Source organism: Harpia harpyja, chromosome W (assembly GCF_026419915.1).
Source record: "Harpia harpyja isolate bHarHar1 chromosome W, bHarHar1 primary haplotype, whole genome shotgun sequence".
Taxonomy (NCBI): domain Eukaryota; kingdom Metazoa; phylum Chordata; class Aves; order Accipitriformes; family Accipitridae; genus Harpia; species Harpia harpyja.
In genome coordinates this window covers 34,572,143-34,716,321 of record NC_068968.1, presented here as the reverse complement: position 1 = coordinate 34,716,321, position 144,179 = coordinate 34,572,143, and the positions used below count along the sequence as shown (strand labels likewise).

The 144,179-nt window shown below is 43.7% G+C and overlaps 2 protein-coding genes across 6 annotated transcripts; one reads left to right on the top strand and one right to left on the bottom strand.

Annotated features, from left to right (window-relative positions):
• Window positions 1-31,178: 31,178 nt before the first annotated feature.
• On the bottom strand, window positions 31,179-143,598 carry LOC128136243 (spindlin-Z). 5 transcript variants are annotated; one of them, XM_052775498.1, is made up of 7 exons: window positions 143,043-143,598; window positions 108,198-108,342; window positions 74,793-75,018; window positions 51,826-51,874; window positions 37,292-37,545; window positions 36,075-36,308; window positions 31,179-34,166 (listed from the first exon to the last, which is right to left on the bottom strand). In XM_052775498.1, the coding sequence occupies exons 3-7, from the start codon at window positions 74,842-74,844 to the stop codon at window positions 33,967-33,969; spliced, it is 789 nt and encodes a 262-aa protein (XP_052631458.1). In that variant the 5' UTR covers window positions 74,845-75,018; window positions 108,198-108,342; window positions 143,043-143,598; the 3' UTR covers window positions 31,179-33,966. The 5 variants fall into 5 exon arrangements, with proteins under 5 accessions (XP_052631458.1, XP_052631459.1, XP_052631457.1 ...); XM_052775499.1 differs by lacking the exon at window positions 108,198-108,342 and having other exon boundaries at window positions 143,289-143,598; XM_052775497.1 differs by lacking the exon at window positions 108,198-108,342 and having other exon boundaries at window positions 143,043-143,597.
• Window positions 112,691-114,858, top strand: LOC128136247 (spindlin-Z-like). Its single transcript, XM_052775508.1, has 2 exons — window positions 112,691-113,612; window positions 114,596-114,858. Exons 1-2 carry the CDS (start codon window positions 113,321-113,323, stop codon window positions 114,835-114,837), a joined length of 534 nt encoding a protein of 177 aa, XP_052631468.1. The 5' UTR covers window positions 112,691-113,320; the 3' UTR covers window positions 114,838-114,858.
• Window positions 143,599-144,179: the final 581 nt, after the last annotated feature.

Sequence of the window (144,179 nt, the reverse complement as noted above, 5' to 3'; positions counted from 1 at the left end):
ACTCAACAGTATCCAATCCTCCCCCGTTAGAGAAATTCTCCACAAATACTCAGTTTCGGTTTCGCCCGGCTTGCGCGAAAACTTAGCTTGTAACTTGCTGAGTTTGGGTCCTGACCAAGGGGTTGTGCGAATAGTGGTTCGGGGGCTCCCACCATGCGGACCCTTGTGCCTTTCTGTTTTAATAAGGGGTCGCACTTCCCTTTCCTCCAATTCCTCTACCTCTTCAGAGTTGTTTTCATCAGAGTCTCCCCAGATGTCCCCATCCCAATCCTCAGGGTCCGTACCGGTGATTAAATTTCGGATTTGAGTAATACTGGGTGGCCTTTTTGCTTGTGCCAGCATAATTTCAATCTTTCGTTCCAATGAACGCATCTGCTCCTTTTGTCATCTCAATTCCACCTTCAGACAATCTATTTCCCCTTGCCTTTTAGCAGAATCACTCTTTCGGTTCTGTGCTTGAATCAGGCAGGCACCTAGGAGGACACACACACTGCTTTTGCCTTTACCATCTCGACAAGGTCCGCGGCATAGTTCTATTCTCTCCACGACTGCTGCTGGGTTGGACCACTTCTCCTTCACCCATTCCATACCTGAGGGAGAAGGGCTACAGCCATGCTTCCGTAATAATTCCTCTATTAACACCATCCTGCCGACTACACCAATTGAAAATGTTACGGATGCACGACTAACCAAATCCAACAGGTGTTAAAACTCAGATTTATTCTTCAGCAAAAGTTAGTTAGAAGTCCGGTAACATTTTATAAAACCACAGGCTCAATGATGTAAAGAGAATTAATACTACACAGCCGACTTAAGAACCCCAAGATTCCCCGCTGCTCTGAGGAGGACTGATTCCCACATGTCCTCCGGCGGGACCCCGTTTATACCCTTGTCGAATCTGACCTGTGGTCATTTAATCCCTATTGGCCAAGAAGGTCACCTCAGTGTACCTGGCACATCTCGATTGGTCAGTTCAAATTTCAACCTGCGGCCTCTAGGGTTTAGGTTTTTTTCTCTTCTCCCTGCCTGGAGAAGTTTCATTTCCTGCTGGGGGGGGGGAGTGTACTGCCACACCTTGGCTGGCTGCTAGACCCCCACCTAGCAGCTGTCATATATAAGAGAAACAATGCTGCAGACACCAAGGTCAGTGAAGAAGGAGGGGGAAGGAGGTGCTCCAGGTGCCGAAGCAGAGATTTCCCTGCAGCCCGTGGTGACCACCATGGTGATGCAGGTTGTCCCCCTGCAGCCCATGGAGGACCCCACGTTGGAGCAGGTGGATATGTCCTGAAGGAGGCTGTGACCCTGTGGGGAACCCACGCTGGAGCAGTCTGTTCCTGAAGGACTGCATCCCATGGGAAGGACCCACGTTGGAGCAGTTCATGGAGGACTGTCTGCTGTGGGTGGGAGCCCACACTGCAGCAGGGGAAGAGTGTGAGGAGGAAGGAGTACCAGAGACAACCCGTGATGAACTGACCGCAACCCTCATTCCCTGTGACACTCAGGGGGAGGAGGTAGAGAAAATTGGGAGTAAAGTTAAGCCCAGGAAGAAGGAAGGGGTGGGGGGGGAAGGTGTTTTAAGATTTGGTTTTATTTCTTATTACTCTACTATGATTTAATTGGCAATAAAATAACTTCCCCAAGTCGAGTCTGGTTTTTGCCCATGACAGTAATTGCTGAGTCCTCTCCCTGTTCTTATCTTGACCCATGAGCCTTTTGTCGTATTTTTCTCCTCCTGTCCAGTTAAGGAGGAGGCATGATAGAGTGGCTTGGTGGGCACCTGGTGTCCAGCCAACATCAACCCATCACAAGGCCATAAGCAATCAGGAAGGTTCCTGAAGTGCATCAACAACAACTTCTTTACCCAAGTGATAGAGCAGCCAACAAGGAGAGGTGCTCTGCTGGACCTCATATTCACCAACAAGGAGGGGCTCATTTGGGACTCAGTATTAGGGCCAGTTCTGTTTAATATCATTATCAATGATCTGGATGAGGTGATCGAGTGCACCCTCAGTAAGTCTACAGATGACACCAAGTTGGGTGGGAGTGTTGATCTGCTTGAGGGGAGGAAGGCTCTACAGAGGGATTCTGGACAGGCTGGATTGATGGGCCGAGGCCAATTGTACGAGGTTCAACAAGGCTAAGTGCCGGGTCCTGCACATGGGTCATAACAACCCCATGCAACACTACAGGCTTGGGAAAGAGTGGCTGGAAAGCTGCCTGGTGGAAAAGGACGTGGGGGTGTTGGTCAACAGCCGGCTGAATATGAGCTAGCAGTGCACCGAGGTGGCCAAGAAGGCCAATAGCATCCTGGCTTGTATCAGAAATAGTGTGGCCAGCAGGACTAGGGAAGTGATCGTTCCCCTGTATTCAGCACTGGTGAGGCCGCACCTCGAATACTGTGTTCAGTTTTGGGCCCCTCACTACAAGAAAGACATTGAGATGCTGGAGCGTATCCAAAGAAGAGCAATAAAGCTGGTGAAGGGTCTAGAGAACAAGTCTTATGAGAAGCGGCTGAGGGAACTGGGGTTATTTAGCCTGGGGAAAAGGAGGCTGAGGGGAGACCTTATCGCTCTCTATAACTACCTGAAAGGAGGTTGTAGCAAAGTGGGTGTCAGTCTCTTCTCCTAAGTAACAAGTGATAGGACGAGAGGAAATGGCCTCAAGCTGTGTCAGGGGAGGTTTAGATTGGATATTAGGAAAAAATTCTTCACCAAAAGCATTATCAAGCATTGGAACAGGCTTCCCAGGGAAGCGGTTGAGTCACCATCCCTGGAGGTATTTAAAAGACGTGTAGAGGTGGTGCTTAGGGACATGGTCTATTGGTGGACTTGGCAGTGTTAGGTTAATGGTTGGACTCGATGATCTTAAGGGTCTTTTACAACATAAACAATTCTATGATTCTATGATTCCATAAAAATATAAATTAATGGCACCTATTGGCTGCATGGAGTGGTGGTGTCCTATACCCTCTTATGTCCCTATGATATAAAAATTACTTCATTTTTATGCAAAATGGGGTGCCTCTGAGAAATTCCCGTGCTGCATGTACTTTTCCTTTCCTAAACAGGTTGAACTGTCCGCAAAAACTTTCTATGAGATCTTAGACTTTCACCAGGGATGCCTGGCTGACTCCAGACTCTGTGATGTGGACCATCTTTGAAGTGAGACTGTTATTCTTTTGGTCCCACTTTTGGGGTCGGTTTGGTTTGTTCTCCCACCTCTGGGATGGCTAGATTCCCTCTGGGATTGCTTTGTCTTCCCTTCTGGGATGATTTGGCCCATTCTGAAATCCAATTCACTTGATACTAGTATTATATATCCATATAAGTAATATATCTGTCCTGGAGTCAGCTGGGATAGAGTTAATTGTCTTCCTAGGAGCTGGTATAGTGCTATTTTTGGCATTCAGTATGACAAGAATGTTGATAACACTGATGTTTTCAGTTGTTGCTAAGTAATGTTTAGACTAAGTCAAGGATTTTTTCAGCTTCTCATGCCCAGCCAGCAAGAAGGCTGGAGGGGCACAAGAGGTTGGGAGGGGACACAGCCAGGGCACCTGACCCAAACTGGCCAAAGGAATATTCCATACCATGTGACATCATGCCTAGTATATAAACTGGGGGGCAGTTGGCTGGGGTGGGTGTGGATCGCTGCTCAGGGACTAACTGGGCATTGGTCGGTGAGTAGTGAACAATTGCATTGTGCATCACTTGTTTTGTATATTCCAATCCTTTTATTATTATTGTTATTATTTGCATTATTAGTTTCTTCCTTTCTGTTCTGTTAAACTGTTCGTCTCTCAACCCACGAGTTTTATTTTTTTTTTTCTGATTCTCTCCCCCATCCCACTGGGTGGGGGGGGTGTGAGTGAGCGGCTGTGTGGTGCTTAGATGCTGTCTGGGGTTAAACCACGACAGTCCTTTTTGGCGCCCAACGTGGGGCACAAAGAGTTGAGAGAATGACAGACCTGACCCGAGCGTGTTAAAATGAATTTGCTACAAGCATTCATTACATAGGTCTAATAGTTGCTGGTCACTATGTTGATTTATGAGCTCTTAGAGTTGTGGTGCTCGTTTTAGAAATCTGTTATGTATCACCTCACTTGCTGTATGTAGTCCCTGGGCTGCTGCTTATCATCCATGGGAGGTGGATTAAGGTTTTTGCTTTGATGTATTGTGTAGTACTGGCTTATGGTATGATAAAATTATTGGTTGTGGGACTAATCCGATATTTGCACTCAGCATTGTCGTCACCTCTATACTTCGGGAGCCATCTGTGGGAAACTATTAATAATTACAACATTTACCTTTCCTCCTTGGACAGCCAATCTCTGGGTGAGAAAACTTTCTTCCTCTTTCCCTTTTCCTCCAGTCTAGTTACAATGGTGTTTGAGAACTTTGAAAAATGTGAATATCCTTGGGATGCTGAGACCAGCATTGTCTATTGCTAGGAACTACCATGTTCCTGAATGTGGTTCAAGTCTTGTTTAGGGTTAAACAACTATTTAAGAAGATCACCCAGAGATCTGCCCCGAGGCTGGATAATTATGAGTGGCAGGGTGTGTGGGGTAGTATGGGCAAGTACCTAGGACAGTGGGCACCTCCAGTGTTTTGGAACTTCACCCTTGAACAAGTGCTGAATCCTGAAAAACTAGTAGAACATTTGGAAAAAGTATGCTGTCACCACGACAATTCCAGGGAGACACAAATTACTGCAATGTGCTGGGGCCTGTCCCATGCCTATTGAGCCCTGTTCAACATCACTCAGTACCCTCAAGGGGAAGAGAAGGTCTCTGGATCTAACAACAAGGTGACAGGCACTGCGGCCACTCCAACCCCAGTGACAGGCACTGCGGCCAATCCAACCCCCACAACAGGCACTGCAGCCACTCCAAACCTCAGTGACAGGCGCTGCGGCCCCTACAACCCTCATGATAGGCACTGTAACTGAACCAGCGAACCAACCCACACCAGTATCAGTTGCCCCCATACAGAAGAAGAAATATACAAAAAAATCAGTTTGCTTAGCAAAGGATGAAGATGAACCAGGGTCATCATGGGAACAGGAGGAAGAGGCAGAACCAGAGGTAGTCACCCAATCCCTATCCTTGAGTGAGCTGTGGGATATGCGAAAAGATTTCAGCCATCGTCCAAGTGAGCACAATATCACCTGGCTACTCCGACGCTAGTAGCCTGGAATTAGAAGGCAGGGAAGCCAAGCAGCTGGGATCGCTTTCTAGGAAAGGTGGCATTGACAAGGCAATTGGAAAAGGGACACAAGCCCTCAGCCTCTGAAGGCGACTCCTGTCAAGCATGAAGGAAAGGTACCCCTTCAAGGAAGATGTTATATGTCAGTCAAGCAAGTGGACCACCATGGAAAGAGGTATCTAGTACCTGAGGGAATTAGCAGTGCGGTAGATGGTTTATTATGATCCAGACAAGGGGCAGTTGCCCACAGATGCAGACGAAGTCCAATGCACACAACACGTGGTGGAAGTTTGTACGGAGCACACCATCGTCCTATGCCAACTCACTGGCAATAATGACCTGGAAAGATGAAGAGTCACCAACAGTGGATGAAGTGGCTCGCCAAATCTGGCAATATGAAGAAAATCTCTCCTCCTCCCTATGAGCCTGCATTTCAGCTGTGGAGAAGCTGTCCCGGCATTTCCAGAAATTCAAAGAGGATATGTCCTATTCCCCACCTGTAAGGACCAATGTCTCAGCTATTAGGAGTGAGCGTTCTTCTGCCTGAGAGACAGAATATAGAAGGTACACGCCACAACGTGCCCTGTGGTTTTACCAATGTAATCAAGGAGAGGACATGAGGAAATGGGATGGAAAACCTACCTTGGTCCTAGATGCACAGGTACGTGAGTTGCGAGGAAAAACCACCATAAAAGGGGATTCTCCCAGGAAAAATGATGCTCCAGTTCCCAAACAGAGTAGAAGGGCTGATCTTATTTCTGATCCTCTTGAAGGGGATGTCAATTTTACAAGAACTAATGGACACTCTGACCAGAATTAGAGGGGCCCTGCCTCCAGCCAGGTGGAGGAAAGGGATAACCGGGTCTATTGGACTGTGTGGATTCGATGGCCTGGCACGTTAGACCCACAGGAGTACAAGGCTCTAGTAGACACCAGTGCACAGTGTACTCTAATGCCATCAAGCTATAAAGGGGCAGAACCCATCTGTATCTTTGGTGTGACAGGGGGATCTCAAGAGTTAACTGTATTGGAGGCTGAAGTAAGCCTAACTGGGAATGAATGGCAGAAACACCCCATTGTGACTGGTCCAGAGGCTCCGTGTATCCTTGGCATAGACTATCTCAGGAGAGGGTATTTTAAGGACCCAAAGGGGTATCGATGGGCTTTTGGTATAGCTGCCTTGGAGATGGAGGGCACTGAACAGCTGTCTACCCTGCCTGGTCTCTCTCAAGACCCTTCGATTGTGGGGTTGCTGAGGGTTGAAGAACAACAAGTGCCAATTGCTACCACAACGGTGCACCGGCGCCAATATCGCACCAACCGAGACTCTCTGATTCCCATCCACAAGTTGATTTGCCAGCTGGAGATCCAAGGAGTGATCAGCAAAACTCGCTCACCCTTTAATAGTCCCATATGGCCCGTGCGAAAGTCTAATGGGGAGTGGAGACTAACAGTTGACTATCGTGGCCTGAATGAAGTCACGCCGCCACTGAGTGCTGCTGTTCCAGATATGCTAGAACTTCAATACAAACTAGAGTCAAAAGCAGCCAAGTGGTACATCACAACTGACATCGCTAATGAGTTTTTCTCAATTCCTCTGGTAGCAGAGTGCTGGCCACAATTTGCTTTTACTTGGAGGGGCGTCCACTACACTTGGAATCGATTGCCCCAGGGGTGGAAACACAGCCCCACCATTTGCCATGGACTAATCCAAACTGCACTGGAAAAGGGTGAAGCTCCGGAACACCTGCAAGACATTGATGACATCATCCTATGGGGCGATACAGCAGATGAAGTTTTTGAGAAAGGGAAGAAAATAATCCAAATCCTTCTAAAAGCCGGTTTTGCCATAATCATCAGTGTTATCAACAGTTCAAAATATAAACATCAGTGTTATCAACATTCTTCTCATACCAAACTCAAAACATAGCACTATACCAGCTACTAGGAAGACAATTAACTCTATCCCAGCTGAAACCAGGACAGGCCCCCTTTAACTAATGAAAGGCTGCAATAATGTCTTCCCGGAGCCTTCTCTTCTCCAGGCTGAATAACCTCAACTCTCTCATCCTTTCTTCATAGCAGAGGTACTCCAGCCCTCTGATCATTTTTGTGGCCCTCCTCTGTACCCGCTCCAACAGGTCTGTGGCAGAAAAAGACTTAACTGCAAGGTTCAAGCAAATGATTTATTTGAACTTCACTTACAGACTTAACACGCCACTATTGCAGGTTTTACAGATACAATGGGGGAATGCACTAATGCAATTTTTAAAGCAAGAGTAGTACACTATTACAACCACAAGTGATTCACAGACAACCACAAACGTGTTTACAAACTTAAAGCATAAACAATATTCACTTACCCCTCCAGGTAAGGGCTCTCAATCCCAGGGAAGCTACCTCAACCAGCGTCCCGATCAAGGTGGGGAAGAGTCTCCTTCACAAGCCAACTGTATAGTTGGACAAGTGACTCCCCCATTTCCAACCTGAATCTTAGGGTTTTTATCCCCTGACTTGTGGAATGGGGTGTATGACTATGAGTGGATTATGATATATGCCTAAATGGGTTATGTATATCTGAGTGGAGTTTCCCCTTATCTTTCCTTTGCTGGTCTGTGATTGTTTGAATACACAAGGTTGCCGTTTGAAACTGAAGCTGAAACCCTCCAGCTTTTTTTTTTTTTTACCTTGCTTCCTCAGGCAACTGAATAGTGGTTGGATTGAGACTCGGGGCATACTATTTGTTAAGGGATTTCAAGGCTCAGTTCAGGTTTTGGTTCTTTGAATGGTGCAGCCACTGCCCTGTTTAGTTTAGGGTTTATCAGACAACCCAGGGCTAAGCTGTCTACACAGCTCCCCATGAGTCGTCTCTGTACAGAGACAGGGCCTCAAGGCAATCCAAGGCTGGGTCACTTTTGTAACCCCCCATGAGTCGCCTGTGTGCACTAGACATGGTGAAACTCATTTGTGAACTATGAGCCAGACAATCCATACAAGGTCCATGTCTTTTTTGCACTGGGGACTCCAGAGCTGCATGCAATACTCCAGGTGGGGTCTCATGAGAGTGGAGTAGAGGAGGAGAATCACCTCCCTCGACCTGCTGGCCATGCTTCTTTTGATGCAGCCCAGGATACGGGGATAGCTTTCTGGGCTGCAAGTGCACATTGCCGGCTCATGTCCAGCTTTTCATCCACCAGTACCCCCAAGTCCTTCTCTGCAGGGCTGCTCCCAATCCATTCATCCCCGAGCGTGTATAGATAGTGGGGATTGCCCCGGCCTAGGTGCAGGACCTTGTACTTGGCCTTGCTGAAAATGATGAGGTTCACATAGGCCCACTTCTCAAGCTTGTCCAGCTCCCTCTGGATGGCATCTCGTCCCTCAGGCATGTCAACCACACCACTTAGCTTGGTGTTGTCTGCAAACTTGCTGAGGGTGCGCTCAATCCTACTGTCTGTGTCATTAATGAAGATATTAAACAGTACTGGCTTTAGTTAAGGAATTAGAACAAGACCCACAGGAACCAGAGATGACAGTATATCAGTATCTAGATGACATTCTAGTTGGAGGGTGTATTGGGTTTGCATGGCATGGTTTTGGTAGCAGGGGGTTACAGGGGTGGCTTCTGTGAGAAGCTGCTGGAAGCTTCCCCTATGTCCAACGGAATCAATGCCAGCCGGCCCAGGCCAAGCCAATGAGTGACAGTGGTAGTGCCTCTGTGATAACATATTTAAGAAGGGGAAAAAAAAGCTGCAGCAGCACAGAAACTGCAGCCAGAGAGAGGAATGAGAACATATAAGAGAAAGAACTCTGCAGACACCAAGGTCAGTGAAGAAGGAAGGGGAGGAGGTGCTCCAGGTGCCAGAGCAGAGATTCCCTCGCAGCCTGTGGTGAGGACCATGGTGAGGCAGGCTGTCCCCCTGCAGCCCATGGAGGTCCACGGTGGAGCAGATATCCACCTGCAGCCCATGGAGGACCCCACGCTGGAGCAGGTGGGTGCCCTAAGGAGGCTGTGACCCCATGGGAAGCCCGTGCTGGAGCAGGCTCCTGGCAGGACCTGTTGCCCGTGGAGAGAGGAGCCCATGCTGGAGCAGGTTTGCTGGCAGGACTTGTGACCCCATGGAGGACCCATGCTGGAGCAGTGTGCTCCTGAAGGACTGCAACCCATGGAAGGTACCCACGCTGGAGCAGTTCATGAAGAACTGCAGCCCGTGGGAAGGACCCATGTTGGAGAAGTTCGTGTAGGACTGTCTCCCGTGGGAGGGACCCCATGCTGGAGCAGGGGAAGAGCGTGAGGAGTCCTGCCCTTGAAGAGAAAGGAGTGGCAGAGACAATGTGTGATAAACTGATCATAACCCCTATTCCCCATCCCCCTGCACTGCTGGGGGGGGGGGTAGGTAGAGAATCCAGGAGTGAAGCTGTGCCTGGGAAGAAGGGAGGGGGTGGGGAGAAGGTGTTTTAAGATTTGGTTTTATTTGTCATTATCCTACTCTGGTTTGATTGGCAATAAATTAATTTTCCCCAAGTCGAGTCTGTTTTGCCCTTTATAGTAATTGGTTGAGCATCTGTCCCTGTCCTTATCTCGACCCACGAGCCTTTTGTTATATTTTCTTTCCCCTGTCCAGTTGAGGAGGGGGAGTGAGTGAGCGGCTGCGTGGTGCTTAGTTGCTGGCTGGGGTTAAACCATGACAGAGGTGATTCCCCCCTATAAGGTCCAAATAATGCATGATTGCATTCTAGACCATCTGGAAAACAAGGGAATTATTATTCCTGAAGCAAAATGACAAGCACCTAGCCAAATAGTTTGATTTTTAGACATAACCTTGTAAGGTGGTAGACAGTATATTCGCTCTGATAGCTTATAGCAAATATCTGAAGAAGGAGCTCTGATAAGTCTTAGGAGCTTTAGGATTCTGGGGAGCACATATTCCAGGATTTAGTATAATTGGTTAAAGAAATGTGCTACCTGGGAATGGACAGTTTTTCATGAAGAAGCATTTTGTTTATGAATATGCAATTTTTCAGAACATCATGCTGTGGGCCCAGTAATACTGGGAGTCCCTTTTAGTCTACATATAGGACTCAGAGAAAGGATATCAATGGAAATTGTGTCAGCGAGTTCCTGATAAAGCCCAATTAACTCCTATACAATTTGGATCAAAGGGATGGCAAGGTTCCCAGGCATAATATTCACCTTGGGAAAAATCATTGCTGGCTACTTACACAGCTTTGTTAGTTACTGAATCTATCACATTAGACACACGCTTAGAAATTTGAACCCCATTCCCTAATCTTAAAGGAATTAGAGAATCTACTCCTGTTCCACAGGGAATTGCACACTCCAGTACAATTCAGAAAATGGTAATGTACATAGCACATCGTGACTAGGTTGAGGGGAAACCTGGTCTTACAGGGAAATTAACAGTATAATATCCAATGGCAAGGGGTTGCTGAATAACCCCTTCATATATCGCCCTCATCCATTGAAGATGCACCACCCCCACCTGATTTACACAAAGATCCCAAGGGTTGGTCTGATGTTTGGGTCACAGATGAATCAGCACAAAGGCTTAAAGGGAAATGGAAGGGCAGGGCTGCCCTCTTGCGACCTTCGAAGGGAACAGCTGAAACAGATGGGTCAGCTCAGTTAGCTGAGCTCCAGGCGGCAGTGCTACCTGCCGAGCTGGGTGCTAGTACAATATATACAGGTTTCTACGCGGTATGGGCTGGGGCTACTCAATGGCTCCTGTACTGGGAAGCTGAAGGATGGAAAACTAAAGAGAAGTCTGAGGAAAGGAACTATGGGGAACAAACTATATTTAATAGCTCAAGCAAAACCAGATAATAGGAATCAACTTAAACTAGGACATGTATCAGCATATACTAAGGGTACAGATTTAGGCTCCAGATGGAATTATGAAGCATATATTTTATCTAAAGATCCTAAGAAAGGCAATGATCTTGATCTTAAAAAAATATTTTTTTTCTCGCCACTTCTGTATTGGGTTTACATGGTGAGGTTTTGGTAGTGAGGGCTACAGAGGTGGCTTCTGTGAGAAGATGCCAGAAGCTGCCCCCATGTCAGATGGAGCCAATGCCAGCCAGCTCCAAGATGGACCTGCCACTGGCCAAAGCTGAGCCAATATCAGCAATGTTGGTAGTGCCTCTGTGATAACATATTTAAGAAGAGGAAAACAGCTGCACAACAGCAGCTGGGAGAGACAAGTGAGAATATGAAAGAAACAACTCTACAGCCACCAAGGTCAGTGAAGAAGGAGGGGGAGGAGGTGCTCCAGGCACCAGAGCAGAAATTCCCCTGCAGCCTGTAGTGAAGACCATAGTGACGCAAGTTATGCCCCTGCAGTCCATGGAGGTTAACGGTGGAACAGATATCCACCTGCAGCCCATGGCAGACCCCATGCCGGAGCAGGTGGATGCCCAAAGGAGGCTGCGACCCCATGGAAAGCCTGAGCTGGAGCAGGCTCCTGGCAGGACCTGTGGCTCATGGAGAGAGGAGCCCATGCAGGGGCAGGTTTGCTGGCAGGACCTGTGGCCCTGTGGGGGACCCATGCTAGAGCAGTCCATTCCTGAAGGACTGCAGCTCGTGGAAAGGACCCATGCTGGAGCAGTTAGTGAAGAACTGCAGCTTGTGGGAAGGACTGTATACCATAGGAGGGACTCCATGCTGGAGCAGGGGAGGAGCAGCAGAGAGGAAGTTTTATGTACTGTCACTGGACACCACTGAAAAGAGCTTGGCTCCATCTTCTTTGCACCCTCCCTTCAGGTATTTACAGGCATTGATATGATCCCCTCGAGCCTTCTCTTCTCTAGACTAAACACTCCTCCTAATGTAGCCCAGGATACCATTCACTTTCTTTGCCACAAGGGTACATTGCTGTCTCATGTTCAACTTGTTGTCCAGTAGGACCCCCAGGTACTTTTCTTCAAAGTTGCTTTCCAGCTGGTTTGTCCCCATCATGCACTGGTTCTGAAGTTATTCCTCCCTAGGTGCAGGATTTTTCACTTCCCCTTGTTGAACTGCATGAGGTTCTTGTCAGCCCATTTCTCCAGCCTGTCCAGGTTCCTCTGGCTGACAGCACAACCCTCTGGTGTATCAGCCACTCCTCCCAGTTTGGTGTCATCTGTGAACTTGCTGAGGGTACATTCTGCTCCAACATCCAGATCATTAGTGAAGATGTTGAAGACGACTGGACCCACTATTGACCCCTGGGGTACACCGCTAGTTACTGGCCTCCAACTAGACTTCGTGCCACTGATCACCACCCTCTGGGACCTCTGGGAGACAAGTGACAAAGGACTTACTGAAGTCTAAGTAGACAATATCTACTGCTCTCCCCTCATCTACCAAGCCAGTCATTTCATCATAGAAGGTTATCAGATTGGTCAAGCACGACTTCCCCTTGGTGAATCCATGCTGACTGTTCCTGATGACCTTCTTGTCCTTCATGTGCCTCTAAGTGGTTCCCAGGATTAGCTGCTCCATCACTTTCCCAGGGATCAAGATGAGGCTGACCAACCTGTAGTTTCCCAGGTCCCCCCCCCTTCTTGCCCTTCTTTGAAGATAGGAGTGACATTTGCTTTCCTCCATTCCTCAGGCACCTCTCCCATTCACCATGATAGATCAAAGATTATTTAAAGTGGCCTCGCCATGACATCTGCCAGCTCCCTCAGCACTCATGGGTGCATCCCTTCAGGGCCTATGGACTTATGTATGTCCAGTTTGCTTAAGTATTTCCTGACCTGATCCTTTTCCACCAAGGGTATGTCTTCCTTGCTCTCTGGGGCCTGGGATTCCTGAAGGCCAGTCTTGCTAGTAAAGACTGAGGCAAAGAAAGCATTCAGTACCTCAGACTTTTCCACGTCCTGTGTAACCATGTCCCCCATCTCTTTGAGCAATGGGCCTGCATTTTCCCTAGTGTTCCTTTTGTTGCCTGTGTACTTAGAGAAGCCCTTCTTGCTGCCTTTGACATCCCTTGCCAGATTCAACTCCAGGTGGGTTTTCGCTTTCCTAACCTCATCCCTGCATGCTCAGGCAATATCTCTCTTTCCTCCCAGGTTACCCATCCTTGCTTCCACCCTCTGTATGCTTAATTTTTGTGTTTGAGTTTGGCCAGGGGCTCCTTGTTCATCCACACAGGTCTCCTGGCATTTTTACCTAACTTCCTGCTCATTGGGACAGGCCACTCTTGAGCCTGTAGAAGGTGATCCTTGAATATTAACCAGCTTTCTTGGGCCCCTCTTCCCTCCAGGGCCTTATCCCATGGGACTCTGCCAAGCAGATCCCTGAAGAGGCCAGAGACTTCTCTCCTCAAGTTCAGGTTTGTGCACTTGCTTTTTACCCTCCTCTTTAAGATCCTTAACTCCACTGTCTCATGGTCACTGCAGCCAAGGCTATCTTTTGCCCTCATATCCCCAACAAGCCCCTGCTTGTTGGTGAATATGAGTTCTAGCAGAGCACCTCTCCTTAGTGGCTTCTCTATCACTAGGGTCATGAAGTTAATTAGCAAAGTGTGCTGGTTTTGGCTGGGATAGAGTTAATTTCCTTCATAGTAGCTAGTATGGGGCTATGTTTTGGATTTGTGCTGAAAACAGTGTTGATAATGCTGAAATGTTGTCATTACTGCTGAGCAGTGCTTACACAGAGTCAAGGCCTTTTCTGCTTTGCACCCCACCCCACCAGCGAGTAGGCTGGGGGTGCACAAGAAGTTGAGAGGGAACACAGCTGGGACAACTAACCCACACTGACCAAAGGGATATTCCATACGACATGACATCATGCTCAGCATATAAAGCTGGGGGAAGAAGAAGGAAGGGGGGACATTCGGAGTTATGGCATTTGTCTTCCTAAGTAACCGTTATGCATGATGGAGCCCTGCTTTCCTGGAGATGGCTGAACACCTGCTTGCAGATGGGAAGTAGTGAATGAATTCCTTGTTTTGCTTTGCTTGTGTGTGCAGCTTTTGCTTTACCTATTAAACTGCCTTTATCTCAACCCACGAGTTTTCTCACTTTTACCCTTCTGATTCTCTCCCCCATCCCACTGTGAGGGAGGTGAGTGAGTGGCTGCGTGGTGCTTAGTTGCCAGCTGGGGTTAAACCACGACAATGAGTTAGCGGATTCTGAAGAAAACTGCCAGACAATCAATATGCAAGGATTATGGCTGCAGGAGACAGCAATCTGCAGGTGATAGTGGCTGCATAATGACCTTTAGCTCTTTCTGACCATCTGTCCTGCCTATGTGTTGCCCTTGCTTTGACCTAATGGCACTCCTCCCAGCATACATCAGGCCTTAGCATGAGCTGTGTGTGAGCCAAAATCTGAGCAGGAATTGAGTGAACAGTCACACAGCTATACTTCAAAGAGGCCATCTGCACTTTTCAATGCTGTTTCTGGTTCCAAGGCCAGGTTCCAAGGCTCACAGCTCCATGGCTGGCAGGCATTTTCCTTTCTTCAGCAATTTTCCCCTTCTAAGTAGGCCACCTTTATGGCTGCTCACATCAACTGCTGAGGTAAGTGGACCACCACTGATGAAGGTGTCCAGTATCTGAGGGAATTAGCAGTGGTGGAGGTGGTCTACAGTGACCTGGACAACAACCAGGCCTCCAATGATCTGGAAGACATCCAGTGCATGTAGTATATGTGGTGGAAGTTTGTATGGAGCGCACTGTTATACCACAACACCCTGGCAATAATGGACTGGGCAGATATTGAGGCACCAACCATGGATAGACTGGCCTGACAGCTCCAGCAATTCAAGGAAAATCTCTCCTCCTGCTATGGGCCTGCATCTCAGCTGTGGAGAGACTGTCCCACCAGTTCCAGCAACTTAAAGAGAATGTGGAGAATCTCTCTTCATCCATGCCCCTACAGGCCAGCATCTCAGCTATCAAGAGTACCATACAGAGTTGGCCTTTCCCTGATCAAAGGGAACTGTGGGCACATGCCACGTGCCACCATGTGGTTCTATCTGTGCAACCCTGAGGAGGACATGAGGAAGTGGGATGGTGTACCTACCTCGGACCTGGAAGACAACGTATGTGAATTGTGAAGAAAAACAGAGTCCAAAAATGGTCCATCCAGGAAGATTACTGCTCCAGTTGCTATTGAGCTGGAACTCCAATATGAACTGGAGTCAAAGGCAGCCAAGTGGTATGCTACAACTGACATTGCCAATGCGTTTCTCTCAATTCCTTTGGCAGCAGAGTGCAGGCCACAGTTTGCTTTCATGTGGAGGGGTGTCCAATACACCTGGAACTGACTGCCCCAGGGGTGGAAGCACAGCCCTATCATTTTCCATGGACTGATACAGACTGCACTGGAACAAGGCGAAGCCCCTGAATACCTGCAATATATTGATGACATCATCATGTGGGACAACACAGCATAGGAAGTCTTTGAGAAGGGAAAAAGAATAACCCAGATCTTTCTGAAAGTTGGTTTTGCCATTAAAAAAAAAGCGAGGTGAAAGGACCTGCACAAAGGATCCAGTTCTTGGGAATAAAATAGCAAGGTGGGCATCATCACATCCCTATGGATGTGATCAATAAGTGTGGCAGGTACACCCCCACCCCCACCCCCCCCGACAGGAAATAAAAATTCTCCAGGCAGGGAGGAGAGGAAAAAAAAACAAAACAATCCCTAGAGGCCGCAGGTTGAAAATTGAACTGACCAATCGAGGTACACAGTAGTGTTGACCTTTTGGCCAATGGGGATTAAAATGACCACAGATCAGATTTGACAAGGGTATAAACGGGGTCCCGCCGGAGGACATTTTGAATCAGTCCTCCTCAGAGCAGCGGGTCTGCAGTCGGGGACTCTCCCCTTGGGTCGGGACGCCGCCCTAGGTAACTCCCGCAGGTTGAGAGCCCTCATCTTTTAGGTCAGTGATATGCGCATTTTGAGTCATCCTTTGAAATCTTAAGAATTCTTAAGTTGGCTGCGTAGTACTAATTCCTCTTACATCATTGAGCCTGTGGTTCACAAATGTTATCGTAGTTTTAACTAACTTTTTACTGAAGAATAAATCTGAGTTTTAACATCTGTTGGATTTGATTGTGTGAGCCTCCATAACAATAAGATAACAGCCATGTCCCCATGAGCTAACAAAAACAAAATACAAGCTTTCCTAGGCCTTGTGGGATTCTGGAGAATGCATATTCTAGGTTACAGTCAGCTTGTGAGTCCACTCTATTGAGTGACCCAAAAGAAGAACTATTTTGAGTTGGGTCTTGACCAGTGACAAGCCTTTGAACAGATCAAACAGGAGATAGTTTGTGTGGTAGCCCTTGGGCCCATCTGTACATGACCAGCTGTGCAAAATGTGCTCTACACTGCAGCCAGGGAGCATGGTCTCACCTGGAGCCTCTGGCAGAAAACACCAGGAGAGACTCAAGGTTGACCTCTAGGGTTTTGGAGCTGGGGGTATAGAGGATCCAAGGCCCGCTACACTGACTGAAAAAGAGATACTAGCAGTATATGAGGGGGGTCGAGCTGCTTCAGAAGTTGTTTGTAGAGAAGCACAGCTCTTCTTGGCACCTTGATTGCCTGTGCTGCACTGGCTGTTCAAAGGAAGGATCCCCTCTACCGATCATGGAACCAACACTACATGGCGTAAGCGGGTAGTGTTGATCACACAGCAGGCTCAAACAGGAAACCCCAATCACCCAGGAGTCCTGGAAGACATCATGGAGTGGCCAGAAGGCAGAGATTTCGGAGCATTGCCTGAGGAGGTCACTCATGCCCAAGAGGCCCCACTGTATAAGAAGTTATCAGTAAATGAGAAAAAATATGCTCTGTTTACTTATGGGCCCTGTCATATTGTGGGAAACCACTGGAGGTGGAAAACTGCTGTGTGGAGTCCCACAAGACAAGTCACAGAAACTGTTGAAGGAAAAGGCAAATTGAATCAGTTTGCAGAACTGAAAGCCATCCATCTCACCCAAGGTATCGCAGAATGAGAAAAGTGGCCAGTTCTCTATCTCTATACTGACTCATGGATAATGGTGAATGCCTTGTGGGGATGGCTACAGCAATGGAAAAAGGACCAATTGGCAGCGCAGAGGTAAACCCATCTGGGCTGCTGCACTGTGGCAAGACATTGCTGCCCAAGTAGAGAACCTTGTTGTAAAGCTCTGTCATGTAGATGCTCACATGCCTAAGAGTCATGCCACTGAAGAACATCAAAACAATTAGCAAGTAGACCAGGGTGCCAGAAATAAAGTAGCTCAGGTGGACCTGAACTGGGAATGTAAGGATGAGCTATTCATAGCTCGGTGGGCCCAAGAAACATTGGGACATCTAGAGGGAGATACAACATACAGATGGGCTCATGATCGAGGGGTGGGCTTGACCATCCACACCATCACACAGGCTATTCATGAATGCGAAACATGCCATAAGCAAACCAAGTGGGTAAAGCATGGAAGATGCTCGCAAAGAGCAAGCTATGCATGGGACAGGACCAACCATAATCTGGCCCAGGGATGAAAGGGTTATTGCTCCAGAATCAAGCATTTATCTCTCCTTATAGTTGTGGTAGAGACCTAGTAAAAAGCCATCAGTTGATTCACTTGCCATTATACCTTGCTGGAGGCTGCTTTCTCACTGCTATCCCAATAGATCCAATAGTCCCTTGACAGTTATTTCTGCTTGTTTATTCTGTCAAGTAGCCATTCAAGATTAATGGCTAATCTCAGTCACAAAAAACCCCAAATAAGATAGTTAGAAAAATAAACTTGAAATCACATTGATTATTTCTAAAATGTTTAACGGAGTTATAATCAGATAGTTTATGGAAAAGTGGAAATATATTTGAAAGCAGAATTCATGGGATTCAAATTTCTCTCTTCAGCAGCACTGTGCAGACTTTCCCTTACTCTTTATTGATCTCAGTAGAAAAAAGTCATCAGCACCACTTTTCTTTGCAATTTGGATCCTTTATTGAATGCAGAGGTTTTTACTCCATAGAGGAACATCTCAACATAAAGTGGGAAGTGAAAGATATTTGAGGGAGATGACTGCATACATCACAAATTTCCTACAGTGCATTTTTTTAGCACTCAGCATGAATTTTCCTTCCTTCCACACACTGCTATATTCTATAAATCTCAGGCAATTCAGCTCTCCCTTTTCACACTCTTTCAGATTATCTGTAAGAGTGTAACTAACATTATTTTTGAAGTGTAAAAATTCTGAAATTGGAGCACATGTGAGGTTAATTTAGGCCATTTGCCTACATAATTTGATTATTTTTTAACTATGAGACGTTCCATGTGTTAAACTAATTCTATGGAAGCCAAAATACTATGCATCTTCCTCCATGTGCACTCTTGTTTTTTTAATATGAAGTTAAGGACCAGCAGAATGTTGTTTGGATTTATAGCAGTAGAGATCATTGTCTATCCCAGGCAATAATTTGTTAAGTGATGTTAAGAGCACAGCCACCACCTCCAGCATCTCCAGCCCAGAACTTCCTTCTTCCTGGCCACTGGAGCCCAGCCTGGTTTGCCTGGGGTCTCTGCCCAAGCTGAGGGACACTTTCCCATTTGCAGGTTCAACCAGTAGCAAAGATGAACACATATCCCAGAGACACACACACGGACACACAGAGGACACTGTCACAGCTGCTTACACAGACTGCCAGAGACAAGGCACTGTCTTCAGTAGCACCTACATACAGAACCCACATAAACCATAGACAGCCAAGTCCCCTTCCTCCTATTTGGCTGGTAGAGATAGAAGGTCAGTAGTGAAGGCACACACACAACACTGTAGATTCATAAACACATGCACATTCATGGATCCCTTGAGTATGGCACAGCCCTCTGTCCATCCAGTATCCCTGCCCAGATCCCAGGCTCTGTTACCTGCTTCACAGGTTCCTACTTGACGGCTAGTCCACCTTGAAGTTTGCTAGGGAATTACACACGCACACCAGGTTTGGGGAAGATACAGACACTTGGCTCACACAAGCTCTGACCTGCAGTCCTGCTCCAGCTGCTGGTGCTGAGCCTTTCATTCACCTCACTCATGCTGATCCTTCATAGTAGCTGGTTTTTGGGACACCCCCCCCCCCATTCCCGCCCCAGTGGCTGGAGATTAAAGACCCCCACTCACTCCAGTAGCTGGCCCTGAGACATTCACTTGCTCCAGTAGCTGGCACCACAGGCCAGGGGTGTCTACACCATGGTCTGACTCCAGTAGCTGGCACCCAGTCCACTCACACCAGTTGACAAAGTAGTTGGCACCCCGGGCACAAAGTCTGCAGGACCCTCCTTAGATCCAGAAAGCTATGGCCCCTCAACTACTGATGCTAGGACCCTCACTTGCTCCAGTAGCTGACAACACAGGTTGCAGGGTGCCTACATCCTCAGTCTGACTCCAGTAGCTGGCACCAAATTACACACACACACATGTCTCACCAGTAGCTGGCACTTAGTCCTTGCAGCACACATACACACAGGACAGAGGGTGAGATTACACAGAGTGATAGTTAAGAAAAGATTTAATAAGAAGATATAAAAAGATAGGACAGACTCTGGTGATCAGGCTCAGGGCTCAGCCAGACAAGCATACTGACAGGCCCCACTTTACATGGGACCAGCCTCTTTTATACTCCTTTCTGTCTACTCCCCCTTTGTTCCTGCTTGCTCCCCCTTTCCCCTGCGTGTTGCTTCATGGGTTTGTATATTCCTGCACCCCCTCCCACCCTGGTGTCCGGGATGCCCTCTGATTTACAGTCTTATAAGTTGCAAAGTCCAGGTTGATCTTCTTGGAAGTGGTGCCTATGGTTTCTTGATAGGCCATCAATTAGTGTGACAAGCATGATTTGTTTCTTGTCATTGTCTCCATATTTGTTTTGTCAGGCCTGTGTCTCTGCATATTTTGTTTCTGGTTTCCCCCTTTTTCCTTTAGTTTCCCAACTGAGAAGGTCCCCAATCAGATAACCTTGCTGGAATAAACATTCTCACACTCTCACATGCCCTCATCAACTCCTGTGCCTGACCAGGTTTGGTTCTTATCACCGCCTCCCTTATCATTTGTCCTCAGGTTTCTGTCCCTGTTATGTTCTTGTTTATGGCTTTCTCCTTTGCTTATTATCCCTTTTTGCACTGAAAAAGGTCCTTGACCAGATATCCTTAAAGGAGCAGACACTCCCTTCCACATAACCTTATATAACTAATCTTAGATTTTTTTCTCTTTGGTAAAGTCTAAAGGCCTGTGTTTATTATGTAGTTAGCATTTCTTTCATTCTCTTGGAATGAACTCTCATTCTCAGTTCCCAATTCAGTAGTTATTGGATCTATATATGTTTGTTTTCCTACCATCAGAAATTCTGATTCAAGCAAGTAAGCTTTTCTACCTCAGTTTCTCAGAAAACTGCATGATAGTTCTCACTTTTTGTTTTATTCTTTCAACATGCCGGTAGACAATAAACTGAGCCTCACTAATAACAAGAGAACTTTGCATGAGGCAGAGTGAATATTTTTTGAAGGTGGCAAATTTAGAATGGGTATACAAAACCTGAGATTAGTGAGGATCCCCAGGAAGACAGTTTCATCCTTCCCCAATGAAATGTGTTGTAATGTAGCAAAAATAGTCACTTGCATAACTTGCTGTTGCCATCCTTCTTAACACTTTTGAGAATGATCTCTGAATCATATCATAGATTTGTTTTGTACTGCTTCTGCTATTAATGTTGTTTGCTGTTATAGCTTAAAAGGTTACTTTGTTTTCTAATTCATTAAATTCATAAGCATTTAAGTTAGATGATACCTGCTTTTCTAAGTTAAAAATGGCTAGAAGTCAGTACTGTAAAACCCAATTAGAACTTTTATGGAGAATACAACAAACCATTCCCAGCACATGACTCCATTTGTAGATCAAAATGTTCATAAGGATAATTTAAGAAGACATCCCACAATCCAGTTCAAAGGTGAGTATATACCACATGTAGCTAGTTAGTTCTGCAGAATTAAAAATCAGCAGTCCAAATTCTTTTTGTGCAAAACGTGTAAGGATCTTATATTTCCTTATACATATTTGAAGGATTGGATGCCCTTTCAGAGCTGTCTTCCACACAAATATTATTAGACATTGTAAAAAATAAAACAGCCCTCTCCCTTCCCAAAAGAGTGGCTATGTAAATTTCCATTGATTTAACTTGAATGTGTATTTAAAGTAGCATAAAGTGTGCTTTAAGTTGTTGTCCTGGTTTCAGCTGGGATAGAGTTAACTGTCTTCCTAGTAGCTGGTACGGTGCTATGTTTTGAGTTCAGTATGTGAAGAATGTTGATAACAGTGATATTTTCAGTTGTTGCTTAGTAGCGTTTAGTCTAAAGTCAAGGATTTTTCAGCTTCTCAAGCCCAGCCAGCGAGAAAGCTGGAGGGGCACAAGAAGTTGGCACAGGACACAGCCAGGGCACCTGACCCAAAGTGGCCAACGGTGTATTCCATACCATGTGACGTCCCATCTAGTATAGGAACGGGGAAGTGGGGGCAGGGATTCGCCGCTCGGGGGACTGGCTGGGTGTCGGTCGGTGGGTGGTGAGCAATTGCACTGCGCATCATTTGTACATTCCAATCCTTTCATTATTGCTGTTGTCATTTTATTAGTGTTATCATTATCATTATTAGTTTCTTCTTTTCTGTTCTATTAAACCGTTCTTATCTCAACCCACGGGTTTTGCTTCTTTTCCCGATTTTCTCCCCCATCCCACTGGGTGGGGGGGAGTGAGTGAGCGGCTGCGTGGTGTTTAGTTGCTGGCTGGGGTTAAACCACGACAGTCCTTTTTGGCGCCCAACGTGGGGCACGAAGGGTTGAGATAACGACAAACCTGACCAGAGCTTGTTAAAACAAATTTGTTATAAGCATTCATTATATCGGTCTAATAGTCGCTGGTCATTATGTTGATTTATGTGTTCTTAGACTTGTTGCTCTGGTTTTTAAAGTTCTGTTATGTATCACCTCGCTTGCTGTATGTAGTCCCTCTTCTGCTGCTTATCATCCGTGGGAGGTGGATTAAGGTTTTCGCTTTGATGTATTGTACAACACTGGTTTATGGTATGATAAAGTCGTCGGCTGTGGGATTAATCTGGTACTTGCACTCAGCATTGTCACCTTTATACTGTGGGAGCCATCTGTGGGAAACTATTATTAATTATACCATTTACCTTTCCTCCTTGGAAAACCAGTCTATGGGTGGGATACCTTTCTTCCCCTCTCCTTTCTCCTTCAGTCCAGTTACAATGGTGTTTGAGAATTTTGAAAAATTTGAATACTCTTGGGATGCTGAGACCAGCAGGGTCCTAGCCCTACTGCTAGGAATTAGCATGCTTCTGAATGTGGTTCAGCTCTCGTTTAAGGTTAAACAACTATTTAAGAAGATCACCCAGAGATCTGCCCCAAGGCTGGATAATTATGAGTGGCAGGGTGTGTGGGGTAGTATGGGCAAGTACCTAGAAAAGTGGGCACCTCCAATGTTTTGGAAATTCACCCCTGAACAAGTGCAGAATCCAGAAGAACTAGTAAAATATTTGGAAAAGGTATGCTGTCACCCCGGCAGCTCCAGAGAGATACAAATTACTGCAACGTGCTGGGGCCTGGCCCATGCCTATCGAGCCCTGTTCGACACCACTCAGTACCCTCAAGGGGAAGAGAAGGTCTCTGGACCTAACAACAAAACAATGAGCACTGCGGTCACTCAAACCTCGGCAACGGGCGCTGCGGCCCCTCCAGCCCCGGTGACGAGCACTGTGGCTACCCAAACCTCAGCGACAGGCACTGCAGCCCCTCCAGCCTCAGCAATGAGCACGGCAGCTACCCAAACCTCGGCAACGGCCACTGAGGTCCCTCCAGCCCCAGCAACGAGCACAGCAGCTACCCAAACCTTGGCAACAGACACTGCGGTTATCCAAGACCCGGCGAGTGGTACTGCAACTGAACCAGCGGACCAACCTGCACCAGTATCAGTTGCCCCCGTACATAAAAAGAAATATACAAAAAAATCAGTTCGCTTAGCAAAGGATGAAGGCGAACCAGGGTCATCACGGGAACAGGAGGAAGAGGCAGAACCAGAGGTAATAACCCGGTCCCTATCCTTGAGTGAGCTGCGGGATATGCGAAAAGATTTTGGCCGCCGTATAGGTGAGCATATTATCACCTGGCTCCTCCGATGCTGGGACAATGGGGCTAATAGCTTGGAATTAGAAGGTAGGGAAGCCAAGCAGCTGGGATCGCTTGCCAGGGAAGGTGGCATTGACAAGGCAATTGGAAGAGGGACACAAGCCATCAGCCTCTGGAGGCGACTCCTGTCAAGTGTGAAGGAAAGGTACCCCTTTAAGGAAGATGTTATATGTCAATCAAGCAAGTGGACCACCATGGAAAAAGGTATCCAATATCTGAGGGAATTAGCTGTGCTAGAGACAATTCATCATGATCCGGACAACCCACAATTACCCAAAGATCCAGATGAAGTCCAATGCACACGACCCATGTGGCGGAAGTTTGTACGGAGCGCACCATCGTCCTATGCCAACTCACTGGCAATAATGACCTGGAAAGACGAAGAGGCACCGACAGTGGATGAAGTGGCTCGCCAACTCCGTCAATACGAAGAAAATCTCTCCTCCTCCCTACAAGCCTGCATTTCAGCTGTGGAGAAGCTGTCCCAGGACGTCCAGCAAATCAGTGAGGAGATGTCCTGTTGCCCATCTGTAAGGACCAATGTCTCAGCTATTAGGAGTGAGCGCTCCTCTGCCCAAGAGAGAGAATATAGAAGGTACACACCGCGAGGTGCCCTGTGGTTTTACCTATGTGACCATGGAGAGGACATGAGGAAATGGGATGGAAAACCTACCTCGGTCTTAAATTCATGGGTACGTGAGCTGCGAGGAAAAAACACCACAAAAGGGGATTCTACCAGGAAAAATGCCGCTCCGGTTTCCAAACAGAGTAGAAGGGCTGATCTTATTTCTGATCCTCTTGAAGGGACTTCTGAGCCAATTTTACAAGAAGTGAATACTGGATACTCTGACCAGAATTAGAGGGGCCCTGCTTCCAGCCAGGTGGAGGAAAGGGATAACCGGGTCTATTGGACTGTGTGGATTCGATGGCCTGGCACGTTAGACCCACAGGAGTATAAGGCTCTAGTAGACACCAGTGCACAGTGTACTCTAATGCCATCAAGCTATAAAGGGGCAGAAGCCATCTGTATTTCTGGTGTGACAGGGGGATCTCAAGAGTTAACTGTATTGGAGGCTGAAGTAAGCCTAACTGGGAATGAATGGCAGAAACACCCCATTGTGACTGGTCCAGAGGCTCCGTGCATCCTTGGCACAGACTATCTCAGGAGAGGGTATTTTAAGGACCCAAAGGGGTATCGATGGGCTTTTGGTATAGCTGCCTTGGAGACGGAGGGCACGGAACAGCTGTCTACCCTGCCTGGTCTCTCCCAAGACCCTTCGATTGTGGGGTTGCTGAGGGTTGAAGAACAACAAGTACCATTTGCTACCACGACGGTGCACCGGCACCAATATCGCACCAACCGAGACTCTCTGATTCCCATCCACAAGTTGATTCGCCAACTGGAGATCCAAGGAGTGATCAGCAAAACTCGCTCACCTTTTAATAGTCCCATATGGCCCGTGCGAAAGTCTAATGGGGAGTGGAGACTAACAGTTGACTATCGTGGCCTGAATGAAGTTACGCCACCGCTGAGTGCTGCTGTTCCAGATATGCTAGAACTTCAATATGAACTAGAGTCAAAGGCAGCCAAGTGGTATGCTACAATTGACATTGCTAATGCGTTTTTCTCAATCCCTCTGGCAGCAGAGTGTCGTCCACAATTTGCCTTTACTTGGAGGGGTGTCCAGTAACTTGGAATCGATTGCCCCTGGGGTGGAAACACAGCCCCACCATTTGCCATGGACTAATCCAGACTGCACTGGAAAAAGGTGAAGCTCCGGAACACCTGCAATACATTGATGACATCATCGTATGGGGCAACACGGCAGAAGAAGTCTTTGAGAAAGGGAAGAAAATAATCCAAATCCTTCTGAAAGCCGGTTTTGCCATAAAAGAAAGTAAGGTCAAGGGACCTGCACGGGAGATCCAGTTTTTAGGAATAAAATGGCAAGATGGGCGTTGTCAGATCCCAATGGACGTGATTAACAAAATAGCAGCTATGTCTCCACCAACTAATAAAAAGGAAACACAGGCCTTCTTAGGTGTCGTGGGGTTTTGGAGAATGCATATTCCAAATTACAGTCTGATTGTAAGCCCTCTCTATCAAGTGACCCGAAAGAAGAATGATTTTAAATGGGGCCCTGAGCAACAACAAGCCTTTGAACAAATTAAACGGGAGATTGTTCATGCAGTAGCCCTTGGAGCAGTCCGGACAGGACAAGATGTTAAAAATGTGCTCTATACTGCAGCTGGGGAGAATGGCCCTACCTGGAGCCTCTGGCAGAAAGCACCTGGGGAGACCCGAGGCCGACCCCTGGGGTTTTGGAGTCGAGGATATCGGGGATCCGAAGCTCGCTATACTCCAACTGAAAAAGAGATATTGGCAGCATATGAAGGAGTTTGAGCTGCCTCAGAAGTGGTTGGTACTGAAACACAGCTCCTCTTAGCACCCCGACTGCCAGTGCTGGGCTGGATGTTCAAAGGGAGGGTCTCCTCTACACATCACGTGACTGATGCCACGTGGAGTAAGTGGATTGCACTGATGTAAAAATTCTGACTGGGCAGGGCCACCCCGATTGGCAGATCCTCTGGTGTTGACTAACCAGGTGGCTTTTTCCTAAATGTGTATCCCAATGTTTGAAAGTTCCAACCCCCATTGCTCTCAATGTAGTCTTTAACAGTCCATTGTATCGCTCAATTTTCCCAGAGGCTGGTGCATGATAGGGGATATGATACACCCACTCAATGCCATGCTCTTTGGCCCAGGTGTCTATGAGGTTGTTTCGGAAATGAGTCCCGTTGTCTGACTCAATTCTTTCTGGGGTGCCGTGTCGCCACAAGACTTGCTTTTCTAGGCCCAGGATAGTGTTCTGGGCGGTGGCATGGGGCACAGAATATGTTTCCAGCCATCCAGTGGTTGCTTCCACCATTGTGAGCACATAGCGCTTGCCTTGGCGAGTTTGTGGGAGTGTGATATAGTTAATCTGCCAGGCTTCTCCATGTTTATATTTCAGCCATTGCCCTCCATACCACAGGGGCTTTAACCGCTTGGCTTGCTTAATTGCAGCACGTTTCACATTCATGGATAACCTGTGCAATAGTGTCCATGGTTAAGTCCACCCCTCGATCACGAGCCCATCTATATGTTGCATCTCTTCCCTGATGGCCTGAAGCATCATGGGCCCACCAAGCCATAAATAGCTCACCCTTATGTTGCCAGTCCAGGTCCACCTGAGCCACTTCAATCTTGGCAGCCTGATCCACCTGTTGGTTGTTTTGATGTTCTTCAGTGGCCCAACTCTTGGGTATGTGAGCATCTACATGACGTACTTTTACAACCAGATTCTCTAGCCGGGATGCAATATCTTGCCACAGTGCAGCAGCCCAAATGGGTTTACCTCTGCGCTGCCAGTTGCTCTGCTTCCATTGCTGTAGCCACCCCCACAGGGCATTTGCCACCATCCATGAGTCAGGATAGAGATAGAGCACTGGCCACTTTTCTCTTTCAGCAATATCTAATGCTAGCTGGATGGCTTTCACCTCTGCAAACTGACTCGATTCACCTTCTCCTTCAGCAGTTTCTGCAACTTGTTGTGTAGGACTCCACACAATGCGACAGGATCCGTCAGTGAACAGGGCATATTGCCTCTCATTTTCTGGCAGTTTATTATACAGCGGGGCCTCTTCAGCACGTGCCACCTCCTCCTCTGGCAACATTCCAAAATCTTTGCCTTCTGGCCAGTCCGTGATCGCTTCCAAAATTTCTGGGCGACTGGGGTTTCCTATGCGAGCCCGTTGTGTGATCAGTGCAATCCACTTACTCCACGTGGCATCAGTCGCGTGATGTGTAGAGGAGACCCTCCCTTTGAACATCCAGCCCAGCACTGGCAGTCGGAGTGAGCGAGCGGCTGCGTGGTGTTTAGTTGCTGGCTGGGGTTAAACCACGACAGTTGTGGTGATTATCTTAATTTATTAACAAAAATATGGCTCTCAAATGTCAGGTCTAGGTGGAAAACAATAAAGAAAAAAAAAAAAAGAAGGTTGCTCAAATTGAAGTGCATAGATGTCAGTATTCATTACCAGAGTCAGCTTTGAACAGGGTAGTCTGGTGTAGAGACCTGAGTAACAGTGTGACACCAAAAAGCATGGAGATGTTCAAAAAAGGACTTGTATTCAACAGAGTCTGACTTTCACAAGTAAATTTAAGGATTAACTGGAGAAAAAAAAAATGCCAAAATATATAGGTATTTTAACTGTCAGACTACAAAAGCCATTTACATTTTTTTGTACAACTGAAGTTATGTAAATCATGACAATGATTTAAGAAAAGGGATGTGCAGCAGAAAGCAGTAATTAACATCCAAGTAGAATAGTTAAGTGTTACATATATACCAGCTTATTGACACTAGTGGGACCTCAGCTACATTATGTTGTACATATACTGCTGCCGTACTCCAAATTTGGAAGAGGAATTGAGGAATTCCGAGCAGTAAACTAGTAAAATGGGAAGAGCAAAGCCTGAAAAGAATGCTTAGAAGCCCGATAACTTTTCCCAGGCTGCCAATCCTAAAAATCACAGAATGGTTGAGGTTGGAAGGAACCATTTGGAAGTCATCTAGTCCACACACCCACCCCCCCCAAGCAGGCTCATCTGGAGCTGGTTGCCCAGGACCACGTCCAGACAGCTTTTGAATATCTTCAAGGAGGGAGACTCCACAACCTCTCTGGGCAACCTGTCACACTCACAGTAACAAAAAGGGGTTTTTGATGTTGAGACAGAAACTCCTGTGTTTCACTTTGTGCTCATTGGCTCTTGTCCTGTCACTGGGCACTATTGAGAAGAGCCTGGCTCCCTCTTCTTCATTCCCTCCCATCAGGTATTTGTACGCATTGGTGAGAACCCTCCAGAGCCTTCTCTTCTCCAGGCTAAACAGTCCCAGCTCTCTCAGTGTGACCAGTACCCCCTGCTCCTGACCCCTGGTAATACGGTTAGCATAACTAATGCCATTTTATAAGGCAAATAGCCATTCTCTGTGACTGAGCCGGTCGCGTATCAGTCCCCTTTCCCCTCCTCATCAGGCCTTGAAGGTCCTGTACACCAGGCAGACTTCTCCCCTTCCCTATCGGCCTCCAGGTTTCTGGGTGCCAGGCAGACTTCTTTCCTCCTTACTAGCCTTCAAGGTCCCAGGCACCTGGCCAACCAGGTTGTGATGACCCTGACACAGAACAGGGAAGCATAGCAGCACACAGAGTACTCTCTATAAAATCAAGCAGTTACAAATCCTAAGTGGGACTTGGACTGGAACTGCTGCTGGACGGCAAAACTCATGATCCCCCAGTGGTCAGGGACGCCTCCACCGTCGTCTGCTTCTTCCAAGGACTGAGTGACTCGTATTCTTTTACTTATTTCAAGCCTAGATTATGATTATTATATTGATAAGGTAAGTAATGTATTAAGATTTGACCTGATCTGCAGAGGGTCCGGGTGATTAGAAACCATAAGCTAAGCTGTGCTATAAAATTCTGTGCTACGCTACTTATAAAATTGTGCTACACTGATTTTGCTTATTAAAAAACCTGTGCTACTCTTATAAGATTCTATGCTAATCATAAAATTCTGTTAAAAAATAAAGCTTTAATTGTAACAACAACTTAGTGTCATCATCATTCTGCCAAGGATCCCCAAAAGAACCTGTCTGTCCCCATAGAGCCGGGTGACACAGCTTCTCCTCATAGGAGAGATGCTCCAGTCCTTTAATCATCTTTGTGGCCCTTCACTGGACTCTCTCTAGTATGTTCATATCTCTCTTGTACTGGGGAGCCTAGAACTGGACATGGTACTTCAGATGCAGCCTCACCAGTGCTGAATAAAGGGGAAGGATCACCTCCCTCGACTTTCTGGCAAAAATATTCTAATGCAGCCCAGGATACCATTAGCCTTCTTTGCCACAAGGGCACATTGCTGGCTCATGTTCAGCTTGGTATCCACCAGGACACCACACACCCACACCCCCGGTACTTTTCTTCAAAGCTGCTTTCCAGCCTGTCAGCCCCCAGCATGTACTGGTGCATGGGGTTGTTCCTCCCCAGGTGCGGGATTTGGCACTTCCCCTTGTTGAACTACATGAGGTTCCTGTCAGCCCATTTCTCCAGCCTGTCAAGGTCCCTCTGGATGGCAGCACGACCCTCTGGTGTATCAGCCACTCCTCCCAGTTTTGTATCATCTGTGAACTTACTGAGGATGCACTCCTTCCCACTGTCCAGGGATACTGGCAACTTGGTGCCAAAAATTTATTTTGGGATATCCATATAAGATTTTCCCCTCTATAATCAGGGAAGAGGGAGGAATAAGGAAAATCTCATCATTTCAATATTCAAAGTCAGACTTGGTAATTTACCTTTAACAACATAAAATAATTAAGTGTTCATGCATTAGTATGAAGAACTTATGTGTCTTAAGGAAATTCACAGCATCGTGGTATTATTCTCTTCACTGCTCATCACCTCTAGGTTTGGATAAATTCTATTTATCTTTTTTTTTTAATTTAGTGAGTAAAACAAAATTCAAATTTTAGTTAAGCACATTAATTCAAATCAGACAAATGTATCAGCTAAACACTGACAAACACTTCTACTGTTCCCTGCTGCTGAACTACTACTAACAGTATGAGCTATAGTGTGTTCTGGAAATAAGAGGCTCCCTCAGAGACTTGCATAAACCCCCGAGGAGGAGTTTTTCTGCTTTTGGTGAAATACAATTTAAGCATTATGCTTTACCTCAGTCAAATTCCATCTTATCAACATTCATACTTACTTGGTAAAAAAAAAAAAGATTTGACTTAGCAAGCACACTTATTTCATAGGGGAAAGTATTATACCAGTATACATGGCTCAACTTTAAAACATTAAGTCCTTTTTAATTAAAATACTGAAGAAACTGCTTCTTCACAATCTGAAGTCACATCACTACATTTTGCTCATGAGAATAAAATTTACAGTCATGAGTTGCACATAAAGGATTTATTTTAAATGTTTTAAAGATAGAGTTACATCATAATTATAAAAATTACTTACAGAATTAAGTAACAGATTTAAAGTGTTCATACTTCTAAATGCAGAGAAATAAAATAAAAATAATGAAACCGAGCTCTAAAGATGAAGTCATTACCTAATTTTAAAATGTGAACACGAAGACCTTTGAACTATACACATACCAAGAACCATCCAAATTGCACTAATGATGTAAAATACAAAAAGCACAGCATTTTCAAGGAACCAGAAACTGCTTTTACCATAATTCTTTTTCCCTGAAGCAACTGTAATTTATTCTATCTATCTGAAGATAAAGCCTCCATTTTTAAATAATTCATTTAAAGAAGGCTTATACCTATTGCAATAAATAGGATTTTCCCCAAAGTATTTCAGTCTTTATGTAGTCCAACTTAGTTTAGGGTTTGGCACTCAAAAGAAAAAAATGTAGTGTTTTACTTATCAATTGTGATTTTATTTATTCTTGAACAGAATACATGGTCCCTTCAAATGCTGTATGACACATACAACTGGAAAATTACCTTCCATTGGCACTATGTTCGCCTCACCAGTGCATTTAATCCTACTAACAACCATTCAAACAGCACAATAAGGAAATTCACAAGAAACTGAACACAAAATAAAAACAGAACAAAACCCAAACCTAAACATTATAACATGCAACTTTAGTTTGTTACATTGAACATTCTAACCTTCTAAGCATGCAAAAAAGGATGGTCTGCATTTAAGGGTTTTTTTTTTTTTCCTTTTTAAAAGTTTTACATAGCAGCCTGACATCATGCACACACACACAATATACAACAATACTACAGCAGGTAAATGAGAGAGGCCAATAACTTTTATACAAAGATCCATGGCTTGTGCCATCACAAGACCTATGATAAATTTGGAAAGTAATGTTGAACCCCTAGAACAAGGGACCAACATGTAGTTACTAGGGTAATGCAAGCACTGCATGCAGATCTGAAACATGAGCCTAAAATAAAGCCCAAAGCAGATGGCAGGGAGTGGAATTAGTCTCAAGTCTCAAAAAGGTGGTTTAAGCTATTAAAAAAAAAACCACCACAAAACCAAAACCACCCCCCCCCAAACCTTAATAAAAAAGATGAAAAGAAAAAAACCCATGCAACAGACAACGGGGACATCTAAAAACAACCATAAAATTTGACAGTGTATAGATTATATTCTAATTAGCAAAATATATGGTGTATTAGAGTGGCTTGCACAAAACCCACAAATGCAAGCCTAATGCTAAAAACGTTCCAGTAGACCTAAACCTCAAATATTTCAAAACAAACCTTGTATTCCTTAGATGTAAAGCCCAAAATTCATTGTACTAAGTTATTCATGTATTTTGTGTGTAAGCAATGCACTTATTCTTGTGCCACAAATATCAACTTGGGCTCATGGAGCCAGGCTCAGCTTTGAGATTTACATGCAGGACTCTTAAGAGTCAATAGAAAGCACATAACAGATCTGCAGGATGAAAGCACTGTGTTGCAAATCTGCTCACTTCATTCAAAACACAATAAAAATTTACTGACTCAGGTATTTAGTGCTTAAAGACTGGATTGAGAAGCTGTGAACTGAAAGACAATAGCCTGCCTTTGGTTGTCCATGACGAAATACAGGACATAATGCAATATAGTAGCAAGGGACAAAGAATTAAGATACCATATTTATACAGTATTACCATCTAACAGCATAATGAGGCACAAGCCTTAAGGCTAAAATATGAAATCAGGCCAAAAATATGGACAGAAAGGGACTTAAACCACTGAATCTTTGATATCAAGAATACCCACAATAGAGGTCAGACCTCTGATCTCTGATTAACAGTACCTCTCCTGCATCTTTCCACTAACAGCATAAGGTTGGATATCTATATGTTCCTTCTTTCCATCAATAGCGTTGACTGTATTCACATTCTTCACATACTGTATTTCTGTGAAGCAGTGCTTTGAAGCTTGTAGAGCTCTGCTTTAACATGACAATTTTGTTGCTATGCTGATCCTTGTTACAATTCTGATGCTTTTAAAAGTTGCTACACTTAAAAACCAACAAATACCCTAACCTTGATTTACAACTATCTTGCAAGATTAAAACTGTGAAAGGATTCTGCTGTTGTGGGCTGCTATTTACATCCACAATCTAATGCAGATGACTGAACCACTGAGACTGTCTATAGCTCCCATTAGATAGTACACCACTGGCATGCAGAACTCTAGTGTTCATAGAATGAAATTCATGTTGACAGCATACCTCAAAGCAAGTACACCACAAAAGGCAACAACAGGTTTAAACTGTAGATTTGTCTGGACACTCCTTACATGGAAAAGCCAGAAAAAGAATACATTGAGAAGATGCCTTCTTGAACCAAAATGGTTAAAAACAATAGCAAAACCCCAAACAAAACAAAACAAAGCAAAGGAATACAGCAGACTGAGAAGGCAACAAATGCTTCTCCTTCTCTAAAGGAGGTCTTCAGTGTAAAAGGACCCCCCACCCCCATAAGATTGTATTTACCATGTAAAAGATTAACTACTATTAGGTTTCTAAGTCCACACACAAACATCCAGGTTGCTAGGTTCTGATATTAAATGAGAGACTACTGATTGCCAATGTGTAGTCTAAAGTCTTCTTAAGTAGCATATATACTGTTAAACTTGTGGCACCAAGCACTTCGGTTCTGCTAAGAAATGTATATAACAAAACAGAGTACAACATTTAGGATTAAAGGCAGCTTTGTTGTGTGTATTTTACTGGTTCCTACAACTTGTAAACACAGGCCCTTAACCTGCATTTTTTAATTAACTGGTTATACAGATTAAATATATTTTTATAGTTTAAAGCATTTTCACTGAAAGGTGCATGTCAAACACTTGATATCCTACTGCCCTGTGACTAGTAAAAATGCACAAGTATTTCCATGTACTGCAAGTTCTTAAAAAGCTTAATTTGAAATAAAGTGTAGAAACACAGTAGATGATTGTTGTTACTTGGGTTAGGCACTCCTTACTGCTGCACAAACTGTTTAAACCTTTCAGAAGAGTCACCTCTGTCCCAACCCAGAAAACAAGGACTGCCAGTAGCCAAGAAATTAAATTTAATGTTACAAAAGAAGGCATATCAAAAATAGCAAACTACACTTGCATGTGGCAGTTGAACAGGTGAGTGCAAGGTTGAAGAAAAAGTTAAAATCTATGAAAAAATCTAGATTACAATACTAGATTGACTTCACACAGCTTGAATTTGCAGCTGTTCTTTGCTTTTAACTCCCTCCCACCCAAATATATCAAATTCCTTCAAGAAAAGGAGTTCTCTTACGCGAAATGTGTCATGTTCACATAAATTTGTATTATTCAGAACAAAACAGTTTTGCTGGCAGAGATTGTGGGTTCGCAGGGACATTTAAGCTTTCATTTAACTGAAAAACAGTCAAGTCTTTGTGTCTACAAATTTTACATTTAATAGTTCCACAAATTTGGCAGAAGTTCATGATGACGTCTAGGATGTCTTCACCAAATCGTAGACATAAATATGGAAATCATCATCAAACTTGATGAAATAGACAGATGGTTTGGCTTCAACTTGATGAATGACCATGCCAGTCCGTTTTGAGCCATCTTCTTTGGCATATTCCACTTGTTTGCCTACCAGGCTGTCCACAACTTCACCTGGTTCCCGTTCTGCAGGAGGTGAATCATCTGTAATATGAAAATACAATGTACTTTGGTAGACATTTATGGATTTTTTCCAATATACAAAACTGCAGAGCCTTCTTTAAAAGTTAAGAAACAATCACAAGTTTAAAATGCAGAGTATGTCTAAAACAAGTTGAGTTGTTCAGACAAGCACCTAACTATTGCCATGCTTCTAGAAAGTAAAGTCACAGAATTATTTTTTTTTTTTAGGTAATAGCATCTTCAGTTTTATGAAGTAAAAAATAGCACTTCAATTGGTTAGAAAAGTAAATCTTTTGACATGAAGGTTTACATACCAATTACGGAACATGTTTGTAGATAATTGAATTTAAGCCCCCAGCAGAACAAGGCACTGAGTCTCTCTAAGAGAAAGGCAGGTGTGCTAGAACTTGCTCTCCCCACATGCTTTATCCAAAATGTCAATGCAAACATGCCATTGCAACAAAACCACATCTTCCAAGCTAAGTGTAACCTCCTTAATCAATAATGCTGTTAAAAGGGGCTTTTGATTTCACACTAGAATGGATACTGTTGAGAAGTCTAACTATATTATTTGCTTTTCTAGCAAAATCTACCCAGAAGTATCCTTAAGGACACAATTCTCATTGTCTATAAAAGATCCAGATTCAGGGAAGGTAACTCATAGTTCAGAGTGCCTTAGAAACAGAGGTAAGTAGTAGATAGTCTCAGGAAAAAAAGAGTGCATTAAAAACTTAATTCTTAAATATGGAAAGCATAAGCCTTTTAGCTTATTTTTCTAAGATGGAAGAAAGCAAAGCAGAATTTAAAAAGGAATTACAAGGTATTTGGAGGTGCCAACTCTGAAAAAGCTTGCTTTATTTGTTTCTTTAGGAATAGGAAGGTCACTTTTTCCATTAACATTTGTGGCTTACTCTCTTCAAGCCACAGATATGTTGCTTTTTGTTAGGCTGGAAAAAATCTAAAAACATAGGATTACTACAGAGGTTATGCAAATAAGTGCCACTTGTTTACTCAGTCATCAGACTATGTTATCAGTGCTAGATCTGAAGGAAGACAGTATCAGAAACTCAATGAATGAATTTTAAATATTTATGTAGTGCACTGCATAGCCAAACACTAGTTATCTAATTAATAATTTACTTTAAAGCCAAAATTGCCTCTCTGTCAGAGAAGTGCTTTTGAGGTGCAGGAGAGAAATGAGAGTACAATATTCTTGACAAACTTTTTTTCTTCTTTTTTTGTACTAGCTATCCAAATCTCTTGAACAATACTGATTCTGTGAAAATCCTTCTATATTTATAGGAAAAAACCCAATAACTTTCACTTCAAGAAAGGAAGAAAAAATATCCCTCCTAACCTATTGAAAAATCTTTCCTGTTTATGTGTTTAAACATGTGAGAGAAAATGAGTTTTCAAAAGATTAGTGCTTCTTTCCTCCAAGAAACTATTGAAAAGCTTTCCAAACTGAAGATGCCTACCCAAACTAAATTAATCTGACTATTTTAGTTAGCCCCAAAACATTATTCTTATAAGAACTGCTTCAGAAATACAACTCCTTGAGATGGCTCTTGATTTGTGACACTTCTATAAGAAAATAACAATGGAAGGCTTCTAGTTTGTCAGTTTCTTTTAAAAAAGAAAATCTAAGTGTAATCTCTTCCACAATAGTATGTATATCTTTATCAGAATTAGGAATTATTACGGAAAAGGATTTTCCAGTATTTATTGCATATTTCACCAATGATTCAAGTAAAATATTTCAGAAGTTAATACAGATGTATTTTCTGTTGTGCTGTAACCTTTGTTAGTTTTGATACTTAAAAAGATCCTTGTTTGTTAACTCTCTTTTCCATACATAATCCATAAGCCAAACAATAATGCAAAGAGAGATGCTGCTTTCCAGAAGAAAAAAGTAACTGGCCTACTTACTGGAATCAGGCATAATGCGAAGGTCACCTTCTTTATAGTCATCTAAGAGTTGGTACATGTACAAGACAGGATCTTTCTCATAGGTAATATAAAACCATGTGTTCATAATAGGAGCTCGAGCCAAGACCATTCCCCTCCATTCATCTTTTGAGCCATCCTCTGTCTCAAACATATGTTCCACAGCTTTGCCAATCATTGTGTCTGCCAGGTGGGCATCGCTAATTCGAGATGAAGCTGAAATGGTAGCAGTTCATAAGTATGTCCATTCAAAAGTACAGAAATAAGTCTTTGTAAAAAATAATCTTTATCCAGATTAATGAATAAATTTGAAAGTTAGTCAATTCACATACAAAACAAATACTGTCCATTCCAGAGAGTTGAAGACCAAAGAACTGCAGAACTTGAAGAATTATTTTAACATGTTAACACTCTTATCAACATTTTCCATCATTGTATACCCCCCCTCCCATTAATCAAACTATCATAATGCAAGGTAAAGGGAGACCAATATAGGCCACAGCAAAGAATAATGTCTGTATTTTAAATATTTGTATTGTGGGGGGAGGAGGGGAGGAAGAGAGGTTAAATCGCAGAGCAGCTGTATGAAGTTATTAATGAAGGTGTTCAGTTTGGTTCCCCCTAACCCCATTCTAGAGACAGCTACTGATCTCTTCGCAGTCAGGAAAAACAAGAACTTATTCCATTCAGAAATAAATAATTACTAAGGTAAACTTTGAACTTTACAGTTTGGAAAAACCTACAGTTTAACAATTCAGTGCTAATTATGAAAACCAATAAAGCCTTGTTACTAGTCAAGTTATTTCACTTAGAAAATGCTGTTTTCCCTCCATTTGGATTAAAACCCAGGGAAAGCAGATGAAAAAAACCCCAACCAAACACATAATTACTGTCAAACACACACAAGACAACATAGCCAGGACATTTCTCAGCTGGCTCAGAGTTTAAATTTTAATAGAAATATCTATGTTACATGTGTAAGCTTCTTAGGGATAAGACTCTAAACAAGAAAAAATACAGAATTTACTGCATACCATTTAAAGACAAAAGACAACGCTATGCTCTCTGGTATCATCAAATCTTTGTGAAATCAAGAAAAATTAAACAGCATTTAGATTATTTGCCATGTGATTAAAAGTAATTTAATAAAATTTAAATGTTCTGACAATATATGCGCATATAGGAAAAAAACCTCTTACCAACTCTGTCTGGAAGGACTTCAAGTGCTGAAACTCTTTCATCTTTGTGCAGTTCTAGTCCATACACACAATCAAATCCATCATACTTTATAAGATAGAGAGAGGGATTTACAGGAACTTGATCAAGAACTGTGCCCTTCCATTGTGTTACAGGTCCGCTCCCTTCTTTCCAGCCATGCTGTATTCTGCAGCCTACAATGTTTCTTCGTGGCTGAGAAACAGGTTTGCTTGGTCCAACATTGTTTCTATGCTTTCTGTACACAGATACAAACATAATATTAAACAAGTACATACTCAAAATTCTACTCCGGACAAGAGCCGTATGCTTTAAGAAGGCAATATATTATTGCATATTACATTGTACTGGAAAAAGAAAAAAAAAAAAACTGAAAAGTAGTGGAACACTTTCAACATTTTGTATAGGGTTGCTTTCATAATAGCAGTTTCTAAAACTAGTTTGCTTAAGCCAAAAGAACTATTTTAGCCATTACTACACTGAACATCAAAAGTAAAACTTGCTTGTTAAAACCCTAAATCAGGTCTCAAAGAGCAATGTTACCTAACAGTATTATACTTTTGCTACTTTGTTGCTCTCTGCAGAACAGTAAACATAATTCCCTTACCCCAGGAGGAAGAAGTCAGTGGAAACATTAGTGGTGATTGACTAAAATTCTTCAAAACATTTGTTTTCCCTAACCTGTGTTGTCACCTGAAGGAAATTTCACTTTCCTTTGCACTTACAGGTATCTTTGACTTCAAGTGTTTTTAAAGACACATGGTAGCGACAACATTCTTCTAACATTCCTTTTTACTACAACACAAGAAAAATGATATGCAAAGGTCACAGCAATAGAAGGGATACTCTTTAAAGCAGATAATAAATTAAATATACTTTTTACCCTTCCTCAGTTTTTTAATCCAACTTGCATGGAAAGATTCACAGCTGGTGGGTGAGCCAACCAGGGGAGGAGCCTTGCTAGATCTGTTGTTTACGAACAGGGAAGGACTGGTGGGAGGTGTGATGGTTGGAGGCCGTCTTGGGCTTAGTGACCATGAAATGGTAGAATTTTCAATTCTTGGTGAGGCAAAGAAGGTGGTCAGCAAAACCACCACTATGGACTTCCGGAGGGCTAACTTTGGCCTCTTCAAGGCACTGGTTGAGAGAGTCCCTTGGGAGACGGTCCTGAAGGGCAAAGGGGTCCAGGAGGGATGGACATTCTTTAAGAAGGAAATCTTAATGGCTCAGGACCAGGCTATTCCCATGTGCCGCAAGTCAAACCGCCGAGGAAAACGACCGGCCTGGCTGAATGGGGAGCTTTTGCTAGGACTTAAGAAAAAAAGGAGAGTTTATCATCTCTGGAGGAAAGGGCGGGCAACTTGGGAGGAGTACAGGGATCTTGTTAGATCATACAGAGAGAAAATTAGAAAGGCGAAAGCTCAGCTAGAACTAAATCTGGCCACTATCGTAAGGGACAACAAAAAATGTTTTTACAAATATGTTAACAGTAAAAAGAATCCCAAGGAGAATATCTTTCCTTTAATGGATACAGAAGGGAACGTAGCAACCAGTGATGAGGAAAAGGCCGAGGTACTTAATGCCTTCTTTGCCTCAGTCTTTAATAGTGAGTCCAGTCATCCTCAGGGTACTCCACCCCTTGAGCTGGAAGGTAAGGATGAAGAGCATAACATACCCCCCTTAATCCAGGAGGAATTAGTTAGGGACCTGCTACGCCATCTGGACACTCACAAATCTATGGGACCTGATGGGATCCATCCAAGAGTACTGAGGGAACTGGCAGAGGTCCTTGCCAAGCCACTCTCTATCATCTATCAGCGTTCCTGGTCAACAGGGGAGGTCCCAGAGGACTGGAGGCTTGCCAATGTGACTCCCATTTATAAGAAGGGTCAGAGGGAGGATCCGGGGAACTACAGGCCTGTCAGCCTGACCTCGGTACCGGGAAAGATTATGGAACGGTTTGTCTTGAGAGCACTCACATGGCAGCTCCAGGATAAGAGGGGGATCAGGCCCAGTCAGCATGGGTTTACGAAAGGCAGGTCCTGCTTGACCAACCTGATCTCCTTCTATGACCAGGTGACCCGCCTAGTGGATGAGGGAAAGGCTGTCGATGTTATTTTCCTAGACTTCAGCAAGGCCTTTGACACTGTCTCTCATGGCATACTCCTTGAGAAGCTGGCGTCTCGTGGCCTGGATAAGTGCACTATTCACTGGGTGAAAAACTGGCTGGATGGCCGAGCCCAGAGGGTAGTGGTGAATGGGGTGAAATCCAGTTGGCGGCGGGTCACGAGTGGTGTTCCCCAGGGCTCGGTGTTGGGCCCTGTTCTGTTTAATATCTTTATTGATGATTTGGATGAGGGGATTGAGTGCACCATCAGCAAGTTTGCAGATGACACCAAGTTGGGAGGCAGGGTCGATCTGCTTGAGGGTAGGGAGGCTCTACAAAGAGATCTGGACAGGCTGGATCGATGGGCTGAGGCCAATTGTATGAAGTTTAACAAGGCCAAGTGCCGGGTCCTGCACTTCGGTCACGGCAACCCCATGCAGCGCTACAGGCTTGGGGAAGAGTGGCTGGAAAGCTGCCTGGCAGAGAAAGACCTGGGCATGCTGGTTGACAGCCAGCTGAATATGAGCCAGCAGTGTGCCCAGGTGGCCAAGAAGGCCAATCGCATCCTAGCCTGTATCAGGAACAGTGTGGCCAGCAGGAACAGGGAGGTGGTTGTTCCCCTGTACTTGGCGCTGGTGAGGCCGCACCTCGAGTACTGTGTTCACTTTTGGGCCCCTCACTACAGGAAAGACATTGAGCTGCTTGAGCGTGTCCAGAGAAGGGCAACCAAGTTGGTGAGGGGCCTTGAGCACAAGTCTTATGAGGAGCGGCTGAGGGATCTGGGGTTGTTCAGTCTAGAAAAGAGGAGGCTGAGGGGAGACCTTATCGCTCTCTACAACTACCTGAAAGGGGGTTGTAGTGAGGTGGGTGTTGGTCTCTTCTGTCAGGTGTCTGGAGATAGGACAAGAGGAAATGGCCTCAAGTTGAGGCAAGGGAGATTTAGGTTAGATATTAGGAAAAATTTTTTTACTGAGAGGGTTGTCAAACATTGGAATGGGCTGCCCAGGGAAGTGGTTGAGTCACCATCCCTGGAGGTATTCAAAAAGCGAGTGGACAGGGTACTCCAGGGCATGGTTTAGGGGGCATGGTTAATGGTTGGACTCGATGATCTTGAAGGTCTTTTCCAACCAAAATGATTCTATGATTCTATGATTCCTTCTGGTGAATATCAGTTGCTCTGATAAACAGTCATGTAAGCTATTTGACAGTTTCAACCCACTAAAACAGTGTTACACAAGTTTTATTCTACTCAAAAAAAAAAAAAAAGTAACTGACTGTTAAAGAATTCTCAGTCATGGGTTTCTCCAGGTTTGCTTTATTAACAACTCAGAGTTGGGCCACCACCGCAGTGAATGGCAACCCACAAAATTTTCTCTCAATTTTATATACCCTTTAGGTAGTTCATTATCTCAGTCCAAAATCTTTGTAATTTTCCAGTTGATCTCGATTCCCATGTCATTATCATTCATCCATCATCATCTTATCTCATCAGTTCTTGTCTCATTCAGTCCGGTCATCATCCTGTGGTTTTCGAAGTCTGTCTTGGGTCAGTCATCTTCTCATCCCCTTTACCTTGAAGTTTCATACCTACGCAATTCTGAGAAAACCTCTCTGGTTGTTCCATTAACTATTTCACATTTATCTTTGTAAGCTCTACATATTTTAATCACTCTCCAGCTAAGCACCTGTATCTTACTGATTTTTCTTTTGCTTGATCTGTCTCTACTGATTAGCTTGACTGGGTTTTAATCCGGTCCTGGATTGGGGCTATAGAGGGGGGCAGGCTGAAAACACTGTTCATGGCCTGTTGAGCAGCTCTGTTGCAATAATAACCTTAACTCATTCTATATTAATTTCTAACAGTCTTATAGTCCTAAATTTCTAAAATCTTCTACACTGACAGTTGTGAATACAACATATGAAGAAACATATGAACATTATGACAGTACATCAGTGATAAATGTATATTTATCTTTATTTTAGCATGCTACAATATGCATATTAATTCCTAAAATGATATATAGAGGGTTGCCTGATTAAAATTCTCACAAATGTTAGCTAATTCCAAAATAAATTTCTGGATTAGTTACCAGTTATAGTACACTTCATTTAAATGGCAATAAAATATACACATCACTAGCATGCTTAAAAGCAACATCTAAAAAAAGAAAAATCAGTTGCAGAAAACAACATCCATCCTTAGATTAGTGACAGTGACCAAAGAGAAATGTCTCCAGGAACAATGAAAGCTCACAGAGCAGCCTATGTATGACAGAGATCCAAAAGACACAAATAGCAATCATATCAGTAAAGTCTCATAATTAGTCTTAAAGAATAATAAAAACAGTATATAAAACTAGTAATGCTGAAGATGTAATTATAACTCTATTAAAAACAAGACGTACAATTCCTTCAGCAACTTGTCCCACCTCCAGACTTTCATTCTCCATGAAAATCTTAGCAGAGTTCCAAAGTATCTTTTGTCAAATTTAACTTTTGTTATTATTTAACCTTATCGAGAAGATCAATCTGCATTCATAATCTGTGTTGTCAAAGTTAGGAGTATTATAGAAATGCTAACCTCTTCCAGTTAAGAGGCACTCCCTTGCAAAGATGGTTCTAATTTTCCACAGAAACTTGAAGACATGTTCAAATACTAGTTCATGCTCAAGTGTTACTTTTTTTTAATTATAATAGTCTCAATAATATTTTATTATGAAGAAATGAGATGAGAGATCTGGTTCTTGGGCACAATGGAAATGAGTTTGTTTTGCATGCAATTAATTTAGTTTTAATGAATCTTAATTCCATTTTAAGGCATCATCACAGAATAAAACCAACTGCTACTGAAGATAAAAAGTTTAAGTTGAAAAAGGTAAAATAATACTGTTCATGTTTAACCACACAGTAAGTTTTACTTTCTGCCTATAAAGCATAATCATAACATTTAAATTTGCACAATTAAGTGAAAAGCTTCAGTCATTTTAAAAAAATATGATGGAAAAAGACTATATAATTAAGTTCAAATTGGTAACTACCTTTTAAAACGCCTTGGAGAGAGCAAAAAGCATTATAAATGCAGTTACAAATCAAGCAGCAGCTAGGTATACTTGCAGTTCAAAATTTTCTTTGTCTGAAGGCTGTACTACTGGACTACACCTTGTCCTACTGCAACAGGCTCTGCTAAAAAGTTTGTCCCCATCTTATAGGCCCCCTTTAAGTCCTGAAAGGCTGCAATAAGGTCTCCCTGGAGCCTTCTCTTCTCCAGGCTGAATAACCCAAACTCAACCTTTCTTCATAGGAGAGGTGTTCCAGCCCTCTGACCATTTACGTGGCCCTCCTCTGGACCCACTCCAACAGGTCCATGTCTTTCTTGCACTGGGGACCCCAGAGCTGCACGCAATACTCCAGGTGGGGTCTCATGAGAGTGGAGTAGAGGAGGAGAATCACCTCCCTCGACCTGCTGGCCATGCTGCTTTTGATGCAGCCCAGGATTCGAACAGCTTTCTGGGCTGCAAGCGCACATTGCCAGCTCATCACCAATTTTTCATCTACCAGTATCCCCAAGTCCTTCTCTGCAGGGCTGCTCCCAATCCATTCATCCCCCAGTCTGTATTGATATTGGGGATTGCCCTGACCCAGGTGCAGGACCTTGCACTTGGCCTTGTTGAACTTCATGAGGTTCACATGGGCCCACTTCTCAAACCTGTCAAGGTCCCTCTGGATGGCATCCCTTCCCTCAAGTGAATCAACTGCACCACTCAGCTTGGTGTCATCTGCAAACTTGCTGAGGGCGCACTCAATCCCACTGTCTATGTCGTTGATGAAGATATTGAACAGTACCGGTCTCAGTATAGACCCTTGAGGAACACCACTCGTTACTGGTTTCCACCTGGACATTGAGCCACTGACTTTGAATGCAGCCATTAGCCAATTCCTTATCCATCTAATAGTCAATCTGTCAAACCCATATCTCTCCAATTTAGAGGTAAGAATGTTGTGGGGGACCGTATCAAAGGCCTTACAGAAGTCCAGGTAGATGACATCAGTTGCTCTTCCCTTGTCCACTGATGCAGTCACTCCATAGTAGAAGGCCACTAGATTAGTCAGGCACAATTTGCCCTTGATGAAGCCATGTTGGCTGTCTCTAATCACCTCCCTGCCTTCCATATATTTCAACATGTCTTCCAGAAGGATCTGTTCCATGATCTTACCAGGCATGGAGGTGAGGCTGACTGGTTGGTAGTTCCCAGGGTCCTCCTTATTACCCTTTTTCAAAATGGGTGTGTAATAATAGCTACCAGTATACTTCCATATAAGATAAAAGTAACTTCCTCAAACCTCTTTTTATATCAATAGTATGTTGTTTCTGTGATAAGCAGAGTAACGCATATGTACATAACCTTTTGAGATGCTATAATAAGAAAAGCCAAAATGTTTCCCTTCTGTTTTATTAGAATTATCTTTAAAATTCAACAAAATTTTGTTTGTAAAGACTGGGATAATATTTCAATCACCTAGAGATTCAATATTTCAATTGCCCTACATATATAAAACACACAGAGCCAGGAAACCCAGATAACACCAAGTCCTAAAAATAGTTCTTGATGTATCAGTTATGACCTCATTGTAAATGGCCCTTCAATTGCAGTAAGTTTCACGTCCTCTTATTTCATAGAAATCATAGAATCATTTAAGTTGGAAAAGACCTTTAAGATCGAGTCCAAACGTAAACCTAACACTGCCAAGTCCACCACTAAACCATGTCCCTAAGCGCCACCTCTACACATCTTTTAAATACCTCCAGGAATGGTGACTCAACCACTTCGCTGGGCAGTCTGTTCCAGCGCTTGATAACCCTTTCAGTGAAGAAATTTTTCCTAATATCCTATCTAAACCTCCCCTAGCACAACTTGAGGCCATTTCCTCTCATCCTATCACTTATTACCTGGGAAAAGAGACCAACGCCCATCTCGCTACAACCTCCTTTCAGGCAGTTGCAGAGGGTGATACGGTCTCCCCTCAGCCTCCTTTTCCCCAGGCTAAACAACCCCAGTTCCCTCAGCCGCTCCTCATAAGACTTGTTCTCTAGACCCTTCACCAGCTTCACTGCTCTTCTCTGGACATGCTCCAGCAACTTAGTGTCTTTCTTGTAGCGAGGGGCCCAAAAGTGAACACAATACTCAAGATGCAGTCTCACCAGTGCCGAGTACAAAGGGACAATCACTTCCCTAGTCCTGCTGGCCACACTATTTCTGATACAAGCCAGGATGCTATTGGCCTTCATGGCCACCTGGGCACACTGCCAGCTCATAATCAGCAGACTGTGGACCAACACCCCCAGGTCCTTTTCTGCCAGGCAGCTTTCCAGCCACTCTTCCCCAAGCCTGTAGAGTCACATGGGGTTGTTGTGACCCATGTGCAGGACCCGGCACTTAGGCACGATGGTGCGCTCTGTACAACCTTCCGCCACATTGGTTGTGTGCATTGGACTTCATCTGGATCTTTAGGTGATCGTGCGTTGTCTGAGTCGTAATAAATCATCTCTAGCACGGCTAATTCCCTCAGGTACTGGATACCTCTTTCCATGGTGGTCCACTTGCTTAATTGACATATAATATCATCCTTAAAGGGGTACCTTTCCTTCACGCTTGACAGGAGTCACCTCCAGAGGCTGAGGACTTGTGTCCCTTTTCCAATTGCCTTGTCAATGCCACCTTCCCTGGCAAGCGATCCCAGCTGCTTGGCTTCCCTACCTTCTAATTCCAGGCTACTAGCCCAATTGTCCCAGCGTCAGAGCAGCCAGGTGATAATGTGCTCACTTGGACGATGGCTGAAATCTTTTTGCACATCCCACAGCTCACTCAAGGATAGGGATCAGGTGATTACCTCTGGTTCTGCCTCTTCCTCCTGTTCCCGTGATGACCCTGGTTCATCTCCATCCTTCGCTAAGCGAACTGATTTTTTTGGGGTATATTTCTTCTTCTGTATGGGGGCAACTGATACTGATGCGGGGGTTGGAGTGGCTGCAGTGCCTGTCACCTTGTTGTTAGATCCAGAGACTTTCTCTTCCCCTTGAGGGTACTGAGTGGTATTGAACAGGGTTCAATAGGCATGGGACAGGCCCCAGCACATTGCAGTGAGTTGCATCTCCCTGGAATTGTTGGGGTGACAGCATACTTTTTCCAAATGTTCTGCTAGCTTTTCAGGATTCAGCACTTGTTCAAGGGTGAAGTTCCAAAACACTGGGTGTTTTGCAACAGCGCCCTAGGCATTTGCCCATACTACCCCACACACCCTGCCACTCATAATTATCCAACCTTGGGGCAGACCTCTGGGTGATCTTCTTCAATAGTTGTTTAACCTTAAACAAGACCTGAACCACATTCAGGAACGTGCTAGTTCCTAGCAATACGACCATGCTGGTCTCAACATCCCAAGGGTATTCAAATTTTCCAAAATTCTCAAATGCCATTGTAACTAGACTGGGGAAGAAAGGTCTCACCCATAGATTGGCACTCGAAGGAGGAAAGGTAAATGGTGTAATTCTTAATAGTTTCCCACAGAGGGCTCCCAAAGGATAGAGGTGACAATGCTGAGTGCAAATACTGGATTAATCCTACGACCAATAATTTTATCATACCATAAGCCAGTACTACAAAATACATCAAAGCGAAAACCTTAATCCACCTCCCACAGATGATAAGCAGCAGCACAGGGACTACATACAGCAAGTGAGGTGATACATAACAGAACTCTAAAAACAAGCACCACAACTCTAAGAACTCATAAATCAACATAGTGACCAGCGACTCTTAGACCAATGTAATGAATGCCTGTAACAAATTCGTTTTAACAAGCTCTGGTTAGGCTTGTCATTATCTCAACCCTTTGTGCCCCACGTTGGGCGCCAAAATGGACTGTTGTGGTTTAACCCCAGCCAGCAACTAAGCAACACGCAGCTGCTCACTCACTCCCCCCCCACCCAGTGGGATGGGGGAGAATATCGGGAAAAGAAGTAAAACTCGTGGGTTGAGATAAGAATGGTTTAATAGAACAGAAAAGAAGGAACTAATAATGATAACACTAATAAAATGACAATAGTAATAATAAAAGGATTGGAATGTACAAATGATGCGCAGTGCAATTGCTCACCACCCACCGACCGACACCCAGTTAGTCCCCACGTGGCGATCCCCCCACCCCCACTCCCCCCAGTTCCTATACTAGATGTGGCGTCACATGGTATGGAATACCCTGTTGGCCACTTTGGGTCAGCTGCCCTGGCTGTGTCCTGTGCCAACTTCTTGTGTCCCTCCAGCTTTCTCGCTGGAGAAGCTGAAAAATCCTTGATTTTAGACTAAACATTACTTGGCAACAACTGAAGACATCAGTGTTATCAACATTCTTCTCATACCTAACTCAAAAACATAGCACTATACCAGCTACTAGGAAGACAATTAACTCTATCCCAGCTGAAACCAGGACACCATGCAAACCCAATACATTCCACCCCTCGCCTCTGTGCATCACATATTTAAGAATTATCATTAAAATTCACATTCATCACACAATCTTCATTCACATCAACAAAAAATAATACCCCCCGCAAAATCAAAACATCATCATCATCACAACACCAACAAGAAGTGGACAATTTACACACGATCCACCCCTCGTCCCTTCACCACAATTACAACATAAATTCCCCACAATCATTCCTCTCTTCACTTTCTAGCTGTGTTCAGTCCATGTTTTGCTCGTTAACGGTCCCAATTACTATCCTTATCTCGAATTCCTCATGCCCCACGTTGGGCACCAAAAAGGACTGTGGTGGTTTGACCCTGGCTGGATGCCAGGTGCCCACCAAAGCCGCTCTATCACTCCCCCTCCTCAACCGGACAGGGGACAGAAAATATAATGAAAGGCTCATGGGTTGACATAAGGACAGTTTAATAAAGCAAGAGCAAAGGTCACACGTGAAAGCAAAGGAAAACAAAAGATTTTATTCTCTACTTCCCATCAGCAGGTGATGTCTAGCCACTTCTTGGGAAGCAGGGCCTCAGTACACTTAACGGTTGCTCCAGAAGACAAACATAAATAATGAATGCCCCCCACTTCCTCCTCCCTTTACTTAGCTTTTATAGCTGAGCTGACGTCATATGCTATGGAATATCCCTTTGGTCACTTTGGGTCAGCTGTCCTGGCTATGTCCCCTCCCAAGATCTTGCCCAGCCCCAGCCTGCTGGTGAAGTGGGGGGGGGAAATGTTGGAGAGACAGCCTTGATGCTGTGCCAGCACTGCTCAGCAGTAGCCAAAACACTGGTGTGTCATCAACACCTTTCTAGCTACCAATACAGAGCACAGCACTATGAGGGCTGCTATGAGAAGAATTAACTCCATCTCAGCCAGACCCAATACACCCTCTATCCCTTAAGTCACCGCATTCAGTCAGGTGGAGAGAGCATAGGGAGTCCTCCCTATCATGCATCCTATCTGCCTGACAGGTCTATCACAGGGAAGGTAGGGTGTGATTCCAGTAGTCTATGTCTCTCTCCAACTCCCTGATACTCCTCAATCTACCCAGTCCTCTGTCATTAATCTGAGGAGTTCCTCTACCTGGGTGCACCTCCACAGGTGCACTCACTACTGCCATCTGATACTGGCATAAGAGTAGGCCATGCCCTGCAGCCTGACACCTGGGTAGCAGTGTGTTCCCCTCGGAGCTGTCTGGGAAGCTGCGTCAGTCGCGGCAGGTACAGAGTTTAGAGAAGACATAGCCTTCTGTCGCTGGATACCGTTTCTCCCATACCGTTTCTCCCTTGTCGAGCTGGCAGAGCTACAGCGCCCTTCCTGCACGCCGTTCCGTGCAAACTACCACGCCCTTACTGACGCACCACACTCTGTTGGCTCACCCTAGTCACTAGCGCTCCCTAGGGGCTTTTTGTATACGTGGGGGGGGGGCTTGGCCGCCATTGCTCCTGGCCCCGCCCAGGTCTTGTCAGCAGCTGTCGCAGGAGCTGCGGGCTCCTGGCGGCTCCCCCGGTTCAGGAACCCCCCCCGTACACTGTGCTAGAGCGCTCAGCTGCGGATGGTGCCGGCACCGGAGCTGCTCACCTTGGCGACTGAGTATTTATCTTGAAGGCATTAAGCTGATAATTAAAATCTTGTTACATGAAAAAGTTTTATTAGCAGAACCAGATCATGCAAAGTTCAAAGAAATTTAGAAAATAGTACAAATGAAGCAGAGTAGGAATGGTCAGTACAATTTTTATATTTCGTGGTGCCATGTAGAAAAGTTATTAAAAATAGGGCCCAAATTAGAATTTTGATCTTACTACAGACTGTCACTAACAGGGGATCATATGATCAGGGAATTGTTATAAGCTATTTTTCCTCAATATTCAGACTTAAGACAGAAGTTTTAAAGTACTTTCTGTACTCCTTCAAAAGCCATCATTCAGTTGTGAAACTAATTTTCTTAGGATTACAAGTGTATTGAGTATACATTGCAGGGTTTTGTTAGCGGACACATACACACACACGACAACACCTGCAGGGGTGGCCTCTATGAGACTAAGTCAGGGGCTGCCCTGTGCCAGACACAGCTGGTTCCAGCTGGCTTGGCAATGGCCCCACTGCAGGCCAAAGTTGAGCCAATCAGTGAAGTTGGTGGTGCCTTTGTGAAAACATATTTAAGAAAGGGCAAAAAACCACTGGACAGGCAGAGGAGGGGGGAAAAAAAAGTGAAAAAAGAAAAAAGTGTGAGAAACAGCAGAGGGAACACCAAGTTCAGAAAAGGAGGTATTCCATGGTGCTAGAGCTGATATCCACACTGTAGCCTGTGTAGGACCCATGCTGGAGCAGTTAGATATTTCCTGAATTAACTGTGGTCCATGGAGAACCCACGGAGAACCCATGCCAGAGCAGGGTTTTCCTGACAGGACTGTCTCCCCTGGAAGAGCCCATGCTGGAGCAGATTTTCCTGACAGGAACTGTGGCCTGTAGAGAACCCATGCCAGAGCAGGGGGAAAGTAAGTACAAGAGGGAAGGAGCAGCAGAGAGCAACCGTTATGTACAGACTGTAAACTCCCTTACCCGATTTCCCCCCTCTGTGGTAGAGGAGTCTGGAGTGAAGGAGTGAAGTTGAGCATGGGAAAGGGGGGAGGGAAAGGTGTTGTTTTAATGTTTGTCTTCCTGTTTCTTACCACCTGATTCTATTTTATTTGGCAATACATTAATTCTCCCCAAGTCAAGCCTGTTTTGCCTGTGACAGTAACTGGTAAGCAATCTCCCTGTCTTTGTCTTGACCCATGAGCTTTCTCATCCTATTTTCTCCCCCTGCCCCACTGAGGAGGGGGAGTGAGTGGGTGGGTGGGAGTTTGGCCCATAGCCAAGTATAACCCACCACAACAAGTTAGTTTAAAGAGTGATCAGAAATTCACAAGGGATAAGTACAGTGGTAGTTATACTGCAGATACAACCTCCACCTCAAAGTCCTTGAACTGCCAACTATGAGAAACCTGGAGAGCATAAGGAAGATTTTATACTTACACTGTTTTGTGCTCTCTTTCCTTATGCACCAATGGTGGAAAGGATGAGAGCCAAGAGACTACTGACTGATCTGACACAAATAGGGTCAGCTTCATATTCACAGAGATCATCACTACCCATTGACACTGACAGAGCACTCAGAAGAACTGCCCTTTTGCAGCTGACCTATAACCATGGGACCCCCCCTTCCAAAAGGGTCAACGGTTAACTACCATTTTAGTTAAGAAGAGTTCAGAAGACTAATCCACACAGCTCATTTTATCACTTCCTCAGTTACTGGACCATGACCTGTTCCATCCTGTTGGCTCTTCCCTCCCCCATGAACTTCTGAACCTAGTTTATAATCTCCCCTATGGCCTTCAAGTGCCAGTAGACTTGTTCCTCTTTTTCTTTAAATGAGGAATGAAAAAGTCATCGTAACTAAATCAATGACAAGGTATGCATTACTAATTCATGGTCTGCTGTAACAGCTCATAGTATTATCAGCATACATTTTTAAATAGTGATTCATATCCCACTTGTTTATAGTAAACATGTCTACAGCACTACTTACTGTTCATTTCAAAAACATAAGCAAGGAATATCAAATAAAAAACAACTCTATACTAGTCTCTCTCATTCTCAGAGAAGTCAGTGAGCAACACACAAAGTCATCTTGGTTTGGTACAAAATAAAACCTTTACCAAACAATTCTTAAACAATTAAACTAGGCTAAATTAACATAAAACTCAGTTGGGTGCTTAAGTTAAATGCCTCAAAATCATGTGACTTAGGATCATGACTTAATATGCCCCATAAAAACCTTTATGCTAAAAAATATACAACCTATTTAGGTATTTAAATAAGTGTATATCAACACAACAATAAAGACAAATCTAGCCACCCTCAAGTACAAAAGGCAACCCACCTCTGATAGTCTTCCCATCATACACTCCTTTCTCTGAGCGGTTGAAAAAGAACAAGAGAAATTAAATTTTAACTCTACCTGTCTCTAGACAAATAAATGTTTATCTTTGCCTTGTAAGGAGATAGACAAGACTGAATAGTGAAGAGTTGGTGGAAGGAATTAGAGTAGTTTTACATCAGTTGTTGTGTCTGGGAAACAGTTAATACTAATTCAAATGTTAATCACCAAAGATATTTCTGCCAGACAAATTGCTTTGGATTGATGCATGTTGTATATCACCACTATAGGACTTCATACTCAAAATATAACTAGTAGCATTTTAATAAATTTCACCTTTCCCCAGCTTATTTTAGAGTTCACCTACCAGAGATGCAGCCAGATGCAACATCTAGCTGTTAGACACTAAGGTTGATCATGTCTAAGCTATTACCGCTATCATCCCCCATTTACTCATAGCAGCATTTAGCTGCTACTATTTTAAAATGTAGTAGAAAGAATAATACATGCCATGAATGTATAGGATAAGCAAGTAACCTTCACACAAATAGCAGCTGCCTTATAAAAGTACTTCAGTATGTTCTTTATTTTTTAAAAAAAGGTGAAAAATCCTTTTCAAAAACTGAAGCTGTAATGAATCCTAGAATACACGTGCCCAATTTCCGGCTTGCAACCTCTTGTCTCTCAGTTATAGAGTAAATTACAGAACTGTATTGACAGGATAATTTCTCTCAGAGTAACATTCAAAATGATGTTTAGAACTCTACCACTGGTGCATTCTTTCCCACTGTCCTCCCAAAAGAATTAAAGTCTGACTCTACACACATACACTGTCTGAATACTACTCCACATGATTTTCAAGAGCAAAATGACTGGAACAATATAGATACATTTCTAGAACAGTACTTCCAGTTACTGAGAACTATACTTTAGGAAAGATATTAGCAACTTACTTGTGGGAAGTTCTTTTCTTCATCATGCTTGCAGAGACTCCTGCATGACCTACAATATAAATGATGGAATTACTGAACAATGCCAAAAAGGTATCTTACAGAAAAGTTCTCTTTTTCAAGTAAAAAAATTTAAACACTTCATGTTGTGATTGATCGATGAGCTCCTACAATGGAAGTAGGCTCTGAGGAGACAGACAAGGACTACATACTCACAAAGCTAAGTGAAGAAGTAGGGAGTGACTGATGACAACTGTCACAAAAAGCTGAACTTAACACAAAGGAGACGGGAAGTAGTCTTTGTTCTAGATAAATGGCTACAACAGTTGAGGGCTTGAGCTGATAATAATAATAAGCAGCAAATGCATATCTTCCTGAGTCAGCGAGGCCAGAATGGGTGGGTATATATGTGGCTCAGCCAAACTGAGTATAAAAACTCAGTATAGAGCCAAACCCAAGTATAAAGTATAGCATATACCGTATAAAAACTGTACAACTAACAGAAAGAACTTTGAAGAGAGCAACAGGCTTGAGCTGGTTTCAGCCCACATATTGCTTCCCAATGACTGGGGATGCCCAGCATCATAATGGAGATCAGTAATGAGAATCACATTTGTATTGTGATTTGACTGTATATTGCAACTGCTATACTCTGCTAAATGTAACTTGTATTGTACTGTGCTTTAAGTAAATTGCTGTATCATTCTGCTAAATCAAAGTCCCATGTAATGTCAAATAACTTCAAAAAACTAAAGTTGGCATTAAACATTAAACCCTCTACATATGGAATATCTAAAAGAACCCAGTCAGAGTGTGTTGGACACATGTATGTTATCAATAAAAAAACCCCTCATGTATCTGTAGAAACATGTTCAGAATTTCATCTATGGATGTTTAAATTCATACCTACAGAGAAATATTTAATTGAGGTTTCTCTACAGATCCAAACAAATTCTTTAACTTTAACATTATGTGCATGTTCCAAGCATAGCTTTGGCATATGTATTTTGAAAATTAATTTTCATAATAGCAGTAGTGTCACACAAGAGTTACACCCTGAAAGTGCAATTAACCTTAAAAGTTTTCATAAATATTTTAATCTTTGGATTTTCAGATGGAGAAATAAAGACATATATCAAGTGACAGAAATGGTAGAATTAAAATCAGACTACATACATCTTGTTTCCAACACTCAAGCTTGTACTGAATCCATGGAAAGATGCATCTCCAGTTTTAACAACAGCTGGAATTTTAAGTTTTCAAAAATGAGGCCCTCCATGCAAATAGCTACAGTAAAGATCCTATTTGCAATTTTTGACTATTAAAAGACCAAGTAAAGAGAACTTACCTTTGAACATGTTTATAAGAACTATCAGCTAGAAATTAAAATAAAAGATATCACAAAAAGTCTGAATAGAAACGCAAAAGACTTTGAGACTTGACTGCAACCACTAAACAAGCATTCTCATCATATCATTAGCCACCCCTTAGTTATATGAGGAAAAAAAGTTTAAAAACATACTTAAAAGAAAGAAATCCGTTCTCACAAAGTAAAAGAACATGAACACACAGATTTCATTTTTTCCATTACTGGTTGATGAGACAAAGTAAGATTTAACTAAATCAGCTCAAGTAGTTAAAACGCTATAGAAAAAACACCCACATATTCAGCAGGGTGGTTCAGCACAAAATTTGTTTTCTGTCCTCTGCTTAGAGACTCTGAATCTTATTATACAGTGCAACGCATTTAGCCTTCCAAAACAAAAGGAACTCTACAGGTACACAAAAGGAAGATCTATTACAGAAGCTGCAAAAACCACAAAGGAGAAGCTATGCATGCTACTCAGAATGAGCATTTGCCCTGTTCAGTAACTGCTCACCTTCGGCACCTCTTATTTTTGATAGGACTCAAGCTCTACAGCCAGGTGTCTTTTCTCTCAAATTCACTTCCGTCCAAAATTTCTCGGCTATCCATACACAATCTCCAGCCATGAAATGACATGTACCAAACTAACAAATATTTACAACAACACTGAACTAAGAGTTTGAGAGAATACCCTTTTTTGCTATCAGGTGAAAATGAGCTTGACAGTACCTGACTGATTTCAAGAACTTGCTTGCTCATGTACCTAGCTCTAAACAAAAGCCAACTAAGCAAACTGAGTAATGCTCAGTTTCTTGTGTTGGTAGCTTAAGGCAGTGCACAGTTTAATGCAAAGTTATGGCACTGTATTGGGTTTGTGTGGCAAGGTTTTGGTAGCGGGGGGGTTACAGGGGGTGGCTTCTGTGAGAAACTGCTAGAAGCTTCCCCTATGTCCAATAGAGCCAATACCAGCCGGCTCCAAGACAGACCCGCTGCTGGCCAAGGCCAAGCCAATCAGCAACAGTGGTAGCGCCTCTGTGATAACATATTTAAGAAGGGAAAAAAAAGTTGCTGCAGCACAGAAACTGCAGCCAGAGAGAGGAGCGAGAACATGTAAGAGAAACAACCCTGCAGCCACCAAGGTCAGTGAAGAAGGAGGGGGAGGAGGTGCTCCAGGCACCAGAGCAGAGATTCCCCTGCAGTCCATGGTGAAGACCATGATGAGGCAGACTGTCCCCCTGCAGCCCATGGAGGTCCACGGTGGAGCAGATATCCACCTGCAGCCCGTGGAGGACCCCACGCCAGAGCAGGTGGGTGCCCGAAGGAGGCTGTGACCCCATAGGAAGCCTGTGCTTGAGTAGGCTCCTGGCCGGACCTGCAGATATGTGGAGAGAGGAGCCCACGCTGGAGCAGTGTGCTCCTGGCAGGACTTGTGATCCTGCGGGGGAGCCGTGCTGGAGCAGTGTGCTCCTGAAGGACTGCATGCCGTGGAAGGGACCCACACTGGAGCAGTTCGTGAAGAACTGCAGCCCGTGGGAAGGACCCACGTTGGAGAAGTTTGTGCAGGACTGTGTCCCGTGGGAGGGACCCCACCCTGGAGCAGGGGAAGAGTGTGAGGAGTCCTGCCCCTGAAGAGGATGAAGCGGCAGAGATAACGTGTGATGAACTGATCATAACCCCCATTCCCCATCCCCCTGCGCTGCTGGGGGAGGTAGGTAGAGAATTAGGGAGTGTCGAGGTTTCAGCCCAGCCGGTAACAAAGCACCATGCAGCCACTCGCTCACTTCTCCCCCCTCGGCAGTGGTGGGATGAGAAGAAAATATAAAGAAAGGCTCATGGGTCGAGACAAGGACTGGGAGGGATCACTCACCACTTATGGTCACGGGCAAAAGACAGGCTCAACTTGGGGAAGAAAGAAAATCAATTTAATTTACTACAAATCAAATCAAAACAAGGATATTAGGAAGTAAAACCAAACCTTAGAACACCTTCCCCCCACCCCTCCCTCATTCCCAGCTCAACTCCACTCCCGGTTCTCTCTACCTCCTCCCCCCCGGCGGCACAGAGGAACAGGGGATGGGGGTTGGGGTCAGCTCGCCACACCTTGTCTCTGCCACTCCTTCCTCCTCAGGGGGAGGACTCCTCACTCGTCCCCTGCTCCACCGTGGGGTCCCTCCCACAGGAGACAGTCCTCCACGAACTTCTCCAGTGTGAGTCCTTTCCGCGGGCTGCAGTTCTTCACAAACTTCCCTGGCATGGGTCCTTTCTACGGGCCGATCTTCAGTCACAAACTGCTCCAGCACGGGCTTTCCCATGGAGTCATGGCCTTCTTCAGGGGCATCTGACTGCTCCGGCGTGGGCTCTTCCATAGCCTGCAAGTGGGCATCTGCTCCACCGCTCACCTCCATGGGCTGCAGGGGGACAGCCTGCTGTCTCACCACAGGCTGCAGGGGCATCAACTTCCTCAGGCGCCCCTCCTCCCCCTCCTTCTTCACTGACCTCGGTGTCTGCATAGGTGTTCCTCTCACATTCCAATCCCCCCACTCACTGCAGGTTCTCCTTCTTAAATATGTTATCCCAGAGGTGCTACCACCATCACTGATTGGGTCAGGCTTGGCCAGAGGCGGGTCCGACTTGGAGCTGGGGGAGCTTCTAGCACCTTCTCACAGGAGCCACCCCTGTGGCCCCTGCCCCACTACCAAAAAACCCGGGCCACACAAACCCATAACATTTGTATAAGCAATGCATGCCTTCCTAACAACTGTGCCCCTGAAGAAGAACTAAAAGACTGATAAGAAGGGAACATCCTACCCCAGGAGGCACTGAAAGTTGAATAATTGCTAATAGGCATGAAGTCAGCAAAGATCTTCAGTAATTGTGGGAAAGGTAAAGGCAGCAGGGGGAGATCACAACCACCGACTCAATTCAAGACCAGAAAGACTTACCCCCCCACTCTCCTTGAGCATGCACTGTAGAATAAAAGAACACTGTACCTTTAATTCAAAGTGGGGAAAACTTTAGCCCAATAGAAACTGTGGTAGATAAGTGACTACCAATAACAGTTTTGGGGAAGAACTTTGGAAAGTAAATATGTAAAACTAAACTGTATAAATTGCTTGCCTGTTTAGGTATAAGGGGTGCTAGCTTTGTGGATTACCACCTAGCCCCCATCTTTGCGCAAACATGAATTGGAATAAAATACCTCTGCTCTGTTGGAGAATGGCTGAGGGAGCGCAGTCATGGCTCCATGGAGGAGTTTTGTTCTACCAATCTGGACATAAAACCAGACTAGGCCGCGATGGAAAATTCCGAGTCATGCTGACAAGGAAGAAAAGAAGGTCATACTGACCTTGTATTGTGTAGATAAGGAGGTACTGTATGAGAAAAACAGGATGGAACGCGGGCCCAGGCACGAAGGCAGTAACTGCAAGTAGGAGGAGTATGATAATGTAACTTTTAGAGCTAAGCCAATGATTATAAGACAAGTATGTATAAGAGGTAACTTTGTGTTATAAATATGTGAAGGTTTTGCAGTAAAGCTGAAGCTTGCTTTATCACTCACATTGAGTCGACTGCTTGACTTCCCTCGCTCGTCGCAAGTGGCGCCTGAACAGGGACCCCATCCTTGTTCTTCACCGGACAGCGAGGTCGGAGAAGCACTGGTAGCAGCGACCAGGGAGCAAAAGATCGGCGGACGCTGCCGCGGCGCGCCTGATCCGTGCTTGAACCCAGGACAAAAAGGAAGGGGTTCGCTGTCCGAAAGAAGGCTACCCGGGGAAAAAAGGCTGCACTTGACCGGATAATTAAGAAGGTCAACATCGCGCAATGGAAAACAAGGTAGCATTCGAACTTTTAAAACGCTTTTTAGAAAAGCGGGGAGTAAGCCAATTAAAAGACCTGGCTGGATTAATCGCGTTAGGGAAAGTGAAAGGGTTTTTTAAGGACCCTGAAAGTATGTTTGAAGTAGATGAGTGGCGTTCTTACGGTGATTGTTTGTGGGATTTAGTAATTGATGATGATAAATCAGCAAAGAAATTGATGAAATCTTGGAGAGATGTTATTAACTGCATGAAAAAATATAAAGCTGAAAAGAAAATGGCTGCGGCCGCCTCTGATCGGCTTGCGCAATCTGATCCTGCCGCTGGTCGTCTCACAGGGCCGAAGTGGATTCCCAGCCGTTGGACCAAGGCTGCCGTTGCTGATGATAATCAACATAGTTCTACTCACACTGATTCCAGCGATGCCACTGCCCAGCCGTGCGAACCTATGGGTGGCGTGGGCAAATAGAACTGGGACGACAGACTTTTGCCTGAGTTCAGCTACGGCAACTGAGCCTTTTAAAACATGTTTGATAGGTTTTCCTGAAATTATTGTTAGTGATTTTCATAAGTGGACGTCTGTAACAATTAACTGTACAAATGTTACTGTATCAAATTGTTCGGTACAATTAATACGAGCCCTAAATCACACTCTCCCTTGGGACCCCCAAGAAATTGACCTTTTGGGGTCCGAAAAAATTAGAAATGCAACCGATAATGTTACTACTCAGACATGTTTTGTGTTTGGAAGAATTAGCCGCTTTGGCGCACAGACCCAAGTTCTGCAGTCCCTCCTTGGTGTAAACAGCCGCCTTGATGACAACAACCCTTTTGTTAATACCTCTGGCTGGACTGTTGTCTCACCTTTCATGAGTGGCTTTACAGTAGGCAAACATTGTGGAAATTATAATCAGACCCGCACACTCGGTGCCTATGGCTGGAGTATGCGGGGAACCAGTAACTCTTTGTGGAACAATGATACGGCCAAAGCTCTTCCCCCCGGGTATTTTTTGATCTGTGGGGATCGAGCATGGCCTGGCATTCCAAAGAACGCCTTTGGAGGGCCTTGTTATTTAGGTAAATTGACTCTGCTCACAGTTAGCCGACAAAGTTGGATCAATATAACTACAGTACCGCGACAAAAAAGGTCTATACATCAATTGCGGACAGATTGTAACGACAATGTTGAGTTATGGTCGAACACAGCCAATGTATTTGCTTCCTTAGTGCCTGGCATAGGCACTGCACAAGCGCTGGCTCAGCTCAAGAAGTTAGCATGTTGGTCGGTGAAACAAGCTAGCGTAACCACCAAAGTCTTGACCGAAATGGCTCGAGACATGGACAGTTTACGCCATGCCATTTTACAAAATCGAGCAGCCATTGACTTTTTATTATTGGCACAAGGACATGGCTGTGAAGATGTAGAAGGTATGTGTTGCTTTAATCTCACAGATCACAGTTACTCTATTCAGAAGCAACTATAGTGGCTGCGCGACCACACAAAAAGGGTTACCGAAGGCGACAATCCTTTTGATGATTGGCTCAAATCTATATTTGGAGGATTGTCTCCTTGGCTGTTGTTGTTGGTTAAAGAAGGATTGCGCTGGCTTGGCATTTTAGTAGCACTCGTAGTCATAGTAAAAATAGCATATCACTGTATTCTGAATAATGTTGCAAAAATGAACCACAGTGCCTTGATGGTCCAAAAAGAAAAAGGGGGAATTGTTGGAGAATGGCTGAGGGAGCGCGATCATGGCTCCATGGAGGAGTTTTGTTCTACCAATCTGGACATAAAACCAGACTAGGCCGCGATGGAAAATTCCGAGTCATGCTGACAAGGAAGAAAAGAAGGTCATACTGACCTTGTATTGTGTAGATAAGGAGGTACTGTATGAGAAAAACAGGATGGAACGCGGGCCCAGGCACGAAGGCAGTAACTGCAAGTAGGAGGAGTATGATAATGTAACTTTTAGAGCTAAGCCAATGATTGTAAGACAAGTATGTATAAGAGGTAACTTTGTGTTATAAATATGTGAAGGTTTTGCAGTAAAGCTGAAGCTTGCTTTATCACTCACATTGAGTCGACTGCTTGACTTCCCTCGCTCGTCGCACTGCTCTGTGTGTATATTGGCGTCTCGCACACCGGGTAAACAACCCCACTTTTGGGACAACACTCCGGCTGCAGTTCCTGTTGCGCAGCAACTTTTCTCCTTCTTAAATATGTTATCACAGAGGCGCTACCACTGTCGCTGATTGGCTTGGCCTTGGCCAGCAGTGGGACCATCTTGGAGCCGGCTGGCATTGCCTCTATCGGACATAGGGGAAGCTTCTAGCAGCTTCTCACAGAAGCCACCCCTGTAGCCCTCCAGCTACCAAAACCTTGCCATGCAAACCCAATACAAACACATCTCAGCTTAAACTGTGTAGCACTTCACATCCTCTGAAATTGTAACAGGAGTTCACTGAACAGTGAATATTTCCCCTATAGGAGCTGTAAATAGGGAGATGGAACAACATGGAATCCTTATATTTAACATCTTTTAGTTTTATCCTTGCAGAGTAAGGCCAAAACCAAAATTACCCAATGAATCTGCCTGCCTGAATCTATCTTTATTCATGCAAAGTACCTCAGCAATATAGCTTTTCCAATGTAAATGAAAAAAACACAAGAACTCTACAAACTACTTGTATGATCCAAGTTCAATAGCATCCAGATGTTTGGAATTGTATCTAAACTTCAAAGGCGGGGGGGGGGTGTTTTAAGATGTCAACAGTACTACTTTATTTCTCACTCTGGAAAGCATTTTCATTACTACTAAAGCAGTACACTGATAGCATATGTCCATACATTTCGTGTGGTTTGTTCAAACTTTTATGGTTTTAATATTTTGTACCTTCTATGAAAATTGTTTACATTTGAATGGGAAAACCCCAAGAGTGGTCGAAAGACCCAGCTCACTTGGACGGTGTTGCCACAAGGATTTAAGAATAGTCCCACCATTTTTGGCAATCAGCTTGCGAAGGACTTGGAATCCTGGGAAACCCCGTCTGACGAGGGAAAATTGTTGCAGTATGTGGATGATATCCTGCTCGCCACCAAGACAGAAAAAGACTGTATGACGTGGACGGTGAGTCTGTTGAACTTTCTGGGACTCCAGGGGTATCGAGTATCCAAGAAAAAGGCACAAGTAATGCAACGCAAAGTGAATTATTTGGGCTATGAAATTAGTGCAGGACAAAGAACTTTGGGACAGGCCCGTAAGGAGGCAATATGCCAAACCCAGAGACCTCGGACAGTAAAGGAGTTACGGACTTTTCTGGGAATGACGGGGTGGTGCCGATTGTGGATCTATAATTATGGATTGCTTGTTAAACCACTGTATGCGCTGACAGCCACTGAGCAGAAACACCTTGAGTGGGACAAGGAGACCGAATGAGCCTTTGAGCTACTGAAAAAGGCTTTGATGTCGGCCTCGGCCTTAGGACTCCCAGATGTGAGTAAGCCGTTTCTTCTTTACTCCCACGAGAAGCAGGGCATTGCCCTGGGAATATTAGCACAAAACCTGGGTCCATATCGACAGGCAGTTGCCTACCTCTCTAAGCAGTTAAACACGACTGCAAAAGGTTGGCCTGGATGCCTGCGGGCGGTTGCAGCTGTGATATTGAATATACAGGAAGCCCGAAAGTTTACTCTGGGCCAGAAAATGACTGTTTTAGTGTCTCATACAGTATCAGCAGTACTGGAAGCAAAGGGTAGACATTGGCTCTCTCCACAAAGATTCCTGAGATATCAAGCTATATTGGTAGAGCAGGATGATGTGGAGATTGTAGTCACTAACATTGTCAACCCAGCTTCTTTTCTCAGCGGGAACACAGGAGAACCAGTACATCATGACTGTTTGGAAACCATCAAAGCAACATACGCCAATCGCCCAGACCTGAAAGACAACCCCATGGAAAACGAGGAAACTTGGTTCACAGACGGAAGCAGTTATGTCCTAAATGGTAATCGACATGCGGGATATGCCATCACCACCAGCCAAGAGGTAATAGAATCAGGGGCTTTGCCCATGAACACCTCCACACAGAAGGCAGAAATAATTGCTCTAACCCGTGCCCTGGAATTGGCCCAGGGCAAAGTTGTGAACATTTATACAGACTCAAAATATGCCTTTGGAGTTGTACACGCACATGGAACAATCTGGAAGGAGAGAGGACTATTGAATTCCCAAGGGAAAAACATCAAACATGCAGAAGAGATTTTGAAGCTACTGGAAGCTGTCCAGCTCCCTAAGAAAGTAGCAATTATGCATATCAAGGCACACCAGAAAGTGAGCTCTGATTTGGAGAAAGGGAATGAACTGGCGGACAGAGAGGCAAAACAAGTGGCCAAAACAAAGGTAAAAACAGAAGGGGCTTTAATTCCCGATAGACAACTCTCCCTGAAAGGTAAGCCAGAATATACCAAGGAAGATCAAAAGCTTATTACAGATTTAGAAGGGTCATATAATGAAGAGGGGTGGGCTTATACCCCACAAGGAAAATTAATTATTCCTTCTTCCTTACTGTGACATTTGATACGGGAGGAGCATAGCAAAAGACATTGGGGAACAGAGGCTCTGTATAAACATTTGATAAGAGAAATCGTAGCTAGAAATTTGTATACCACGGTGAGACAGGTGACACAACAGTGTGATCTTTGCCTCCAGACTAATCCTAAGAATACCCCCAAGCCAGAAATGGGCCAGATTGGAAAAGGCAATGGGCCTGGACAACAATGGCAAATTGATTTTACAGAACTTCCAAGAAAAGGGGGGTATCGATATTTACTGGTATTAACTGATACCTTTTCAGGTTGGCCAGAAGCATTCCCAACAAGAACGGCTAAAGCTCGGGAGGTAACCAAAATATTGATACAAGAGATAATACCATGTTTTGGGGTTCCAGCAACCATATCCTCTGACAGAGGACCACATTTTGTCTCAAAAATAGTACAACAAATTAGCCGCTATTTGGGTATAGATTGGTAACTTCATACTCCATATCAACAATGGTCGAGACTTTAGCCAACACCACTGCTGACGCTCTAGGGAAGTTACAAGCCGAAATTGATTCCTTGGCAAAGATGACGATACAAAACCGCCTTGCATTAGATATGTTAACTACCAAGGCGGGAGGGGTATGTGTGCTTATAAATCAAAGTTGTTGTACTTATATAGACGAGAAGTGACAAGTAAAAACAGATATCGGAAAGATTTGGAAAGTCTCCAAGGAATTGCACCTTGTTACCATGGATGATACATCATGGGGATTTACTGAAGTATGGGATAAACTGACCTCCTGGTTACCAAATCTGACATGGTTAAAACAGCTGTTTGTCACCATAATAGTAATTATTCTCTTGTCAATGGTCCTTTGCATAATGGTGCGGTGTAGCCTATGGTGTTTTAAAAGCACGGGAGACTCATACAGTGAATGGAAGAAGAATCAGTTGAGGCGTAAACTAGAATCTAACAAATATTTTGAGAGGATGTTAGACAGAGAAACCATGTATTAACATAATAGTAAAAGAATTTACTAAATCTTCAGAAAAAGGGGGGACTGAGATGGGGGGCTAGAAATTTTAGGAGAAATATATCAGCATGGTTACTTATTTTAGATATAGGTAAGGGTTTAATGATTATGGTAAAGAATGGATTTGGGTAGGAGCTGTTTAATGATTATCTAACTTATAATAAAGTTTCAATGGCAATAGACATAGTTCAAAGGGATGAGGGACAATGATTAATGTATATGTTGTTGTAACCAACTGAAGCAAGAGATAGTTCCTGATGAGAAGCAGGAGTCGACCCCAAGAACTAGCCAAGATCGGCCACACAGTTTGAACAGAAGCCAAAGGACGACTGCGCCTGTGCAGAAGCAAGAGGTAAAGAGTTCATCGCAAGGAAGACATACAGCCTTCATCTTTACGACCACCACAAGGAGGCATTGCGCAGGCTCAGTTAGGAGGGACTTAGGGAAATGACTTCTTGGGACTAATTTTAATATGAAGCGGAGATAGGTCATGCATATGTATAGGCGTATTGGGAAATCTTATGTATATGTAACACTTGACTGTTTAAATTTGAAGTAAGTTGCCGCGTTAGGTGCGCATGACTTTGGTGGGACTACCCCCCCGTGCTGCCCAGTGCTGAATAAACATACCTACTTTACAATCTCACTGATTGTAGAGTCTGTTTCCGCACGTCACTACCATTTTTGGAAATCAATTGGCACGAGAATTAGAGATTTGGAAGAAAGAAAATAATCAAGGAATCTTGTTGCAATATGTGGATGATTTATTAATTGCAGCTGAGAAAGAAGAACAATGCACAAAGTTAACTATTAGCCTTTTGAACTTTTTGGGAATCAGTGGATATTGAGTGTCAAAAGAAAAAGCCCAAATAACCCAGAGAGAAGTAATTTATTTGGGTTTTGAAATCCTGAAAGGACAGAGACAATTAGGAACTGAGAGGAAGGAGGCAATTTGTCATCTCCCTGAACCTAAGACTCTAAAAGAATTGCGAACATTTCTGAGAATAGTTAGGTGATGTCACCTGTGAATTGCAAATTATGGCTTGCTGGTCCGACATTTATACGAGCAGCTCAAAACCTCAAACAATGGATTTATAGATTGGACTGATGCCAGGAAAGCTGCTTTCAAACAACTAAAACAGGCTTTAATGGAGGCACCAGCCCTAGGCCTGCCAGATCTCACAAAGACCTTTGAACTCTTTACTCATGAAAGAAAAGGTATAGCTCTGGGTGTCCTGGCCCAATATCTGGGACCAAGTCGGCGAGCTGTGGCCTACTTCTCAAAGCAATTATTGTTTGAATTACTAATCCTGATATTAGTCGTCCCTGTGATTTTGATAAAAGATAATCTAGTTTTACAATTGATTCAAGGTTTTGCAAAGGTACAAAATTTAACCTCAGTAACAGCCTGCCTTCCGATTCCAAAGTCAGCTGAAAATCCAATTCCATGGGGAATATTGACATTGAATCTAACCAAAACTTGCGAAAAGATGTGGGACAATGAGAATCAGTTTAGCAGATTAAATTGGATGGATTTGGATGGCAATTATTCTTTAAACTTTGAAAGAAGGAATTATAGCATTTTGAATTGTAACATTACCAAACCATCCACCTCATGGACAAAAGAATTAATTTATCATCCTTCAGGAGAAACTTGTACAAACACCCCTTGGGGCTGCCAATTGCCAAAACCATGGAGACAAGTGCAAAGAGGAACTTGGGATCATATTCAAAATATAGAATGGTGTTTGGAATTTACTGGAGTTACAGGGCTCTTATTAGATCCACCCAGAGCCAGAACTATCTATGGGAATTTAGATTGGACTAGACAAACAGAGAAAATCACACATCCTAAATGGAACTGTATGAAAGTCTATACTTGTAATTCCTCTGACCCAGAAATTCAAAGACTTTATCCAGTAGCTGAAGCTCTAAGATGGGGATGTGCTTGTAGAAATTATAGTAATGTCTTAAATGATACTTGGTCCCCTCTTAATAATGGAAGGAAAATTTGGCCTGGAATTGACTGTATTAAAGGACAGGTAGAACGTTTAGGACTGTCTGGGTGAGTAGTGATGGTACGTGGTCCACTCGCCTTCCCATGAAGGACAAGAGTAAACAATGGACTTTAGGCTTACTAACTTTATGCCCACTCTGGAAGAAATCTCCCTTGCGGCCTCGATGGTGGAATCAGGTAAAACGAGAAGATGATTCTTGGCAATCACCAAGTACTGGAACCAAAATAGGATGGGTATTGGAATCTATATTCTTACCACAGTTAACAACTCTTCAAAATAAAATTACTCTCCACAATTTTTCACTCCAAGTAGAAACATTAGCTAATGCTACTCAAACTGGGCTAAATGAACTCAATGCGCAAGTACAGGCTACTAGTAAAATGGCATTGCAAAATCGGTTAGCTTTAGACTTACTACTACTAAAAGAACATGGAGTATGTGGGTACATTGGATTTTCAAATGATTCGTGTTGTATGCACATAGCAAATGTGACATGATTTAAACCATCAGATAGACAGAATAAGACATGTAGCTCAAAGTAGTAGGGAATTGAGATCAAACAGAAAGTTTTTGGCTAAACAAAATATTTCAAAACCTTGGATTTTCTCTGACTGGATGGTTAGCTGGGCTTTTGCAAAATGTAATTGTGATTGTTATCATCATTGTTATAATCTGTGTCGCTTTTAGCTGTCTTAAATGAGCTGTGACATGATCTGTATTCAGGTGAGACTACTAAAAGAATTAGTAGCCTCAAACAGAAAGGGGGGAACTGATAGCATATGTCCATACATTTCGTGTGGTTTGTTCAAACTTTTATGGTTTTAATATTTTGTACCTTCTATGAAAACTGGTTTGCTGCTAGATGACTGTATAAGTGAGATTTGATAAATGATCATATATTAACATTATGGTTGAAACAATAGACAAAGGGTAGCTGGGGAGATAATTACAAAAGTGTAGTCAAGTGATTAACTAGCAATTATTCATAAGTTTTGCAGTTCTTTGCTCTTATGACTAGATGTTCCTGTACGCTAGATGAGAACAATGTTGAAACTGACCACATGTGATTGAAGCTGCGTTAAGCTTCAAGATCAAAGAACAAGGACAAGAAGAAAGACTTCAAGGACAGCCAGCAAGAACTTCAAATGGGTCGGTGGTCGCAAAAGCAGCCCTTCGACTCAAATGGATCCTTCATTGTGCAGTGATAATAAGTACTGTGATAATCAGTTACAATCATTTTTATGTATATGTATACTAATCTGATTAATATGCAATTAGTTATTCTATATGTTACCGAAATCCGAAATAAAACTCCTCAACACCAGTGAGAAGTTAAGAAGCAGGCACTTCGTTTATTGCAGCGCTGGGGACACGGGGGATCGCTCCTCCAAAGGCATGTCCAACTTAGTATCAAAATCCATCAGTTTTTATAGACTTTTTCTGTCAGGTCATTGTTACATAAGCTCTTTACATAAAAATGCATACTATGCTCGCTCTTAAACTTAACCTTTATAATGATTGGTCCTTTGATTATATAACCTTATCAATATTCTTATTTAAAAACAATCATTGGTCAGTTACACTTAGCTCTACTGATTGGAATCTTCGATACTCAGATCGAGATGGGAGGGGTAAGGGGGTTTCCAAGCAGCATAACTGGTGTCCATGACGGTTTCCTTAGTTTCTTGAAACAAAACATAGAAAGACCAGTAACTTCCTGGTGAGGTTTCTATGGTTAGCTATTTCAAACTTCAACAATATCAAGGTTCCTATAGTCACACATAACACAGTTCCTAAAGTTTCTATGGCTACATTTCAAACTTAACAATCCTATACATTATGCTTCACAATTTTACTTCTTAATCAAACCTAACTCTTCTATGGGATTAAATTTTGATTTCTTTACCAGAATATTTGCAACATATATAACCTGTTTGTGCTAAAGCTGTGGTATGCACGCTAGGTGGAATTATCCCCTGTGCATCCAGCGCTGCAATAAAGAATGCCTGCTTTCTAAAACTCCAAAACGAGTCTTAGAGAGTTTCTTCGACCAGCTTTTCGGTATCAACACCAATAAGCCTTGCAATCATTAGTGAGGATTTTGAAATCAAGACAAGTCTAATGATAAAGCATCAGAAACAAAGTGCTTACACAGTTCAAGTACAGGTAATAAAGCTTGATTTAGCACTTGTGTTAGTGTAGTAGTTAAACATACAATACACCAAATCTCCCTGCCTGATCCCCTTTCAGTCACAGGAAAGCTAATGTCAGAGAATATCAGGACTCCAAGTGCGTAATAACTCAAGTACAATTTAAGACAGGTCAGACAGAAGTTTTATTAACTGTGATCATAGTGAGAGAACATTCGGGCAGCATTTCCCCCTTTGCTCCCGTGTTCTCTTACAAGGGGTTGCAGGGACCTTAGTTGTATACTGTTTCAAAGAAAGTAAAGAGGTGAGGAAAATCATTCTAATGTTAACAAAGCCAGGTGTGCATTCTTGGGAAGAATGGACTCCTTAAGTAGCTTGTTAACTGCCACAATTGACACTATGGAGAGATGGCTCTTGGTGGAGCCTCTAGGAGTGGCACATCCAGTATTATCTTAGCTCAGAAGTGGGGGTTGGAAACAATCACAGACTGCTAGCTTTTAGACAAAAAGAATTTTCCTTTTGTTAGGATAAACTCCTTAGCCAGACCTCCCAAAACTTATATATTAATAATTTTCCACCACACTAAGATGATGTCCGGGTAAAACTGCATTAGCATAGCAGAGCTGTCTCAAACTGCTTTTCCTCCCATTCATTATGAAAAGCATCTAAAATAATGCTTTTAAATACTAGCCAAGATAATTACAGATATTAAAAATATCAAGCAAATGCAGTTTTTATACCTCAGGAAACTGGTTTTACACTTGAAGACTATACTCTAAACAGTGTTCTTACCCTCGAAATTGCATCAATAAGTTGTACATATTCCTTTCTGTATAACAGAAGCATGTGAAAGACTATTTCCCCAATAGGTGCTTACACTAAAGTCCAGATATAGCACAAAAAGGCAATATAGAATAGAGTATTTTTTCAGTTGGAAGGGACCTACAACGATCATCTAGTCCAACTGATGTCGGAAAAACAATCTGTTGTTGAAACCATAGGAACAAGAATGGAAGGTCCCTGCATTGAATCCATTGAAGCAAGGAGGTGAAACAATGAGGTTCTGTCAACGCTATTGCCTTACCTCTGATTTATACCACAAGTACCCAGTTCTGGCGTAGTGTCAAGAAAAAAGTGTGTCCTTAGCTAACTTAGCTTGATTTTAATATTAAAAATGACACCCACTTGTGCATAATGGGTATGTAAATGTAAGACCACCTTAATATAATGAGTTGGGTAATTATTTAGACATGTGTAGAAGTACTTTTGTTATATGAATTGTAACCAATCATGTATTTTGTTACCACTTTTTCCTTGATCCTGATGTGTATATAAGACCCTGTTTGCGTTTCAAGTGTGTGCTAGCTTTGTGGAGTTACCACCTAGCACCCATCTCTGCGCAGACATGAAACAAACAAATATCTTGACTTTGTGTGTTATTGGCTCTTCGCACACTGGGTGAAGAACCCCATTTTGGGACAACACAACTGCCTGACCACTTCAGGGCTGACCAAGTTAAAACATGTTATTAAGGGCATTGTCCAAATGCCTCTTAAACACTGACAGGCATGGGGCATCGACCTCCTCTCTAGGAAGCCTGTTCCAGTGTTTGACCACCCTCTCGGTAACAAAATGCTTCCTAATGTCCAGTCTAAACCTCCCCTGGCACAGCTTTGAACAATTCCCACGCATCCTGTCACTGGATACCAGGAAGAAGAGATCAGCACCTCCTTCTCCACTTCCCCTCCTCAGGAAGCTGTAGAGAGCAATGAGGTCACCCCTCAGCCTCCTTCTCTCCAAACTAGACAAGCCCAAAGTCCTTAGCCGCTCCTCATAGGACATGCCTTCCAGCCCTTTCACCAGCTTTGTTGCCCTCCTCTGGGCACATCCAAGGACCTTAAGATCCTTCTTAAATTGTGGGGCCCAGAACTGCACACAGTACTCAAGGTGAGGCCTCACCAACGCTAAATACAGCAGGATAATGAATGACCTCTTTTGACTGGCTGGTTATACTGTGTTGAATGCACCCCAGGATGCGGTTTGCCCTCTTGGCTGCCAGGGCACACTGCTGACACCTATTGAGCCTGCTGTCAACCAGCACCCCCAGATCCCTTTCTGCAGAGCTGCTCTCCAGCCACTCCTCTCCCAATCTATACTTGTGTCCAGCATTACTCCATCCCAGGTGCAGAATCCGGCATTTTGACTTGTTAAATTTCATCCCGTTAATCATAGCCCAATGCTCCAACATTAGTAATTAGACAAGTAATTAGATGCGCACCATGCAATCACCATATCACCATATATCAGTGGTAAAAATATGGCAAACCACCACTGCCAACACAAAGGAATAGTTACTAACCAAAAAAGGACCGCCATTACTTTCTCCTCTTACTTGTGAAATATTGTCTGACCCATGTGAAGATAAAATGTTTGCATGTGAAGCAGTCTCTGAATGGCTGCAAGCACTATTCCTTCAAGTGGTAAAGCTCATTAGAACAAATTCACGATAGAAATGCTGTTCTGTTTTTCTTTTCCCTACAGGAATTTAAAGATGAATTGGAATACTAAAAATACTAAAGTTCTGATGCTTTAGGATATCTTTTGTCCTGTGTATTTAATTCCCCCCCCCCCAAGATTAAAGGAAGAAATAAACTCTCACAACATAAGATAGACATAAACCTTATCCTACTAAGGCAACAAATCAGGTGTGCCGAGGACTTTTCTTTCTCAATTTAGAATTCCAAACAGCTTGTACAGTTTCTTTACAAATATGTTTATTTGTAAATGTATGATGTTGTAAGTATTACTATGTCTTAATGACTTAAGACATTTGAGAGCAAATAAAAATATTTTAATATATTAATTTTTAACATATATGTTGCTGATCATCTCCTTTAGCAGAGAATGCCAAACATAACAAGCAAAGCAGCAATTTTGCTTACACAAATTATCCTGAAACCTCTAGTACCACCTAAATGGCTTGCGATAGAAGCATAATTAGCATTAGTCATTCCCTGTCAAGTGCCCAATTCAAAGAAAGACATTTAAAAATTTCCCAACAATTTCAAGGGCAATATGTTCACACAAATCTTTCAAGTGAAAAATTAGTGTATCAAGTGTTTTGGGGTCAAGCACGGTTTGGTCTCAAGCAATAATGTGACTTCAAAGATATTAACAGTAATTAGAGAACAATAATGGAAAGTTATCAGATTCTATATAGCATGAATGCCATTGAATGGATTTAAGTTCATACCCTTTACCTCCTTCTGACTATGGAATGACAAGTACTACTGTTCTAACTAGCACATTCCATGAAATTCCATGTTTTAGACATCATTCAAAATAAACTCTGTACAACTAAGTTGCCATGAATATAAAAACAGAAGTTAATACTGAACAACAGCAACAAAAAAACCCACACAAAGTGATTGGATTTGTTTTATGCTTCTTCGTAATAAGCAGCAAAGAGTCAAACTTTGATAGATCTGAGGAAGGAGAAAATATTTATGGCTCAATCTCTTATGAATATGAAATTAAATATTTTCCATAATAAAAAGTCAACACAAACTCCCAACTCCCAGTCAAGAACAAAAGAAGCATTTAATTGTCAGTTGGCCTGTGTTTTTTGAGCCTGAATTAATTCTGCCTAATGTATCCTTAAAATACTGTTAAATTCAATAGCAAAACTAGGAGCCATGTTTCTGAATGCTTCTACCTTACTCTCACAGAGAAAGAAAAAGGGTAAAACAACACAGAAATAAAATAAACATTCTTTGAGGGTGTGGACTCTAAGGGGGAGTACACACATTTCAACTGGGGGAGGTAGGAGGAGAGAATAGGAAGAAGGATGGGAGAAAGCTACTAGCAATGTTTTTAATTGTTGTCATATCAGATGGTACTCACCATTCAGTCCATCAAAATTAGATGGACTCTTCAAAACAGACCACAGTTTCTTATTTCTCAGAATATCCCCTGTCTTTATGACAGGCAGCAAAAGCTGGACATTTAAAAATTATATTTCAGAATCTGCTGTGGAAACACCATATAATCACATGAGAATTATCCTTGTTCTGATGGTTCTTTCAGAATTACTTTGAGGGACCTAAAAATTCCACAGACATGTTTATTCACACCTAATATTGCCCAATGTCAACTGTAAGAGTTTGGGAAACCGGACGAGGAGAAGAGTGGTAAAATGAATTCCCGACTCTGCCAAAAGATTTCATTGCATTTTTAAGCAAGTCGAATCTGGGAGTGGGATCTCTTCTTAATTCACAAGGACAGTACTGGTAACAGCTAGGAAGAACTGTAAAGGACCATGTCTTACACTTCTATAGCATAAAACAAGTGATCACTAGACTCAAAAAGATGAAATATAAATGTAAACACAACAAGGGTAATCACAACTTATCTTACAGACAATTATATTAGATTATGTTAATGAAAAAATAGGGATTCACCTATACTGGGGAGAACCATGCACTAATTAGAAGCACAGGCACAACGCCAAGCACAAAGCAGCTGGCTGATCTACTGAAACTATGTCCTGGAAAGCTGCTCTATATTTTGACAAAATCACTGAGGCTGCAGATACACACTCTACTGTTGTGAAAAAATAAGAAACAGGTCTGGCTTTCCTTCATTTCTCCATCTTCAGTGTTATCCTTTATTTTCCAATCAATTGAATCAATTACTGCTTTTGTTGTTCTTTTCAAATAATATGACCACTATCTGTGAAACTACAATGATAAACAAGTGTTCTGTCTTTCCTGCTCAGTAGTTGTATGTTTAAAAAACCTCCAGTACACACAAACAAAAACATTATAGAGTTGGTTATGGAGTCTCCTAATAATGGCTACCTGGCACACTCTTTCCTAATATACATCTATAATTAGGAAACATACAGCAGATAATTCCATCACCACCTAAGGTTTTTTTTTTTTTCAAAAAGCAATAAAGGCCAACTACCCACAGCCTATGAAATATGATCAGCAGAAGAAGCAACAACAGCAAGGTCAGAAAATATATATATTCAGGAATATATATCCAGATGTTGGAAGCTGGCAACACCCAAGCCTAGACAACAACTAAATATGTCAAGAGTTGAGACTGACCAAACGTATATGACTTGGAGATGTGTATCAAAAAGACAGTGATACTACATTAATCAGACATGAGGATTGTCCTGGTTTCAGCTGGGACAGAGTTAATTGTCTTCCTAGGAGCTGGTATAGTGCTATGGTTTGAGTTCAGTATGCAAAGAATGGTGATAACACTGATGTCTTCAGTTGTTGCTCAGTAGTGTTTAGACTAAAGTCAAGGATTTTTCAGCTTCTCATGCCCAGCCAGTGAGAAAGCTGGAGGGGCACAAGAAGTTGGGAGGGGACACAGCCAGGGCAGCTGACCCAAAGTGGCCAACAGGGTATTCCATACCATGTGACACCACATCTAGTATATAAACTGGGGGGAGGGGGGGGGGGCGGGGGGGAATCGCCACTCGGGGACTAACTGGGCGTCGATCGGCGGGTGGTGAGCAATTGCACTGTGCATCATTTGTACATTCCAATCCTTTTATCATTACCGCTGTCATTTTATTAGTGTTATCATTATCATTATTAGTTTCTTCTTTTCTGTTCTATTAAACCGTTCTTATCTCAACCAACGAGTTTTACTTCTTTTCCCGATTTTCTCCCCCATCCCACTGAGCGGGGGGGGAAGTGAGTGAGCGGCTGCGTGGTGCTTAGTTGCTGGCTGGGGTTAAACCACGACAGGATAAATTAAGGACTCCTCAGTTAAGATTAAACAAACGTCATACAGAAAAAAGTAAAGGCCTAAATATTAACTGTTGTGTAGGGATATTAAAAAGCAAAAATAGCATCTAAAGAAATCTGAGTGTCAATTATAATGATTTTGCATGGTACAAAATGAAGGTGCCAATTATAGTATAAAATATAATAAAATAACAATGGAAAGTGTGACCATCTAAATTTTTTTTTTAATTAAGAGGACAAATAGTGAAATTTTCTACTCAACACAAAGTAAAATTACCTATTTTCATTCACAAATATCACCCTCTACATAAAGTTCACACTGTGATACCTCAAAACTGCTGTAATGTTATTGTTCACTGTATGTCACAATTACATTGTGAGAGAAAATTCTTCTAAAAGTTACATTTACAAACCTAATGTCTAAATTTTTTGAACTCTCACAGTACCCAGCTAATGCTTAGAAGTCAACCATACTGATATTAAGTACCAGGTCAAAGCCTACTTTCTTTTCTATTACAAATAAAATTCTCCTTCCACAAATACTCTGGTGGTATCAAGAAGAAGGATGGCTCATATCAGTTGGCTGAATAAAAAGTCATTGAAGCAAATGTCTAAAACTCTGCACTGGGTTTCTTCTTTAAAACTATCTATTAAAAATACTTTCAGGAACTATCTTTGAAATCGCTAGATGTTTCAAATGAGTGACAGCAAACATTAATGCAAGCTAGTCACAAGTAAAAATGTTTTTGAAAGTCTGGTTTTGAAACCAAAAGGTTTTAAAGAAATCTTCCAATATCAGTTGCTTCACTTCTGAATGAATTGGGTAAGTATTTAAAAGCACCATAATGGACTATCATTTGGGTATTTTAAAAATTAATTGAGCTTTCCCAATTTTATATGAAACTGAGTTAGTTTCATGAGATTTTTTGGAAAGCACCAACAAACAATGGTCAGGGTTAGATGATGTGCTGCACCAAGTGTCTACAAAGTTTTTCACTGTGCAGCTCACTACTGAGTTTTGCAGTACAAAATAGGAAGAGCATCATTTCTCCCCACCAAAGAACATGAAGTAATTCCAGAAGAGAGAAAACAACTACAAAGAAAGTTACATTACTCAGCTAAGTTAAACTAAAAAGCAAATAATTAAACAGAGGAATTAACAAACAGTATTCACTTTCAACATTTTCATCTGCAAAATGCTGGAATGTAGAATTCTAAACTTGCAATTGATAATTTCTAGTCCCTGTCCTGCACACTAGTCAAAACAGAATGCACAGCTAAAAGTCTGGCCTAGGTTATACAAGACCAAATACCAGCATACAGAACAATTCCTGACTGGTAACTTGATTTTTTGTTGTATCATTGCTGATAATCCTTACTACAGAGTCCACAAGATTTACTGAGATTCATTAGTCTACTGAGCTGCAAAACTTCGAATTAGCCTAACCAGTCATAAAAGGCTAAGTGGTTACTCACATTTTGAGTTTCTGCAAATAAAGAATTCTTTAAAATACTTTGACTAATTATTTCAATTTACGAAACACACAATGTAGCAATAACCTCTGTGTACATTTAGAAAAACCCTTCTGAAGTGCTTTTGAGATGCTCTTTTGCAATTATTATCTGATCAATTTCTATAAAATTATTAAAAAATTTACAGAAAGTTATAAATATATGGTGAATACATTACTGTTTATTTTCCAGCATTTCCTAGATGAGCAAAAGATAATTTTTCCCCTTAAAGTGTTAGTCTATGGTCTGGAATATCCCTTTAGCCAGTTGGGGTGAGGTGTCCTGGCTGTGTCCCCTCTCAACTTCTTGTGCACTCCCAGCCTACTTGCTGCGGGGGGGGGGGGGGGGGGGGGCGGGGCAGCGTGAGAAGCAGAAAAGGCCTTGACACTGTGTAAGCACTGTTCACCAATAACTAAAACATCAGTGTGTTATCAACAGTGTTTTCAGCACATATCCAAAACCTAGCACCATGCAAGCTACTATGAATAAATTTAACTCTCTCCCAGCCAAAACCAGTACAACTTCTTATATCTAAGTTTGTACAACTTAAATAAATTTATGTATATCCTTTCAATTCCACAGTTTCTATAATCAAAGCAATAATTCTTATCTTAAAAAAAAAAACACAAAAAACCCCCACAACCACAAACAAACAGTAACAGCTTCATAAAGCCATGAGTATATAAGAAAATCTATAAAATAAGGACACTTTTTTACCCACTAAAAAACAACAAACAAAACCCCCAAATTCAGTAATACCTCACCTGCATCAGCTCTGGACCGCTGACCTGGTGATTTTCCAAATGGGGTCTTCATTCATCTGTGTTTAAGTGAGCAGCAAAGCTGCTAGACTAGGGTGAAAATCCAGTTCTTCCCAACTCCCAAAATACCTTCTTACTCTTGTAATACAACAGCTATTTATTAATCCACCATCCAATCACCAATTTGTTCTTCCTCAAATAAAGGAGAAGCACTTTCAATTATATCACTCTGAAAAACAAAACAGAAAGTATAGTCTGATTTGAGACCTGGTAAAAATAAACATTGAAGTGAAACAAAATATTTTTTTATTTCATGGTCAATGAGAAGTCTCTTCATATTCTGTTATTCTGGACACATTCAGTAAACAAGAGGGTGGGTAGGCAAGAAGACAGTCAAATATTAAGGCTCATACTTTTCCTCATATTCTCAATGCAAGTTCTGTATCAGATCAAACTCATCCACAGACAGATACACATAGAAAAACCTCATTTAAAAAAAACCAACTTTGCTTAGTATAGGGAAGAATGACTACTTGTATTGGGTTTGTGTGGCAAGGTTTTGGTAGCGGGGGGGTTACAGGGGCAGCTTCTGTGAGAAGCTGCTGGAAGCTTCCCCTGTGTGCAACAGAGCCAATGCCAGCCAGCTCTAAGACAGACCTCCTGCCGGCCAAGGCTGAGCCAATCAGCGATAGTGGTAGCGCCTCTGTGATAACATATTTAAGAAGGGAAAAAAGTTGCAGCGGGCATAGATATGGCAGCCAGAGAGAGGAGTGAGAACATGTAAGAATGTCCTGGTTTCAGCTGGGATAGAGTTAATTGTCTTCCTAGTAGCTGGTACGGTGCTATGTTTTGAGGTCAGTAGGCGAAGAATGTTGATAACACTGATGTTTTCAGTTGTTGCTAAGTAGTGTTTAGTCTAAAGTCAAGGATTTTTCAGCTTCTCATGCCCAGCCAGCGAGAAAGCTGGAGGGACACAAGAAGTTGGCACAGGACACAGCCAGGGCAGCTGACCCAAAGTGGCCAACGGCATATTCCATACCATGTGACGTCCCATCTAGTATAGGAACTGGGGGGAGTGGGGGGCGGGGAATCGCCGCTCGGGGACTAGCTGGGTGTAGATCGGCAGGTGGTGAGCAATTGCACTGCGCATCATTTGTACATTCCAATCCTTCTATTATTACTGTTGTCATTTTATTAGTGTTATCATTATTAGTTTCTTCTTTTCTGTTCTATTAAACTGTTCTTATCTCAACCCACGAGTTTTACTTCTTTTCCCGATTTTCTCCCCCATCCCACTGGGTGGGGGGGGAGTGAGTGAGCGGCTGCATGGTGCTTAGTTGCTGGCTGGGGTTAAACCACAACAAAGAGAAACAACCCTGCAGCCACCAAGGTCAGTGAAGAAGGAGGGGGAGGAGATGCTCCAGGTGCTGGAGCAGAGATTCCCCTGCAGCCCGTGGTGAAGACCATGGTGAGGCAGGCTGTCCCCCTGCAGCCCATGGAGGTCCACGGTGGAGCAGATATTCACCTGCAGCCCGTGGAGGACCCCATGCCGGAGCAGGTGGGTGCCCGAAGGAGGCTGTGACCCTGTAGGAAGCCTGTGCTTGAGTAGGCTCCTGGCCGGACCTGCAGATATGTGGAGAGAGGAGCCCACAGAGCAAGTTTTCTGGCAGGACTTGTGACCCTGTGGGGGACCCACGCTGGAGAAATGTGCTCCTGAAGGACTGCACGCCGTGGAAGGGACCCATGCTGGAGCAGTTCGTGAAGAACTGCAGCCCGTGGGAAGGACCCACGTTGGAGAAGTTCGTGGAGGACTGTCTCCCATGGGAGGGACCCCACGCTGGAGCAGGGGAAGAGTGTGAGGAGTCCTGCCACTGAGGAGGATGAAGCAGCAGAGGCAACGTGTGATGAACTGACCATAACCCCCATTCCCTCTCCCCCTGTGCCGCTGGGGGGGGGTAGGTAGAGAATCCGGGAGTGAAGCTGTGCCCAGGAAGAAGGGAGGGGTGGAGGGAAGGTGTTCTGAGATTTGGTTTTGTTTCTCATTACCCTACTCTGGTTGATTGGTAATAAATTAATTTTCCCCATGCTGAGTCTGTTTTGCCTGTGACAGTAATTGGTGAGTGATCTCTCCCTGTCCTTATCTCGACCCACGAGCCCTTTATTATATTTTCTCTCCCCTGTCCAGCTGAGGAGGGGGGAGTGATAGAATGGCTTTGGTGGGCACCTGGTGTCCAGCCAGGGTTAACCCACCACAGTCTTTTTGGTGTGGAAACCCGGGAATGTGAGGAATTCAAGATAAGGATAGTAACTGAGAGAGGTAAGGGGCAAAACATGGTGTGAACACAGATAGAGAGTTAAGAGCTGCATGACAAGTGGGGAATTTTTGTTGTTGTAATTGTGGTGAAGGGACGAGGGGTGGATTGCGTGTAAATTGTCCACTTTTTTTGGTGTTGTGATGATATTATTTTGATTTTGGTGTGGAGAATTCTTTTTTTTGTTGATGTGAGTGATGTTTGTGAAAACTGTGTAGGTTTTGTGTGATGAATGTAGATTTTAATGATAATTCTTAAATATGTGATGCACAGAGGCGAGGGGTGGAATCACACTCTTCCCCCCGTTTCTTTTTTTTGGGGGGGGAAATACCATATGATGTCAGCTCAGATATAAAAGCTAAGTAAAGGGAGATGGAAGGGGGGGCGTTTTCGTCTTCTGGAGCAACCACTACGAGTACTGAAGCCCTGCTTCCCAGGAAGTGGCCAGACGTTGCCTGCTGATGGGAAGTAGAGAATAAAATAATTTGTTTTCCTTTGCTTTCACTTTATTAAACTGTGCTTATCTTGACCCACGAGCCTTTTGTTACATTTTCTCTCCCCTGTCCAGCTGAGGAGGGGGAGTGATAGAGCGGCTTTGGTGGGCACCTGGCGCCCAGCCGGGGTCAACCTACCATACTACTACTATAAAAAACATGCCTGAAAGCAGAAGAAACTGCACTACTTTCACCAGAGGTAGAGCACAAACCAACTACTTCCATTTGTTAGAAAACAAACCAAAATGCTTCACATGCACATATCAGAATTCCTTCTCTACAGATACGTTAAAAAAACTGTAGAAAAAATCTTAATACTTAAAAGGTAAAAACCCTACAGATTCTATTGCAACACTCAAACTACCAATTTGTTAAGTCATTAGTTTATAGAAGATCTGCAAAAGTCATTGGTGATTCGCTACACCTAAATTCAGATTCCTGAAACATTTAGTAATCACATTCCTCTAGATTAGGTAGATATGGGAGGAGAGTGCTTTAAAGTCTTTTCCAAGATTTAAGTTACAGACACTTGTTATCACCTGTCCTGGTTTCAGCTGGGATAGAGTTAATTGTCTTCCTAGGAGCTGGTATAGTGCTATGTTTTTGAGTTAGGTATGAGAAGAATGTTGATAACACTGATGTTTTCAGTTGTTGCCAAGTAATGTTTAGTCTAAAGTCAAGGATTTTTCAGCTTCTCATGCCCAGCCAGCAAGAAGGCTGGAGGGGCACAAGAAGTTGGGAGGGGACACAGCCAGGGCAGCTGACCCAAAGTGGCCAACAGGGTATTCCATACCATGTGACATCACATCTAGTATAGAAACTGGGGGGAGTGGGGGCGGGGGATTGCTGCTCAGGGACTAACTGGGCATCAATCAGCGGGTGGTGAGCAATTGCACTGTGCATCACTTGTACATTCCAATCCTTTTATTATTACTATTGTCATTTTATTAGTGTTATCATTATCATTATTAGTTTCTTCTTTTCTGTTCTATTAAACCGTTCTTATCTCAACCCACGGGTTTTACTTCTTTTCCTGATTTTCTCCCCCATCCCACTGGGTGGGGGGGAAGTGAGTGAGCGGCTGCGTGGTGCTTAGTTGCTGACTGGGGTTAAACCACGACATCACCTAAGATTTTGAAGAATTACAGATCAACTATTTCAGACTAATGTTTCTGGACAGCAAACATTTCTCCTAATTAATCCATTCATTTCAATGCTGGACATGGCTAAAACAACAGGTTAGGTCAGCTCATCCTTTTAGCCTGGTTTCCTTAAGAAATGTGATTGCTATAATCATGTTCTCTGTAATCTGTCAATCATCGGTAGCCTTCTCCCTTTCACTTTTTTCCTTCCCAACAGCGGCTTTGGAACCTGCTGTTAATTTTGATAAAAGGGTAAAAAACAGAGGAATGCCCCTAACTAGTGACCCAGCTGTGGGAAAAGGTTTACCTTATGTTTGTGCCTTAATGAACAACTGAATATACAAGGATATGCCTTGAGGTATAGTACAAGTGCTATGCTGAAACTTGCATTTACATCTACTAACACTTTGCCAATTCTTCCATGAATCACATCCACTAACTCCTAGGAATATTAGATCAATGCAGAGGAATATTCTAAGGAACAAAGAGCAATAGAAACACAAACAAAATTAAATACTATTTTCTGGTGTTTCTAGTTTAACCAAGTATTTGGCAATTTGTAGTTTTTGGAAAGATATGTGCTATATTTAGAAGAACTAACTTTTTAGACATTCAGTCAGGAAGCAGTAAGAATTTGTGAAATTAAACTTAAATATCCATTTAAAGGAACTTAATCAGTTTTTCCATATTTCATCTCTTCCTGAAATCTACCCATTATATACACAGTAATGGTGAACAGTAGCACAGGAACAATATTCAAGGTTTAAAACACATTTGAAGAAACAATAGGAAGCAATTAGCTTGCCTAACTATTTATACCAAAAGACATCAAAAATATTTCACTATAGTTTAAAATACACTTCCATATTCAGTCTCACAAGGACTGTGTACACATGCAAAAGAAATTAACTTTTTTTCCTCCAGATGAGATGAGAGATTATGGTTTAGAGAGAATCAACTGTAATCTAGCATTATACTTTTATACTAAACAAACAACAAAAAAACCCCAACCACACACACATGAAAAACATCAGCACTTAATTAAAATACCCTTTTCCAGTAAGCTGTTGACTTGTCATCCAGGAAGTTGCAAATATTTCATAACATCTGTATGTATTATATGTGGGGTTTTTTTCAGATTTGCAATCCATAGCTGCCAGAGTCCAATGGTCTCTGACCAGGCTCTTTTATATATTCCACCCATGGAGGGCACAATGTTTAATATAAAATTTACTTTTTTGAAGACAGTTGATGTTAAACGGGATTTCTGATTTAGCAGAGTGATCCAGCGATATACTGAAATCACAATACAAGTGTAAGTTACACTTAGCAAAATATAGCAATTGCAATACACAGTTCAATCACAATACCAATGTGATCCCCATTACTGGTCTCTATAATATGCTCACCGTCACAATGCTGGGTGTCCCCAGTCACAGGGAAGGAATACATAGGTTGAAGCCAGCTCAAGCCTGTTGCTCTCTTCGAAATTCTTTTGTTAGTTGTGTAGTTTCTATACTCTGTGTTGGACTGAACCAAATACTCATTCCCCCCATGCTGCTCTTGCTAACTCAGGGAGATATTCACACTCTTAATGAACTCAGGGAGAAACATTTACACCACCAGTTGATCCACTCAGCTAGGATAGCTGCTTATCTAAAAGCCAGCTTGCTTTGCATCAGCCATGGTCAGTCACAACCTGCATTATTCTCTGAGCTTCATGGGCACATTGCCCTTGCCCATCTCCACTGAGCCTTCTTCCATCGTAGGGGTTTATTGGTCAGTCACAATGGCAAACTGAAATTGTAAAATAACGTATAGACATTTTAGTTTCATTTTTTGTTAAGTAGCTATATTTACAAAGAAAAATGAAACAACACACAAGTTTTGGCTTTCTACCAGTTAGTTAGCATTTTATTGGAATGATCTGTCCCCAATCACTACTACACCAACAAAGACACACCTCTTAGAAGGAAAAAGGCTTCCTAATCCTTTTAAAGTCACAATGCATTTGCAAACACTTAAAGCAGTGTTTCTGAACCTAAGGACACAAGACTACTGAAGTGAAAAGCTGATTCAGCAGTTCAAACATTTTCTGTAAACTAAGCCAAGTAACTTCCACAAATTCAACACTTCAGATTTTCACAGAAAGGAAATGAAACTTAAATTTTCCTAAAATTAGTATTCTGAATTTTTTACATGTCAGTTTCACACTGACAGCTCTAAAGGCATTAATAAGGAGGGATAAAATGAGATTTTCTGAAGATCAGTTGATATACTTTGAGAACATCTTGAACTTTAAAGCATATGTAACAGTTTTTGAAGTCTTGTTTACCTTATTAAAATAAACCAGAAAAATATAAAGCTTATATTTTTTTTTGTAATAAAATTTTGTAATAAAAGGTTTTGAAATTTGTGGGTTGATTTTTTTTCTTGATAATTTTCCATATTAAGGATTTGGAATATTTACATGATAGCATTAAATGTGCTGTTGTCATTCATATTTATAATTCTAAGAATGCCATGTTCCACACAAAAGAAATTTGTAATGTGCTTCTGACATACTAAGTAACAATAAGCCATACTGTTAAGGAAGAATGGAAATTCCTTGTTAGAAGGATGTACATAAGATGACTTAGGAAACAATCAACTTTTGAGGGTAATACTGTTGATAGCACTAGAGTTTAGTATTTGAGCAATTTAAAATGAGAAACTGCTAAGTCACTTCAAAATATTTCAGTATGACTTCTGAAAGTCAGACTTTTTAATAACAGTTTAGTGAACCAATTCTAAAACCACTACTTTGTTCTTTCATATCGCAAATAAAACACAGGTAGCTTTTTTTGATCCAAACTGACACATCCAGAACACACTAGAAGAGCCTTTACAGACTACCAGTATCTTTTAGAAAAGCATCACAGCCTGCCAGTTAGGAACTGGTTGCCCCCACACCTGACTGCACAGGTCACCAACAGCTCAGTTGCAGGTTTCATTTAAAGAACATTCTTCTGATTAACCATCAGCTACAACTACTCACCAGCCCAAGTGTTTTGCTTACAAAAAAAACCCCAAACCTCAGTGTGTTTTCTTTCTTAGGTCAGAACACACTTATGAAAAACAATGTGCAAGTTGGATGAATACTTTGTATGATACTGTTCTAATTATTTTGGAGAGTTTCACACAAGAAAGGTTAAATGATGGGTTAAAACCAGCAAGGCCTACAAATTGTCAGTCATCGTACTAGTTTTAATGATAATAGTACAATCATGCTATCAGGGTAAGGAGGAAGACACAATATCAAGACAAGAAAACAGAGCTATATTTAATTATTTTTTTTTTCAGCATAAAGGCAAAAGAAGGGAAAAATCAGCACGTACACTCAGAGCACAGATTATGCATTTTCCTCATGAACCAGTTTAATCCCCTCTGTAAACCCTTAATTGTAAACCACATGAGACTTCTCTGAACAAAGTAATTCTGAAAGGAAATATGTCAGTTGAAGAGATTTCTTGGTATGTAATATTTTGATTTCCATAACTCAATTCAGAATTGCTGACATACATTTCAGCTGAAGTAGTATAATGGTTTTGGCACTAACAAGTTGGATGAGGCAGGTCTGTTATTTAGATTCCATAATTCTTATCATATGAATAAAATGGGTGACCCTATGTAAGTCTTCTGTACACCCCCCCTCCCCCCAAGATAATAAATGTTAAAATATCTCCTAAATAACAGGGGGAATATAAAAATATACACCTGCTTTTAGTTTGTGTTGGACATTTTCACTTTCCTGAGGTATGAAAATTCAGCCACTCAAATTCCAAATCTGCATGAAAGTATCCTACAGACTCATCTGGCATATCAATTACTAAGAACTTTTCCCCTAACACTAGGATTTAGTAGGAGTAGTAACATCTGACATCTAGGAAGAGTGATTATAGTAAACTAGCTCTGCAAACACAAAAATTATTTACAACTGACAACCACAAAGAGCAATACATTTCAAAGATGGATTTATCAGTTGACAGACCCCAAATCAAGCACTACTTTCCCTCCCCTCTGATATCCTCTACAGCTTTTCCTTTATCCATAGATTTGTTATTTGCCTAGAAGCGTACAGAAACAAGCAGTACTGATATACAAACTGTGCGTGGGTGTGTATATATATTTATATATAAAAATAAAGTTGCAAATTACATTTACTCTAAGATGCTATATTGATGTAACTGTAGATTATTAAACAGAAGGTTGAAATAATCTGAAATTTGTACAAACTGTCCCTTGTTGACAGGGTGTCTATACAAGTGACTCTTGTTGACAATGGGACTATAAATGCTGTACCATTACTGTTAAAAGGAAAAAAAAAAAAGTGCTACCTAAAGTTCATCTGGTTTTCTTTCCCTTTTTAATATGAAAATATCTAGAAAAACAATGCACTGTATACAGATGTTTTCAGTAAAAGCCTGCATAATAAAATATGTTCTACCACCACCACAGTTAAAACATCTTAAAAAGGGAAGCCAGAAGAAAACCAGACCAGATTATATTCAGATAAATACAGGCTTTTATCATCAGCATGTGCATACACTCAATGAATTCTAGGGATCAGATTATAATATTTTATAATGATCCTGGAACTGAACAAAAAGGTTTTAAATATTTTTATAAACTTTTATCTTTCAACTTTGTTTCAATAACATCGAATGCAAGAGAAAGTACATTGCAATTTAATTTATTTTTAATAACAATTTTAGCATAAGAAAATGGATAAATTAGATGAGGATTTTACTATATTGTAGAGCAAAAAAAGGTTTTCTGAGAAGGTATGGAGACAAGAACTCCCTGTTACAGCATAAAACTATGGAAGTCAATATAATTTCGGAGTTCTAAAAAATCAAAAAACATATTGGAAAAACAATTATTAACAGTATGTACTGGTTTCAGCTGGGATAGAGTTAATTGTCTTCCTAGTAGCTGGTATAGTGCTATGTTTTTGAGTTAGGTATGAGAAGAATGTTGATAACACACAGATGTTTTCACTTGTTGCTAAGTAATGTTTAGTCTCAAGTCAAGGATTTTTCAGCTTCTCATGCCCAGCCAGCAAGAAGGCTGGAGGGGCACAAGAAGTTGGCACAGGACACAGCCAGGGCAGCTGACCCAAAGTGGCCAACAGGGTATTCCATACCATGTGATGTCACATCTAGTATAGAAACTGGGGGGAGTGGGGGCGGGGGATTGCCGCTCAGGGACTAACTGGGCATCAATCGGCGGGTGGTGAGCAATTGCACTGTGCATCACTTGTACATTCCAATCCTTTTATTATTGCTGTTGTCATTTTATTAGTGTTATCATTATCATTATTAGTTTCTTCTTTTCTGTTCTATTAAACCGTTCTTATCTCAACCCACGAGTTTTACTTCTTTTCCCGATATTCTCCCCCATCTCACTGGGTGGGAGGGAAGTGAGTGAGCAGCTGCGTGGTGCTTAGTTGCTGGCTGGGGTTAAACCACGACACAGTAATATTCGATTGAGCAATTATCCCAACATTCCCCCCCCACTTAGGTAATACTCCAAGTGTTTCAGAACTAGCTAGGTAGCTTTACAAAGGATATTAACCTTTCAGAAGCCTTCTCTCTGAGTCAATAGTTTGAACAAGTTTTGTCTAAACCACCTTTCAGCACACGTCCTTAGCTTAGCTCCGCTGAAGTGAAACATAAGGTTCATGATCTTGAAGCATTAGTGTAGTTTTATGAGAACACATGTAAACAGTAACCCTCAAAGAGTGCATTTAAAGTTCATTAAAAAAAAAGGACAAGAGACAGAAATCCTGAAAGTACCATTTCCGATGTTTCCTGCCATACTTCTTCCCCTTGAATTAGCAAGATATAGTTGTTACTAAGACAAACAATATAGTTTGTTCTCTGTTTCCACTGGATTTTCCTCATGACATACATTGTTAAAGCACTGTCTCTCTCACTTCATTCAATTTCGCATCTAAGGGGTCTTATTTTTGCAATAGATATATTTTGAAATAATCACAGATGGAGTGTATACTTAACTCAGGTAGCAGTAAGAACTTCATTAGAGTCAGTATTATAAAATAGTATTTTAATGAACTTGCTTAGTATTTTAAGTTTCAGGGGCTCAATGACCACACTCCTAACTTCTGAAGAGTATCATCTCACAAGACTAATTTTCAGAACTCACATACTACATTTGAAAATTGTAATGAAAACACCAGCAGAGAGAGCACAAAAGCATAGGATTCTCACCCCACACCCCAAGTCACAAAGCACCTATTTGTTTCAAAAATTTTATTGTAGTTAAAGTGCAAAAACCATATTATTTCCTCAGAAAGATTACAGAATACTTTTTAGCCTAGTCTGTAGCACCCTTATGCTTACACAGATGGTTACTGTGGGAGATACAAGGCACAGAAGTTAAGTGTGTTCTTGTCTGCATTACAGCACCTATCTGTCAATAGACTTGAACAAAAAAGCCAAGTAGGGCTCCTCCTGCATGGGCTTCTCTCCACAGGCTGCAGGTCCTGCCAGGAGACTGCTCCAGCAAGGGCTCTCCACAGGGTCACAGCTTCCTTCAGGGCATATCCACTTGCTCTGGCGTGGGGTCCTCCATGGGCTGCAGGGGGACAACCTGCCTCACCATGGTCTTCTCCGCAGACTGCAGGGGAATCTTTGCTCCAGTGCCTAGAGCACCTCCTCCTCCTCCTTCTTCACTGACCTTGGTGTCTGCAGAGTTGTTTCTCTCACATATTCTCACTCCTCTCTTTCAGCTGCTGTTGTGCAGCAGTTTTTACCCCTTAAATATGTTGTCACAGAGGCGCTACCAATGTTGCTGATTGGCTCAGCTTTGGCCAGTGATGGGTCCGTCCTCAAGTCAGCTGAACCTTGCTCTGTCCGACATAGAGGAAGCTTCTGGCATCTTCTCACGGAAGCCCCCCCTGCAGCCCCCCTGCTACCAAAACTTTGCCACGTAAACCCATTACAGACAGCAATTGCTGAGTGATCTCCCTGTCCTTATCTCGACCCATGAGCTTTTTGTCATATTTTTCTCCCCCTGTCCTGTTGAGAAGGGGGAGTGATAAAGTGACTTGTTGGGCACCTGGAAGCCAGCCAAGGTCAACCCACCAGAACTGTCCAAGATAAATTGACCTGAGATGACTCAACTGGCAGGTCAGCTGTTAGTCTGGTAGAGCCCAATAGCCATCTGAACATCTGTACAGTGATAGCACAGATATACCTCAGATACATTTTGGCTTATCTTTTTTTTTTTTTAAATCTAGATTAAAGGTAGTACAGATAGTTAGCCTTTTTATAGCTGTCAAAACTAGACAGCATGTACTGTAGTACAGCCTGTGTGGACTTCATTATTATTTCTTTCCCTCTTCCTCTCTCAGTTCCTTGCCACCAATCTTCATATCATATTTTATCTACCTAAATGTGTAGGGAGGCACTTTTGCATAATACCATTGTCTTCATCTGCTGTTCAGGTATACCCTTAGAAAGACTACAGGCCTTTCCTCCTTTACAGAAACTTCTGTGTGTATAAACACTGTATTTTCATCCTATTCAAACACAACTTAACCTTTTAAGTATGGCTGAACACACCATAAGAGAACTGGTATTTATCTTCAGGGTTATGATTATAGCATATTTCCATACATTCTGTATGGTATGTCTAAATATTTTGATGGTTTTAATATTTTGTACCAGCCGTGGAAACTGGTTTGCTGCTAGGTGACTGTAAAAGTGAGATTTGGTAAATAATTATTAGAAATCTTATACTAACACTATGATTGAAACAATAGACAAAAGTACAGCCAAGCAATTAACTAGTAGAGGTAGTTACTCCTAAGTTTTGCAGTTCTTTGCTCTTATGACTAGATGTTCCTGTACGCTAGATGAGAACAATGTTGAAACTGACCACATGTGATTGAAGCTGCGTTAAGCTTCAAGATCAAAGAACAAGGACAAGAACAAAGACTTCAAGGACAGCCAGCAAGAACTTCAAATGGGTCAGTGGTCGCAAAAGCAGCCCTTCGACTCAAATGGATCCTTCATTGCGCATGATCGGATGTAGGCAGTACTAAGATAATCAGTTACAATCATTTTTATGTATATGTATACTAATCTGATTAATATGCAATTAGTTATTCTATATAACCTGTTTGTGCTAAAGCTGTGGTATGCACGCTAGGTGGAACTATCCCCCGTGCATCCAGTGCTGCAATAAAGAATGCCTGCTTTCTAAAACTCCAAAACGAGTCTTAGAGAGTATTTCTTTACAGGCCATGAATTTCGGTATCATTGTTTTCTGTTTACTATCTTTCTGTACTTTCCAATTATTTTTGAACAAGTATGCAACCCAAAATGCTTCTTTCAAATTTTGTAAGCATACCTGTATTTTATCTTTCAAATCACTAATGGAATTTGAATGAAAACTAAACCAAGGACATGCCAAGTATGGTTTATCAGAACTCCCTAGGAGACCATGCAAGAAGTTCAACTGTAGATTATTCTTGTAGGTAGAAGAAACTAACATTCCTAATGAAAACTACCTCTCAGTGTGCACCTATAACTTACTTGTTTCTTATACTACAGCTTCCATAAATAAGTTAAAGTAAGCATTGTTTCTGATTTGAAGAAGGGTAGCTGACCAAAGAAACAAAGCAACTTTATTCCTTTTTAAACCAACCCAAGAAATGCATTGCTATTTAATTCATATAAGGCACAAGATAACTAAATAAGTTTTCCTTCCTGCTAATAATGTGAGAAATTGACTCACAGCATCTTCATATTTATTCAGAACCTACCATCCACCAAAAACAGTCAATGCTGGCAAATGTTTTACTGGCATTTCCCAAATGTGCTACTTCGTTAAAAGTAAAAGCTTTACTGTTGCACTTGTCTGGTTCCTTGCGAAGTTCACTCCTCTGCAGTTCAGATCATTCCTGCTACATTACTTCCTACAACATACAACTCACATCACAGATTATTTTTCCCCCAAGGTTAAATGTCCTTGAGGCACACACTGGGTCTCCCCATCCTTCTGCATTACCCACCAAGTACACCCAGGTCCTTGAGCAAAGACAATCCCATGAATGGGTTTGCCTTTTCCCATGGGAGGAGAAATCCACACTGCCTTCCCCAGCCACTTCCCCATGTGCACTACGGGAACCTTATCTCCTCCCACAGTATGTAGGGGTTTTGTTTGGGCAGGACCAGGACGGTTAGCAGATCCTCTGGTGTTAACTAGCCAAGTGGCTTCTGCTAAATTTGTATCCCAATGCTTCCATGTCCCATTGCCTAGCACTCTCAACATAGTCTTCAACAGTCCATTATATCTCTCAATTTTTCCAGATGCTTGCGGGTGATAGGGTATGCGGTACACCCACTCGATGCCGTGTTTCTTTGCCCAGGAGCTTATGAGGTTATTTCGGAAATGAGTCCCATTGTCTGATTCAATTCTTTCTGGGGTACCGTGTTGTGGGAGATTTCATGGAAAATGGGAGACATTTCTTTGAGCCTGATTATTTAGAGTTAGCATAAGTAGGCCGCAGTTAGCATGAGTGGGCCGGAGTACGTGACAGCTGCACTATAAACGGACTTTGAACCACCAGAAAAACAACGGACATGAGGAACTTGGACAGTGGAGCAATTAATAAACAAGATAACAGAACTGCAGAGGCAAGAAGGAGCTGCAAGAGCTTTAACGCAATTAAGAAAGCTGTCATTTCGGCTTACAGCATTTAGCTGCAGGATGGGGACTTAGGAGTTGGTTTGTATCTTTGTTAAAAATCGGGGTTTCTTTTATTCTTGTATATTTTATTAGGTATAATGTTGCTTTTACTGTGTTTAATTAATTGTGTTCATAGATCTTGTAGGTTACCTTGGCCAACATAACAGGTCAAGATTCTCGGTGCATTGCAACCGCATCACAAAACCCATGAACCAGTAGACAGGATGGCTATGACTCGTGCAGCGCGCCTGGCCAGCGAGCGCATGCGTCATAGGCTCCCCATATTGCAACCGAGGCGGATTTTGGCACCCGCTGGCCACGTGTGCTGAAATCCGATCCTCTGCAAATGTATAAATACCGGGATTTTCCAAACAGCACCGGGCTGGTGTACGGCAAGGCCATCGTTGCCTCCATGGGGACGCCCATGTAAAGCTGGCACCTATCGATTGCTGGGCTGAGTTTGCGGTGCAAGACGGCATGCAATGTTGCAGAATAGAGCTGCTATTGATTTTCTATTGCTAGCACATGGTCATGGTTGTGAAGATTTAGATGGAATGTGTTGTATGAATTTATCTGATCACTCTGAATCGGTCCATAAAAGCTATACAAATGATGAAGGACCAAGTTCAAAAACTGCAGGTTAGTGATGGTTTGGGATGGTTAGACAGGCTGTTTACCCATTGGGGAATTATGGGATGGATAAGAGTTCTGTTAAAAATGTTGGGAATTGCTTTGTTAGTATTAGTAGTCTTGTTATTAATTATCCCTTGTATACTCAGTTGTTTAGGAAGGATGGTACAGAATGCAATGGCTAAAGTCTGGATTGTTCAAAAACATAAAGAGGGATTTGTGGGATACTTGGAAAGTAATGGGCACATAGTGAACAATCCAGACTCCATAGAATTGATCAATTTGTGAGCCAAGGATGTTTTGTAGGCAGCAGACTTCAAGGATGCTTTGCTTGTGGACACATATTTAGCTAACGGTAGTAAGAGCATTCCAGATGCCTTTAGAAGGCCTTGAACAGAATAAACAAGAAGACAAAAAAAGAAAGATGCCAATTAGAAGAACACAGGTGCGCATTCCACGATAAAGGGAACTTGGCAAAGAACCTCAATTCCACAGCTTATCTTGACCAATTAGACTGAGACAAGTTTCGCATGTTTTAGTTAATACAACCAATTATGCCTTATGTTTATGCATGTGTACAGTGTTGTTATAACCAATCACTAGGTGTAACTAGGCGCGTGGACAGCTCATGCTAACCAATCTCTAATTTGCTTATGCGTGAACAGTAACTAGAATGAACATATAAACTGAGCTATCTAGGCAATAAAGTGGCATCTGCTTGATCATATTGATTGTGTGCAGTGTCCGTGACTTCCGCGTCAACACCGTGTCGCCATAGAATTTGAGTTTCGAGGCCTAAGATGGTGTTTCGGGCAGTGGCATGGTTTACAGGATATGTTTCTAGCCAACCAGTAGTTGCTTCCACCATTGTGAGTATGTAGCGCTTGCCTTGGCGTGGTCGTGGCAGTGGTCCAATGTAGTCAATTTGCCAGGCCTCGCCATATCGAAAGCCCAGCCACCGCCCTCTGTTCCAGGGAGACTTTACTCTGGTGGCTTGCTTGATTGCAGCACATGTTTCACATTCATGAGTGACCTGTGTGATGGCCTCCATGGTCAGGTCCACCCCTCGATCACGAGCCCATCTATATGTTGCACCTCTCCCTAGATGTCCCGATGTTTCGTGGGCCCATCGAGCTACAAATAGCTCACCCTTATGCTCCCAGTCCAGGTCCACCTGAGCTAGTTCAATTTTGGCAGCCTTGTCTACCTGTTCATTATTTCGATGTTCTTCAGTGGCACGGCTTTTGGGCATGTGAGCATCTACATGACGTACCTTTAGAGCCATGTGTTCTACCCGGGCAGCAATGTCCTGCCACAATGCTGCTGCCCAGATGGGTTTACCCCTGTGTTGCCAATTGGTCTTCTTCCACTGCTGTAGCCACCCCCATAGGGCATTAGCCACCATCCAGGAGTCAGTATAGAGGTAGAGTACCGGCCACTTTTCTCATTCAGCAATATCTAGGGCTAGTTGGATGGCTTTCACTTCTGCAAACTGACTTGACTCACCTTCTCCTTCAGTAGCTTTGGCAACTTGTCATGTGGGACTCTATACAGCAGCTTTCCACTTCCGATAGTTTCCTACAACACGACAGGATCCATCAGTAAACAAAGCATAACGCCTTTCGTCTTCTGATAACTCATTATATGGTGGTGCCTCTTGGGCGCGAGCCACCTCCTCAGGCAATGCTCCAAAATCTCTGCCTTCTGGCCAGTCCATGATCTCTTCCAGGATTCCGAGGTGGTTGGATTTCCCCAGTCGAGCTCATTCTGTGATCAGTGCTATCCACTTACTCCATGTAGCGCTGGTTGTGTGATGTGTAGAGGGGATGTTTCCTTTGAACATCCAGTATAGCACAGGCAATCGTGGTGCCAAGAGGAGATATGCTTCTGTACCAACAACTTCTGAAGTGGCTCGAACCCCCTCACATGCTGCTAGTATCTCTTTTTCAGTCGGGGTGTAGTGGGCTTCTGATCCTCGGTACCTCCGGCTCAAAAAAACCCCTAATGGTTGACCTCGGGTTTCTCCTGGTGTTTTCTGCCAGAGGCTCCAGGTGAGACCATGCTCCCCAGCTGCAGTGTAGAGTACATTTTGTACATCTGGTCCTGTCCGGACAGGCCCAAGAGCTACCGCACAAGCTATTTCCTGTCTGATATGCTCAAAGGCTTGTTGTTGCTCAGGGCCCCATTCAAAATAGTTCTTTTTCCGCGTTAATCAATAGAGAGGGCTCACAAGCTGACTATAACCTGGAATATGCATTCTCCAGAACCCCACAAGGACTAGGAAAGCTTGTGTTTCTTTCTTGTTAGCTGGTGGAGACATAGTTGCTATCTTGTTGACCACATTCATAGGGACATGACGGCGTCCATCCTGCCATTTTATTCCCAAGAACTGAATCTCCTGAGCGGGTTCCTTGACCTTGCTTTTATTTATGGCGAAACCAGCTTTCAGAAGAATCTGAATTACTCTTTTTCCCTTCTCAAACACTTCTTCTGCCTCGTTGCCCCACACGACGATGTCATCTATGTATTGTAAATGTTCAGGGGCATCACCCTGTTCCAGTGCAGTTTGGATTAGTCCGTGACAAATGGTAGGGCTGTGCTTCCACCCCTGGGGCAGTCGATTCCAGGTGTATTGGACACCTCTCCATGTGAAAGCAAACTGTGGCCTGCACTCTGCTGCCAAAGGAATGGAGAAAAATGCATTGGCAATATCAATTGTAGCATACCACGTGGCTGCCTTTGATGCCAGTTCATATTGGAGCTCTAACATGTCTGGTACAGCAGCACTCAGTGGTGGTGTCACTTCGTTCAGGCCGCAATAATCTACTGTTAACCTCCACCCTCCATCAGACTTTTGCACTGGCCATGTAGGACTATTAAAAGGTGAACGAGTCTTGCTGATGACTCCTTGGCTCTCCAGTTCATGAATCAGCTCATGGATGGGAGCCAGGGAGTCTCGATTTGTGCGATATTGCTGCCAGTGCACTGTCCTGGTAGCGACTGGCACCTGCTGTTCTTCAACTTGCAGCAATCCCACAATGAAGGGATCTTCTGAGAGGCCAGGCAGGGTGGATAGCTGTTTGATCTTCTCTGCGTTTACAGTGGCTACACCAAAAGCCCATCGGTACCCCTTTGGGTCCTTGAAGTACCCTCTCTTGAGGTAGTCTATGCCAAGGATACAAGGGGCCTCTGGGCCGGTCACAATGGGGTGCTTTTCCCACTTGTCCCCTGTCAAGCTCACCTCAGCCTCCAATATAGTCAATTCTTGGCATCCCCCTGTCACTCCAGAGATCCAGATGGGTTCTGTGCCCCTGTACCCTGATGGCACCAGCATACACTGTGCACAAGTGTCTACCAAAGCCTTATACTTCTGTGGGTCTGATGTGCCAGGCCATTGAATCCACACAGTCCAGTATATCCGGTCATCCCTTTCCTCCTCCTGGCCGAAGGCAGGGACCCTCTATTGCTGTTCCTCATCAGAGTATTCGCTGTCTGACCCTTGCGGTGCCAGACCAGAAGTCCCCTCACCAGAATCAAGGGAGGTGGTTTCAGTTCTTCTATGCCTGGAGGATCGCTGATTGCTTTCTTGGGCCTCTACAGCAACGACACTGACAGCCTTCTTCTTGGGTGACCCCTTCTTAACTGCTGTCTTCCCTCTCAGTTCACGTACACGGGGTTCCAGCTTAAAGGTGGGCTCACCATCCCACTTCCTCATGTCCTCCCCTTGGTCACGCAGGAAGAACCAGAGTGTACCACGTGGCATACGCCTTGGGCTCCCTTTCCCTCTGATCGGGGCAGGAGAGGACTGATTTCTGGGAGCGTCCCTAACAGCCAAGGCACTGTCCTGTAGGGATGAGGAGACACAGAGATTTTCCTCAAAGTTTTGGAGCCAAGACGACACTTTCTCCACAGTTGGTGTTTCCATATCTGGGCAATACATTGCTGCCAAGCTGTTAGAATATGACGCTGGGGCGTTTTGGATCACCTTTCTCCACATGGCCCGTGTGCACAGGACATCCTCTGGATCTTTGGAGACCTCCTCATCATCTAGATCATTGTAGATTACTTCCACCACTGCTAACTCTCTCAGGTACTGGATGCCTTCATCTGCGGTAGTCCACTTTTCTGAGGAATTCACAAGATCTTCCTTGAATGGATATCTTGCCCTCACACTTGAGAGGAGCCGGCTCCAGAGACTGCAAATTGCTGCCTCTTTTCCAATTCCTCTTTCAATTCCCCGGTTTCTAGCGAGGGATCCCAGCTGTTGGGCTTCCTTGCCTTCCGGTTGCTGACTGTCGGCCCCGTTATCCCAGCATCGGAGCAGCCAGGCAGCAATCCGCTCACCTGGCTGGCGGCTGTAGTCTTTCCGCAAGTCCCGAAGTTCTGAGGATGTCAGGGACCGGGTAGTTTTCGCTTCCTGTTTAAGTTCCCTCACTCCTTCCTCCAATTTCTTTGTTGAAGGACCAGCTTCTAGATTAAACCTTTCCTCTTCTTCTTCTTCCCTTACTAATCGATGGTATGGACCTGTTGATCTCCTTGTCCACTCTTTCTTTTTCACTACTGAGGCAATTACTGTGGTAGTTGTTGTTGTTTGGGTCCCTATCTCGAGCATGGTGTCCTCAGATGCAGTCTGGGTCCCTGCCTCAACCGTGGTCCTCTGAGAGTGTTGAACTATGGCTCGGTAGGCATAGGCCAGGCCCCAGTACAGTGCGAGAAGCTGCTGGTTTTCATTGGGATAGGCAAGGCACCCTTCTATCAGGTGGCACGTCAGTTTGCCAGGGTTGCTTGCCTGTTCGGGCGTAAAGTCCCAGATTATGGGAGGTGATAACCATCCTAGGAATCTGCCCAAATCCTTCCATATACCCTGCCACCCAGGGACCGGTCGCTTGAGAGCACATTTTAGTATTGCCTCACCTGAGACTTGTCTTCTCTTATACCAGGACGAGACCAGATTCCACAATACCCATAATATACCACCAGTATTAATTATTAGTATTGAACAGCTCACATAAGGGTGAACAAGGACCTCGGGAGCCTGCATAATAAAACCATTCACATCAATGCCCGGTAGGGAGAGGGAGATGTGTTCCCTCATCTCCTCCACAAGATAGCTCCCACAACACCTCTACACATCTTTTAAATACCTCCAGGAATGGTGACTCAACCACTTCGCTGGGCAGTCTGTTCCAGCGCTTGATAACCCTTTCAGTGAAGAAATTTTTCCTAATATCCTATCTAAACCTCCCCTAGCACAACTTGAGGCCATTTCCTCTCATCCTATCACTTATTACCTGGGAAAAGAGACCAACACCCATCGTGCTACAACCTCCTTTCAGGCAGTTGCAGAGGGTGATACGGTCTCCCCTCAGCCTCCTTTTCCCCAGGCTAAACAACCCCAGTTCCCTCAGCCGCTCCTCATAAGACTTGTTCTCTAGACCCTTCACCAGCTTCACTGCTCTTCTCTGGACATGCTCCAGCAACTTAGTGTCTTTCTTGTAGCGAAGGGCCCAAAAGTGAACACAATACTCAAGATGCAGTCTCACCAGTGCCGGGTACAAAGGGACGATCACTCCCCTAGTCCTGCTGGCCACACTATTTCTGATACAAGCCAGGATGCTATTGGCCTTCATGGCCACCTGGGCACACTGCTGGCTCATAATCAGCAGACTGTGGACCAACACCCCCAGGTCCTTTTCTGCCAGGCAGCTTTCCAGCCACTCTTCCCCAAGCCTGTAGCGTTGCATGGGGTTGTTGAGACCCAAGTGCAGGACCCGGCACTTAGCCTTGTTGAACTTCATACAGCTGGCCTCAGCCCATTGATCTACCCTGTCCAGATCCCTCTGTAGAGACTTCCTACCCTCAAGCAGATCAACACTCCCACCCAACTTGGTGTCATCTGCAAACTTATTGGGGGTGCACTCGATCCCCTCATCCAGATCATTGATGAAGATATTAAACAGAACTGGCCCCAGTATTGAGCCCTGGGGAACACCACTTGTGACTGGCCGCCAACTGGATTTAACTCCATTCACCACAACTCTTTGGGCCCAGACATCCAGCCAGTTTTTTACCCAGCAAAGAGTACACCCGTCCAAGCCATGAGCAGCCAGTTTCTCCAGGACAATGCTGTGGGAAATGGTGTCAAAGGCTTTACTAAAGTCCAGGTAGACAACATCCACAGCCTTTCCCTCATCCACTAAGCAGGTCACCTTGTCATAGAAGGAGATCAGGTTAGTCAAGCAGGACCTGCCTTTCATAAACCCATGCTGACTGGGCCTGATCACCTGGTTGTCCTGTATGTGCCGCGTGATGGCGCTCAAGATGATCTGCTCCATAACCTTCCCTGGCACTGAGGTCAGACTGACAGGCCTGTAGTTCCCCGGATCCTCCTTCTGGCCCTTCTTGTAGATGGGCGTCACATTTGCTAACCTCCAGTCAACTGGGACCTCCCTGGTTAGCCAGGAATGCTGATAAATGATGGAAAGTGGCTTGGTGAGCACTTCTGTCAGCTCCCTCAGTACCCTTGAGCGGATCCCATCTGGCCCCATAGACTTGTGTGTGTCTAAGTGGTGTAGCAGGTCACAAACCATTTTCCCTTGGATTATGGGGGCTTCATTCTGCTCCCCATCCCTGTCTTCCAGCTCAGGGGGCTGGGTACCCTGAGAACAACTGGTTTTACTATTAAAGACTGAGGCAAATCAGGCATTAAGTACCTCAGCCTTTTCCTCATCCTTTGTCACTATGTTTCCCCCTGAATCCAATAAAGGATGGAGATTCTCCTTAGCCCTCCTACTGTTGTTAACGTATTTATAGAAACATTTTTTATTGACTTTTACGGCAGTAGCCAGATTAAGTTCTAGTTGGGCTTTGGCCCTTCTAATTTTCTCCCTGCATAACCTCACAACATCCTTGTAGTCCTCCTGAGTTGCCTGCCCCTTTTTCCAAAGGTCATAAATTCTCATTTTTTTCCTGAGTTCCAGCCAAAGCTCTCTGTTCAGCCAAGCCAGTCTTCTTCCCCACTGGCTCATCTTTTGGCACATGGGGATGGCCTGCTCCTGTGCCTTTAAGATTTCCTTATTGAAGGATCTCCAGCCTTCCTGGACACCTTTGCCCTTCAGGACTGCCTCCCAAGGGACTCTGTCAACCAGGCTCCTAAACGGGCCAAAGTCTGCCCTCCAGAAGTCCAAGGTAGCAGTTCTGCTAACCCCCCTCCTTACTTCTCCAAGAATCAAAAACTCTATCATTTCATGATCGCTGTGCCCAAGACAGCCTCCAACCATCACATCACCCACAAGTCCTTCTGTGTTTGCAAACAACACGTCCAGCAGGGCACCTCTCCTAGTTGGCTCGCTCACCAGCTGTGTCAAGAAGTTATCTTCCACACACTCCAGGAACCTCCTAGACTGTTTCCTCTCTGCTGTATTGTATTTCCAGCAGTCATCTGGTAAGTTGAAGCCCCCCACGAGAACAAGGGCTAGCGATTGTGAGAGTTCTCCCAGCTGCTTATAGAATATTTCATCTGCATCTTCATCCTGGTTGGGTGGTCTATAACAGAATCCCACCATGATATCTGCCTTGTTGGCCTTTCCCCTGATTCTTACCCATAAACACTCGACCATTTCATCACCATCATCAAACTCTAGACAGTCAAAAGAATCCCTAACATACAGGGCTACCCCACAGCCTCTCCTTCCTTGCCTATCCCTTCGGAAGAGTTTATAGCCATCCATTGCAGCACTCTAGTTGTGTGAGTCATCCCACCATGTTTCCATGATTGCAACTATGTCATAGTTTTCCATCTACACAATGGCTTCCAGCTCCTCCTGTTTCCTGCCCATGCTGCATGCATTGGTGTAGATGCACTTCAGTTGGGCTATTGATCCTGCCACCTTTTTGGGGGGAGAAGCCCTAATTCCTATGTGACTGTTCTCAGGTGCTTCCATGGTTTCTAACACATCAGTAACCCTTGTGTCTTTGCTGCCACGTGGATCTCCATCCCCTACCTCCACTGAGATAGCAGACTGAAGGACCTTGCTAGCACACCATCCCTCAAACACTGGCGTACTGCCCCCAGGCTTATCTGTAGCGAGCCTGGTTTTATCCCTTTTCCCTTCAAGTCTAGTTTAAAGCTCTTTCAATGATGAGCCCTGCTAACTCTTCAACAAAGATCCTTTTCCCCCTTTGAGACAGGTGTACCCCATCTGTCACCAGCAGGTTTGGTGTCATGTGGGCTGACCCATGATCAAAAACCCCAAAATTCTGCCAGTGACACCAGGCTTGGAACCAGGTATTGATCTGCTGGCTCTTCCTGTTTCTTCCCTCATCATTCCCTGCAACTGGAAGGACAGAGGAAAACGCTACTTGTGCTCCTGAACCCTTAACCAGTCATCTCAAGGCCCTGAAGTCTCTCTTGATTGCCCTTGGACTTCTTGTTGAAACTTCATTGCTGCCTACCTGATAAATCAATAATGGATCATGATCCGAGGGCCATACCAGGGTAGGAAGTTTTCTCACTATATCTTTAACCCGGGCCCCAGGGAGGCAGCAGACTTCCCCAAGAAGTGGGTCCCATCTGCATATTGGGCCTTCTGTATCCTTCAGGAGAGGGTCTCCTATAACAATAACTTGTCTTTTTTTCTTTATGGAAGCACTTTTGATGCAGGGTGTAGGCCAACTAAACCTTGGCGACACCTCCAAGCTAGATGAACCATCATCCTCATCATTGTTCGGTTCCACCTGCAGAGCCTCATACCTATTATGCAAGGGCACCTGGGAAGGTGGGGTAGTCACAGAGGAGACGTACCTGCTGTGCCAGGCAGGAACTTGTCACCATTGCCCCCCATTCGTTAAGTCACCGCGTTCTGCTGGGTGGAGAGAGGATAGGGAATCCTTGGAATCATGTATCCTATCTGCCTGACAGGTCTGTCGCAGGGAAGGTAGGGTGCAATTTCAGTAGTCTGTTTCTCTCTCCAACTCCCTAATACTCCTCAATCTACTCACTCCTCCTGGAGCGCCTTCCGCACCAACTGCTGCACTACCTCCTTGCTGATGCACCACGCCCTGTTTGCCTGCCCTTTTTGAAGCACTCCTGGTCGCTAGCGCTCCGTAGGGGTTTCTTTTATATGTCTGGGGGCTTGGCCGCCATTGCTCCTGGCCTTGCCCAGGTCTCATCAGCTGCTGTTGCATGAGCTGTGGGCTCCTGGCGGATCTCTCCACTCCCCTGAGGTTCCCCTGGTTCATGACCCCCCCATATGCTGTGCTAGAGCACTCTGCTGTGGATCATGCCCACACTGGAGCTGCTCGCCTCGGCGACTGAGATAAACACATGCATTTTTAAAGTGAGAGTTTTTAAATGTTTGGATTTTATACAAAACAGCAACAGAAACATATATAGGCAGATTTTGCAGGGAACTGTAGATGACTAGCCATATGCGACTGCCAGCCACCTGTTCTGATAAAATTCCCCCTGATATATCTCACCGTATTTAAGAAAACCACTTTTGTTCTAATAGGTAACACATTTTCCTTCCCAAAATCCAGAAAAGCTTTTGTTACCATTGTGACCAATCCGTATGAAACAAAAATACAGTAAAACTTAATAAGAATGACAGGGTAATGATAAACTTCCAGAAGGACATTTTGGTACACAACACCTGAAAAATCACTACATATTAAAGTATTTGTAAGTATACCTCAACACAGCCAAAAAATATATTTAACACAATGAATTTCAATAGCAAGAACTCATGTCTTTTGCCCTCACAAGCTTTCAATAGCAGCAGTTGACTGGAGGGACACCTCTCACCCTCAAACAGGCAGCAGTGAATTATGGTTCATTAATTCTAAGGAGCAAAACAATCCAAGATGTGGGACAATTCACTATCAATTTTCAAAATCTGTTTCCTAAAGAAAGGTAAAAGATTGGCTAATAATTACTTGAAGCTAATGTAAACTCAACAGAAAGCAAGAACTCCCTACAAATAATTTTAGACAAATTTGCATCATTCCAACCCACTAGTGACTGATCTCACTATTTAAACTGTTCAGAGAAGATTCCCAAACCATCAAGAAAAAGAATCAATCCTTCTGCACAGCAGAGAACTGTGGAAACCTTCAGAAATATTATGCTTCTGTAAAATTTGTGAACATTTAAACTTCCAAAAAATATTCTAGAAGAGCTCCGCAATAACCTTTCAATTTGCAGCCTTATTTATATATTAGAGACATAAGTCACTAAAGTTAAGACAACACAAAATCACTTTTATACTTTTGTATTAGATACAACCAAATTAAAACACTTCTCTGAACTTTAGGAACTTGCACAGCCCCACCCGGATATACCCATATACGCTAAAGCTGAGGGACCTTCACAATAGCACTGGAAATGTAGATGTACAAAAAACCCCAAACTAATACCTTCCCCTCCCCAAGCAAACAAGCTAATCAGAGGCTAGCTAATTTTTCTATTTGTGGAATTGCAAAAAAATATAAGACAAAGGACAGAAAGGGGATGACTAACTTCGCTTTCATCAGAAGAAAGGTGTGCTTTTATAATGTTTTATCTATTTTTCATGCTTTGCTTTTCATATAAAATGCAGGAAGAATTTATTAGGAACGTAACCACTGATGGATATAACATTCAGACCAGTACTGTTGTGTAGGAATTAGACCCTCTCTGTCCAGAGCTTTTCAAAGTTCTTGATCTTCCCTTGATGAATAGATATAGGTGCCTGCAAAAAGGATAATCATCTTGGCTGGTTCAGTTTAATAGTTCACAAATTATGGCTTCTCCCATTGTGCTGGGCTTTGAACAAACTGGAAATACTTTTGGAACATCTGATCAGTCTTCTGCATTCTATTTAATTGTATGCTGCTCTGTATGTCCCTGCAATTCTTCAGAGAAAGAAAAAGACCAAGGAATTCCTATAACCCACTACTGAAGGAACCATACTGAAGGAACCATACCAGTTGTTAAGGATTTTAAACACTAAACCTGAAGACATGCAGGCTAATTATAAGATAATTAACAGTGGTAACACTACATGTTCACTAAACCAGACAATCAACACGTCAACTGATGGTTACAAATAGCTACAGGCATAGGATTCTGCTGAAAGGAAAAAAAAGCTGGATATCAACAGAGGCAAAAATTAAAAGCACCGATACAAAACTGAAGTGATGAAAACAGTACAGAAAAATGAAAATTTTGAGGTAATAGGGATGGGAGGGGGTGTGGTGGGTTGACCCTGGCTGGACACCAGGTGCCCACCAAAGCCGTTCTATCACTCCCCTCCTCAGCTGGACAGGGGAGAGAAAATATAACAAAGGGCTCATGGATCGAGATAAGGACAGGGAGAGATCACACGCTAATTACCATCATGGGCAAAACAGACTCGACTTGAGGAAAATTAACTCAATTTATTACCAATCGACCAGAGTAGGGTAATGAGAAATAAAACCAAATCTTAAAACACCTTTCCCCCACCCCTCCCTTCTTCCCGGGCACAGCTTCACTCCCGGATTCTCTACCTACCCCCCCAGCAGCAGAGGGAGCTGGGGAATGGGGGTTGTGGTCAGTTCATCACACGTTGTCTCTGTCACTTCATCCTCCTCAGGGTGAGGACTCCTCACACTCTTCCTCTGCTCCAGCGTGGGGTCCCTCCCACGGGAGACAGTTCTCCATGGACTTCTCCAATGTGAGTCCTTCCCGCGGGTTACAGTTCTTCACAAACTGCTCCAGCATGGGTCCCTTCCATGGCGTGCAGTCCTTCAGGAGCACACTGCTCCAGTGCCTGGAGCACCTCCTCCCCTTCCTTCTTCACTGACCTTGGTGTCTGTAGGGTTGTTTCTCTTACATGTTCTCACCCCTCTCTCTGGCTGCAGTTTCTGTTCCACAGCAACTTTTTTCCCTTCTTAAATATGTTATCACAGAGGCACTACCACTGTCGCTCATCGGCTTGGCCTTGGCCAGCGACGGGTCTGTCTTGGAGCTGGCTGGCATTGTCAGACATAGGGGAAGCTTCTAGCAGCTTCTCACAGAAGCCACCCCTGTTAGCCCCCCTGCTACCAAAACCTTGCCATGCAAATCCAATACAGGGGTAAATTACACATGCATACCATACTCAGAAAGTGATGAGGGGGAGAAAAAAAAGCAGCTCATTTTAATTATAGGTTTCAAATTTAGTCTCATGCTAAATAAAATTAGCTTTCTGAAATTCCCTACAGGTTTCGGGGGGGAAAAAAGCTACATGCTTGTAATTTTAAAAAATAAATAACTCAAAAACCAGAAGAAAGTTAGGTTATCCAAGATAATGTATTCAAAAAACCTTGCAGCTTTGGTCTGGTTTGGAGGGTTCATCAACAGTAAAGCCAGCTATTAAACATTAGTCTAAAATTAAAATAATTTAAATGTAATAGTTTCTTATTTGATCTGCCTCCCACATTAGCAACATTACAACCAGATTCAATAATATTTGGCTAATGGACTGAATGACATTTTGCTATATACTTGCCCTATGAAGAATTTCTTGTTTCCCTTAGTCCAAAACCCACATACTAAAATTGAAAACAAGAATCCAAAAAGTTGAATCTGAAGTTTGGTATTAAAAACACATACGTTGTCAGTTCCACTAAAAAGGAATCAGGCTACAGGAAGAATAGGAGAATTGACTAGTACCAACTGAGCTTGCAACAGCTTAATTAAAAAAGTAAAATGTACTTTTATCAACATATAATGTAAATAAAACCTCCAATTTTTAGTCATTTCCCTTCCAACAGTTGGGAAGAACTAGTGAAACATTTGTCTATACACAAACCTTTAACAATCATTCATTGCAGAATTATTTACACCTTGGGTACTAGGACACTAAAGACATGCACAGAGCATTTTTAAAGAATTCTTTCAGAGCTCTATTCCCTCATGCAGCATGGATGCATCTTTATTCTGAAATGACTTGTCTATGCCAACAGAACAAGGATTAGGAAGGCAGGAATTCAACAGTTCAATTTCAGTATTCTACCCTCTATGGAACCACTGTAAACAGCAATGACAGTTTAACCAACCAGCTTTAAAAAAAGTGGCAAAGTTTATCACTTACTTGGAAATATTAACATGTGACTTCATTTCTATTCATCCCATTACTACAATTCCTCCCGACACAATATGACAGGACTCTATAAAGCACAATGAGTTTTTAAAGCATCCACATACAGATAATAAAAATTTGCTTGCTGAGTAAACCTTGTATATGTTACAACTTACTGACTGTTCATTTAATAAATGCACAGCCCTCCGTATTTAAAAAAAAATCTTACAAAATAATGATTTCATCAACAACTTAAAGAAGAGATCTATTATTTATTCAAACCCAAGAAATCTTTACCCATATGCCTTCACCCAAATATAAATCTTAACTCTAAAATAGAAAGGTACTCTTAACTCACCCCTAATTGTTCACTCTACTTCAAGTTAACTTGCATTTAACAGTAGGGAAAGACCACGCACAGATGCCAGGGTAACAAGCTGTCACAGGTTAGCGTAATTGCCTTAATTTGCACATATTTGCATCACAGCAAATATGAAGTAGCTTAGCTTCTCATTAATAACAGGTAACTATCCTCCTCTTCCCCTGAACCCAACATGTGCACAAAGATAACCACTACTCAGGATATGATAGCAGCAGCTTATTACTATACAACGTATGTGTTTGCTACCATTCTGTGGTAATGTATTGGGTCTGGCTGGGATGGAGTTAACTTTCCCCGTAGCAGCCCTCATAGTGCTGTGCTTTGCATTTGTAGCTAGAAAGGTGCTGATAACACACCAGTGTTTTGGCTACTGCTGAGTAGTGCTCCATCAAGGCTGTCACTCCAAGCTCCTACCCCCCCAAAGGCCAGTAGGCTGGGGGTGGGCAAGAGGTTGGGAGGGGACATAGCTAAAACAGCTGACCCAAACTTATGGGGATTCCATACCATACATCCAAGAACACAATAGTTGAGACAGGGACCCAAACCACACCTGAGAACACCATGGTTGAGATAGGGACCCAAACAACAACAACTACAGTAATTGCCCCAGTAGTGAAAAAGAAACAGTGGACAAGGAGATCAACAGGTCCATACCATCGATTAGTGAGGGAGGAAGAAGGGTTTGATCTAGGAAGCTGGTCCTTCAACAAAGAAATGGGAGGAAGAAGTGAGAAATCACACAAGAGGGGGAAACTATCCAGTCCCTGACCTCATCAGAACTTCAAGACATGCGGAAAGATTACAGCCGCCAGCCAGGTGAGCGGATTGCTGCCTGGCTGTTCTGATGCTGGGATAGCAGGGTCAACAGTCAGCAATTAGAAGGTGAGGAAGCCCAAAAGCTGGGATCCCTTGCTAGAGACCGGGGAATTGGCAGAAGAATTGGAAAAGAGGCAGCAATTTGCAGTCTCTGGAGCCGGCTCCTCTCAAGTGTGAGGGCAAGATATCCATTCAAGGAAAATCTTGCGAACTCCCCAGGAAAGTGGACTACTGCAGATGAAGGCATCCAGTACCTGAGAGACTTAGCAGTGGTGGAAGTCATCTACGATGACACAGATGACAAAGATGTCTCCAAAGATCTGGATGACATCCTGCGTATGTGGGCCATGTGGAGGAAGGTGGTCGAAAATGAAACAGTGTCATTCTAACAGCTTGGCAACAATGTATTGCCCAGATTTGGATACACCAACTGTAGAGAGAGCAACTTCCTGGCTCCAAAACTTTGAAGAAAATCTCTCTCCCTCCTTCTTCCCAGAGGCCAACGCCCTGGCTGTCAGGGGCGCACCACGAAGCCAGTCCCCTCCCACTCTGTTTAGAGGGAAAGAGAGCCCCAAGCACATGCCGCATGGCAGGTAGAATATCATGGCCTGAATGAAGTGACACCACCACTGAGTGCTGCTGTACCAGACATGTTAGAGCTCCAATATGAACTGGCATCAAAGGCAGCCACGTGGTATGCTACAATTGATATTGCCAATGCATTTTTCTCCATTCCTTTGGCAGCAGAGTGCAGGCCACAGTTTGCTTTCACATGGAGAGGTGTCCAATACACCTGGAATCGACTGCCCCAGGGGTGGAAGCACAGCCCTACCATTTGTCACGGACTAATCCAAACTGCACTGGAACAGGGTGATGCCCCTGAACATTTACAATACATAGATGACATCGTCGTGTGGGGCAACGAGGCAGAAGAAGTGTTTGAGAAGGGAAAAAGAGTAATTCAGATTCTTCTGAAAGCTGGTTTCGCCATAAAGAAAAGCAAGGTCAAGGGACCCGCACAGGAGATTCAGTTCTTGGGAATAAAATGGCAGGATGGACGCCGTCATGTCCCTATGAATGTGGTCAACAAGATAGCAACTATGTCTCCACCAGCTAACAAGAAAGAAACACAAGCTTTCCTAGTCCTTGTGGGGTTCTGGAGAATGCATATTCCAGGTTATAGTCAGCTTGTGAGCCCTCTCTATTGATTAACGTGGAAAAAGAACTATTTTGAATGGGGCCCTGAGCAACAACAAGCCTTTGAGCATATCAGACAGGAAATAGCTTGTGCGGTAGCTCTTGGGCCTGTCCGGACAGGACCAGATGTACAAAATGTACTCTACACTGCAGCTGGGGAGCATGGTCTCACCTGGAGCCTCTGGCAGAAAACACCAGGAGAAACCCGAGGTCAACCATTAGGGGTTTTTTTGAGCCGGAGGTACCGAGGATCAGAAGCCCACTACACCCCGACTGAAAAAGAGATACTAGCAGCATGTGAGGGGGTTCGAGCCGCTTCAGAAGTTGTTGGTACAGAAGCATATCTCCTCTTGGCACCACGATTGCCCGTGCTACACTGGATGTTCAAAGGAAACATCCCCTCTACACATCACACAACCAGCGCTACATGGAGTAAGTGGATAGCACTGATCACAGAATGAGCTCAACTGGGGAAATCCAACCACCTCGGAATCCTGGAAGAGATCATGGACTGGCCAGAAGGCAGAGATTTTGGAGCATTGCCTGAGGAGGTGGCTCGCGCCCAAGAGGCACCACCATATAATGAGTTATCAGAAGACGAAAGGCGTTATGCTTTGTTTACTGATGGATCCTGTCGTGTTGTAGGAAACTATCGGAAGTGGAAAGCTGCTGTATAGAGTCCCACATGACAAGTTGCCAAAGCTACTGAAGGAGAAGGTGAGTCAAGTCAGTTTGCAGAAGTGAAAGCCACCCAACTAGCCCTAGATTGTTGAACAGAAAAGCGGCTAGTACTCTATCTCTGTACTGATTCATGGATAGTGGCTAATGCCCTATGGGGGTGGCTACAGCAGTGGAAGAAGACCAATTGGTAGCAGCGCAGAGATAAACCCCCCTGGGCAGCTGCATTGTGTGACTGCTCACTCAACTCCTGCTCAGATTTTGGCTATCATGGCTCATGCTAAGGCCTGATGTATACTGGGAGCAGTGACATTAGGTGAAAGTGAGAGCACCACGTAGACAGGACAGGTGGCCAGAAAGAGCTAAAAGGCCATTATGCAGCCATTATCACCTGCAGATTGCTGTCTCCTGCAGCCATCATCATTGCATATTGATTTTCTGGCAGTTTCATCAGAACCTGCTAGCTCATAGAAATGGTATAGACCAAACTTCCAAGTTAAAAGGTATAAAAACATCAGCTTACCCCAAAAAGCTTTTGAAGTGGATCCAACAGCAGCTGGACTGCTGCAGCTTTCATGCTTTCCGGTGTGATGCAGGGGATGCCTGCACCGTGACAGAGGAGGAAGAATGAGCACTCTCACCATCAGCTAGGTAACTATTTTGCTCATAGGTGCACGAGTTAAGAGTTTTAAGTTACGAAACCTCATGACTTCTATGGTGAATAAGTGAATTCACATGCTAGAGTAGTCTGTGCAAAGGGGATTGAGCTCGTTTGTCATTTTTGTTATATTTCTTATGTGAGCTCATGAAATAAAGTTTAATTTACAGAGTATGTTGTCCTGTAAATTTGAGAAATCCAAAGGGAATGTGACATACTGTGGCAAGACACGGCTACCTGAGTAGAAAATATCGCTGTGAAGGTATAGCATGTAGATGCTGACACGCCCAAGAACCATGCCACTGAAGAATATCAAAACAACGAACAGGTAGACAAGGCTGTCAAAATTCAAGTGGCTCAGGTGGACTTGGACTGGGAGCGTAAGGGTGAGCTATTTGTAGCTCAATAGGGCAATACAGCATGTTGTTACTTGTCGAAAAACAAAAAAGGGGGAATTGTGGACACATATTTAGCTAACGGTCGCAAGAGCATTCCAGATGCCTTTAGAAGGCCTTGAACAGAATAAACAAGAAGACAAAAAAAGAAAGATGCCAATTAGAAGAACACAGGTGCACATTCCAAGATAAAGGGAACTTGGCACAAAGAACCGCAATTCAGCAGTTTATCTTGACCAATTAGACTGAGACAAGTTTCGCGTGTTTTAGTTAATATAACCAATTGTGTCCTATGTTTATGCGCGTGTACAGTGTTAGTATAACCAATTATATCTTATGTTTATGCGCGTGTACAGCGACTTTGCAGAATATGTGACTATAAGTATGTGTGTGTTTTAGCAATAAAGGGTCGTCTGCTGTCTGCTCTCAAGATTACAGGCGTCCGTCTACTTCAATCTCCTCACCAAGGTGGTAACTGTAAAACAATATCGTATTCCAGGGGGGGAGGAGGAAATTACCCAAACCATTCAGGCATTTCAACAAGTTGGAATCGTTAAGGAAACTATGACTGCTTTTAATAATCCTATTTGGCTGGTTCGAAAACCAGACGGCACTTGGAGAATGACTGTAGATTATAGAGAACTGAATAAGGTCACCCCCCCACTTGCAGTTACGGTACCAGACATGGTTACTCTTATAGAAAAAATTAGCAAAAATTCACAACCCTGGAAAGTGATGATAGATCTTGTTAATGCTTTCTTTTCGATAGCCATTGCTTCAGAAAGTTAAGACCAGTTTGCCTTCACCTGGCAACAAAAGCAATATACTTTCCAAGTATTGCCTCAGGGATACAAGCACAGTCCCTCCATTTGCCACCAAATGATAGCAGCTGATGTAGCACTATGGTCAGGTACCACTACTGTTTACCATTATATTGATGATCTATTGATTATGGCAAAATCACAAGAAATTGAAGCAGCTGCTGAATCGCTGAAAGCACATTTACAGAACCGAGGCTGGTCAAATAATCCAAAGAAAATACAGGGCCCTAGTACTACTGTACAATTTTTGGGAATAGTTTGGCATGGACAGATTAGAGAAATACCAAATAAGGTACAGCAAACAGTCCAGCGATTTCTTGCACCAACCACAGTAAAACAGTTACAAACCTTTTGGGGACTTTTAGGGTATTGGAGAACTTTTATCCCATGTCTGGTGGTATTAATGCACCCTCTGCAGAAATTAACTAGGAAGAAGGTTGTTTGGCAGTGGACCAAGCAACAAGAAGCCTTTGATGCCTGCAAGAATGCTTTGATCGAGCATGCGCAATTATACACTCCTAGGCCAGAATATCCTTTTGAATTAGAAGTAACAATTCTAGATGACATAATCTTGTGGGGATTGTGGCAGATGACTGGGCTGAAAAATCAGAAAGAACCTGTAGGATTTTGGTCCAAGGCATTACAAGGCTCCGCTATACATTATACCCCGATGGAAAAACAAATTTTAGCTGTAGTTTGAGCACTAGAAGAAACCAAAAGAATCACAGGTCAAGATAGCGTGACTGTACACACACCCATACCTATTCACGGGTGGGTTACTGACGATTCTGTTAGGGCCCATGCAGGGGTAGCTCAGGCAACCACACATTGGAAATGGAAACATTATTTACAGCAACGATTTCTACCAGGAAAACCACGTTACCACTCCGCACACCACTCTTATAGGAACTGTATCATTTAATCATATGCCCACACTAGGGGAGACTCTTCCCCTTAGAGATATCCCTACATCTCCTGCAGAGGAGGCTCCCCCTTATGACGAGTTAATAGAAGAGTGTAAAAAAAATGCCTGTTTTACTGATAAAAGTGCAACATAAACAGCAACTGGACAAAGACAACGGAGAGCAGTTGCACATGCTCCGCTACCAGGAATTATATGATGGCAAACAGGTGTACAGGCATCTAGTCAGTGGGCTGAATTGATTGCAGCATCTCTTGCTGTCCTGGAAGGGAAGGCACATTACTTATACACTGACAGTTGGGTTGTATACAAAAGTCTCGCAATGTGGTTACCCCACTGGGCCCAAGAAGATTAGCATGTACAAAGATACCCTATATGGGGGGGAGATATACAGCAACAAATCTGGCAATATGTACAAAGGTATCCTTTAAAAGTAAGGCATGTCTCAGCTCATCAAAAAGATGATTCACTTGAGTCATGAAATAATAGGGAAGTAGACAATATGACCTCCGCCGAAGTACATGCTCAAGCTATAAATGCACATATAGATTGTGGACATCAATCAGCTTATACTGCACACGCATGGGACATTGTTCACAATCAAACCCCTTTGCCATTACATATTTATAAAACATGTGCACATAATTGTACTACTTGTACGCAGCTACATTTAAGGGCATTATATAGGCCATGGGGAAAGATAAAATGGGGTCAGTGGGCCTTGAATACCTGGCAGGTTGATTACATGGGCCCCCGCCCCTGCTGAGGGGGTGGCAATATGTATTCACTGCTATATCCACAGTGTCGGGACTGTTTTTTGCTAAACCCACCAAATATGCTAATCAACTGTATTGGGTTTGTGTAGCAAGGTTTTGGTAGCGGGGGGGGGGGGGGGTACAGGGGTGGCTTCTGTGAGAAGCTGCTAGAAGCTTCCCCTATGTCCAATGGAGCCAATTCCAGCCGGCTCCAAGACGGATCCGCCGCTGGCCAAGGCTGAGCCAATCAGCGATGGTGGTAATGCCTCTGTGATAACATATTTAAGAAGGAAAAAAAAGTTGCAGCGGCACAGAAACTGCAGCCAGAGAGAAGAGTGAGAACATGTAAGAGAAACAACTCCGCAGACACCAAGGTCAGCGAAGAAGGAAGGGGAGGAGGTGCTCCAGGCGCCAGAGCAGAGATTCCCCTGCAGCCCGTGGTGAAGACCACGGTGAGGCAGGCTGTCCCCCTGCAGCCCATGGAGGACCCCACGCTGGAGCAGGTGGACGCCCAAAGGAGGCTGTGACCCTGTGGGAAGCCCGCGCTGGAGCAGGCTCCTGGCAGGACCTGCGGACCCATGGAGAGAGGAGCCCGCACTGGAGTAGGTTTTCTGGCAGGACTTGTAATCCCTTGGGGGACCCATGCTGGAGCAGTGTGCTCCTGAAGGACTGCACGCCGTGGAAGGGACCCATGCTGGAGCAGTTCGTGAAGAACTGCAGCCCGTGGGAAGGACCCATGTTGGAGAAGTTCATGGAGGACTGTCTCCCGTGGGAGGGACCCCATGCTGGAGCAGGAGAAGAGTGTGAGGAGTCCTGCCCCTGAAGAGGATGAAGCGGCAGAGAAAATGTATGATGAACTGATCATAACCCCCATTCCCTGTCCCCCTGCACCGCTAGGGGGGTAGGTAGAGAATCCGGGAGTGAAGCTGTGCCCGGGAAGAAGGGAGGGGTGGGGGAAAGGTGTTTTAAGATTTGGTTTTATTTCTCATTACCCTACTCTGGTCGATTGGTAATAAATTGAGTTAATTTTCCCCAAGTCGAGTCTGTTTTGCCCATGATAGTAATTAGTGAGTGATCTCTCCCTGTCCTTGTCTCGACCCACGAGCCTTTTGTTATATTTTCTCTCCCCTGTCCAGCTGAGGGGGGAGTGATAGAGCAGCTTTGGTGGGCACCTGGCATCCAGCCAGGGTCAACCCACCACATCAACATAACACAATAGAAGCATTAGAACAACTCATTTATCAATACGGACCTCCTCACCAAATACAAAGTGAGCAGGGAACACACTTTAGTGAACATAATGTCTAAGACTGAGCTCAAGGGCTAGGGATAGATTGGATATTCCACATTGCCTACCATCCCCAAGCTAACGGCTTGATTGAAAGAATGAACGGGATGCTGAAGGAACAATTAAAAAAAGCTAACCAGTACTAAAACTTTACAACACTGGAGTTCACATCTTACTAGTTTGTTTTTTTTTTAAACAGCTGGAATATTCATAATCATAGAATCATAGAATCATTTCGGTTGGAAAAGACCTTCAAGATCATCGAGTCCAACCATTAACCATGCCCCCTAAACCATGCCCTGGAGTACCCTGTCCACTCGCTTTTTGAATACCTCCAGGGATGGTGACTCAACCACTTCCCTGGGCAGCCTGTTCCAATGCCTGACAACCCTCTCAGTAAAAAAATTTTTCCTAATATCTAACCTAAATCTCCCTTGCCTCAACTTGAGGCCATTTCCTCTTGTCCTATCTCCAGACACCTGACAGAAGAGACCAACACCCACCTCACTACAACCCCCTTTCAGGTAGTTGTAGAGAGCGATAAGGTCTCCCCTCAGCCTCCTCTTTTCTAGACTGAACAACCCCAGATCCCTCAGCCGCTCCTCATAAGACTTGTGCTCAAGGCCCCTCACCAACTTGGTTGCCCTTCTCTGGACACGCTCAAGCAGCTCAATGTCTTTCCTGTAGTGAGGGGCCCAAAACTGAACACAGTACTCGAGGTGCGGCCTCACCAGTGCCGAGTACAGGGGAACAACCACCTCCCTGTTCCTGCTGGCCACACTGTTCCTGATACAGGCTAGGATGCGATTGGCCTTCTTGGCCACCTGGGCACACTGCTGGCTCATATTCAGCTGGCTGTCAACCAGCATGCCCAGGTCTTTCTCTGCCAGGCAGCTTTCCAGCCACTCTTCCCCAAGCCTGTAGCGCTGCATGGGGTTGCCGTGACCGAAGTGCAGGACCCGGCACTTGGCCTTGTTAAACTTCATACAATTGGCCTCAGCCCATCGATCCAGCCTGTCCAGATCTCTTTGTAGAGCCTCCCTACCCTCAAGCAGATCGACCCTGCCTCCCAACTTGGTGTCATCTGCAAACTTGCTGATGGTGCACTCAATCCCCTCATCCAAATCATCAATAAAGATATTAAACAGAACAGGGCCCAACACCGAGCCCTGGGGAACACCACTCGTGACCCGCCGCCAACTGGATTTCACCCCATTCACCACTACCCTCTGGGCTCGGCCATCCAGCCAGTTTTTCACCCAGTGAATAGTGCACTTATCCAGGCCACGAGACGCCAGCTTCTCAAGGAGTATGCCATGAGAGACAGTGTCAAAGGCCTTGCTGAAGTCTAGGAAAATAACATCGACAGCCTTTCCCTCATCCACTAGGCGGGTCACCTGGTCATAGAAGGAGATCAGGTTGGTCAAGCAGGACCTGCCTTTCGTAAACCCATGCTGACTGGGCCTGATCCCCCTCTTATCCTGGAGCTGCCATGTGAGTGCTCTCAAGACAAACCGTTCCATAATCTTTCCCGGTACCGAGGTCAGGCTGACAGGCCTGTAGTTCCCCGGATCCTCCCTCTGACCCTTCTTATAAATGGGAGTCACATTGGCAAGCCTCCAGTCCTCTGGGACCTCCCCTGTTGACCAGGAACGCTGATAGATGATAGAGAGTGGCTTGGCAAGGACCTCTGCCAGTTCCCTCAGTACTCTTGGATGGATCCCATCAGGTCCCATAGATTTGTGAGTGTCCAGATGGCGTAGCAGGTCCCTAACTAATTCCTCCTGGATTAAGGGGGGTATGTTATGCTCTTCATCCTTACCTTCCAGCTCAAGGGGTGGAGTACCCTGAGGATGACTGGACTCACTATTAAAGACTGAGGCAAAGAAGGCATTAAGTACCTCGGCCTTTTCCTCATCACTGGTTGCTACGTTCCCTTCTGTATCCATTAAAGGAAAGATATTCTCCTTGGGATTCTTTTTACTGTTAACATATTTGTAAAAACATTTTTTGTTGTCCCTTACGATAGTGGCCAGATTTAGTTCTAGCTGAGCTTTCGCCTTTCTAATTTTCTCTCTGTATGATCTAACAAGATCCCTGTACTCCTCCCAAGTTGCCCGCCCTTTCCTCCAGAGATGATAAACTCTCCTTTTTTTCTTAAGTCCTAGCAAAAGCTCCCCATTCAGCCAGGCCGGTCGTTTTCCTCGGCGGTTTGACTTGCGGCACATGGGAATAGCCTGGTCCTGAGCCATTAAGATTTCCTTCTTAAAGAATGTCCATCCCTCCTGGACCCCTTTGCCCTTCAGGACCGTCTCCCAAGGGACTCTCTCAACCAGTGCCTTGAAGAGGCCAAAGTTAGCCCTCCGGAAGTCCATAGTGGTGGTTTTGCTGACCACCTTCTTTGCCTCACCAAGAATTGAAAATTCTACCATTTCATGGTCACTAAGCCCAAGACGGCCTCTGACCATCACACCTCCCACCAGTCCTTCCCTGTTCGTAAACAACAGATCTAGCAAGGCTCCTCCCCTGGTTGGCTCACCCACCAGCTGTGAATCTTTCCATGCAAGTTGGATTAAAAAACTGAGGAAGGGTAAAAAGTATATTTAATTTATTATCTGCTTTAAAGAGTATCCCTTCTATTGCTGTGACCTTTGCATATCATTTTTCTTGTGTTGTAGTAAAAAGGAATGTTAGAAGAATGTTGTCGCTACCATGTGTCTTTAAAAACACTTGAAGTCAAAGATACCTGTAAGTGCAAAGGAAAGTGAAATTTCCTTCAGGTGACAACACAGGTTAGGGAAAACAAATGTTTTGAAGAATTTTAGTCAATCACCACTAATGTTTCCACTGACTTCTTCCTCCTGGGGTAAGGGAATTATGTTTACTGTTCTGCAGAGAGCAACAAAGTAGCAAAAGTATAATACTGTTAGGTAACATTGCTCTTTGAGACCTGATTTAGGGTTTTAACAAGCAAGTTTTACTTTTGATGTTCAGTGTAGTAATGGCTAAAATAGTTCTTTTGGCTTAAGCAAACTAGTTTTAGAAACTGCTATTATGAAAGCAACCCTATACAAAATGTTGAAAGTGTTCCACTACTTTTCAGTTTTTTTTTTTTTCTTTTTCCAGTACAATGTAATATGCAATAATATATTGCCTTCTTAAAGCATACGGCTCTTGTCCGGAGTAGAATTTTGAGTATGTACTTGTTTAATATTATGTTTGTATCTGTGTACAGAAAGCATAGAAACAATGTTGGACCAAGCAAACCTGTTTCTCAGCCACGAAGAAACATTGTAGGCTGCAGAATACAGCATGGCTGGAAAGAAGGGAGCGGACCTGTAACACAATGGAAGGGCACAGTTCTTGATCAAGTTCCTGTAAATCCCTCTCTCTATCTTATAAAGTATGATGGATTTGATTGTGTGTATGGACTAGAACTGCACAAAGATGAAAGAGTTTCAGCACTTGAAGTCCTTCCAGACAGAGTTGGTAAGAGGTTTTTTTCCTATATGCGCATATATTGTCAGAACATTTAAATTTTATTAAATTACTTTTAATCACATGGCAAATAATCTAAATGCTGTTTAATTTTTCTTGATTTCACAAAGATTTGATGATACCAGAGAGCATAGCGTTGTCTTTTGTCTTTAAATGGTATGCAGTAAATTCTGTATTTTTTCTTGTTTAGAGTCTTATCCCTAAGAAGCTTACACATGTAACATAGATATTTCTATTAAAATTTAAACTCTGAGCCAGCTGAGAAATGTCCTGGCTATGTTGTCTTGTGTGTGTTTGACAGTAATTATGTGTTTGGTTGGGGTTTTTTTCATCTGCTTTCCCTGGGTTTTAATCCAAATGGAGGGAAAACAGCATTTTCTAAGTGAAATAACTTGACTAGTAACAAGGCTTTATTGGTTTTCATAATTAGCACTGAATTGTTAAACTGTAGGTTTTTCCAAACTGTAAAGTTCAAAGTTTACCTTAGTAATTATTTATTTCTGAATGGAATAAGTTCTTGTTTTTCCTGACTGCGAAGAGATCAGTAGCTGTCTCTAGAATGGGGTTAGGGGGAACCAAACTGAACACCTTCATTAATAACTTCATACAGCTGCTCTGCGATTTAACCTCTCTTCCTCCCCTCCTCCCCCCACAATACAAATATTTAAAATACAGACATTATTCTTTGCTGTGGCCTATATTGGTCTCCCTTTACCTTGCATTATGATAGTTTGATTAATGGGAGGGGGGGTATACAATGATGGAAAATGTTGATAAGAGTGTTAACATGTTAAAATAATTCTTCAAGTTCTGCAGTTCTTTGGTCTTCAACTCTCTGGAATGGACAGTATTTGTTTTGTATGTGAATTGACTAACTTTCAAATTTATTCATTAATCTGGATAAAGATTATTTTTTACAAAGACTTATTTCTGTACTTTTGAATGGACATACTTATGAACTGCTACCATTTCAGCTTCATCTCGAATTAGCGATGCCCACCTGGCAGACACAATGATTGGCAAAGCTGTGGAACATATGTTTGAGACAGAGGATGGCTCAAAAGATGAATGGAGGGGAATGGTCTTGGCTCGAGCTCCTATTATGAACACATGGTTTTATATTACCTATGAGAAAGATCCTGTCTTGTACATGTACCAACTCTTAGATGACTATAAAGAAGGTGACCTTCGCATTATGCCTGATTCCAGTAAGTAGGCCAGTTACTTTTTTCTTCTGGAAAGCAGCATCTCTCTTTGCATTATTGTTTGGCTTATGGATTATGTATGGAAAAGAGAGTTAACAAACAAGGATCTTTTTAAGTATCAAAACTAACAAAGGTTACAGCACAACAGAAAATACATCTGTATTAACTTCTGAAATATTTTACTTGAATCATTGGTGAAATATGCAATAAATACTGGAAAATCCTTTTCCGTAATAATTCCTAATTCTGATAAAGATATACATACTATTGTGGAAGAGATTACACTTAGATTTTCTTTTTTAAAAGAAACTGACAAACTAGAAGCCTTCCATTGTTATTTTCTTATAGAAGTGTCACAAATCAAGAGCCATCTCAAGGAGTTGTATTTCTGAAGCAGTTCTTATAAGAATAATGTTTTGGGGCTAACTAAAATAGTCAGATTAATTTAGTTTGGGTAGGCATCTTCAGTTTGGAAAGCTTTTCAATAGTTTCTTGGAGGAAAGAAGCACTAATCTTTTGAAAACTCATTTTCTCTCACATGTTTAAACACATAAACAGGAAAGATTTTTCAATAGGTTAGGAGGGATATTTTTTCCGACCATCACACCTCCCACCAGTCCTTCCCTGTTCGTAAACAACAGGTCTAGCAAGGCTCCTCCCCTGGTTGGCTCACCCACCAGCTGTGTCAAGAAGTTATCTTCCACACACTCCAGGAACCTCCTAGATTGTTTACTCACTGCTGTGTTGTATTTCCAGCAGATGTCTGGAAAGTTAAAGTCCCCCACAAGGACAAGGGCACACGATTCTGAGACTACTGCCAGCCGCTTGTAGAACGATTCATCCGTCTCTTCAACCTGGTCAGGCGGTCTATAACAGACTCCCAGCACAATATCTGTCTTATTGGCTTTCCCTCTCACCCTCACCCATAAGCACTCCACCTTGTCATCAGAATCATGTAGCTCTGAACAGTCAAAACATTCCCTAACATAAAGAGCCACCCCACCACCTCTTCTACCTTGCCTGTCCCTTCTGAAGAGCTTGTAGCCATCCATTGCAGCACTCCAGTCATGGGAGTCATCCCACCATGTTTCCGTGATGGCGACTAAGTCATATCTATCCTGCTGCACAATGGCTTCCAGCTCCTCCTGTTTATTGCCCATGCTGCGTGCGTTGGCATAGATGCATTTGAGCTGGGTCATCGAATCCACCCCTAACATCGGCACGCTGCCCCCAGGCTCATCTCTGGTGCACCTAGTTTTATCCCTTGCCCCCTTTGAACCTAGTTTAAAGCCCTTTCTATGAGTCCTGCCGTCTCATGAGCAAGGATTCTCTTACCCCTTTGAGACAGCTGGACACCATCTGTCGCTAGCAAGCCCAGTGCTGTGTAAGTCTCCCCATGATCAAAAAACCCAAAATTCCACCTATGGCACCCTATGATCGTATTACACCACCTCCAGTACAAAACATGGTGAGGACTGAAATTCTTCCAGGTGGTATCTCTCCCAAAATATTAACTACAGGGGAAATGGAATTGTTTACACCAACGGATTGCGTGGTGGGACCACAACCTATTAGCCTAGACATGAAGATTCATATAATAACCCCTGAGAATGCCGTATGGTTCTGCACCCGAACTCCTCCTCTTATTCTACATCCTCTATTGATATCAGATTCTTGAGTTCCTGTATTTCAGGTATCTTCGACGAATACCTGTGCCTTATCTAGAGGAGATAGCATTGGAATGGTGTTATTCATGTCACAAACCCAACAAGGAATTGAAGTTCAATCTGAAAAAGCGCAAGCCATAGCTCTCTAATCTGTGTGGGCAATTACCCCACATCAGGTTATCAAATTCGGAGTAATCTTAGCTGAAGGAGCTGGAGCAATGGCATATGTATTACTGGAAGGAGATAACACTCCTGTTTTCCTCCCCATCACAGGTTGGCTCATCGTGCTTTGTAGTCTTGTACTACGAGTACATGCCCTAGATACATTTCCACGAGATCAACATGTAAATACTTGGATTTGGTTGGCCTCTACTGTAATTAACTCATCTGCCTTTTGTATTAAGGGAAGATTAACAGCTGCAGAACTTTTGACAACGTGTTTCATTGGCATGCCAACCCCAGTAGCTGTATTACAGAATTATACTATACTAAGTGATTTTGATATTAGTGTTTCTCATAGCTATTTTTTCTGAATAGGTGACTGTATGCCAAGGAACGTTACAAAATCAATTGGCGGTGCACTATTTCCTCCTTTGACACCATAAACGCTGCTCTGATTTCGAAGGCATGCATTGCTTCAACATAACTGATGAATCAGCCAGCGTAGAGGATGACATTCAACATCTCCAGGACTTAATGCATCAAATGAAACAATCTACTGGTGGTGCCTGGCTGGCTGAGTACTTTAATCCCCTGACAGGATGAATGGGACACCTGATTCAAAGCATTATTGTAGGGATAGGTTTATTCATTTTTTCTATATGTGTTTATTATGTGCCCCTGTAAATTACCCTGCCCTACACCCCGCAAGCCCAAACGGACACCTCCAGCTTTTCCAGCCCCAGCGGAAGTGGTCCCTTGAGCGAGAAGGGTGGAATGTGGGAGAAAAACGGAAGATTAGCGGAGAGAATTGTAAACACGCTCAAATGACTTGCAGCTAGGGTATAGAAAAAAACCCCATATATATCATACTAATCATTGTTTAGTCTTGTCTATAGTCCACCAAGTTGGAGGAGAAAGCCAGAAGTCTGTCAGACGATACAAAAAAATGGTGTATTATACATTAATAATTAAGATTTGTGCTACAGCAACCAATTTTAAAAGTAGATAAAATCCATGAGCATTCAAAATTCTTATAATGACAACCTATTATTCATAGCATTTGATTGGTGTCGTGGTTTAACCCCAGCCAGCAACTAAGCACCACGCAGCCACTCACTCACTCCCCCCCCACCCAGTGGGATGGGGGAGGGAATCAGGAAAAGAATTAAAACTCATGGGTTGAGATAAGAACAGTTTAATAGGACAGAAAGGAAGATAATGATAATAATAAAATGACAATAATAATAATAAAAGAATTGGAATATACAAAACAAGTGATGCACAATGCAATTGCTCACCACTCGCCAACCAATGCCCAGTTAGTTCCCAAGCAGCGATCTGCCCCCCCCAGGCCAACTCCCCCCAGTTTATACACTAGACATGATGACATCACATGGTATGGAATACGCTGTTGGCCACTTTGGGTCAGCTGCCCTGGCTGTGTCCTGTGCCAACTTCTTGTGCCCCTCCAGCCTTCTTGCTTGCTAGGCTTGAGAAGCTGAAAAATCCTTGACTTTAGACTAAACATTACTTGGCAACAACTGAAAACATCAGTGCTATCAACATTCTTCTCATACTAAACCCAAAATATAACACTATACTGTGGGATACTTGGAAAGTAATGGGCACACAGTGAACAATCCAGACTCCATAGAATTGATCAATTTGTGAGCCAAGGATGTTTTGTAGGCAGCAGACTTCAAGGATGCTTTGCTTGTGGACACATATTTAGCTAACGGTAGTAAGAGCATTCCAGATGCCTTTAGAAGGCCTTGAACAGAATAAACAAGAAGACAAAAAAAGAAAGATGCCAATTAGAAGAACACAGGTGCGCATTCCACGATAAAGGGAACTTGGCACAAAGAACCTCAATTTGGCAGCTTATCTTGACCAATTAGACTGAGACAAGTTTCGCATGTTTTAGTTAATACAACCAATTATGACTTATGTTTATGCACGTGTACAGTGTTGATATAACCAATCATTAGGTGTAACTAGGCGCGTGGACAGCTCATGCTAACCAATCTCTAATTTGCTTATGCGTGAACAGTAACTAGAATGAACATATAAACTGAGCTATCTTGGCAATAAAGTGGCATCTGCTTGATCATATTGATTGTGCGCAGTGTCCATGACTTCCGCGTCAACAAGTGGCACCCGAACAGGGACCCTCGGATCGGTGTTGAATTCTACGACAGGAACCGATGGAGAGAGGGTGCGGAAGCCGGCCGGAGGTGAGTGCTGCCCCGGCACTCGGGAAAAAAAAAAAACGGTACCGGTACCGTCGTGGGAATCTCGTCCTGATCAGGCGAGCGGCCAGGGAGGAGATGGGGTCCACTATGTCCAAGGAAGAGGCAGCAGTGGTTAAGCTCCTCCAACATATGCTCTCTGCGAGAGGATTAATTTATGACTCGTCTACCCTGAAAGCCCTGTTACTATGGGCGAGAGAAAAAAGCTTACTCCCTACTTTTGGAGATGCTTTTGCCATTCCTACTTGGGAAAAGATAGGGCAAGAATTATGGCATAACATAAGTTCGGGTTCAAAAGAGGCGAGCAGATATTCCACCATGTGGAAGTTAATTATAGAAACTTTAAAAGATATGAAAGCTGAACGTTCGGCAGTAGCTTCTGCTTTTGCTGCACTGCAGCCCGAAGGGCCACAAGGGATGCCATCCCTGGCGAGCTTCACCTTTGTGCCACCACAAATTCCAACCGTTGTTCCAGCCCATGTATCCGGAGCAGGGACTAGTGCAGTCAGGAAATCTGCGGTAGCAGATCCAGAGCCCAGAGATCAGCCCTTGGAAAAAGCCGACAGCCTGGCAGAATTTCCACCACTACCAGCAGAAGAGACGGAAAACAACTTAGTCTCTAATTCTCGTCCTCCATCACCTAAACCACTTGCCTCATCCCTGTATCCACCACTGCCACCATCCACTCCCCCATCCCCACTCGAGGGAAAGGAGGAACGGGCAATAGGTTCGGGGGATCCGCAACTAAAGGAACTGTTACAAAGGCTAGAGACTCTTGAAGCCCGCCTGGAGCCGTCGGTGAAGTCCGAGCCGGCGTCTTCAACTTTTCCTGCACCTCCGCCACCCTTCAATGCAGGATTTTCGTCGTTCCCGCGACCACCTCCAATGAATCCTTGTGTTGCCCAGGACATATCGGGTGAGATCGGTGCCGTGGCTCCTTTGCCACCGCCACCTCCGGTGACCTTATTAACAGGGAGTGGGGTGGGAGATCCAGCAAAAAGATGGAAGGGGGTAATCAGAGATGCTTTAATTGAAGGTGAAATTATTCCATCTGCGTTTCCAGTTGTGGCAGGGGCGCTTGGGGGTCCCGTTTGGGAAGCGTTAGACTGGAAAGTTTTAAAAGAAGCTAAGGCAGCAGTCACTCAATATGGGTTAAAATCACCATACAGTCAATCTGTTATTCAACATGTATTTTCTGCACATTTATTGACACCATACGATGCTAAAATGATTGTGCAAATGTTACTGCTTCCATCCCAGCAGATCCAATTTTATCAAAGCTGGCAAGCAGCCTGTGAAAATGCAGCCACTATCCCACGACAGAACGGGGATCCTTTGTTTGGAATGCAAGCTCAAATGTTATTGGGGGCAGGTCCTTATGCCAGATCAGGATGGCAGGCACAATTTGCCATAGAAGTTTTGCAACTCAGTCAAGATTTAGCTTTTAAAGCATTGAACAGAAACCTTTTAATTAGCGTGGGTACAGCTTTTGCGCTTAGTGCCTCGGAAGCTATCAGAACCTCCCTATGGGATAAAATTAGTGACAGGTCTAAAGAAGTTAAAGGTCTTACAACTTTATGGAAATTAATGAAAGCAGATCGTAAAGCGTCTGTGTCTGCTTTTGCTGCTCTCTCTCCCACCACAAGCGAAGGAAAAACACGGAGAGAAAAACATAATGCAGCGAGAGAGACTTTTGGCTTCCCTGGAGCTTGTCTGCCTGCTCCTGTGCCCTTGACTTCTGCTCCACTCACTGGGACTGCCGATATTAATCAGCCGTCTGACAGTTCCCAAGCCTCCCTAACCGTACGCTTAAAGGAAACCCTACAGAATCAGGAGGCTGCTGTGAAGCGAGAAAAAACGCCAACCGTATCCTTTGATGCACCCCCCTTCCCCCCCCCCCCCCCCGCTTTCCTCCTCCTTGCTACATTTGGCCTGTTATGGGTGACACACATAAGTGAAGAATGGATGATCCAACAACCAAAACAGAATGTATGGGTAACTTTGGCAAACATAACGCATCAAGAAACTATATATCTTTCTGTCGCTACCCCTGAAAACCCTTTTTCTACCTCTTTGGTGGGGTTACCTCTAGACACCTGGCCAGATCCAATGCCTGAATTTTCCCTTTGTCCTAACCCACAATCCTGTGTCGATAATTGGGACGGTGTGTATGCACACCTGCCTCAAGTAATGCAAGAACCTCAAGAGTTAGAGTTGTTAGGATCAGTCATCATGAATGCCTGTGTGATGTTTAATTACACCTATAACACCACTCGAAAGGGTCAGAATGTAAATGCTATTTTGCCTGTATATAGAAATGCTACAGCTTGGTGTAACTATATCTATTCCAGAATATCACGTTCTTTTTTTTCTATTCCAGCTGCTTTACCTGCAGGGATGTTTTTAATTTGTGGGGATAGAGCGTGAGGGAGAATTCCATCGAAACTTAACGGGAGGCCATGTAGCCTCGGACAACTTACGTTACTGACACCCGATATCAATATGATTCCCAGTAAAAGACTCACGATAACTAACACAGGGTTAAGTGGATGACTAACAAGTTTAAGAATTACGAGATGGTTGAAAGATTTGCTTATGCATGGCTTAGTTATTTTAATTGTAATATTAGCAGTTGTAATGATTGTACCATATATTATAAAAATAGTTGAAAGTATGAGTGCAAAAGCATTTCATGTAACTTGGCTTGCACAAAAAAAAAAAAAAAAAGGGGGGGGAATTGTGGGAGATTTCATGGAAAATGGGGGACATTTCTTTGAGCCTGATTATTTAGAGTTAGCATAAGTAGGCCGCAGTTAGCATGAGTGGGCCGGAGTACGTGACAGCTGCACTATAAACGGACTTTGAACCACCAGAAAAACAACGGACATGAGGAACTTGGACAGTGGAGCAATTAATAAACAAGATAACAGAACTGCAGAGGCAAGAAGGAGCTGCAAGAGCTTTAACGCAATTAAGAAAGCTGTCATTTCGGCTTACAGCATTTAGCTGCAGGATGGGGACTTAGGAGTTGGTTTGTATCTTTGTTAAAAATCGGGGTTTCTTTTATTCTTGTATATTTTATTAGGTATAATGTTGCTTTTACTGTGTTTAATTAATTGTGTTCATAGATTTTGTAGGTCACCTTGACCAACATGACAGGTCAAGATTCTTGGTGCATTGCAACCGCATCACAAAACCCATGAACCAGTAGACAGGATGGCTATGACTCGTGCAGCGCGCCTGGCCAGCGAGCGCATGCGTCATAGGCTCCCCATATTGCAACCGAGGCGGATTTTGGCACCCGCTGGCCACGTGTGCTGAAATCCGATCCTCTGCAAATGTATAAATACCGGGATTTTCCAAAGAGCATCGGGCTGGTGTACGGCAAGGCCATCGTTGCCTCCATGGGGACACCCATGTAAAGCTGGCACCTACCGATTGCTGGGCTGAGTTTGCGGTGCAAGACGGCATGCAATGTTGCAGAATAGAGCTGCTATTGATTTTCTGTTGCTAGCACATGGTCATGGTTGTGAAGATTTAGATGGAATGTGTTGTATGAATTTATCTGATCACTCTGAATCGGTCCATAAAAGCTATACAAATGATGAAGGACCAAGTTCAAAAACTGCAGGTTAGTGATGGTTTGGGATGGTTAGACAGGCTGTTTACCCATTGGGGAATTATGGGATGGATAAGAGATCTGTTAAAAATGTTGGGAATTGCTTTGTTAGTATTAGTAGTCTTGTTATTAATTATCCCTTGTATACTCAGTTGTTTAGGAAGGATGGTACAGAATGCAATGGCTAAAGTCTGGATTGTTCAAAAACAAAAAGAGGGATTTGTGGGATACTTGGAAAGTAATGGGCACATAGTGAACAATCCAGACTCCATAGAATTGATCAATTTGTGAGCCAAGGATGTTTTGTAGGCAGCAGACTTCAAGGACGCTTTGCTTGTGGACACATATTTAGCTAACGGTAGTAAGAGCATTCCAGATGCCTTTAGAAGGCCTTGAACAGAATAAACAAGAAGACAAAAAAAGAAAGATGCCAATTAGAAGAACACAGGTGCGCATTCCATGATAAAGGGAACTTGGCAAAGAACCTCAATTCCACAGCTTATCTTGACCAATTAGACTGAGACAAGTTTCGCATGTTTTAGTTAATACAACCAATTATGCCTTATGTTTATGCACGTGTACAGTGTTGTTATAACCAATCATTAGGTGTAACTAGGCGCTTGGACAGCTCATGCTAACCAATCTCTAATTTGCTTATGCGTGAACAGTAACTAGAATGAACATATAAACCGAGCTATCTTGGCAATAAAGTGGCATCTGCTTGATCATATTGATTGTGTGCAATGTCCGTGACTTCCGCGTCAACACTATACCAGCTACTAGAAAGAAAATTAACTCTATCCCAGCTGAAACCAGGACAATTGGACTGAAAATTAATCTAAATAGCCAATAAGGATAATGAAAAATAAGAAGCTATTTGACAGTTAAAAAAACAAAAAGCCACAAAACATTTAATGGAGGGACCAGTTTAGAAAAAGGAATTACACAACATTAGCTCTGTACCCAACCAAAAAGATGACAAGCTGTTCTATAAATCCATGTATTCATTGATTTGAGACACACATGCCTAAACTTCTCCCATAATCAACACCACAGTAACCACAATCATGGCAGACAGTATTGAGCTTATTACAGGCATTAACTTGGGTCTCTATCCTACCCAAATGATGACTGCAAAAAACTTAATTCTCTTTCTTAAATCAGCTAACTGGGGGTGGGGGGGAGGAATTAGTATAAAGTTGTTGGGTGAATTAGGACTGAAGAAACCTCCTCTAGTCACAAGATATAGTCACAGATGGATAAATAAATTAATTAGAAATTACTAGCAGTTGTCCTGGTTTCAGCTGGGATAGAGTTAACTGTCTTCCTAGTAGCTGGTATAGAGCTATGTTTTGAGTTCAGTATGAGAAGAATGTTGATAACACTGATGTCTTCAGTTGTTGCTCAGTAGCATTTAGACTAAAGTCAAGGATTTTTCAGCTTCTCAAGCCCAGCCAGCAAGAAGGCTGGAGGGGCACAAGAAGTTGGCACAGGACACAGCCAGGGCAGCTGACCCAAAGTGGCCAACGGCGTATTCCATACCGTGTGATGTCATGTCTAGTATATAAACTGGGGGGAGTTGGCCTGGGGGGGATCGCTGCTCGGGAACTAACTGGGCATTGGTTGGCGAGTGGTGAGCAATTGCATTGTGCATCACTTGTTTTGTATATTCCAATTCTTTTATTATTATTAGTGTTATCATTATCATTATTAGTTTCTTCTTTTCTGTCCTATTAAACCGTTCTTATCTCAACCCACGAGTTTTACTTCTTTTCCCGATTTTCTCCCCCATCCCACTGGGTGGGGGGGGGGAGTGAGTGAGTGGCTGCGTGGTGCTTAGTTGCTGGCTGGGGTTAAACTATGACAGCAGTGAAAGAGTAAACATTAGCATTTTGCATAGTGATGCACAACAGCACCAATAGAAAGATCATAAGCCCCTACCCAAAGCACAGAGAAGTTATCAGTTCTCCCTGGGAGATTAGGGAATTAAAATCAGTGGCAAGTTTCATTGTCTTTGCACAATTAAGAAATCAGTCATTTTATCTTAGATTAAAGCAGTTCTCATGTAAACACATTCAACTAGCTGTTTACATTGGGGAAGTAAATCACTTAAGTGAAAGCATTTGCTGTTAAATGCAAGTTTTGCCATGGGTACTACCCAATAATGTAATTTTTTTTTTTTTTAGTTTCCAGACGAATAGCAGAATATTCACTCACTGCCTATGATGTTAATACAAATCTCAGCCTAAAGAGATTATCAACTTTAAATAGTGAATAGCTGCATTAGCTGTCAAAGTTATAAAATGTAGTAATGGCAAGGTACTGAGAAAATTCAGCATTATATTAGGAGCTCTAACTACAGCTAACTACTCTCTCTATATATATTTATAAATTTGAAGGGTCAGTGAAAAAGAGTTCTTTAAAGTGAAGTGTTGCTTGTAGAAGAGCAGTAGAGCTGTAGAAAAGAAATCAGAGCCCTGTAATAGTGATAATTTAAATATTGTAGTCAACACTGAAATCATCAGCAAGAGCAAATGAGAAGAACTTAAACTGCTTACTATACTGTTGTGGGTTTGTTTGGTTTTTTTTTTCCTACAAAAGATTAAACCCCTCAGCATCATAACACCATATGTTATTTTCTGTTTACGTACAGGTCTTTCAGATTTTTGGTGGAAAACAAGTAACGTGCTGCATAAGTTAAAAAAAAGGGGGGGAGGGGAAAATAAAGTTGTAAAACTGATGGCCCTTCCCAGAAGGAGAGGAAAAAGCAGAGAACATGATACTGCTGGTGCTTTTTAAGAAGTGGAGGAGAAATGCACAAAGAACTGGCTCTGAAACTAATGCATATTTGCATATCCATGAAAATAAATGAGAAGCAGAAGATCTTAAAGAAGTATTTAAGAGGATGAATAACTGTTTCAAGTTATTTGGTGAAAAGTTATTTACTGGACTATGGAAAAATGTACTTTCAGAGAACACCTGCATGAGTTTCTGAGTATATGAACAGTTTTTGCTCAGGAATTAGCAAAACTGGTTTAAGCCAAGGAATTTCTTTTAACTGAGCTGTCAAAACCAACCTGTAGCTGAAGAATTCACACTGTATTCAATTCTCCCCTCCCCCTCTTGCTAGAGTGTTTTTTCAGAATGCAAGATACCTAGCATCTTGGGAAAATACTCCCCTTGTGAACTGGAGCAGTATTTGATAATTCAGCAGAGAAAGAAGGTAATTTTATTATGTTATTGTACTTCAAAAGATTATATAACTAGAAGGACTGCCTGTGAATAGGCTTTGAGGAATTGCCTCTACAGACAAGCAAAATGCATGCCTCAAACATTTAATTCCTCTTGTCCTGTATTAGCAGAGGTGAAAAGTTATGGCAAGAAGGAAGTCAAGACTAAGAATGAAGACCATCTTTGAATCTTTTTTTTCCCTACCATACCTTGCTTGTCCTACAGAAAATGTGCATTCATTTCTTACTTTGATAATAAACTTTTTTTTTTAAATACACATACTTATTTGCAGACAGATTAAGTTGTCTTCTAGTACTTCAAATAAAATTGAGTCTACTGAAATCAAGTGCAGAGAAAGGGAGAAAACAGAAAACCAGAAAGGGAATAAGTCAGGATGTCAGAAAGCAAGGCATTCCTCCCCTTATAAGCAGGTGAGGCTTTCTGGAAGTCTATCCTATAGATAAACAGAGCACACACAAGAACAGACACCTCTGCCTTTCATGGTGTATTGGGTGTATGTGGCAAGAGGTCAGGGACTGCCCTGTACCTGTCACAGCCAGTTCCAGCCTGCTCAGCAACAGATCCACCACAGGCCAAAGCTGAGCCAATCAGCAAAGCTGGTGGCACCTCTGTGAAAACATATTTTAAAAATGGGAGAAGACACCAAAGGGAGAGGGGAGAAGGGAACAAAAAAGTGAAAAACAACAGAGAGAACACCAAGGTCAGAACAGAAAGAGCTCCATGGCAGAGCAAATATTCCTGAAGGAACTGCAGTCTGCAGAGGACCCATGCCAGAGCAGATATTACTGAAAGGACTACAGCCTGTAGAGAACCCATGCTGGAACAGAGAAAAAGTGAGAAGGAATGAGCAGCAGAGAGAAACTGCTATATGCTGACCATAACAACCCACACACACACACTGCATCTCTGAAGGGACTGAGTGTAACTTGCAGACATAACAAGGGGCAAGGGGAAGAGTTTGGAGCAAAGTGGAGTCTGGGAAAAGGGGGAGAAAAAGTGTTTTCCCTAAGTGTGTTCTCCATAAGTCTTTTAATGTTTGTTTTGTTTCTGTTTCCCAATACTTGAATCAGTATTTTATTTTTTTTTATATATATATAAATTGGCAATAAATTAAGTTAAATTCCCCAAGTTAAGTCTGTTTTTCCCACAACAGTTAAATGGTAAGTGATCTCCCTGTCTTGACCCACAAGCTTTCTTGCTCCTGTTCTTCCTATTTTCTCCCTCCATCCTGCTGGGGGAGGGGATGAAAGAGCAGCTGGGTGAGAGTTTGGCTGCCAGCCAGGGCCAACCCACCACATCCCTGCTTCATGTTTAAACTTGCTCCACCTCCACCCAAACATACAGTCTCCCAGAACTGTGGTTAGAGGCCTCAGCATGACTGACAACTAGGATTATTCACAGCAAAGAATCCTGTCCCAAATCATTACCATTTAAAAATGTACTTTTCATCCAATATTGGTACAGCTATATCTATAGTCATATGAAATAAGATATGTTTTCCTCATCATCCTCTCTATACAAGCCAACACTGCAGTAACTGAGGGCAGGAGCGAATCCCACCCCCCAACTTTAAACAAGTGAACTGTTAGGACAGCACATAAGCCAGAATAGAGGTTGCTTGCCCTGTCTTATGGCTGACACCTAACAGTAAAGTATGTTTATACTGATAAAATGGGGGGGAGGCAGAAGATCAAAAGAGATGTAATTCACAAATGCTAATAACAAACAAACAAACAAAAGACAGTAGTCACCTGAGGTACCCTCAGCAGTCAATGGACCAAGAGAGATTTCTATCTTGATTCACTTCTAGAAAAAGCTATTCCTCAGTAGAACGAGGACCCTCTGGGATCTGAGGGCAGCCTTTGTGAATGCTTCTCCTACTCACAAGATGTCAAGCATAAGTACCCAATGGTCTCCAGTTCCCTAATATGTCAAAGACCTGTGTACTCCCTAACTCTAAAAGCACTGAAGAGTCAGATTTTCAAAAAGTATTTGCACCACACAAGATAAAGAATTTTCTGTTAAGCTGTTTTTTGAAGATACTACTCTCAGCGTATATTTTGACAGATCAGATCTCTTATAACTGCAGTTCCACTGATGGTAAACCAACCATTAATGAAACCTTGTGTCTTCTTTTAACATTACAACAAAGATCTTCTGACTGCCCAAAATACATGATTAAGGAACAGGATGGGTAAACAACCATCCAGAATCATACATATGTAGCTGTCCCAGTTTCGGCTGGGATAAAGTTAATTGTCTTCCTAGTAGCTGGTATAGTGCTATGTTTTGGGTTCAGTATGAGAAGAATGTTGATAACACACTGATATTTTCAGTTGTTGCTAAGTAATGTTTAGTCTAAAGTCAAGGATTTTTCAGCTTCTCATGCCCAGCCAGCAAGAAAGCTGGAGGGGCACAAGAAGTTGGGAGGGAACACAGCCAGGGCAGCTGACCCAAACTGGCTATTCCATACTATTTGACATCATGTCTAGTATATAAAATGGGGGGGGGGGGGGAAGTGAGCAAGCAGCTGCATGGTGCTTATTTGCCGGCTGGGGTTAAACCACGACAGTCCTTTTTGGCACCCAACATGGGGCACAAAGGGTTGAGATAATGACAGACCTGACTAGAGCTTGTTAAAACAAATTTGTTATAAGCATTCATTACATTGGTCTAAGAGTCGCTGGTCACTATGTTGATTTATGAGCTTAAGAGTTGTGGCACTCATTTTAGAAATCTGTTATGTAACACCTCACTTGCTGTATGTAGTCCCTGGGCTGCTGCTTATCATCCCTGGGAGGTGGATTAAGGTTTTCACTTTGATGTATTGTGTAATACTGGCTTATAGTATGATAAAATTATCGGTTGTGGGACTAATCCGATATTTGCACTTGTCCTGGGTTCAGCTGGGATAGAGTTAATTTTTACAGGAACCTGGGAGGTGTGGGGGGGCATAGCCGGAGCAGCTGACCTGAACTAGCCAAGGAGCTATTCCATACCATGTGACATCATGCTCAGTATATAAATGGGGAGCAGGCTGGGGGGAAGTCTCTCGACTTTCGGTGGGGGAACTGGTGGAGCGTCGGGTTCTGGGTGGTGAGCAGTTGCACTGTGCATCACTTTTTTTTTTGTATATTCTTTCATTAGTACCGTTGTTGTTGTAACTTCTCTTTTTTTGTGTTGTCCCAGTAAACTGCCCTTATCCCAACCCTCGAGGTTCCAGGTTTTTTTTCCTTTTCTCTCCTCCGTCTCCTCCCTCTCCCACCGGAGGGGGGCGGGAGGAGTGAGCGAGCGGCTGCGTGGTCCTTTGTTACCGGCTGGGCTGAAACCACGACAGTCCTTTTTGACGCCCAACGTGGGGCAACGAAGGGTTGAGATAACAACAGATCTGGCCAGAGAGTGTTGAAACAAATTTGTCATACGCATTTCTTATATTAGATAAATAGATGTTAGTCACAATGTTGATTCATTTGTTTACATGGTGGCGTTTTGTAAGTTCTTATGTGCTCTATGTATTGCCTGTAGTTACGTTTCTCACCTCTGGGAGAGTGATTGGGATTATCATTTTGCTGTACTGGGCAATGTCGACTTGTGAAATGATTACATCACTGGTCATGAGGTTAAGCTGGTATCTGTATGAGGCAGTGATATCATTTCCATACTTCGGGCACCTTCTATCAGATTTTATTGGTAATTGCACCCAATCCATGGGGAAGTTAGGGGGGAGATACTTCCCCCCGTCCATTCGCCTCCCTTCTCTCCTTCCGACTAATTACAACAGCTTTTGAGAATTTTGAATATCCTTGGGATGCGCAAGCCAGTGTGCTGTTAGTGCTATGCCTCCTGAATATGTTTCAGGTCTTGTTTAGGGCTACAAAAAGGCTCTTTAAGAGTACCACCCAGAGATCTGCCCCAAAGCTGGATATTCATGGGTGGCACAGCATGTGGGAGGATATGGGCAGGTATCTAGAGAACTTCTCACCTCCAGTGGCTTGGAAGTTCACTCCCGAACAACCACAAAACCCTCATGAAGTGGTAGAATATTTGAAAGGAAAATGCTGTGGCTATTCCAAAGTCGCACAACTCACTGCACTGTGCTGGGCCCTGGCCAGTATCTACCAAACACTGCTTGATATGAGGCAGCACCCTCAGGGGGAAAAGATGGAAAACAGGGCAACAGGCACCGTGGCTACCCCTACCCCGGCAACAGGCAGCATGGCTACCCCAACCCCGGAGACAGATACTGCAGCTAAACCAGAGAACCAACCTGTGCCAGTATCAGTCGCCCCTGTACAGAAAAAGAAACACACAAAGAAATCAGTTCGCTTAGTGAGAGATGAAGATGAACCAGGGTCATCGCGAGAACAGGAGGAAGAGGCAGAACCTGAAATAATTACCCGATCTCTATCCCTGAGTGAGTTGCGTGACATGCGAAAAGATTTTAGCCGCCACCCAGGTGAGCACATTGTTACCTGGCTGCTCCGATGCTGGGATAATGGGGCTAGTAGTTTGGAATTAGAGGGTAAGGAAGCCAAGCAGCTGGGATCCCTGTCTAGGGAAGGAGGCATCGACAAGGCGATTGGGAGAAAAACACAAGTCCTCAGCCTCTGGAGGCGACTTCTGTTAGGTGTAAAGGAAAGATACCCCTTCAAGGATGAAGTTACATGTCACCAAGGCAAGTGGAACACCATGGAGAGAGGTATCCAGTACCTGAGGGAATTAGCCGTGCTGGAGGTGATTTATAATGATCCAGAAAATGCGCAGTCACCCACAGATCCAGATGAAGTCCAATGCACACAACCGATGTGGCGGAAGTTTCTACGAAGTGCACCACCAACCTATCCCAACTCATTGGCAGTAATGTCCTGGAAAGAAGGCTATGGACAAACGGTGGATGAATTGGCTGTCCAACTCCGGCAATACGAAGGAAGTCTCTCTTCCTCCCTACGGGCCTGTGTCTCGGCTGTAGAGGAATTGTCCCGAGAGTTCCAGCAATTCAAAGTGGATATGTCCTCCTCCCCACCTGTACAGGCCCACATCGCAGCTATTGGGAGTAAGCATTCCTCTGCCCAAGAGAGAGGAGAGAGAAAGTACACACAACGGGCTAACCTGTGGTTTTACCTGCGTGACCATGGAGAGGACATGAGGAAGTGGGATGGAAAACCTACCTCAGTCCTGGATGCACGGGTACGGGAGTTGCGAGAAAAAGCAACCAGAAAAGAGGATTCTTCTTGGAAAACTGCTGCTCCAGTTTCCCATGAGCAGTCCCCCAGACGCAGTAGATGGGCTGATCCCATTTCTGATCCTCTTGAAGGGACTTCTGATTCAGGTGTGCAAAAAGTGAGTAACGGATATTCTAACCAGGATTAGAGGGGCCCTGCCTCCAGCCAGGTGGAGGAAAGGGACGACCGAGTCTACTGGACAGTGTGGATTCGATGGCCTGGCACATCAGACCCACAGGAATATAAGGCTCTAGTAGACACTGGTGCACAATGCACCCTAATGCCATCAAGTTATAAAGGGGCAGAACCCATCTGTATCTCTGGTGTGACAGGGGGATCCCAAGAGCTAACCGTATTGGAAGCTGAAATGAGTCTAACCGGGAATGAGTGGCATAAACACCCCATTGCAACTGGCCCAGAGGCCCCGTGCATCCTTGGTATAGATTATCTCAGGAGGGGGTATTCCAAGGACCCAAAAGGGTACCGTTGGGCCTTTGGTATAGCTGCATTGGAGACAGAGGAGATTGAACAGCTGTCTACCCTGCCTGGTCTCTCTCAAGACCCTTCGGTTGTGGGGTTGCTGAAGGTTGAAGAACAACAGGTGCCAATTGCTACCATGACGGTGCACCGGCGGCAATATCGCACCAACCGAGACTCCCTGATCCCCATCCAGAAGCTGATTTGCCAAATGGAGAGCCAAGGAGTGATCAGCAAGACTCACTCACCCTTTAATAGTCCCATATGGCCCGTGTGGAAATCTAATGGGGAATGGAGACTAACAGTAGATTATCGTGGGCTGAATGAAGTCACGCCACCGCTGAGCGCTGCTGTGCCAGATACGTTAGAGCTTCAATAGGAACTGGAATCAAAGGCAGCTAAGTGGTATGCCACAATTGACACTGCTAATGCATTTTTCTCCATTCCTTTGGCAGCAGAGTGCAGGCCACAGTTTGCTTTCACTTGGAGGGCCGTCCAGTACACTTGGAATCGATTGCCCCAGGGGTGGAAACACAGCCCCACTATTTGCCATGGACTGATCCAGACAGCACTGGAAAAAGGTGAAGCTCCGGAACACCTGCAGTACATTGATGACATCATTGTATGGGGCAACACGGCAGAAGAAGTCTTTGAGAAAGGGAAGAAAATAATCCAAATCCTTTTGAAGGCTGGTTTTGCCATAAAAGAAAGTAAGGTCAAGGGACCTGCACAGGAGATCCAGTTTTTAGGAATAAAATGGCAAGATGGACATCGTCAGATCCCAATGGACGTGGTCAACAAAATAGCAGCTATGTCTCCACCGACTAATAAAAAGGAAACACAGGCCTTCTTAGCTGTCATGCGTTTTTGGAGAACGCATATTCCAAATTACAGTCTGATTGTAAGCCCTCCCTATCAAGTGACCAGGAAGAAGAACGATTTTAAATGGGGCCCTGAGCAACGACAAGCCTTTGAACAAATTAAACGGGAGATCGTTCATGCAGTAGCCCTTGGGCCAGTCCGGGCAGGACAAGATGTTAAAAATGTACTCTATACTGCAGCTGGGGAGAATGGCCCTACCTGGAGCCTCTGGCAGAAAGCACCTGGGGACACCTGAGGCCGACCCCTGGGGTTTTAGAGTCAGGGATATCGAGGATCCGAGGCTCGCTATACTCCAACTGAAAAAGAGATTTTGGCAGCATATGAAGGAGTTCGAGCTGCCTCAGAAGTGGTTGGTACTGAAACACAGCTCCTCTTAGCACCCCGACTGCCAGTGCTGGGCTGGATGTTCAAAGGGAGGGTCTCCTCTACACATCACGTGACTGATGCCACATGGAGTAAGTGGGTTGCACTGATCACACAACGAGCTCGCATAGGAAACCCCAGTCGCCCAGGAATTGTGGAAGTGATCATGGACTGGCCAGAAGGCAAAGATTTTGGAATGTCGCCAGAGGAGGAGGTGACACGTGCTGAAGAAGCCCTGCTGTATAATAAACTGCCAGAAAATGAGAGGCAATATGCCCTGTTCACTGATGGGTCCTGTCGCATTGTGGGAAAGCATCGGAGGTGGAAGGCTGCTGTATGGAGTCCTACGCGACTAGTCGCAGAAACTGCTGAAGGAGAAGGTGAATCGAGTCAGTTTGCAGAAGTGAAAGCCATCCAGCTAGCATTAGACATTGCTGAGAGAAAAGTGGCCAGTGCTCTTCATGGATGGTGGCAAATGCCCTGTGGGGGTGGTTACAGCAATGGAAGCAGAGCAACTGGCAGCGCAGAGGTAAACCCATTTGGGCTGCTGCACTGTGGCAAGATATTGCATCCCGGCTAGAAAATCAGGTTGTAAAAGTGCGTCACGTAGATGCTCATGTACCCAAGAGTCAGGCCACTGAAGAACATCAAAACAACCAACAGGTGGATCAGGCTGCCAAGATTGAAGTGGCTCAGGTGGACCTGGACTGGCAACATAAGGGTGAACTATTTATGGCTTGGTGGGCCCATGATGTTTCAGGCCATCAGGGAAGAGATGCAACATATAGATGGGCTCGTGATCGAGGGGTGGACTTGACCATGGATACTACTGCACAAGTTATCCATGAATGTGAAACATGTGCTGCAATTAAGCAAGCCAAGCGGCTAAAACCCCTGTGGTATGGAGGGCCATGGCTGAAATATAAATATGGGGAAGCCTGGCAGATTGACTATATCACACTCCCACAAACTCGCCAAGGCAAGCGCCATGTGCTCACGATGGTGGAAGCAACCACTGGATGGCTGGAAACATATCGTGTGCCCCATGCCACCGCCCAGAACACTATCCTGGGCCTTGAAAAGCAGGTCTTGTGGCAACACGGCACCCCAGAAAGAATTGAGTCAGACAACGGGACTCATTTCCAAAACAACCTCATAGACACCTGGGCCAAAGAGCATGGCATTGAGTGGGTGTATCATATCCCCTATCATGCACCAGCCTCCAGGAAAATTGAACAGTACAATGGACTGTTAAAGACTACATTGAGAGCAATGGGGGGTGGAACCTTCAAACATTGGGATACACATTTAGCAAAAGCCACCTGGTTAGTCAACACCAGAGGATCTGCCAATCAGGGTGGCCCTGCCCAGTCAGAATTTTTACATACTGTAGAAGGGGATAAAGTCCCTGTAGTGCACATAAAAAATATGTTAGGGAAGACAGTCTGGGTTACTCCTTCCTCAGGCAAAGGTAAACCCATTCATGGGATTGCTTTTGCTCAAGGACCTGGATGCACTTGGTGGTTGATGCGAAAAGATGGGGAAGTCTGACGTGTGCCTCAAGGGGATTTGATTTTAGGTGAGAATAGCCAGAATTAAACTGTATGATATTAGTTGCCATATAAACCTGCCACTGTATGTTATCATTACTATAATTGTTATATGCTATATCCATAGTACTACAGTAAGATTCACTTAGATCAAGCAAGAATGAACTGTGATAAAACTTAGCGAAGCACAGTAGTGACAGAACCAGAAATGACTCCAGCATGCAATAATCCAACAGTGCACACCATCCTCCTGCTGCGTCCAATGTCACCTGCTCATCACACCACACTGAAGCCCAATTCTGCTCTACCGACTGAGAGGACTTTGCACCATCCCTCCTGCCCAGAAAGACTGGTATGACAGATGGAGCCCAAACTCGGGGACTATATGAACTCAACGAACATTTTATAAACATGACCCATAAACTAAGGGAATGATATCTGTGTATGTGTATACATATATATCTATCTATCTCTCAAAGGACGGAAAAGGTGATGACGATTGACCAGGATGTAATGGAAAGTATGGGAACTGAGCATGACATTAGTGGTATAGAAGAAGGGGTGGATACTGTCCTGGTTTCGTCTGGGATAGAGTTAATTGTCTTCCTAGGAGCTGGTATAATGCTATGTTTTTGAGTTAGGTATGAGAAGAATGTTGATAACACTGATGTTTTCACTTGTTGCTAAGTAATGTTTAGTCTCAAGTCAAGGATTTTTCAGCTTCTCATGCCCAGCCAGCAAGAAGGCTGGAGGGGCACAAGAAGTTGGGAGGGGACACAGCCAGGGCAGCTGACCCAAAGTGGCCAACGGGGTATTCCATACCATGTGACATCATGTCTAGTATATAAACTGGGCGGGGTGGAGTGAGTGAGCAGCTGCGTGGTGCTTAGTTGCTGGCTAGGGTTAAACCACAACAGGAGTTGACTGTCTTTTGAGTACAAGATGAGTTAGACAACCTCCAAGCCTTATCTTCATTATTTCTATCATTCCTAGAAAATTAAAAAAGACGGTTTTCTCTCCAAACATTTTACTACTCAAGTTGAAGACCAAAGATAAGTTACAGACATACAGAAGAACAGACAATATGCTCATCAGTATGATAGGTAGTTATCTAAGCATACCAGAGACCTAAGCACTGTACTGAGTTTTAGTAGACATTACATTTGACACAGCATTTGAGAAAGGATAGCATGAAAACTTAACATAAATGTGTTGTGGGAAAAAAAAGTTTACTTATTTTTTGGGAATTTCAACCAATTTAATTTATTGTCAATTAAACACTTCTAATTACCAGTTCTGTTGCTGAACCAAACAAAAAAACACGCTCACTCTCTCTCAGAAATCTCAAAATCAGAGAATGGTTGAGGTTGGAAGGGACCTCTGGAGGTCCTACTCAAACAAGACCACCTAGAGCCAGTTGCCCAGTACTATGTCCAGATGGATTTTGAATATCTCCAAGGAGGGAAACTCCACCAACTCTCTGAGCAACCTGTTCCAGTGCTCAGTCACCCTCACAGTAAAAAAGTGTTTCCTAATGTTCAGACGGAACCTCCTGTGTTTCACTGTGTGCCCATTGCCTCTTGTCCTGTCACTGGGCACCACTGCAAAGAGCCTGGCTCTGTCTTCGTTACAGCCTCTCTTCAGGTATTTATATACATTAATAAGATCCTCCCTGAGCCTTCTCTTCTCTACGCTAAACATCCCCAGCTCTCTCAGCCTTTCCTCAGATGCGAGATGCTCTAGTCCCTTAATCATCTTTGTGGCCCTTCACTGGACTCTCTCCAGTATGTCCATGTCTCTTGTACTGTGGAGCCCAGAACTGGACACAGGACTCCAGGTGTGGCCTCACCAGTGCAGAATATAAGGGAAGGATCACCTCCCTTGACCCGCTAGCAATGCTTTGCTTAATGCAGCCCAGGATACCATTAGCCTTCTTTGCCACAAGGGCACATTGCTGGCTCATGTTCAATCTAGTGTCCACCAGGACCCCCAGGTCCTTTTCTGCAAAGCTGCTTTCCAGCTGGTTTGTCCCCATCATGTACTGGTGCATGGGGTTATTCCTCCCCAGGGGCAGGACTTGGCACTTCCCCTCGTTGAACTGCATGAGGTTCCTGTCAGCCCATTTCTCCAGCCTGTCCAGGTCCCTCTGGGTGGCAGCACGTCCCTCTGGTGTATCAGTCACTCCTCCCTTGCTGAGGAGTTACTGAGGAAGGGCACTCCTCCCTTCTCAGGCCGCCCAGGCATCTGATGACTTGGGGGGAAGTACTGTGCAGCATAGTAGTTCACAGGCGCGAGATGGGATGGGCGGAGCCGAGCGGTGGCACGGAGGGCGGCAGGAAGGTCGGGCCAGCCAGTTGTAAACCCCGCCCTGAGCGGTCTCGATCTCTGGGGTGGCCGGATCAGAACTATGATCCTGGAAGGAATGATCTCTGGCAGAAGGCACTTGGCACTGGGGGCACCCCAAGCCATATTGCACAGGGAGTCCACTGTCGACATCTGGAAGCTGGTGGAATTGCTGGAGGGGAAAACTAGAGACCAAAGGGAAGTGCCAGCAATCCCACCGCCTCGGGAAGAGAAATGGAATCCTTTCGCGTCACTGCAAGAGGAACTGGATGGGCTAAAAAACTAGAAGCTGCGGTTTGGGGTTCAGGCCGCCCAATCCACATGGTGAATACTTGCCAATGGTCTGCTGATAAAGAGCCTTATATACACATTCCTGTGAGCCCAAAACGGATAAGTTTACTCCCTGAAAACCTGTTCATGTGCTGGATATTCCTGTGTTCAATATTCCATGTTAATTCTAGACCAGAAGGGAATGATGGCCCACAATGAGCGTCAAATTCATCAGACTGTGCTCCCTTTGAACTTTGGAGGCAAGAGGTGACTGTACCACCACTCCAAAGAAACCAGTCGAATCATGACTGTGGTCACAGGGTGCATTGTGTGGCAGTACACTCCCCCCCACCCCTACCCCCCGTGAACAGGAAACAAAACTTCTCCAGGCAGGGAGAAGGGGAAAAAAACCCTAAACCCTAGAGGCCACAGGTTGAAATTTGAACTGCCCAATCAAGATGCGCCAGGTACACCGAGGTGACCCTCCTAGCCAATAGAATTAAATGACCACAGGTCAGATTCAACAGGGGTATAAACGGGGTCCCGCTGGAGGACATGTTGGCAGTCCTCCTCGGAGCAGCGGGTCTGCAGTCAGGGACTCCCCCTCGGGTCGGGGCACCGCCCGAGGTAACTCCTCGAGGGAGAGAGCCCTCAGCTTTTAGGTGAGCGATATGCACATTTTGAGCCATCACTTTAAATCTTGGGGATTCTTAAGTCGGCCGTGTAGTATTAATTCTCTTTACATCATTGAGCCTGTGGTTTTATAAAATGTTAATGGACTTCTAACTAACTTTTGCTGAAGAATAAATCTGAGTTTTAACACCTGTTGGATTTGGTTGTGCGTGCATCTATAACATATGCTGTGCCCCATCATCCAGGTCATTAATGAAAACGTTGAAGAGGACTGGACCCAGTATTGACCCCTGGGGTACACCACTAGTTACTGGCCTCCAACTAGACTTTGTGCCACTGATCACCACCTTCTGGGCCCAGCCGTTCAGCCAGTTTTCAATCCACTTCATCATCCCTTGCCCCTGCAAAACCTCTCCTTCCCCCTGTTTGTTCTCCAATCCCATCACCACACATAAACCAGTCTCTTAGATGGGGCAACAGGCGGCACATGAAATTGGGGTCAGTGTGTGCTGGTTCCTCTACTGGTAGCAGTCCCTTTAGAGTCAGACCTCTCAGCCCCTGCTCAGGCTACCAGTCAAGCTCCTGCTCTCCTCCTGTTCCAGCATCGTCTTCTGTCTCCTCTTTCCTCTGCTCTGGTGTTATTTCTTTTCTTCCTTTTTTTCCAGTATTTACCACCCTTTCTTAGTTTTGTTTTCACAGAGGCGCCACAAAGTTTGCCAATTGGTCCATCTTTGGCCTGCAATGGGGTTGTTGCTGAGCTGGCTGGAACCAACTGTAACCAGTACAGGGCAGTCAACAACTTTCTCCCACAGAGGTCACCCCTGCAGCCCCACCCCCCTCAACCTTGCCAATTATGCCAAATACAAAATGTCACAAGGGAACTATTCCAGAACATGCTTTCTTCTATGCTGCTGGGAACTTCCAGATTTACAAATCTCAACAGGAAGCATGAAATTATACAGTGGAGTTAAGCTACCTTTTTTGAACACACTAGGGAAGAATTTTTCATAAAGAAAATACATACTAAACTAGGAAAATAATTTTTGCAACAGAAATAGTTATTTGATCTTAACACATACCAGACCAGAAGTCTGATGTCCGATATGTCTTTCAGTTGTGCTTCTTTGGTAAGAGGTCATGATCTAGTAAAGTTCATTTTTACATTTAAATGTGATTAATACAGGTTCAAAAAAAGTAATTTATATTTTTTGAAAGGGGAGGTCAAGTTAAGGTATAGATAGGTGAAGTCTTTTTACAGAAATCAGCATAATGGCAGCTTAGTATGTTTTAGAACAAGTCAATGAACATTACTGACAAAGTCAAGCTTACTTCTTCATTTTACAAGTGACTGACAACATCTGGGCAAAGTAATATCATCTTAAGAAGCAGCACCAGTGGTAGACATCAGTTTGCTAGGTAACGTTATACTTTACAACCTAGTCAGCATAGCAATCTTAAAACAGAATAGCTACCCATGTTCCCTATATTCATTACTTGTTCTGACTTAATAGTAACCTGGGGAAAACAAAAAACCCACCAAGCAATACAGTGGATAGAATTAAAAAGCCTTTGAGGTACACATTCAGAGAGAATTGTCATCTTAATAGGCTACACCCAAAGTTACATAGGGAATTTGGGATTCAGGACTACCTCTGAACCACTAGGAAGATTCTGAAAACAAAAGGATGAGAGATCGACTAGTGACCTTAAACATAGCAACACATTTTATTGGAGCACTTTCATCCTAAAGCATTTCTAAACTTGCAGATACAAGCAGTCTTAAACTTAAGCAGACAGATAGGCTCCCCAGAACTCTGACACTAAATCAAACAAACCAAAACCTCAAAAAAGGAACATTAAGACTAGCCAGGTTACCACACACCACTGATCACTCCCAGGAAATGAAACTGCAGGGATTGAATCCAAGGCACTTCAACTGAAGTAGCTGGCACTATTAGTACAATGGGACTATCAGCTACAACGTGGTCAAAGAATAGGATCTGCATACAGCTATGCCAGAAAAAGTGACAGTGAAAATAAAGAGATTGCTTCAAAGATGGCAAGTGGACTCAACAATTGGTCACAATGATAAAAATGTTCTTGCTATAAATGGCTACTCTAAGTCATCCATATAAAAACAACTGGAATATTATTGGTAAACAAAGAGATAAAGTTCTCCTCTGTTCAAACTACCACCTGCAATTGAAGGTCTAAAGTTCAGCAGCTCATCTGCACGTTAAGCATTGTTAAAATCCATAGAGCTACTCTTAAAATTAAGATCTACTCTCACCACTGTTTGGAGGTGCAGACCTTGAATAGCACGTAAGAGCATTCAACAATAACAAAAAAAAAAAAAAAGACACACTAAAAGCTAATCTTAGCAAAAAAGACTATAAAAAATTACCTGTAAATGTTTACAGTATACTGTCAGTAACTCTTATTTTACAGATAGATCTCCAAGAAAATCCCATCATAAAAGATAATTTAACAACACATCTCAACCACCTTGCAATAACTGCAAATACTAGAATGCAATTAGGTAACATTTAAATCTAATATAGTCACCACAGTTAATGACAACAATCTGTAATGGTTCCACAATCTGCTGAAATACATACTATAAAGTTTCCAAGCAAGCAAGTCAAACAAGACCTCACATAACATGGATTTACAGCAGTTTGACAACCTACATTACACAAATATAAAAAGGCAATCTCCAATTGTAGAAACAATCTCCTCAACCTCTCCGATAGCCAAATCAATTCACCTCCAACATGCCATCACCAAATTCACATTTTAGATTAAGACAGAAAGTTAAATCCAACCACTGTCACATGGTGAAAACAGTAATAAGTACTGTATATTATTCAATTAAATAATTTCAGCATTACTTGAAAATTACTTTAGTGATCCCAGGCCCATTTTTCACTGTTCATAGATAAAATACAAATTAGTTAACAAAGTTGTTAATTAGTTAACAAAAGTTAAGAGTAACAGAGTGCTGCACAAATCCACTGATGTATCAAGTTACAGAGTTTTGCTCACTTCTGCATCTAGAAGTATTACAGTTGGCTTGGGAGCCATGACATGAATACACATTCCAAAATGCAACTTGGATGACTCCACTCAAGTTTTACATTGTGGTAAACTCAATACTATAATTTATTTTCTCCTCCAGTTAATCAACACTTGTTAATAGGGATGGAAAAAGTGGGAGAAAAAGACAAACATAGATTAAAGAAATTATTAATATATGATACTTAATTCTAGCATTAAAATGCAGTAACTACTTCTACCTCAATAAAAACTGATTATGCTATGCCAGTGCTTCTCCACTAGAAGCTTCCAAAGCAAAGTAACCAAAGAAAAGAGTTAGGACATTACTTTAGGGCACTGCTCTGATAGAAGTCATGGCTATCAATGTGTACATGCTTTGAATAAAGACTGTGGTTTTAAATATAATCTTTGAAAAGTGAAACGTTTACTATGAGTTACAGTAACACATATGTTTAGAAAGCATCACATCCTTTGCACCTTGAGCATTCATCCTTAAATTAAAACCTAGATATGCTGTTCCCCAGCAGATCATTTTAGATATGTCCAAGAAATTAAAATGTTATTTTGGCTTTATGTCATTAAAAAAAAAAAAAGGCAATAAAGTATAAGCTATTTTCATCGAAGCCAGAAGGGGGTACTCTGAATAACTGAGGTTGGGAGGTGCTGAACTGAACATTTGTCTTGTGTTAGGAGAGGTCAGAAATATGCTGTCTTGCAGTTCAGTATCGCACTTCAGTTCACGATGCCATACCTTTTCTTTTTTAAGAAAAAGTGCTCCTTTTAACAACAACAACAAAACAACCACTTCATCACAAGGGCAAATTAATCTGTGACAGAAAACTAGCAACACAAAGAGACCAGGCAAGTTTTAATTCCAGTTTTATATCCTGTGATCTGTGAGCTATTTAAGATACTGACAAGGAGATACAGAGAACGCCAAGAAACCCCCAAAAACCTATACTATGGCTTTTCACTACACAATGCCTATTCCAACATAACTAGTTCAGGTCTTTTTAATAAGACTGTGCCGAGTTGATACCTTATACTGAACTAGATCCTAAAATGAAAGAAACGTCACTAGATTATTTTGCAAGCATAATACAGTATTTCATCTCCGCCAGCACTTTGGTGCACCAGCCCCCTCCCCCAAAGAGATATGCGCATTCCAATCAAGCCTCTCTCAGCAGGGCTCAGCCAATTCTCCCCCTCCCTCCAGGCCTTGCTAGGTTCCCAAACCCCCCTCTGATTTTAGGTTTCATTTTGTTGTAAACAGCAAAACGAAAGGAGAAAGCCTCCAAAGTGAGGATCCTTACCCTTGAAATCCCGCCATGTGCGCAATAAGGAGGGTGAATTGTTTTTCCTTTTTTTTTTTTTAAATGGGAGATGAAGGGGAAGAAACAAAAGCCTAAATGGCGGAGAGGCTAAGCGGCGGAGACAGAGGGAGAAAGAGGAGAGCCTGGTGAAGGAGCAGGGCGAGCGTCAGCCATGTTGTGTGTGTTGGTCCAGTATTTACAAACCTGCAGCTGCAGCAGCGTTTTGAGTCTGGGAGAGAGGGGAAAGAAGGGAGGGGGAAAGAAAGGAGAGGAGGGAGGAGAAAGAAGGAATCGAGGGAGGAGGGGAAAGCGGCGGCGGCGGCAGCAGCAGCAGACAAAGGAACCCAGCAAAGCGCGAGCAGAGCGCGCGCATACACATGCACACACACACACACACACACACACTCTCTGGGTGTCCCAGACAGCGGCAGTGGCGTGTGCAAACCAGTGCTCCCAGCCCGGCGCGTTAGCAACTCTCCCAGCTCCAGCCTTTCGCTACTGCGGCGCGGCCGAGCCCCGCCACCACCCTCACACCCCCTTCGCCCCATTTTCTCGTGGGGGGAAGCGGACGGATGACAGAGCAGAGGCATGCCTCCCCCAACGTGCACTATCGACAGAGGCTTATCTGCCGGGAGCCCCACAGCGGGCCCCAGCCCACAGTACAATAGCTCCACAAAGAGGAAGGGGGGATGTGCAGCTGCGACCCCTCCCCTCCAGCAAGGAACGGGGTGGGGGGGTGGGGGTGGTGAGTGAGTGTGGTAGACACCGAGAGGGGCCGTGCCAAAGGAAGGCAGCAGTCCCCCAGAGCCCGGAAGAGTGGGGGTTGCCAAGGAGCCGGGGCGCTACGTGGGAAGGGAAGATAGAAACGGCAACACGAGCCCGAGGGCCCCCACTCTCGCCCGCCTCCCGCGGCTTCCGGGCGGGCCGCTGAGGCGGGCAGTGAAAAAGAAAGGGTAACAGAGACAGAACACCGCAAGTATATAAATAATGTCAGCCTCAGGGGAGGGGAGGGAAAGCTAGGAGCAGCGGCTCCAAGCTCATCCCACAGCGACTCCCTCCGGCTCTGCCCGGTACTAGGCTAGGCTAAGCTAAGCTAGGCCGAGGGCGGCGCGACAGGCTGCGCTTTCCTGCCCCCCCCCCCCACATTCGCTACTCACCTGCTGGGGGGATGGGCGCCTGGGAACGCCAGGAGGACGGCCTAGGAGCGTTAGCGCTGCAGCCACAGCAGTCCTTCTGTCTCACTAGGCCACTCAGACTCTCTGTAGCAGCAATAGGGACAGCTGCTCCCCTTGTCTCGTTTGTCCCACTCCACCGTCACCACTGCTGCCTCCTGTTCGCCTCTGCCACATTTGGATCCCTTTCTCCGTACGCGAGCTCCACCGCCAGGATAAAGGCCTCCTTACCTTCCTGCCAAATAGTGAGCTACCCCCATCGAGACGTTCAAAACACAAGGCCGGACACCGCCCTCCTTCCCTCCACCAACGCGCAGGCGCACTGCAAATTCCGAACTGCGACAGGAGCGCAGGAAGCAATCCACCACCCAGTCAACCACTACTCGCTAGCGCGCAGGCGTGCCCGTAGCTGCTGTCGCTCCTCCTCCACTGCTGCCTCCCGGCGATCCGTCGGCGGTCGTAGTGGAGGGTGGTGTGGGCTCGTTCGCAGATGGCTGTCTGTTGGCCCTTCTCCAAACGCAGGCCACTAGGCCCTGGGGCGGTGAACGTCCGCCTTTCCCCTCCCATCCGCCCGCTCACCGCGGTGGCTCCAGTGCTGCCTCGCGAGGTGGCCACAGTGCTTTATGGCAGTGGTACCGCTTCCCTAAACAGGTATTGGGAGCCAGCGGCTCTTCGTTGCCCCCTCGCCATCATAGGAAAGAAAATGTGTAGGCCATCATAAGAAAGAAAAATCAGCTATGGATATCCTGTGTTACAAATTCGGCCCGTGCCGACTGAGGAGAGAGGCTAGGATGCAAAGTATAGAATTACAAAGGTAAATATTTATTCATGTGCATGAGATGTCTCAGCCAAACTGGGCCCACCCAAGGAATTTTTCTTTAGGGGTTTTATACCTTGCACTACAAGGGTATGAATCATCCAATTACCTACTAATGCATATTTCTAATTATCCAATCATAAACGTGGTACAGCGTAGCAATATACATTACAAAAATATATTTTGTAGGTCTTGCAGCATCATTATGTCAGCATCCTTGTGGTTTATCTGTTAATCCAGATGTTTCCATCATCAACTTCTGCAAAGTTATTAGGCATCAGCAATTCATGTTTCTCTTAGATATG

Bases quoted from the DNA above. Each gene is read 5' to 3' on its own strand.
- LOC128136243 (XM_052775498.1), bottom strand. From the start codon at position 74,844: ATGAAGACCCCATTTGGAAAATCACCAGGTCAGCGGTCCAGAGCTGAT. The intron at 51,875-74,792 runs GTGAGGTATTAC...TTTATATTGTAG, and splicing joins GCGGTCCAGAGCTGATGCAG to GTCATGCAGGAGTCTCTGCA. The intron at 36,309-37,291 runs GTAAGAGGTTTT...CTACCATTTCAG, and splicing joins AGTCCTTCCAGACAGAGTTG to CTTCATCTCGAATTAGCGAT.
- LOC128136247 (XM_052775508.1), top strand. From the start codon at position 113,321: ATGTACTTGTTTAATATTATGTTTGTATCTGTGTACAGAAAGCATAGA. The intron at 113,613-114,595 runs GTAAGAGGTTTT...CTACCATTTCAG, and splicing joins AGTCCTTCCAGACAGAGTTG to CTTCATCTCGAATTAGCGAT.